Below are 144,179 nucleotides of genomic sequence, written 5' to 3' on the forward strand. Positions count from 1 at the left end.
CCAATTGAGGAGGGCAACCTTGTGGTAACCTATGCATGACCACTGAGTCAGAGTTTTTAGGGAGGATCCAGATCCTGGAAAGGCTTGTGGCAACCCTAACTGTGAAGGTGGAGGGTTTGCTACAAGGGAGGCCGATCAGAAGTCCGGACCCCCGGTTCCTCTTCTACGGGGGCAACCAAAAATTGACAATATGATAATCAAGCACTGACCAACAAAGAGTAGTGTCATCAAATGTACATTCCCCTATGATCAATGAGCCAACGGGTGGTGGGAGGGCCAATGGTCCAATAGGCATTTCTAGGTCTTATGCTGATTCCGTGAGCCGCTGTCTGGTAACAGGGCCCTCGCAGGTACAAGTTCCATCTACAAGGCCCAAACAACCAGTGCTCATTCCATTCTAGAAGCAAATAGGTTTCCACCATCTATAGGTGCACGAGGGTCTTTACCATACCGCCCCGTGGTTAGGCCAATTGTGTACATGACGCATGTCCCCAAATTGGCTATGGCAGGGGGCTATGAAAGCAACGAGTCAATACACAACAAATCAATTCATTGGCTGAGGCACACAAGAGGGTGCAGATCCATCATTAGAGACGATATGATGAGAGTAAGGCGGATATCTAGGGCCGATTCAACAACGGACTGTGTGGAGATGGAATTTTTAGATTCAATCATAGCAGAGAACTTATTAACCTTGGTCTATAGAACATCACCCCCCCCGAACACTCTTCCATCCAGATCCGCCGATTGCCCCTCTGGACACAGGCCGTGCACCAGAGGAGTCTGGACTGTGCCAAATTGATTGACTAGCAAGCACACATACTCTCCCCTCGGGCTCTGATCCGTATACACAAGGTGGGAACGATTCGAGACAGGCCCCCCTGGATCGAGCTGCTGCTGCCTCTTTGAGCAACAGGGAGCTGCTGGTGGTGGACAAGGCCGGTAGAGTGGGAAGTAGGCCAGCGAATAATGACAATTCCACCAAGAAAACACCAGGGACAATCCAGTTTATATCCTGGAATATAGCAGGCTTACAAAAAAACCTAGCCGATCTGGATTTGAATAATTTCATAGATACCTATGAGATTATCCTATTCTAGGAGACATGGAGCTTGGTCCCCCTTTACAAGTTAGGGTTTACTACATACCGCATCCCCACAACTACATCAGGCAGGGGGCGCCCATCGGGGGGACTCATTATCTGGCTGAACATCGAGCTGAATCTGCAAGTATCAAAACACGACACTCCTTCTCAGGACATTCTCCATATTTCAGTCGAAGGGAACGAGACTAATATGCATTTGGAAATCTTTAATATCTATGCCAGAGGGTCCCCGGGTGCCCAGGTCAGCTCCTCCATATCAACTCTTGATAGGGAATTGTCGGCTATTAATACCAACTCAGGGATTATCGTTGCTGGTGATTTCAATAGCACCTTTCAGCCCCTGTGGAACAATGAAATTTTGGGTTTCGGGGACGTGGATTCTAAGTGGGCTATTCCCCAATTTACTTTGGCCCGTTTTAGGAGATGGACCCAGAGAGCTGTCCAAATATATGCTCTAACATTGGAGCATAATCTGAGAGCAGCGAATGGCAGAACCAGATCTGATCCATCTGGAGCATTTACCTATAACAATTTTAGGTCCCCATCCCGCATTGACTATATATTGCTAGACGTAGGGTCTTGGGCCGACCTTATTGACATGGAGGTGGCCCCCAGGTGTGATAGCGACCACAATCCTCTATGTATGCAGCTGAGGCGTGCACAAGATACTACTTCCATTGAACTATCTGGCCCTATGGGGCAGCTGACTAGGGAGATAATCCCTTCTAATTGCAGTGGTCACCTGAGATGGAACAAGGTTGCAAAGCAGGAACCAACCTTGGAAAGTATCAGGGATGCTATAAATCTTAGCATCTTGGAACTAGATGATATAACGAGTCGCCCCCAGTGGCCCTACATGAGTCTCAGCTTACGAAAGTTTACAAGAAGGCGAGTTCTTCCTGGTCAATGAAAAAGTCGGTTGCAAGGCCCCCCGTCTAAAGGCTGCAAATCAGTGGTACTCCAAGGCATGTGGGATAAGGAGGCAGGAACTGACACAGGCCCTACGAGCAAAGGACCAACCAAGCATAGTCATAGCAAGGAAAACCTTTTACCGGACGGTTGATATTGCCAAACGTCTGTGGGAGGAAATGCACTGGCAAGAATTGAAATCCGCTGCCCAGATGAAAGACTCCACTAGATTCTGGGACCTAATTAGCACTAACATCAGGAAAGGAGCAGATCCAATAGCAAATCACATAGCCGGGCGCAAATGGATTGAGCACTTTTGTGGCCTATATTCCAGTGAGGATGGAAATGTAACTATGGAGCAAGCGACAGGGCCTACCGTCCCCGAGTCACACACCAAAGGGGAACCGTTTGGGTTAAGTGAGGTGCTATCGGCAATCGCATCAATTGCCCCGGGCAAGGCCGCAGGCCCTGATGGTCTTCCTGGCGACCTTATGCTGTATGATAAAAAAATCTTTGGGCACATTTCATACTTAAGATCCTCAACCTCATCGTGAGCGGACACCCAGTGCCCGATTCCTGGAAGGGTGCTGAGGTGGTGACCATCTACAAGAAGGGGGACTGGGAGGACCCTGCCAACTACAGACCGATCAGCTTGATCGATGTAGCCCAGAAAGTAGTTGGCAGGGTCCTACTGACAAGATTGAGGTTATAGATCGACGAGGAGGGCATTCTGTCACACTTCCAGGCGGGATTCAGACAGGGGGTTGGCACGGTGGACCAGGTCTTCAGATTTCTTGCTCTTTACTGGAAGTCTGTTACGATCAAGAAAGGCAGCCTTTATTTGGCTTTTATTGATTTAAGAACAGTCTTCGACCTGGTCCCCCGTGCCAAGCTATTGCAGACAATGCTTGACCTCGGTACTCCCGCCCCAATCTTGGACCTCATTAAACGACTCCATGAGGGGAATTACGCGAGAGTGAGGTGGGGTAACCAGAGTCAACTGACTGAGAGGATAGCGGTCAATAGAGGGGTCCGCCAGGGCTGTGTTATGGCCCCGACCCTGTTCTCCCTATTTGTTAATGGGGTGGTGGACCATCTGAGGGAGGACGGGGCCAATGCCCCAACCCTGGCCGGGGAAAGAATCCCCACACTGCTTTTTGCGGATGACACCCTCCTGATTTCAAAAAGACCTATGGGGCTACAAAAACTACTGACCGCTTCACCCAGTTTTGTGATGCTAGAGGTTTGATTATAAACACATCCAAAACAAAATTAATGGCCCTGGCACCATCGAAAAACTGCAAAAATAACATCAGATTGAATGACTTTCCCCTGGAACTCGTTGAAGCCTTCGACTACTTAGGAGTGAGGATTAATAGCCGGATGAACTGGTCCTCGCACTTGGCTAAGATGCTCCTTAATCAGAAACGAGTAGCGGGTGCCATTGCTAAACATCAGCGCCTCTCCTATAGCCGACCAGTGGGTCCTGCCTTTAAGATCTACCCTCATCTTTATATGGAGTGGAACTGTGGGGTTTCGAGAAGGTCACTGACCTAGTAAGATCAGAGAACAAGTTCTTCAGAGACTTGGTCTCGCTTCCTCCATTGACCCCACTAGTCCCGCTTCGCTATGATTCGGGGAGACATCGAATAAATGAGGTGGCAAGACTGCGCCCCTTACTGTTCTGGACACGCCTCAGAAGTTCACCTGAGCTATGCCACTATGCTACTGCACTGACCGAATTGATAGCACTAGATACTGGCCACAAGATAGCTTGGCTAACCAATTTGAAACAGCTAGTGGGGGACATTGGTTTGGGAAGGATCGTGGGCGAGCCAGGACCCACCGCCCAAAGTAGTTGTAAAAAAGACATATTGGGATTGGGTTGCCGTAGCCGCATCTAGTAGCGAGAATTGTGGCACCCTGACAGAATCTTTTTTGGATGCTAAGCCTGTGCCCAAATCAGAATCCCTTTTGGACCTTATTGAGTCCCCGAAAGATAGGGCCTTGTATTTGAAGTTCCGGTTTGGCACTCTCCCAGTGAACAATTTCAAAGCAGGTTGGAGGCACATGAGGGGGAGTGACTTGGGGTGTTAGGGCTGTGCTTCCCCTATGGAATCTGTTGCCCATTTCCTCTTCGCCTGCACAGCGTATGGCCAGGCGAGGAGGAAATGGTTGAAACCCGTCTGTTTCAATCTGGGCTGCAGAGACCACTGGGCAGTCCTGCGTATTCTAGCATCGTAGACTTCGATCCCCAGTTTAATATGTGGGTTGGCCAAATACCTGGGTTGTGCCTGGTTGAGGAGGATGAAACTCTCCGGGATGACCCAAGTACAGGCTGTGGAACTGTAGATTGCAACACTGTAATGATGCACATTTAGCCTTTCTATGATATATCGTTTTCTACCTGTCTAACCAATATATAATCAATTTGTATTATAAACGTATGTATCACATATCATGGATAGACTATGTTACATACTGTAGCCTTGTATATATTGTGCAACGTTTCTTTTTACTGGATGGAGCTTCGCCCTTTTAAAATGTTTTAAATGTTTTTATACTTTTATGATATTGTATATCGAATACAGTTATACAACAGCATTCGCATTCATGGAGGAGTGACAAGGTACCTGCAACCATGAATGGATGTGGTCCACTGCACGTGTCCCGATGCCTGTTTGCAGGTGGTGGATCTGGTTACATGTCCCGAGACGACAGTGGACATGGCTGCATTGTCCTGGACACATGTTCCTGGTGCGGATAGCCAACGCGGCTTCTTACAGACTTGTGTTGGTGATGGACTCCTCCGAGGTGAACATGGGCACATTGCTATGTTCCTCATTCAGGCATGCTGCTGCATTGTTCTGCATATCGTGGCACTTTTCTTGGCCGTACTGACGCGCACTTGCTGTTAAGTTTGAGCACTTTCACTTGTCCCCAACTGTGTTTTTGTCTTGCTTTGTATGCCAATGTGTGTGTCACAGACTCTCTGGCTCCCTGCCATATGTGCATTGCTACCCCATCAGGACTGTGAGTTTGTACTTGTGCATTATCACATCCCTGTTTTGTGCTTTACCAAATGCGTATAGAGGTTTACCGGCCATAGGCGGGTGCACTTGTGTCCTGTGTTCGGTTGTGCAAATGTTGGTGTTTGTGCCACATTGTGTTCACTGTTGGGGTGCTCTGCTTCCTATGTGTGTGTGCTGCATTGTGTGTGGGATGTCCCTTTGGCTCTGGTTTGGCTCGCCCTTCTCACTTGGAGTGGTTTTCACTTCTGTGTGTGTTGGGGGCCTGGCGGTGCTTATCTGCTTTTCTCATTGCGGATGGGCTCATCGCATGTTTTTCTGGGTTGGGGCTTGTGTTTTTATCTATAACGCTGTGGTTGTATCGCGTTTTTGGCAAACTACCGCATTGTACCGCCGTGTTGTGAATTCCACGTTAACACAGGGGTATTTTCCCACGATCGGATGCGATGTGTAAATGTGCGTTAGCATTTTCTGGTGATATTTATCACACGTTCTTGTTAATATACCCCAATGTTTTTAAATGCTAATTCCTAACTAAAACGTCCCTGTAGCCTTTGTTTTTTTTCAGTACATTTGTCTGTTTTTTTAAGTAATAGTCGCACTTTCAGAGTGGTGGAAAAAGAGGGCGGGCTAACAACCAGCTCTCTGAAGTTCTGCTGTACAGAACTTACAGGATATACCAAGAGGCCTTCTTGGTCCCCAAGGGCCCTCAGGAGTAAAGTGGACTTCATTCCACAACTGGTAATGAGCAAGGACCAGTGTTTGCAGAGTGGTGGAAAATGGGGTATGGCCTCCAAAGACCTCTTAGCAATCCCACTGTGTGGGACTCACTTGAAGTAACATAAGGAGTAGTTGGCCCAAAAGAACAGCCTTGGGTGCCAACTTCCCCACCTATTACTTCCAGTAAGTCCCACACAGCTGGATTGCTCAGAGGTTGTTTGAGGCCTTGTGCTCTTTTCCCACCACTCTGCAAACACACCTCATTGTGCACTACCAGTTGACTTCTTGAGTCTTGAAGGTCCTTGGGGGCCAACTATCACTCCTGTTGCCTTCAGTATTTCCCACACTGCGGGATTGCTGAGAGATTTTTGGTGCCCATTCCCCCTTTTTCCATCACCTGAAACTACACCTCCTGGTGCATTGCTAATTGGGGGATGAAGTCCCCTTTGCTCTTGAGAGTCCTAGGGGGCCAACTACCAATCCCGCTACCTCCAGTAAGACCCACACAACTGGATTGCTAAGAGATTGTCGGTTGCTGCACCCCCTTTCTCCACCACTCCCCAAACACACCACCTGGTGCACTACTGGTTGGGGGAAAACTCCACTTTAGGCCTGAGGCGCTCAGGAGTAAAGTGGAATTAATTCCCCAACCAGTAGTGCACCACGAGATGCATATAAAGAGTGGTGGAGAAAGGTGGCATGGCCTCCAACAACCTCTTAGCAAGCCCACAGTGTGGGACTTACTGAAGGTAACAGAAGGGCCTGTTCACTTCCAAAGACCCTCTGGAGGCAAGGGGCCGTCATCCTCCAACCAGTAGCACACCAGGAGTTGTGCTTGCAGAGTGGTGGAGAAAGGAGCAGGCCTCAGTGAGTAGCAAGGATTTAAACAAAATGTTTATCTATACTTAGGGAAGGGGGTTGCGCAGGTCCCCTTCCCAGGGCCGATTTTGGCCTCAGTGACCACATCCCTCAGGACCAGGCATTTTTACAATGGAGAGGAGGGGGTCATGTGGCCCCCCTTCCCGGTGCGATTTCAACCCAGAGGACCCCATCCCATTGAGCCTGACATTTCTTTTTTGTTTTAAAAAAAAAAAAAATTAATGAAAATAATGGGGCCGTGAGGTCCCTATCCCGAGTGGATTGTGGCCCTGGGGACCCCACCTCCCTAGGCTTGCCCCTTATTTATTTATTTTTTTAAAGGTGGGGGGGCATGTTGCCCTCCTCCCCTAGGCTCTGGCCTTTATACTGGGTGCCCTGGTTCCATTCAGAATAGCCAGTGATTTTCATTGGGGACGAAGGGGGGCGCCTGAAGGCCCCATGGTCCCTGTGGGCTCCCTGCATCCTTTGAGAGCTGCATTACTTTTCGATAGAAGAAGCTGCTACACATACGGCTCCCTCTGTCCAAAAGCAATTCTGCTCTGCTTTCAGCAAGAAAGAGCATTTTAATGCTTTCACTTTGCTGAAAGCAGAGCAGTGTTTGCTATGGCTTGGTGGGAGCGGTAATGCTCCCACCAAGTCATAACAATGAGAAATGTCCTGGGGGTAGACACCCAAGGAAATTGCTGGAGCCGGCCTGGGGAGGGTGGCGGTCCCTATAGCCATCAATGGCACCATGAGGCCCCCCTCTTTCAAGTATTGAGCCCCAAGAAGGCGGTAATCCCCTGGAACGGGGGTATGCAACGGAGCCCTTTAATTATTCTGTTTGTGCCCAGGGGAGGTAGTGGTCTCTGGGGCAGTACGGAAGCCAAGTGGCTTCCCAGCATATATTTATTTTTTTCCCTGGAGAGGTGGCACTCCCAGGGGCTGCTGGGGAGGCCATATGGCCTTTCCTTCAGTCTTTTTAAAATTATTTTTGTACCCTTTGGAGGTGGTGTTCTCTGTGGCAGCAGCGGAGCCATGTGGCTCAACCACATATTATTACAGCATCTAGGAGATGGCGGTCTCCGTGGCTGCTGGGGAAACCATACGGTCTCCCCTCATTTCTTTAAAATGTCTGTGTGCCCCAGGGAGGTGGCAGTCCACATGGCAGGAAGGGAGCTGCGCACTTCCACAACATTTATGGCCCTACTGAGATGCTAGTTCCCTGGGTTTTTCATAAGCCTTGGAGGGGGGGTCCAATGAGGCCCCTCCTTCACTATAAACCCTCATGCCCCTGGGATTTGGCCCACCCAGGGTTTCACAAAAACATCTTATTTTGGGGCCTCCCTTATTTCTCAACCCCCGCTTGATGGATCCCCCCAAAACTTTCACCACAGAAGCTGAACAAATTGGCGGACGTTTTCTAAAAAATTCATGGAGGTTCGTCAAGCAGGAACAACGTTATTGTCAAAACAAAAAAATGCTTTTCCTATAGAAACTTTGGACCTAACTATCATTACCTACTGGTTACCACCAATAGGTAATATATAGCTATATCTATCTATATTGCTAGATAGATAGATAAATAGATAGATAGATAGATAGATAGATAGATAGATAGATAGATAGATAGATAGATAGATAGATAGATAGATAGATAGATAGATAGATAGATAGATAGATAGATAGATACATAGATAGATAGATAGATAGATAGATAGATAGATAGATAGATAGATAGATAGATAGATAGATAGATAGATAGATAGATAGATAGATAGATAGATAGATAGATAGATAGATAGATAGATAGATAGAAAGATAGATAGATAGATAGATAGATAGATAGATAGATAGATAGATAGATAGACAGATAGATAGAGATTATTGAAACACTGCATGAGGATTTTGTTTATGAGAGCAAAACATTATTCATTTTGCCATCAATATTCTTGCCTACAGTGGAGAACAACTCTATTGATACTTTCTATGAGTGCGTAGCAGATGCACTCAAGGAATAACATATACCGACAAAGACACATGTGTAAAATGTGACAATGAACAGCGGGACTGCCACAATCTGATCAAGTACTTACAATCTGAAAGTGATGTGGTTGTCTGCAATTGAGGCAAAAAGGAAATATAGGGCTGTAGCGTCTCACCCTGTAGAAGATTGAAGCATACAAACAACTCAATTATGACAAGTATCACATGAGAATTGGCATGAACAGCTTACGAAAGACAACAGCCCAATACCATTTGAATCTTCCAGAATGGAGAAACAAGAGGTTAGTTAACCAAGAAGAATATCTATATTTGAGGAATGATTGCCCAAAAACAACGGTACTATAACTCATTTGTAAAATTCATAAAGACCAAAAACAACCACTGAGAAGGCCAATTATTTCTGCCAAAGAGATTCTCTTTGAAAAAACCTCAAAATGCCTTGATTATTTCTTTCAAAGATATGTCCACAATCTACCATGGTATGTCAAGGACACAGGGGACATTTAAAGAGGATATATTATTAATTCTTTATTGTTTGATTACTTAAAATCTTACAATGCGACATTATACATATAATATACACTGTATTATAAAACCATTAAATCAAGATTAAAAAACAGCATCAAATTCTGAACCAGTTACAATAAAAATATACCAAAAGTGTAAACAAGGTTTCATTCTGTGCAAATGTTTTCTTAATTATGATCTTCCAATGTTGCTCTTACTCTTAATAAAAACTTTACAAAAGCAGAATTCATACTTATATCATTAGAATGCAGACACCTTATCAAAACTTGCCTAATTGTCCTTATTCCTCGTGCATTAAAAAGTATTTTAAGTATTATTTTTCATTCAGTTTGCAGTTCAGGGCTGATATACAACAAATGGACAATATTCCACTCTCCGGTTTTACACAATCTTCATACTGTATCCCCCTCCGACTTCATCCATGGAGTAAGATGGCATAGGAGTACACCAAATCTTGCCTTTATAAAGATGTTTGTTTTTTAATGTCCATTGTATTTCAAAATAAGCTTGAATCTGCTTTTTTGTAAACCCTCTAATTATTGGCCATGCATGTTTTCTTTTTGCCAATATGTCTTTATCTTGTATAATTGATAGATGATTTGTTATTCTGTTGATTGCCTTTTTTAACGATTCCTTGTTTATTGTATTGTTCCAGATTGGCATCACAGCAAATTCTTTCAGCGCTATATTTAATTATTTCCAGGCTTGTAACTTTCTGTTGTTATTTTTATTTTTTGCCATAGTAGTTGAGACAATTGGTTGTCATGATCATTTTTTATCCTGTTCCATGCTTTGATAAATTGACCCTTTGGTGCGAACAATTGGTTATTTAGACCAAACTCCAGCCTTATTTGTGCGGGTGATGCATTATTTGGTAGATGAAAAAGGGATTTAAAAGTTTTCAAGACTGCTTTATTTATAGTCACGGTATCTTTCCCACTTAATGCCTCACTACCATATGAAAGAGTGGGGAGGAGTTTTGCCGATATACCCCTTCAAAAGAGGGCGATAAGTAAGATTTCCTAATGATTTTTGTAGTATCCTGAATGCTGCCGTCAAAGCATTTGCTTTCCTTCATATATCTAATTTTTGTGGCAAACAATTCAATTTTCATCGAATAATACTGCCAAGTACCTGTATGTTTCCACTTGTTCTTGTTGGATATCCTCCATAAACTATTTGGATTTATGTTTTAATCTAACATTTTAGAGATAATCATAACTTTGGTCTTGGTTTCATTTATCACCATTCTGTTTTCTTTTGAGTATGAAGATATTCCATTTATTAGGCATTGTAATCCCACTTTCGTTTGGCTTAGAAGTATGACATCGTATATACATTAATCAAAAATTAGGTCTTTAATTTATTTTGATAGTTTGTTTTGTATTTCAACTTTACTTTATTAGTACTAATTGTATCTAGTTGCTCATGATCAACTAGTAAGTCTATGGTTATAAATGTTGCTAACCCCCAGCTCGGAAGGCCATATTTATGTGTTTTGTTTGCAGGCTCAAAGTAGCCTTTGAATCCCTGTAGTTTGATTGGATTGATTTCCCATGTTTCTTGCAGCAAAATAATTTGGTATGAGATAGAATTTAAGTGGGCATTGTTAACCTTACTTCCTACCTCAGTTATATTCCATGAGCACATCATGAATTTTTCAGTGTCCTTTTTTTCTTCCTTTTTTGAGACAATAGCTATATTCAGTCATATGTCTTAATTACCGTGTACAGCCGAAGCTATCCATTTTTCATTTATTCTCGTTGACTTTTCTATTTTGCTTTGGGCCAGTATTACCTCAAAATCTTGCTCTGATCTTCCCAGGGTATTTTTAAGTACGGAGCAAACTTGCATGGTGTTCTTTCCCTTCTGTGCATACCTTCATCATTAATGGAAGGGGTTGGATACACCTATGGATCTGGCCTACTGATTATTATGCCCCAGCTGTTGAATATTTGTGGTTCATGTATAACTTGTTCTGCAATTGAAGCAGAATTTACAGTCATCAAGGTCGATGCCTGGGTGCCCTCATTATTTGATATGAATCCTATAGATTCAATATCCTTACTCGTCACATTTGCTAGGGAAGGGATTGATTTAAAAAGGCGAAGGATGTTTCCTCTATTTTCTGGTTTAAAAATCAACTGCACCTTCTCATTAGTTGACTGATCTTTATTCCTATCTTCTTCTATATTTTGTAGGAGCCTATATGTAATTTGTTTCTCCCCACCACATCTTTCAATGACCAGATGATACAAGTTTGGTAATCGCCTTGTAATCTCAGCCTGTTCTATTGTATTATTTTCCGCTCAATAATTGGATTTAATTCCTTTTTCTTTTCTATATTTTGCCCAATTTGTTGTTTCTGTTGTTGGGTTATTTTTAAATTTGTACTATGGGGTATTTTATAATCCCAAACCTGAGGCCTATGTACTATCAGGAAGATATAGGTTTCTTTCTCGTCTTTTTCTTGTACCCTATCTTTAGATTTGAGAGGCATGGGTATGGTCTTTAACTTCACTAACTCTTCTAGTGGTTCACTTTATATGTGCTCTGGTGCCTGATCTATGATGCACCCATTTCCCGGTGGCTTCAGTTTCTTCTCACTCATAGAATCCTCCATTATTTCCAGTTCATTCCCAGTTTGTTTTATATTGTCTGTTGTGGTAAGTATACTTTTCTGAGAATTTGTTTGGTCAATAGTTTGTTCTTTTTTTAATATAGGGAAATACTTATTATTCTTGTTCTTTGTCATGGGAGACCACTTTTTGTTCGAGACTTTTTCTTCTTTCCTAGATTTTTCCTTCCATAAATCGTTTTCTTGACTATCTGCATCTTATGGTGCTTTATCTTCAGACTGTGTTAGTACAGTATTTGTCTGTTTTGCCTTTTTTATCGCTTTATGTTGTTTTTTTCTATGTCTTTTTGACATGGTAAATAATGGGGAAACTAGCTCTTTGACTTCTTGATCATCTATTGTATTTTCCATTCATGCAGCTGAAGATATTGTACCTATAATTCTTTCCCTTTCCTGGTCCCAGGTCTGAAGTTTTGTCGGTGCTATTAATTTGTGGTTGACTTGTTGCAAGATCCGTAATTTTCTATGGGTTAGTTGATTCGGGCCATCCACATCTTCTAGGCGACTAAAATGCTACATATTGGTAATTATAGTGGAATTGTTCCTTTCTTTTATTCTGCCACTTCCTCTTTTTTCCCCCTCAAAACGTTCATTTTGACATCTTCTAGTATGTTGTTAAAAACCTCCGGTATTATGGCCAATTTGTCTATTATAGGTGCACAAGTACAATCGGTGCTGCTTTTGGCACTTTCGCTTTTGAGCTCTAACTCTCCAGCCATTCAGCTGGGCACGTTTTTGATCAATTCCAGCAATTGCATTTGCCATCATTCGAAGTAGATGTATTTGTATGTCCATTTTATTTGATTGATATGTTAGTGCTTCTAACAATAGTGATGAGGTTTAGTAGAAGATGTTCCAAATAGACCCCATATCCAGGTTATGTATAGTTTGTGTCTTTAGTTCATTTAATTGTTTGTGAACACTATTAGTAGTACCTTTCATTCGAATACTCTGGTGTTCTTGTACTGTATTTATTTTAGTGAAGTTATCCATATCACTATGTTTGCTGAGATCTTGTTCTTGTCCATTATACTGTATTTTACTATTATTTCTGCTATTTGTAGATAATATTTCTGCTTTTATTCCTAAATTCTCAGTTAATCTCGATCAGCTATCTTGCATAGGTTCTACCCTTTGTTCTTTAGTGATCACTGGATTTTGGTACCCCTCCATGTTCTCATTTACTATTTTTGAATTGATTCCTCCATTTAGTTTTATTGTTGAAGCAGCCTTCGAGTTGTGATTAGCCTGATTTTCACCTTGATTATCCTGAGTAGGTTCACTTATCCCCGAACCGCGGTTTTGGTTGACTAATTGGCTATGCATTGTGATATCACCAATTGTTTGTATTATTTTCCGTATTTCTACGTTCACTTCTAAAGGTAACATGGACCTTGGGGTCAGCTTTCTATGATTCGCTTCTCCCTGATATGTCTCATCCTGCAGTTTTCCTGTCATATCCATTTCTTTTTTACTTATATTGGTAGGTGATGTTATATTTAGCATTTCCTGGTTGGTAATTTGAGATTCATTGTCAACGGTGTGGTATGTCTTGTCTTGTGAGTGTCGCTCATTCTCTTGTTGACTGTTTTGTATGCTTTGTATGCGTTGTATCTCATTACTAATTGGTTTCATTGGAGTTTGTAATTACATTTTTTCCGATTCTATTTGCATTGTAATTAAGGCGCCAGACGAATCTTTCATAAAAACAAATTTATCTGGGACTTTTGTGGATTTTTCAAACATCCTTGCTATTTGTGAGATTAATGATTGATTTAATCCTATTGAATTAGCTTTTGCCTTTTTTTAACACTTTTGGTATTTGTATTTTCTTTGTTCGTCTTGCGGAGGGACCTGTCACCCTCTCTTTGCCTGCATGCATAATACTGTCTTTATTTGATGATAATAGTAGGCCAGCGGCCGTCCTTCCTGTTCTCATGCAGTACCCTTCAGCAAAAAAAACGGACTTCTCCCTCAGCAACTTCCTATTTTCCCAGGCTGAGGGAAAAGGACGAGGGGGATGATCCGGCTGGTGTGGATGAGCAAGCAGACAGAGTAACAGCCTTTCCCTGCCAGATCCCTGACTGCAAACACTCCGCGCTTACCAGCACCAGCACCGGCACAGCACCAGCACGCAAGTGAGCATCCGGACAGGTGAAGAAGTGAGCAAGCGAGCGAGCAGGCAAGCAATGGTGTCTACCACATCACCACTATTGCTCAAGCTCCATATGCCGTACACCTTACCCGTAACCGTGCCCACTCTTCCGCCCTCTGCATCCACATTGCGTCGTGCTCCTCCTGCTGCTGCTGCAGTGTTTCCAAGCGTTTTCGGATATGTCCAGGTCAGTGTTCACTTTATTTCCGTCTCAAGGTTCCTTGGACTGGGAAGCAGTTTCGAATGGAGCTTCAAATGAGAGCTTTTCAATTTGGCTGATTAATTTTAATCTTTCTCTCCTAATAGCTCCTAACAGCTCTCCCCAAAATTCCCCCAAATTTTGCTGTGAGGCAGGGAGAAGCTTCGCCAAGACAGACAGTCTGCTGTTGGCCCCCTTCTGTCCCCCTCTGCCCCTTTCTTAACCCTCCATGAGACTCTGGGATGCAGCAGGCTCTTGGAGATCTGGTGCGCTCTGGGGGGTCTAGTGCGCTCTAGAACTCCTGGTGTTACGCACACCCCAAAGCACAACCCAAACCTCTGTGCTCCCAATTCTCCAACAGGCTTCCAACGTGAGGGTCTCCCGTAGCACAGGGCTGGGCAGTGCAGGGCTGAAAGCAGGGAACACAATAGATGAAAGGGAGATAGAGGGCCGCGCTATGAGCCGTTAGACTCCTGGACTTTCAATTTTGCGCTTACCCACTTCTCCCTCAAGGTCCTTGTTAGTGGCTTGTCAGAGGCTTGCGGCCCCCCATTGCCCCCCGCAGACCCGTCTCCCTTGCGTGCCACCTGCCTCCTGCCTCCGGTGAATATCACCTGCAGCTTCCGCTGCCCAGCACGGCTGCCTGCCTCCGGTGGATCCATAGGGTCTGGGGGCTATGGGGTGTGTCCGAGGAGATTGCCGGCAGCTCCCACACACACACAACACTGCATGACTGCCAATTACTGGGGGAGAACACTCGCAGCTCTCTACCAAACGTCTTGGTTTGACTCGTCTCTGCTCTGCTGGTGTGCGTTTTTCCTCCTCCTCCTCCTCCTGCACTGGGCGTTCGTCTCCTGTATATGACATTCCATGTTGTGATGCATATTTGCTAATCACGCTTGATGGTTCATCCTCGCAAACCAGCAACAATCACGAGTACGGTATTCGTCCCACTGAGCACTTTTTGAAAAGCAGTCCATTGTATTTGTATAAATTGATTAAGTGGTGTTTACATAATGACTATTTTCTATTTAACGGTCAGTTCTTCAGAACGATCTGCAGTACTCCGATGGGCACCTGTTTCTCCTCCAGCTATGCTAGTCTGCATACAGGCTGGTGGGAGTAGCAGGTACTCAGAAATGACCATGGAGAAATGTGGGAATAGCGTGTGGTTTGACGGTTGTGATACATCGACCACCTGGATTCGGAGAGGTTTGTTCCAAGCTGCCACAGAGTTTATTGAGGCAATCAATCAAAATTATTTGAATTTGCAGTTCACTGGTACCATAAGTGCAACACAAGTAGAATTTTAGATTTCTAGCTGTTCATGAAAGGGAATGGATTGGAGAATAAACTGTAAAGAAAGAAACATCTGGAAACACAATGTTGCACACATGCAGCTTTCAGCCTCAACATCTGAAAATCAATATCAACTACGGGGAATTATTTAGGCTGAGGCACAATTGTAGCTGTGTTGAGGACTGGCACATAAGAAAAGAAGAGATGCTGAGCAGGTTTATTGAATGTGGCTATACCAATTTATTTATTTAAGCAACTTGTAAAGCGTGCAAATACCCTTAGGTGTCTCAATACTACAGACTGGGCAAATGGAGGGCTAGGAGTGGGTGGAATATTGGTTAAAGAGCCAGGTCTTTAGTTGTTTCTGGAAGGTAAGCAGGGTGGTACTGGTCTTAATGTGAAGGGGTAGCATGTTCCATAGTCTGGTGACAGTGAATCTTCTGTCGTCCCAAGAGGCTTTCTTGGTTCGAGGGACAATCAGCAGGTTCGCTGCTGATGAGCGCAATGGTCTGCTGGGCATGTAGGAGCAAAGAGTATTCTTCAGAAACTCAGGTCCTGTGTTGTGGATTGCTTTGTATGCAATGCATAGAGTCTTGAACTTGGTTCTACTCCTGATGGGTAGCCAGTGGAGTTGTCGCACCACCTTGGATATTGGTTTAAACTTGGGGGTGCCTGACAAATCCTTGCAGCTGCATTTTGCACCAGTTGTAGCTTGTTTAGGACTCTTTCCTGAGCATTGATAAGTAGACCATTGCAATAGTCAACCTTTCACAAAACCAATGTAGTGACAAGAGTTCTGCCGGCGCTGGCTGGGAGTAAAGGTAGACAATTTTTTATCATCCTGATGACATGGAAGGATGATGAGACAACTACATTGGTGTGGTGTATGAATGACAGCTCGTCGTTGAACATGACACCCAATTTCTAATCTTTGTGACAGGGACGGAGGTGAGCCTAGCTTATCTGGCCACAAAGTGGGGGACCAGCTAGGGGAAAGATAAAAAAAAAATCATCACCTCCGTCTTGTCTGAATTTAATTTGAGGCAATTATTTGCCATTCATTAACTAATTGCTAGCATTCTGTCTTGAAAATTAGCCGCAACTGCCCCTCCATCATTATGTACCGCTAGTACCAATTGTGTACCGTCAGGGTACGACGTACGTTGCATATGGTAGGAATTAATGACCTTCGCCAAGTCCGACACATATATATTAAACAAGGTCGGACTCAATGATGATCCTTGTGGCACAACATACAAGAGTGCAAATGATGGGGAATTGAAGTCGCCAAGCGTCACTAGTTGAGTCTGATTGTATAGGAAGGAGGCCAGGAGGGCTTTGGCTCTATGTCTGATGCTGATGGCTGAGACACAGTCGATCAGGGTTGCGTGGTCGACCGTGTCAAATGATGCTGAAAGATCCAGAAGCACCAGAACCGCGGCACCCCACGATCAAGTATCATCCTGATTTCATCGGATGCCTTGATTAGGGATGTTTCTGTGCTATGGCCTTTTCGGAAGCCAAATTGGGTGTCATCTAGTACGTTTTTTTGTCAATAAAGTGGGCTAGCTGAGTGTTCATGACCTTTTTTTCGGGGGAATGGGAGACATGCAATTAGTCTATAATTTTTGGTCTATGTGCGGTCAAGGTTGCTCTTCTTTAGTAATGGCTTGATGACAGCCTTTTTCCAGATGGAGTTGTATAGGCCTGTTCTGAACATTGAGTTGCAGATGTTTGCTAGGTTGGGGCCTATGATGTCGGTGATCAGTTTCAGAGTGGTTGGAAGGTAGGGGTTGTTGGGGGATCTGGATTTTATGGTGGAAATTAGGTCAGAGATCTGTTCTGAAGAGCCCTGGCTAAATTCTGAAAGATAAGGGGTAATTTCATTATTAGTGGAGCTGACTTCTGGGGGGTTGGGAGGATTTTTATCGTCACTAGAGGTGTAAGTCAGATTTTCAATCTCGGTATAGGCTGAGAAATCGGTGTAGATGTGGCTGACCTTTTCTTGGGAAAAATTGGCCAGAGTGTTACAGAGGGCTTGGGAGGCGATAATGGGAGAGTTGGTCCCTGGTCCCGATAACTTGGTTACTACTTGGAACAGCCTGTTGACATAGTCTTGCGCTGTTTCAATTTGCTTGAGGTAGTAGTTACTTCTCTCTGCAATTACTAGGAGTTTATATTTGGTCATTACCTCCCTGTAGTAGATTTTTTCAGCGAGGTCACAGTTTCGACGCCAGGGTCTTTCTTGATTCCTGCACCTTTGTTTCTCCAGTCTTAGTGTCTCAGAGAACCAAGGGTCGGATGTTGTTTTTCTATTTCTAGAAGCATTTTTTAATGGGACCAAGGAGTTTAATGCATTGGGGAGCCATTGTGTGTAGTTAATGGCTGCCAGTTCAGGATCGTGCAGCAGGTCTTGCTGGGTGTATAGCAAGTGAGATTTGAGGACATGCGGGGAAATGCTGCCTCATGCTTTGAACTGCTATGAGGGCTGAGGTGTCATGGTCATCGTGGGCTTCAAGATGGAAATTGAAGTCTCCCAAGATGGTGAAATTTGATTCTCCTGCTAATGGCTCTATTAGATGTCCCATGGCCAAGAGGAATTCAGATCGTTAGCCCGGTGGGCAGTAGAGAAGGATGCCCCTAAAGGAATGGGACTGAGTGAGTGTTATCTTGAAGGTAAAGGCTTCACAGATCTTTTTGAGATATTTGTATCGGTAAATGAGCGCCACGTCTCCTCCTTTTTTGATGGTTCTGTCAAATCTGCAGGCACTGAAGCCGTCCGGGGTTACAGTGCAGAAGTCTGGCCCAGATGAGGTGTCACTACAAGTTTCTGTTATGAATAAGAGATCTAATTTATAGTCTTCTAGGAGGTTTAGTATTTCGTATTTGTGTTTGCGGAGGGAGCGTGCATTCATAAGAGCTGAGTGGATTTTTTCCTTATTTGTATACATGTTGTTTAGTTGCTTGCTGGTGTATGATAACACCTTACTGTATGAGGCTGGTTCGGAAAGGCCAGGGGCCTTGGCCCTGGGCCCGGTCCAGGGGCGGACGGGCGCAGATGGGCTTGCCTTAGGTGCGCCTGCTGCACGTTGCAACCGGCATCCCAGTTTTATGGGGAGAGATGAGCTGCTAGTGTGCTGACCTGCGTGAGTGTCCCAGAAGTAGTAATTCACTTCCCGTTTTTGCGTCTGAGTTCAATCCACACAATCTGAAGAATCAGCGATGGACCGGGGAAATGCGCGGAATAAACAATGTAGGTACTGAGCAATTTAAAACAAGTTGAGTGCAAATTCAAAGTATTTAACAGTAAAACTATTTAAATTTAGAAGATTGAATATTGATTTTTAAAATAAATCACCCAAGGCCTTTCTGCCCTCTGCAGTAGCTAAGGTAGAGCCCAAGGAAAGGGACAGTTTAACTCTTCCTGAGTGAAGAAAAGAATGGAAAGAAAAAATACAGGGCTTAGCTAATAGATTGATAAGAACCGATGGGGCGCAGGAGAAGCAGGTGAGAAGGGCACTACAGGAACACTGGCACCTTACCATGGGGGATCCATTTTTAGGGCCGACAATCGTAGATTCCCTGGGGATAACCTTTTGCAGAGCCTACTCCATGAGAATGCTATGGTCCCAAACAGACCAGTAGTAAATAAGTAAAGGGGGTGGCTGCAGGGCACTGACTGCTTCTACAAGTGTTGCTGGTGCAAAGCATGTGTGAGAAGTTGGCCTGATATATAGTGCTCACTATTCTAGTGATCACTTTGTATCATACCAAACAACCCTTATTGATGATTGGTTGTAAGTCAACCTGATAGACCAGATATCCTAGTAGCATGGACACGAGCAGTCTTTAGGCTAAACTCTAGAGGGCGTGTTAAGCCAGCTGTTTTACCATCACATTTACCCTTTGAACACCAAGTGAAAGGACACCACACAAGTTGTTATGAAAATAAAGTATATGTATTTATAACAGTACTACCCTGAACTCTTTATGAGTCAGGGAGCTAAGCACAACACAAAACTCATAAGAAAATACTTTAAGTCGCACAATTTACACGAATGCCCGAGGGGCACGAAAAACCATATACTACAAAAGTGTAATGCGAAATACTAGCAGGTAAGTAACAAGATTCAGAGGCTTCAGGATCGCTAGGACTACACTACTGAACCCTAAGGTTAGGAGCAGGAGGCCTAGGGAGATCGGGTGCAGAGTGTGCACTCTCACGCGGGATGCGTGACAAAGTCTATGGATGCTAGATTTCGTAAAGTTACAGTTATCGGACGAATCCGACTAGATAGGCTGAAAACGAAAAAGGATCTGGACACTTAGATAGTGAACCTGTGCTGGAGCACCGAAATACTCAAGTTACCTAGCCCAGGGGCTGAGGCTGCATAGGGTTAAAGTGACGTCGGGAATCCTCGTTACAGTCTATGGAGCCTTAAAGAAGAAGTTGCTGGCAGGCGACCAGTGATGAAGTTCGATGGGATCCAAGCCTGGATCGGAGTTGAAGATGACCTTAAAGCAGAGGGGACTCAGTTCTTGATCACTAGCCAGTGATCAGATGGGCACCAGGATGGCACCGGATGAGGTCACCTCGACCAGGTGAGTGGGCGACGCTGGGCTCTGCAGTCTCTCGGACCAGGAGGCGTTGTCGGCAACCAGGATGGAGGGGCGAGCTCTCCCACGAAGGTGTCTGCTGTCGGCGCTGCTGAAACCAGGATTGGAGCAACAAGCCTTGGCAAAGGCAAGCCCACGTGGTGGACTCAAGATGGCGTCTGGAGAGGACCAGGAGGGTCCGGGGTGCTCCTCTGTTGGAGGGGAGCTAGGGCCAGTCTGGAGCAACCAGACCAGCGATGGAAGTGTCGTGGTTCGTCGTCAGGAGGGCTACAAGCCAGCAGGCAAGTGGCCGGACAACGCGGTGAGCAGCAAAGAGCAGAAGGGCCCCACGCAGATCTCGTGGATACTGGGAGGCTGGACTTCGGTGCTGGAGCTGCTCAGGGTTAGGGCTTCTCAAACTCCAAAGCACTCACTCGAGGGTCCCTCGGCAGTCGTGCTGGATAAGCGTCGTGCAGGTCTTGATGATAGCCGGTCCCTCAGGTCTCGTCACACCCACGAATCTCAGCTGAGCTGTAGAGGCAGGTAGAGGTCAGAGATGGCGGGGAATCCGGGTCTCGTCGAGCTGGGCAGTCTTGATCCGGAGGATGGACTTACAGCAAACCGCATGCGCTTAGGTGGTGCCCGCTGGTGCAGGGTGGCTACTCCTTAGCCACAAGGGAGAGTCTTCAGAAATAGTCAAGAGCTCTTTCGTGGAAAGTAGTCAAGATTCAGAATTATCTAATTTGGGAAGGGGGCCTGCTCCTACCTTTATCCTAAGAAAAGGGGCTGGCACGCGACTAGGTCCTGCCCATGGGTGGGACCAGGAGGGGGGTGGTTACACCCCTCTCCTTTGTCCGGTCTCTCCCCAGCTCAGGGGCTGGCGTGCCCCTGGAACTGGTTTGAGCCGGCATATGCACAGTGAGCACCGGGGTGCCACTTGCAGTCACCTTCCTCTCAGCCCTGCCTACCTGGGATACACAAAACCCTGTCTGGGATGGTGCTGGCACCGCCCCTGACTAAGCATGGGCGGATTTTGCGGATCCACGATTCACGAATTTGCGGATTCACGGATCGTGGATCCGCAAAATCCGCGGATTATGCGGATCGGCGGATTTGGGGGCGGGGCTTCCTCGAGTGTGTGGGCGGGGCCAAACGGACGGGGCTTCCATGCGAGCGCACATGCCGCTTGTGTGTATAAAAGGTCAGAGACCGATCAGAGCAGCAGATTAAGAGACAGAAGCCCCTGGTATATTTGGGAAGAAGGCACATCTGCCCAGCCTCCCAACGCTCACGATTGTTTTTAGGGCTGATGAATGAGTCACTGCATTTGCGCTTCAACTAGTTCCAGCGACCAAGTGTGTGTTACTATGCAATCGCGCCGAAGTGCGCAGGGGTCCCTTGAGTGAAATGTCCATCATAGTGGGTAAATGGCGGGAAGACGGTGCATGCCGCTTGTGTGTATAAAAGGTCAGAGACTGATCAGAGCAGCAGATTAAGAGACAGAAGCCCCTGGTATATTTGGGAAGAAGGCACATCTGCCCAGCCTCCCAACGCTCACGATTGTTTTTAGGGCTGATGAATGAGTCACTGCATTTGCGCTTCAACTAGTTCCAGCGACCAAGTGTGTGTTACTATGCAATCGCGCCGAAGTGCGCAGGGGTCCCTTGAGTGAAATGTCCATCATAGTGGGTAAATGGCGGGAAGACGGTGCATGCCGCTTGTGTGTATAAAAGGTCAGAGACCGATCAGAGCAGCAGATTAAGAGACAGAAGCCCCTGGTCACAGGAACAGCACGGGGATTCCGCTCGTCAAAGTCAAAGATGCTAACGCCTCTGGCGAGCATCACAGCGGATTTTCGATGGTATATTTGGGAAGAAGGCACACCTGCCCATCCCCCACAACGCTCACGATTGCAGTGTTTCCTGCTGAGGTTTATTTTTTGTGCCAGGACCGTCGTGCCCGAATGAACCCTGCCCTTCATATTTATTCAAGAAGACACCACCGTTTGAATAATTTACGATGGCGCCGGCAAGCTGCCAGCGCCATCCTGCAAAAGCTACTTAATTAGCTTCAACAGGAAGCTCCAACTGATAAAATAAAGCAGGCGCTCGAGCCCCTGCTTTATCTTATCTGTTAGAGCTTCCTGTCGAAGCTAATTAAGTAACCATTTGAGGATGGCGCTGGCAGCTTGCCGGCGCCATCGTAAATGATGTAGGCTTGAACTTTTGACAGCAAATGCCGCTCCGATCGCGGATTGCGGATTCTCGGTAAATTCGCGAGAGTTCGCGGATCGCGGATTTACCGAAAATCCGCAAAATCCGCGATCGGAGCGGATTTTGCGCTCATGCTTACCCCTGACAGGAAACCCTTTGTCCAGGCCTCCCGCGCTGGAAGGACTCCCAGCAGCAGGAGGGCAGACTTGTGTCTCGGTGGCAGCATCCATTTTGTGGAGCTGAGGCTGTGTTCAACTTTAACCGGGGTTACAGACTACCAACATGTCTTCTCCCTCTAGAGGGGTGGAATGCTACCCCCGTCACCAGAACTGGCGAGGGGGTAGTATTCCAAAGCGTATGACACCTTACACGACATGTTTAGATAAAGTCAGACCAAAGTTACCATAACCGCGAGGATTATAAGGCACTTAAGAGTATATGGTCTGACGCTATCATGGAAACGGCTAAGGGATGGATCCCGAAAGCCGCAGACAGGCTCAGCTCATGCCAGAGCACCATCTCACATGATTCCAAGCACTCTGCCTCCAGGATTGTTAAGGCCTGCCATAGGAGTGACTGATAGGAGATCTGTGTGCCCATTTTAGGTTTAGATATAGGTATACTATATCTAGAGCAGGGGTGATTACACCACCTTGCCCCCAGCTGTCAAGCAGCCAGTTGTGTCTGTTTAGTCAGTCAGCCCAGGGGTGGCATAATACATGCTGCAGCCCCTGGGAGACTTCTGGGTGCACCTCTGCCCTGGGTACAGGGACTCAGAGAGGGCCCAGTGCCAATTCAGTACCTAGGTACAATTTGGAATAGAGAGAACAGCTAGGCTGTGGGTCTGATTAGCAGGCCCACAGCCAGGGAAAGTCGTAAACCAGTGAAGCAAAAAGCAAAAATCTGGGTGATCATAGGATTGCAGACCCTACTCTCCTACATGACCCCCCCCCAAACTTTGGGACAATAAGCTAACCTTGACCAGGTGAGTCTTCTTGCTCTAAGTGGAAATACCTGGAGAGCCCATCAGCATTGCCATGATCAGTACCAGGTCTATGCTCCACTGTAAAATCCATCCCCTGTAGGGAAATGGACCACCTAAGTAGTTTGGGGTTTTCACCTTTCATCTGATTTAGCCACAAGAGGGGCTTATGGTCGGTCTGAATCTTGAAGTGAGTGCCAAACAAGTATGACCTCAACTTCTTCAGGGCCCAAACCACAGCAAAGGCCTCCCTCTCAATAGCTGACCAATTTTTCTCTCTGGGGGTCAGCCTTCTGCTAATAAAAGCAATGGGCTGGTCGTTACCATCAAAATTCAGCTGAGATAGAACAGCTCCCACACCCAACTCAGAAGCATCTGTTTGGACAATGAATGTTTTGGAGTAGTCTGGACTCTTTAGGATAGGTGCTGTGCACATGGCCTGCTTTAGGTCATCGAATGCTTTCTGACAGCTTGCTGTCCACTGAACTTTCTTTGGCATGTTTTTACTTGTCAGGTCATTAAGTGGAGTCACAATGGATCCATAATTTCTGACAAATTTCCTGTAATAACCAGTCAGGCCCAAGAAAGCTCGAACCTGAGTCTGGGTGATTGGAGGAGCCCAGTCCTTGATGGCCTGTATCTGGCTCTTCAATGGCTGAACCTGGCCTCCACCTACAAGGTGGCCCAGGTATACAACCTGTGTCTGCCCTATCTGGCACTTGGTAGCCTTGATAGTGAGACCTACCTTCTGCAGTGCCTCTAACACTTTCCTCAGGTGGACCAGGTGATCCTCCCAGGTGGAGCTAAAGACAGCTATATCATCAAGATATGCTGCACAGAAGTCATCCAACCCAGTGAGAACTTGATTCACCAGCCTTTGGAAGGTGGCAGGTGCATTTTTCAAACCAAAGGGCATTACCACAAATTGATAATGCCCACCAGGGGTAGAAAATGCTGTCTTGGGCTTGGCCTCCTCAGCTAACCTGATTTGCCAATACCCAGCTGTCAGGTCAAATGTACTTAAGTAATTGGCAGAAGCCAATCTGTCTATAAGTTCATCTGCTCTTGGTATTGGGTGGGCATCAGTCTTAGTGACTGCATTGAGACCTCTGTAGTCTACGCAAAACCTCATCTCTTTCTTACCACCCTGGGTGTGAGGCTTTGGCACTAGAACTACTGGACTAGCCCAAGGGCTATCTGAGGGCTCAATGACTCCCAGTTCCAACATTTTCTGCACCTCTGTCTTGATGCAGTCTCTGACATGATCAGGCTGTCTGTAGATTTTACTCTTGACAGGCAGACTGTCTCCAGTGTCAACCTCATGGGTACACCAATTAGTTTGACTGGGTGTCAGAGAGAACATATGTCTAAAGGATTGAAGAACTTGTTTACAATCCTTTTGTTGATGTTCAGAGAGGCTGCCACAAAAGACAACACCATCTACTGACCCATCATCAGAGTTCTGAGTGAGCAGGTCTGGGAGAGGGTCACTCTCCTCCTCCTGTCCCCCATCTGTGGCCATGAGCAAGCCCATGTCCTTCCTGTTGACATATGCTTTGAGCCTGTTTACATGGAGCACCCTGAGGGGGCTCCTGGGAGTTCCAAGGTCCACCAGGTAGGTGACCTCTCCCTTTTGCTCAATGATTGTGTGGTGCCCAGACCATTTGTCTTTGAGTGCTGCTGGGGCCACTGGCTCCAGCACCCACACCTTCTGTCCAGGCTTGTACACAGTCAGGACAGCCTTTTGGTCATGCCAAGCTTTTTGTAATTCTTGGCATGCCTCAAGGTTTTTAGATGCCTTTTCCATGTACTCAGCCATCCTGGAGCGGAGACCAAGGGCCTTATTTATGAAGGCCTTGCGCCACCGGTGCGTCACTTTTTTCCATGTTAAAAGTGATGCACCGGCGGCGCAAGGCCTTCATAAATAAGGCCCCAAGTACATAGTCCACAATGTTTGTTCCAGGCTTTTTGAGAGGTCTCTCCCATCCTTCCTTTACCAAACAAAGTGGTCCCCTTACAGGATGCCCAAACAGAAGTTCAAAAGGGCTGTAGCCAACCCCCTTCTGTGGGACCTCTCTGTAAGCAAACAAGAGGCAGGGTATCAGGACATCCCATCTCCGCCTGAGTGGTTCAGGTAGTCCATGAATCATCCCTTTAAGGGTCCTGTTGAATCTCTCAACAAGCCCATTGCACTGTGGGTGATAGGGTGTGGTGAACTTATAGTTGACACCACATTCCTTCCACATTGCAGTCAGATATCCTGACATGAAGTTTGCACCTCTGTCAGAGACAACCTCCTTAGGGAAGCCCACTCTGGAGAACACTCCAATTAGGGCTCTTGCCACAACAGGTGCTGTAGTGGTCCTAAGGGGAATAGATTCAGGATACCTGGTGGCATGATCCACTATCACCAGTATAAACTTGTGCCCTGATGCTGTCTGGGGTTCCATTGGACCAACAATGTCAATCCCCACTCTCTCAAAGGGTACCCCCACCACAGGTGGTGGTATGAGGGGGGCCTTTGTTGTGCCACCTGACTTACCACTGGCTTGGCAAGGGACACAGGAGCGACAAAACTCCTTGGTATCTTCATTCATGTGAGGCCAGTGAAAGTGTGTGACAAGCCTGTCCCACGTTTTGTTCTGGCCTAAGTGTCCTGCAAGGGGAATCTCATGGGCCAAGGTAAGAAGGAAACCCCTCTGAGACAAAGGAATGACCAGCCTCCTGGTCGTACCAGGCTTGGGGTCTCTTGACTCAGAGTACAGGAGTCCATCATCCCAGTATACCTTGTGGGTACCTGTGGCGTTCCCTGCAGCCTCAGCAGCAGCTTGCTGTCTGAGGGGTTCAAGTGAGGGGCAGTCTAACTGTACCTTCCCCAGGTCTGCCCTGGAGGGTCCCTCTGAGCCCAGAAACTCAACCTGATCAGGTTCAAGCTCTTTAGGCTCAGTTTCCCTCAGTTCCTTGAGATCAGCCTCCTCAGAAACTTGATCCACAACCTGGGGCAAGGGGGAAGGCAATGCCTTAACCCTATTGCTCCTCTTCTTGGAAGGTGTCTGGTCCATTGTTCCAGGATCCAGCACCTGTTCAGTGGGGCATCTTTTGGCCTGTGACCTAGTCACAGCAAGGACATATGCTGGCAAGCCTAACATTTCCATGTGAGTCCTCTGCTCCACTTCTGACCATAGGGATGTTTCCAAATCATTGCCCAACAGACATTCTACTGGGAGGTCTGAACTAACCACAACCTTCTTTGGGCCACTTACCCCTCCCCAGGAGAAATCAACAATTGCCATACTGTGATTGGTAGTGACATTGCTGGCATTGGTCACCAGGTAATCTGTACCTGGCATGATCTGTCCAGGGAACACAAAGTTAGGTGTCACCATTGTGACACTGGCACAAGTGTCCCTGTAGGCCTGAGCCATCTTTCCATTAATTAAAGGTGTCTGCCTGTATTTGCCCAAAGTATTGGGACTGGCATCAGGGGATATATCCACATCCCCTGTACAGACAAGGACAGCCTGAGTGAGTGTGCCAACTAAGTTGTCAGACCCCTCAGCTCCCAAGGTTAACCCAACTAATCCCTTGGGAGGTGCACTACCACTACTGACTGTACTAGGGGGTGCAGGTGCCTTAGGGGCTGTAGTGGTAGGAGTTTGCCCTCCTTTCTTGGTGCACTCACTAAACCAGTGAGTCTTACTTTTACAGTATTGGCACCACCTTTTTGAATGGCCTTCTTGAGTCTTCTTTTTCTGCTGTGAAGCCTGACCCCCACCCTCTTTGGTTTGTTGGGGACCTGTTGAAGACTTCTGGTCATTTTCACTCTTGTTACTACCCTTTTGGTCTGCTTTCTTCTGACCACCCTGGTTCTGAGTCTGGTTCTGCTTGACCCTTGTTCTGACCCATCTGTTTGCCTTCTTTCCCAATTCTTGGGGAGAGGTCAGATCTGAATCAACAAGGTGCTGGTGCAACAACTGGTTCTGACAGTTAAATTAAAATCTGTTCTCTCATGATAAGATTATACAACCCGGTGTAATCAGTAACCTTGCAACCCAGCAACCAGCCTTCCAAAGCCTTAGTGGCACAATCAACAACGTCATTCCAATCCTGAGACTGAGTTTTCTGGGTGTCTCTGAACAGCAACCTGTACTGCTCAGTGGTTAGGCCAAACCCATCAATCAGTGTATTTTTCAGGACTTGGTAGTTGTTAGCATCCTCAGCTCTAGTAGTGAGGAGCTTATCTCTGCCTTTGCCTTCAAAGGAGAGCCACAATATAGCTGCCCACTGACTCTGGGGGATGCACTGGACAGTGCAGGCCCTCTCCAAAGCAGTCATCCATTTGTGGATGTCATCCCCTTGTCTAAAGGGGGGCACTATCTTACTCAGGTGTTTAGTGTCTAAACTCCTTTCTTTATCTCTAGGGATATTGCTGCCACCAGTGGGGACTACCCCACTCAACTGTTGCTCTCTAGCAAAGGCAAGCTTCTCTTTGGCAAGGGCAAGTTCTTCCCTCTGGACCCTCAGATTAGCCTGTTTCATCCTTGCTTCATGTTCTCTTGTCTGGGGAGAAGCCAGTCTCCTCTGGGGAGACATCATTCTCCTCTGGGAAGAGACATGAGAGTGCACAGATCTATTGGAGTCCCTAGAAGGAGATCTATCTCTTCTAACTGCAAGGTTAGGCCTCATTAGGGTCAGTACTGGGGGTCCCCCAGATCCTTCCCTAAGTAGGTCTAAGTTGGCCCTAGTAAGTCTGCTGACTAGTTCAGGCCTGTTGTCTGACTCATCCCCAGAAGGATACACTTCATCCTACTCCTCCTCTACATTTTCAATGTCAAGGAGGTCTGGATCACCAAGGGTACCCTCTAAGGCTGGCATGTTCCCATCTGTATGAGAAGCTTTCATAGCATCATATGTCTCTAAGAGACCTAACAGAAAGGGAGTGGCGGGGTTAGACCCCTGTTTCAATTTCCTGGAGGTACATAATTGTCTCATCTCCTGGAAACTGAGAGCTGCATATCTTGAGATGACCTGTGGAGGGTCACCAGCCACTAGGGGAGTCTCTGAAGACTCTCCATGGGTAGACATGCTTCTAGTGTGGTGTAAGTGATGCACCTACCTACACTATGGGTTTGCCTACTGATCCCTTGCTAGAGTTGAAGTTTAGGGTGTGCTAAGCCCTATTACACTACAACAGCTGGTTCAGTAGAACTCAGAGTATTCTAAGTTAAGTTATATGTACCTATGTACCTATGTGATCTTTCAAATGATATTCTTAGGATACGTGTGTGGTAAAACAACAGCAAGCTCAAATCCCAACCTCTGCTCACCAATGTGAGAAGTTGGCCTGATATATAGTGCTCACTATTCTAGTGATCACTTTGTATCATACCAAACAACCCTTATTGATGATTGGTTGTAAGTCAACCTGATAGACCAGCTATCCTAGTAGCATGGACACGAGCAGTCTTTAGGCTAAACTCTAGAGGGCGTGTTAAGCCAGCTGTTTTACCATCACATTTACCCTTTGAACACCAAGTGAAAGGACACCACACAAGTTGTTATGAAAATAAAGTATATTTATTTATAACAGTACTGCCCTGAACTCTTTATGAGTCAGGGAGCTAAGCACAACACAAAACTCTTAAGAAAATACTTTAAGTCGCACAATTTACACGAATGCCCGAGGGGCACGAAAAACCATATACTACAAAAGTGGAAGGCGAAATACTAGCAGGTAAGTAACAAGATCCAGAGGCTTCAGGATCGCTAGGACTACACTACTGAGCCCTAAGGTTAGGAGCAGGAGGCCTAGGGAGATCGGGTGCAGAGTGTGCACTCTCACGCGGGATGCGGGACAAAGTCTATGGATGCTAGATTTCGTAAAGTTACAGTTATCGGACGAATCCGACTAGATAGGCTGAAAACGAAAAAGGATCTGGACACTTAGATAGTGAACCTGTGCTGGAGCACCGAAATACTCAAGTTACCTAGCCCAGGGGCTGAGGCTGCATAGGGTTCAAGTGACGTCGGGAATCCTCGTTACAGTCTATGGAGCCTGAAAGAAGAAGTTGCTGGCAGGCGACCAGTGATGAAGTTCGATGGGATCCAAGCCTGGATCGGAGTTGAAGATGACCTGAAAGCAGAGGGGACTCAGTTCTTGATCACTAGCCAGTGATCAGATGGGCACCAGGATGGCACCGGATGAAGTCACCTCGACCAGGTGAGTGGGCGACGCTGGGCTCTGCAGTCTCTCGTACCAGGAGGCGTTGTCGGCGACCAGGATGGAGGGGGGAGCTGTCCCACGAAGGTGTCTGCTGTCGGCGCTGCTGAAACCAGGATTGGAGCAACAAGCCTCGGCAAAGGCAAGCCCACGCGGTGGACTCAAGATGGCGTCTGGAGTGGACCAGGAGGGTCCAGGGTGCTCCTCTGTTGGAGGGGAGCTAGGGCCAGTCTGGAGCAACCAGACCAGCGATGGAAGTGTCGTGGTTCGTCGTCAGGAGGGCTACAAGCCAGCAGGCAAGTGGCCGGACAACGCGGTGAGCAGCAAAGAGCAGAAGGGCCCCACGCAGCTCTCGTCGATGCTGGGAGGCTGGAATTGGTGCTGGAGCTGCTCAGGGTTAGGGCTTCTCAAACCCCAAAGCACTCACTTGAGGGTCCCTCGGCGGTCGTGCTGGATAAGCGTTGTGCAGGTCTTGATGATAGCCGGTCCCTCAGGTCTCGTCACACCCACGAATCTCAGCTGAGCTGTAGAGGCAGGTAGAGGTCAGAGATGGCGGGGAATCCGGGTCTCGTCGAGCTGGGCATTCTTGATCCGGAGGATGGACTTACAGAAAACCGCATGCGCTTAGGTGGTGTCCGCTGGTGCAGGGTGGCTACTCCTTAGCCACAAGGGAGAGTCTTCAGAAATAGTCAAGAGTTCTTTCGTGGAAAGTAGTCAAGATTCAGAATTATCTAATTTGGGAAGGGGGCCTGCTCCTACCTTTATCCTAAGAAAAGGGGCTGGCACGCGACTAGGTCCTGCCCATGGGTGGGACCAGGAGGGGGGTTGTTACACCCCTCTCCTTTGTCCAGTCTCTCCCCAGCTCAGGGGCTGGTGTGCCCCTGGAACTGGTTTGAGCCGGCATATGCACAGTGAGCACCGGGGTGCCACTTGCAGTCACCTTCCTTTCAGCCCTGCCTACCTGGGATACACAAAACCCTGTCTGGGATGGTGCTGGCACCACCCCTGACAGGAAACCCTTTGTCCAGGCCTCCCGCGCTGGAAGGACTCCCAGCAGCAGGAGGGCAGACTTGTGTCTCGGTGGCAGCATCCATTTTGTGGAGCTGAGGCTGTGTTCAACTTTAACCGGGGTTACAGGCTACCAACATGTCTTCTCCCTCTAGAGGGGTGGAATGCTACCCCCGTCGCCAGAACTGGCGAGGGGGTAGTATTCCAAAGCGTATGACACCTTACACGACATGTTTAGATAATGTCAGACCAAAGTTACCATAACCGCGAGGATTATAAGGCACTTAAGAGTATATGGTCTGACGCTATCATGGAAACGGCTAAGGGATGGATCCCGAAAGCCGCAGACAGGCTCAGCTCATGCCAGAGCACCCTCTCACACGATTCCAAGCACTCTGCCTCCAGGATTGTTAAGGCCTGCCATAGGAGTGACTGATAGGAGATCTGTGTGCCCATTTTAGGTTTAGATATAGGTATACTATATCTAGAGCAGGGGTGATTACACCACCTTGCCCCCAGCTGTCAAGCAGCCAGTTGTGTCTGTTTAGTCAGTCAGCCCAGGGGTGGCATAATACATGCTGCAGCCCCTGGGAGACTTCTGGGTGCACCTCTGCCCTGGGTACAGGGACTCAGAGAGGGCCCAGTGCCAATTCAGTACCTGGGTACAATTTGGAATAGAGAGAACAGCTAGGCTGTGGGTCTGATTAGCAGGCCCACAGCCAGGGAAAGTCATAAACCAGTGAAGCAAAAAGCAAAAATCTGGGTGATCATAGGATTGCAGACCCTACTCTCCTACAGCATGCACAAACAATGTGAATAAAAAGGAATACAGGAAGCCATGTAGAGATCAGCTCAGAAAGATAGGGGGGGTTGGAACTGTAAAACCAAATTCCTTGTGTATCTATTAGTTTGCAGGTGTGGCCCAAGATATGTTGGGAGTACTGTCTAAGAGTTCACCGCATAATATTGCAGTACCTTAAGGCTGTAAATAAAAAGGATTGAACATATCCAGTCGCTCAATACTTTCATAATTTACATGGAAATGATTGGAGATTTCTTTCTTACTTAGTAATAGATGCCGCCTCCAAACATCCTAGCGGAGGGAAAATGCATGAGATCAAAGTTTAAGGATATCCATATAGTGTGCAGGGGGTCAGTACTGTGAATGAAGCAGCGTAGTGAACAATGTGCCCGATTCACAGAATGAATTTAAGACTCAATCCTAATCTTACTACTATTTTGGTATTCACAGAATGCACTTACTACTTTTGGCATTCACAAAATGAACTTACTACTTTTGGTATTCACAGAAGTTAGGATTTTTTCTTATGTTTGTCTTAAGACAAACTTAAGACCGACTTAAGACAGACTTAAGACAGACTTAAGACAAAATCCCAACTTCTGTGAATACCAAAATTAGTAAGTTCATTCTGTGAACGCCAAAATTAGTAAGTGCATTCTGTGAATACCAAAATAGTAGTAAGTTTAGGATTGAGTCTTAAGTTCATTCTGTGAATCAGGCCCTCAGTGTTAGGTGAGCAACACAATTGTATTAATTAATGGTATACACGTTTTATTTGTTTATTTTTACTATGTCAAGTAACACTGTGAAAACTATTATTGGCCATATGGGCTCAACTGTGTGTCAATGATTGCAACGGATATGTAGGTTGGTTATATTATATCAATGTATTTATGAAATACTATATAGTGGGAGTAGTCTATGCACATTGAGGTAGAATCAACATACACAATATTAGACAGTCGCCCAAAACAAAGTCAAAGGTATGCCGCTAATTTTGAGTGTGCCTGCTTTATTGATTGATTGTCTAAATTGGTATGACTTGGGCTCAGCCTGCTGCATACTAGTAACATTCAGGATATAACAATATATATATGTAGTATCATTTAATGTTTAGTATATTTCAGTTGGATGTTTTGAAAAAAGGAAACAGACTTTGAGATGTGGTCTATTTTTGGTGTAATTGACAACGTGAATACTATCTGAGAGGCCAGTTAATGTTGTGGCTGAATTGTGCTGAACAGGTTTCCTGCTCTCACTTCCAAAAACCAAAGCAGTGAAACCATAGGTTTCAGACATGTTATAGGTAAAACTTTAGAAATTCACTGAAAAAACCATAGGTTTCAGGGCTGTTATAGTTAGTTGGACATTTCACAACACAAAACCATTTAAATTCATCTGTTATAGTTAGTTCTGCTAACTATAACTCGTGCACCCGCAATCCACTGCTGATGATGTCACATATTACATCATTCCTCCAGTAAGCGCTGTTGCAGAGAGGTGCAGAAAGGGGCACGGCATGACCCACCTCTCTGCAACGCAGCGCAGTGTCACTTACTGGAAGCACCTGGTGGGTTGGTTGGCCCCCAGGGGCCCTCAGGATTGAAGAGGAATCAATTACCCAACTTAAAACATGCCACAGGGTGTGTTTTCACATGTCACCTCAGGCCCCATCCCCTCCCTTCACCACTGTGTAAACACGCCCTCTGTCGTTCTAAATTGAGAAATTAAGTCCACTTGAATCCTAAGGGTCCCTAGGGTCAAACTAGCCCACTAGGTACCTCCAGTAAGCACCACAGAGCTGCGTTGCAGAGAGGTATATAAGGGGCGTTGTCTCTGAACACTTGTCTGCAACATAGCTCTGCGCGCATACTGGGGGTACCTGGTGGGCTAGTTGGGCCTTAGGGACCCTGAGTATTGAAGGAGAATTCATTTCCTAACTTACAACTCGCCACGGGCGCGTTGGCACAATGGTGAAGGAAAGGGGCGTGGTCTGTGGCAACATGTCTGCAAAAACGCCCCGTGGCGAGCTTAGTTTGTTTTACCATGCAAAATATGTGGATCCTAAGCGCGTCCCGCGATTGTGTTTTTCACGTTTCTTTTTCTGATTTCTTGTGCCTTGATACTACCGATACAAAAGGGGGTGGTGATGGACGGAGCATCTGAATCAATCAAACACTCACACCCAGTCAAAAGATCTGGGTTTAATCCATCACCGTTCTTTAGCCCACTCTGCCACCCCAGTTCAGACATGGCTATATGCAAATCAGTCTGACCCTGTGCTTCATGGGAACAGTCCAGCCCGAACAGCCAAGCCATGTCTTCCCTGGACCGGAAACAAGCTTCCGAGGACCGGTTTCTGGCATTCCAGCCGTCTTCAGCCCGGCTTGCTTGAATCCAGTGGCAAAGTGAGCAAGGGACTCACGTCTGAGCATACCCTGCCACACTTATAGCGGCCAAAAGAGGTACAAAAGGGGGTGGTGATGGACGGAGCATCTGAATCAATCAAACACTCACACCCAGTCAAAAGATCTGGGTTTAATCCATCACCGTTCTTAAGCCCACTCTGCCACCCCAGTTCAGACATGGCTATATGCAAATGAGTCTGACCCTGTGCCTCATGGGAACAGTCCAGCCCGAACTGCCAAGCCATGTCTTCCCTGGACCGGAAACAAGCTTCCGAGGACCGGTTTAAGGCATTCCAGCCATCTTCAGCCCGGCTTGCTTGAATCCAGTGGCAAAGTGAGCAAGGGACTCACGTCTGAGCATACCCTGCCACACTTATAGCGGCCAAAAGCGGTACAAAAGGGGGTGGTGATGGACGGAGCATCTGAATCAATCAAACACTCACACCCAGTCAAAATATCTGGGTTTAATCCATCACCGTTCTTTAGCCCACTCTGCCACCCCAGTTCAGACATGGCTATATGCAAATCAGTCTGACCCTGTGCCTCATGGGAACAGTCCAGCCCGAACTGCCAAGCCATGTCTTCCCTGGACCGGAAACAAGCTTCCGAGGACCGGTTTCTGGCATTCCAGCCGTCTTCAGCCCGGCTTGCTTGAATCCAGTGGCAAAGTGAGCAAGGGACTCACGTCTGAGCATACCCTGCCACACTTATAGCGGCCAAAAGCGGTACAAAAGGGGGTGGTGATGGACGGAGCATCTGAATCAATCAAACACTCACACCCAGTCAAAAGATCTGGGTTTAATCCATCACCGTTCTTTAGCCCACTCTGCCACCCCAGTTCAGACATGGCTATATGCAAATCAGTCTGACCCTGTGCCTCATGGGAACAGTCCAGCCCGAACTGCCAAGCCATGTCTTCCCTGGACCGGAAACAAGCTTCCGAGGACCGGTTTCTGGCATTCCAGCCATCTTCAGCCCGGGTTGCTTGAATCCAGTGGCAAAGTGAGCAAGGGACTCACGTCTGAGCATACCCTGCCACACTGATGGCGGCCAAAAGCGGTACAAAAGGGGGTGGTGATGGACGGAGCATCTGAATCAATCAAACACTCACACCCAGTCAAAAGATCTGGGTTTAATCCATCACCATTCTTTAGCCCACTCTGCCACCCCAGTTCAGACATGGCTATATGCAAATCAGTCTGACCCTGTGCCTCATGGGAACAGTCCAGCCCGAACTGCCAAGCCATGTCTTCCCTGGACCGGAAACAAGCTTCCGAGGACCGGTTTCTGGCATTCCAGCCGTCTTCAGCCCGGCTTGCTTGAATCCAGTGGCAAAGTGAGCAAGGGACTCACGTCTGAGCATACCCTGCCACACTTATAGCGGCCAAAAGCGGTACAAAAGGGGGTGGTGATGGACGGAGCATCTGAATCAATCAAACACTCACACCCAGTCAAAAGATCTGGGTTTAATCCATCACCGTTCTTTAGCCCACTCTGCCACCCCAGTTCAGACATGGCTATATGCAAATCAGTCTGACCCTGTGCCTCATGGGAACAGTCCAGCCCGAACTGCCAAGCCATGTCTTCCCTGGACCGGAAACAAGCTTCCGAGGACCGGTTTCTGGCATTCCAGCCATCTTCAGCCCGGGTTGCTTGAATCCAGTGGCAAAGTGAGCAAGGGACTCACGTCTGAGCATACCCTGCCACACTGATGGCGGCCAAAAGCGGTACAAAAGGGGGTGGTGATGGACGGAGCATCTGAATCAATCAAACACTCACACCCAGTCAAAAGATCTGGGTTTAATCCATCACCATTCTTTAGCCCACTCTGCCACCCCAGTTCAGACATGGCTATATGCAAATCAGTCTGACCCTGTGCCTCATGGGAACAGTCCAGCCCGAACTGCCAAGCCATGTCTTCCCTGGACCGGAAACAAGCTTCCGAGGACCGGTTTCTGGCATTCCAGCCGTCTTCAGCCCGGCTTGCTTGAATCCAGTGGCAAAGTGAGCAAGGAACTCACGTCTGAGCATACCCTGCCACACTTATAGCGGCCAAAAGCGGTACAAAAGGGGGTGGTGATGGACGGAGCATCTGAATCAATTAAACACTCACACCCAGTCAAAAGATCTGGGTTTAATCCATCACCGTTCTTTAGCCCACTCTGCCACCCCAGTTCAGACATGGCTATATGCAAATCAGTCTGACCCTGTGCCTCATGGGAACAGTCCAGCCCGAACAGCCAAGCCATGTCTTCCCTGGACCGGAAACAAGCTTCCGAGGACCGGTTTCTGGCATTCCAGCCGTCTTCAGCCCGGCTTGCTTGAATCCAGTGGCAAAGTGAGCAAGGGACTCACGTCTGAGCATACCCTGCCACACTTATAGTGGCCAAAAGCGGTACAAAAGGGGGTGGTGATGGACGGAGCATCTGAATCAATCAAACACTCACACCCAGTCAAAAGATCTGGGTTTAATCCATCACCGTTCTTTAGCCCACTCTGCCACCCCAGTTCAGACATGGCTATATGCAAATCAGTCTGACCCTGTGCCTCATGGGAACAGTCCAGCCCCGAACTGCCAAGCCATGTCTTCCCTTGACCGGAAACAAGCTTCCGAGGACCGGTTTCTGGCATTCCAGCCGTCTTCAGCCCGGCTTGCTTGAATCCAGTGGCAAAGTAAGCAAGGGACTCACGTCTGAGCATACCCTGCCGCACTTATGGCGGCCAAAAGTGGTACAAAAGGGGGTGGTGATGGACGGAATATCTGAATCAATCAAACTGTCACAACCAGTCAAAAGATCTGGGTTTAATCCATCACCGTTCTTTAGCCCACTCTGCCACCCCAGTTCAGACATGGCTATATGCAAATCAGTCTGACCCTGTGCCTCATGGGAACAGTCCAGCCCGAACTGCCAAGCCATGTCTTCCCTGGACCGGAAACAAGCTTCCGAGGACCGGTTTCTGGCATTCCAGCCATCTTCAGCCCGGGTTGCTTGAATCCAGTGGCAAAGTGAGCAAGGGACTCACGTCTGAGCATACCCTGCCACACTTATGGCGGCTAAATGCGGTACAAAAGTGGGTTGTGATGGACGGTGCATCTGAATCAATCAAACACTCACACCCAGTCAAAAGATCTGGGTTTAATCCATCAGCGTTCTTTAGCCCACTCTGCAAACCCCAGTTCAGACATGGCTATATGCAAATCAGTCTGACCCTGTGCCTCATGGGAACAGTCCAGCCCGAACTGCCAAGCCATGTCTTCCCTGGACCGGAAACAAGCTTCCGAGGACCGGTTTCTGGCATTCCAGCCGTCTTCAGCCCGGCTTGCTTGAATCCAGTGGCAAAGTGAGCAAGGAACTCACGTCTGAGCATACCCTGCCACACTTATAGCGGCCAAAAGCGGTACAAAAGGGGGTGGTGATGGACGGAGCATCTGAATCAATTAAACACTCACACCCAGTCAAAAGATCTGGGTTTAATCCATCACCGTTCTTTAGCCCACTCTGCCACCCCAGTTCAGACATGGCTATATGCAAATCAGTCTGACCCTGTGCCTCATGGGAACAGTCCAGCCCGAACAGCCAAGCCATGTCTTCCCTGGACCGGAAACAAGCTTCCGAGGACCGGTTTCTGGCATTCCAGCCGTCTTCAGCCCGGCTTGCTTGAATCCAGTGGCAAAGTGAGCAAGGGACTCACGTCTGAGCATACCCTGCCACACTTATAGTGGCCAAAAGCGGTACAAAAGGGGGTGGTGATGGACGGAGCATCTGAATCAATCAAACACTCACACCCAGTCAAAAGATCTGGGTTTAATCCATCACCGTTCTTTAGCCCACTCTGCCACCCCAGTTCAGACATGGCTATATGCAAATCAGTCTGACCCTGTGCCTCATGGGAACAGTCCAGCCCCGAACTGCCAAGCCATGTCTTCCCTTGACCGGAAACAAGCTTCCGAGGACCGGTTTCTGGCATTCCAGCCGTCTTCAGCCCGGCTTGCTTGAATCCAGTGGCAAAGTAAGCAAGGGACTCACGTCTGAGCATACCCTGCCGCACTTATGGCGGCCAAAAGTGGTACAAAAGGGGGTGGTGATGGACGGAATATCTGAATCAATCAAACTGTCACAACCAGTCAAAAGATCTGGGTTTAATCCATCACCGTTCTTTAGCCCACTCTGCCACCCCAGTTCAGACATGGCTATATGCAAATCAGTCTGACCCTGTGCCTCATGGGAACAGTCCAGCCCGAACTGCCAAGCCATGTCTTCCCTGGACCGGAAACAAGCTTCCGAGGACCGGTTTCTGGCATTCCAGCCATCTTCAGCCCGGGTTGCTTGAATCCAGTGGCAAAGTGAGCAAGGGACTCACGTCTGAGCATACCCTGCCACACTTATGGCGGCTAAATGCGGTACAAAAGTGGGTTGTGATGGACGGTGCATCTGAATCAATCAAACACTCACACCCAGTCAAAAGATCTGGGTTTAATCCATCAGCGTTCTTTAGCCCACTCTGCAAACCCCAGTTCAGACATGGCTATATGCAAATCAGTCTGACCCTGTGCCTCATGGGAACAGTCCAGCCCGAACTGCCAAGCCATGTCTTCCCTGGACCGGAAACAAGCTTCCGAGGACCGGTTTCTGGCATTCGTGACGTCTTCAGCCCGGCTTGCTTGAATCCAGTGGCAAAGTGAGCAAGGGACTCATGTCGGAGCATACCCTGCCACACTTATGGCGGCCAAAAGCGGTACAAAAGGGGTTGGTGATGGACGGAGCATCTGAATCAATCAAACACTCACACCCAGTCAAAAGATCTGGGTTTAATCCAGCACCGTTCTTTAGCCCACTCTGCCACCCCCGTTCGGACATGGCTATATGCAAATCAGTCTGACCCTGTGCCTCATGGGAACAGTCCAGCCCGAACTGCCAAGCCATGTCTTCCCTGGACCGGAAACAAGCTTCCGAGGACCGGTTTCTGGCATTCCAGCCGTCTTCAGCCCGGCTTGCTTGAATCCAGTGGCAAAGTGAGCAAGGGACTCACGTCTGAGCATACCCTGCCACACTTATGGTGGCCAAAAGCGGTACAAAAGGGGGTGGTGATGGACGGAGCATCTGAATCAATCAAACACTCACACCCAGTCAAAAGATCTGGGTTTAATCCATCACCGTTCTTTAGCCCACTCTGCCACTCCAGTTCAGACATGGCTATATGCAAATCAGTCTGACCCTGTGCCTCATGGGAACAGTCCAGCCCGAACTGCCAAGCCATGTCTTCCCTGGACCGGAAACAAGCTTCCGAGGACCGCTTTCTGGCATTCCAGCCGTCTTCAGCCCGGCTTGCTTGAATCCAGTGGCAAAGTGAGCAAGGGACTCACGTCTGAGCATACCCTGCCACACTTATGGCGGCTAAATGCGGTACAAAAGGGGGTTGTGATGGACGGTGCATCTGAATCAATCAAACACTCACACCCAGTCAAAAGATCTGGGTTTAATCCATCAGCGTTCTTTAGCCCACTCTGCAAACCCCAGTTCAGACATGGCTATATGCAAATCAGTCTGACCCTGTGCCTCATGGGAACAGTCCAGCCCGAACTGCCAAGCCATGTCTTCCCTGGACCGGAAACAAGCTTCCGAGGACCGGTTTCTGGCATTCGTGACGTCTTCAGCCCGGCTTGCTTGAATCCAGTGGCAAAGTGAGCAAGGGACTCATGTCTGAGCATACCCTGCCACACTTATGGCGGCCAAAAGCGGTACAAAAGGGGTTGGTGAGGGACGGAGCATCTGAATCAATCAAACACTCACACCCAGTCAAAAGATCTGGGTTTAATCCATCACCGTTCTTTAGCCCACTCTGCCACCCCCGTTCAGACATGGCTATATGCAAATCAGTCTGACCCTGTGCCTCATGGGAACAGTCCAGCCCGAACTGCCAAGCCATGTCTTCCCTGGACCGGAAACAAGCTTCCGAGGACCGGTTTCTGGCATTCCAGCCGTCTTCAGCCCGGCTTGCTTGAATCCAGTGGCAAAGTGAGCAAGGGACTCACGTCTGAGCATACCCTGCCACACTTATGGCGGCCAAAAGCGGTACAAAAGGGGGTGGTGATGGACGGAGCATCTCAATCAATCAAACACTCACACCCAGTCAAAAGATCTGGGTTTAATCCATCACCGTTCTTTAGCCCACTCTGCCACTCCAGTTCAGACATGGCTATATGCAAATCAGTCTGACCCTGTGCCTCATGGGAACAGTCCAGCCCGAACTGCCAAGCCATGTCTTCCCTGGACCGGAAACAAGCTTCCGAGGACCGGTTTCTGGCATTCCAGCCGTCTTCAGCCCGGCTTGCTTGAATCCAGTGGCAAAGTGAGCAAGGGACTCACGTCTGAGCATACCCTGCCACACTTATGGCGGCCACAAGCGGTACAAAAGGGGGTGGTGATGGACGGAGCATTTGAATCAATCAAACACTCACACCCAGTCAAAAGATCTGGGTTTAATCCATCACCGTTCTTTAGCCCACTCTGCCACCCCAGTTCAGACATGGCTATATGCAAATCAGTCTGACCCTGTGCCTCATGGGAACAGTCCAGCCCCGAACTGCCAAGCCATGTCTTCCCTGGACCGGAAACAAGCTTCCGAGGACCGGTTTCTGGCATTCCAGCCGTCTTCAGCCCGGCTTGCTTGAATCCAGTGGCAAAGTAAGCAAGGGACTCACGTCTGAGCATACCCTGCCACACTTATGGCGGCCAAAAGTGGTACAAAAGGGGGTGTTGATGGACAGAATATCTGAATCAATCAAACACTCACACCCAGTCAAAAGATCTGGGTTTAATCCATCACCGTTCTTTAGCCCACTCTGCCACCCCAGTTCAGACATGGCTATATGCAAATCAGTCTGACCCTGTGCCTCATGGGAACAGTCCAGCCCGAACTGCCAAGCCATGTCTTCCCTGGACCGGAAACAAGCTTCCGAGGACCGGTTTCTGGCATTCCAGCCATCTTCAGCCCGGGTTGCTTGAACCCAGTGGCAAAGTGAGCAAGGGACTCACGTCTGAGCATACCCTGCCACACTGATGGCGGCCAAAAGCGGTACAAAAGGGGGTGGTGATGGACGGAGCATCTGAATCAATCAAACACTCACACCCAGTCAAAAGATCTGGGTTTAATCCATCACCATTCTTTAGCCCACTCTGCCACCCCAGTTCAGACATGGCTATATGCAAATCAGTCTGACCCTGTGCCTCATGGGAACAGTCCAGCCCGAACTGCCAAGCCATGTCTTCCCTGGACCGGAAAAAAGCTTCCGAGGACCGGTTTCTGGCATTCCAGCCGTCTTCAGCCCGGCTTGCTTGAATCCAGTGGCAAAGTGAGCAAGGGACTCACGTCTGAGCATACCCTGCCACACTTATAGCGGCCAAAAGCGGTACAAAAGGGGGTGGTGATGGACGGAGCATCTGAATCAATCAAACACTCACACCCAGTCAAAAGATCTGGGTTTAATCCATCACCGTTCTTTAGCCCACTCTGCCACCCCAGTTCAGACATGGCTATATGCAAATCAGTCTGACCCTGTGCCTCATGGGAACAGTCCAGCCTGAACAGCCAAGCCATGTCTTCCCTGGACCGGAAACAAGCTTCCGAGGACCAGTTTCTGGCATTCCAGCAGTCTTCAGCCCGGCTTGCTTGAATCCAGTGGCAAAGTGAGCAAGGGACTCACGTCTGAGCATACCCTGCCACACTGATGGTGGCCAAAAGCGGTACAAAAGGGGGTGGTGATGGACGGAGCATCTGAATCAATCAAACACTCACACCCAGTCAAAAGATCTGGGTTTAATCCATCACCATTCTTTAGCCCACTCTGCCACCCCAGTTCAGACATGGCTATATGCAAATCAGTCTGACCCTGTGCCTCATGGGAACAGTCCAGCCCGAACTGCCAAGCCATGTCTTCCCTGGACCGGAAACAAGCTTCCGAGGACCGGTTTCTGGCATTCCAGCCGTCTTCAGCCCGGCTTGCTTGAATCCAGTGGCAAAGTGAGCAAGGGACTCACGTCTGAGTATACCCTGTCACACTTATAGCGGCCAAAAGCGGTACAAAAGGGGGTGGTGATGGACGGAGCATCTGAATCAATTAAACACTCACACCCAGTCAAAAGATCTGGGTTTAATCCATCACCGTTCTTTAGCCCACTCTGCCACCCCAGTTCAGACATGGCTATATGCAAATCAGTCTGACCCTGTGCCTCATGGGAACAGTCCAGCCCGAACAGACAAGCCATGTCTTCCCTGGACCGGAAACAAGCTTCAGAGGACCGGTTTCTGGCATTCCAGCCGTCTTCAGCCCGGCTTGCTTGAATCCAGTGGCAAAGTGAGCAAGGGACTCACGTCTGAGCATACCCTGCCACACTTATAGTGGCCAAAAGCGGTACAAAAGGGGGTGGTGATGGACGGAGCATCTGAATCAATCAAACACTCACACCCAGTCAAAAGATCTGGGTTTAATCCATCACCGTTCTTTAGCCCACTCTGCCACCCCAGTTCAGACATGGCTATATGCAAATCAGTCTGACCCTGTGCCTCATGGGAACAGTCCAGCACCGAACTGCCAAGCCATGTCTTCCCTTGACCGGAAACAAGCTTCCGAGGACCGGTTTCTGGCATTCCAGCCGTCTTCAGCCCGGCTTGCTTGAATCCAGTGGCAAAGTAAGCAAGGGACTCACGTCTGAGCATACCCTGCCACACTTATGGCGGCCAAAAGTGGTACAAAAGGGGGTGGTGATGGACGGAATATCTGAATCAATCAAACTGTCACACCCAGTCAAAAGATCTGGGTTTAATCCATCACCGTTCTTTAGCCCACTCTGCCACCCCAGTTCAGACATGGCTATATGCAAATCAGTCTGACCCTGTGCCTCATGGGAACAGTCCAGCCCGAACTGCCAAGCCATGTCTTCCCTGGACCGGAAACAAGCTTCCGAGGACCGGTTTCTGGCATTCCAGCCATCTTCAGCCCGGGTTGCTTGAATCCAGTGGCAAAGTGAGCAAGGGACTCACGTCTGAGCATACCCTGCCACACTGATGGCGGCAAAAAGCGGTACAAAAGGGGGTGGTGATGGACGGAGCATCTGAATCAATCAAACACTCACACCCAGTCAAAAGATCTGGGTTTAACCCATCACCATTCTTTAGCTCACTCTGCCACCCCAGTTCAGACATGGCTATATGCAAATCAGTCTGACCCTGTGCATCATGGGAACAGTCCAGCCCGAACTGCCAAGCCATGTCTTCCCTGGACCGGAAACAAGCTTCCGAGGACCGGTTTCTGGCATTCCAGCCGTCTTCAGCCCGGCTTGCTTGAATCCAGTGGCAAAGTGAGCAAGGGACTCATGTCTGAGCATACCCTGCCACACTTATAGCGGCCAAAAGCGGTACAAAAGGAGGTGGTGATGGACGGAGCATCTGAATCAATCAAACACTCACACCCAGTCAAAAGATCTGGGTTTAATCCATCACCGTTCTTTAGCCCACTCTGCCACCCCAGTTCAGACATGGCTATATGCAAATCAGTCTGACCCTGTGCCTCATGGGAACAGTCCAGCCCCGAACTGCCAAGCCATGTCTTCCCTGGACCGGAAACAAGCTTCTGAGGACCGGTTTCTGGCATTCCAGCCGTCTTCAGCCCGGCTTGCTTGAATCCAGTGGCAAAGTAAGCAAGGGACTCACGTCTGAGCATACCCTGCCACACTTATGGCGGCCAAAAGTGGTACAAAAGGGGGTGGTGATGGACGGAATATCTGAATCAATCAAACACTCACACCCAGTCAAAAGATCTGGGTTTAATCCATCACCGTTCTTTAGCCCACTCTGCCACCCCAGTTCAGACATGGCTATATGCAAATCAGTCTGACCCTGTGCCTCATGGGAACAGTCCAGCCCGAACTGCCAAGCCATGTCTTCCCTGGACCGGAAACAAGCTTCCGAGGACCGGTTTCTGGCATTCCAGCCGTCTTCAGCACGCCTTGCTTGAATCCAGTGGCAAAGTGAGCAAGGGACTCACGTCTGAGCATATCCTGCCACACTTATGGCGGCCAAAAGTGGTACAAAAGGGGGTGGTGATGGACGGAGCATTTGAATCAATCAAACACTCACACCCAGTCAAAAGATCTGAGTTTAATCCATCACCGTTCTTTAGCCCACTCTGCCACTCCAGTTCAGACATGGCTATATGCAAATCAGTCTGACCCTGTGCCTCATGGGAACAGTCCAGCCCGAACTGCCAAGCCATGTCTTCCCTGGACCGGAAACAAGCTTCCGAGGACCGGTTTCTGGCATTCCAGCCGTCTTCAGCCCCGCTTGCTTGAATCCAGTGGCAAAGTGAGCAAGGGACTCACGTCTGAGCATACCCTGCCACACTTATGGCGGCCAAATGCGGTACAAAAGGGGGTTGTGATGGACGGTGCATCTGAATCAATCAAACACTCACACCCAGTCAAAAGATCTGGGTTTAATCCATCAGCGTTCTTTAGCCCACTCTGCAAACCCCAGTTCAGACATGGCTATATGCAAATCAGTCTGACCCTGTGCCTCATGGGAACAGTCCAGCCCGAACTGCCAAGCCATGTCTTCCCTGGACCGGAAACAAGCTTCCGAGGACCGGTTTCTGGCATTCCAACCGTCTTCATCCCGGCTTGCTTGAATCCAGTGGCAAAGTGAGCAAGGGACTCATGTCGGAGCATACCCTGCCACACTTATGGCGGCCAAAAGCGGTACAAAAGAGGTTGGTGATGGACGGAGCATCTGAATCAATCAAACACTCACACCCAGTCAAAAGATCTGGGTTTAATCCATCACCGTTCTTTAGCCCACTCTGCCACCCCCGTTCAGACATGGCTATATGCAAATCAGTCTGAACCTGTGCCTCATGGGAACAGTCCAGCCCGAACTGCCAAGCCATGTCTTCCCTGGACCGGAAACAAGCTTCCGAGGACCGGTTTCTGGCATTCCAGCCGTCTTCAGCCCGGCTTGCTTGAATCCAGTGGCAAAGTAAGCAAGGGACTCACGTCTGAGCATACCCTGCCACACTTATGGCGGCCAAAAGCGGTACAAAAGGGGGTGGTGATGGACGGAGCATCTGAATCAATCAAACACTCACACCCAGTCAAAAGATCTGGGTTTAATCCATCACCGTTCTTTAGCCCACTCTGCCACTCCAGTTCAGACATGGCTATATGCAAATCAGTCTGACCCTGTGCCTCATGGGAACAGTCCAGCCCGAACTGCCAAGCCATGTCTTCCCTGGACCGGAAACAAGCTTCCGAGGACCGGTTTCTGGCATTCCAGCCGTCTTCAGCCCGGCTTGCTTGAATCCAGTGGCAAAGTAAGCAAGGGACTCACGTCTGAGCATACCCTGCCACACTTATGGCGGCCAAAAGGGGGTGGTGATGGACAGAATATCTGAATCAATCAAACACTCACACCCAGTCAAAAGATCTGGGTTTAATCCATCACCGTTCTTTAGCCCACTCTGCCACCCCAGTTCAGACATGGCTATATGCAAATCAGTCTGACCCTGTGCCTCATGGGAACAGTCCAGCCCGAACTGCCAAGCCATGTCTTCCCTGGACCGGAAACAAGCTTCCGAGGACCGGTTTCTGGCATTCCAGCCATCTTCAGCCCGGGTTGCTTGAACCCAGTGGCAAAGTGAGCAAGGGACTCACGTCTGAGCATACCCTGCCACACTGATGGCGGCCAAAAGCGGTACAAAAGGGGGTGGTGATGGACGGAGCATCTGAATCAATCAAACACTCACACCCAGTCAAAAGATCTGGGTTTAATCCATCACCATTCTTTAGCCCACTCTGCCACCCCAGTTCAGACATGGCTATATGCAAATCAGTCTGACCCTGTGCCTCATGGGAACAGTCCAGCCCGAACTGCCAAGCCATGTCTTCCCTGGACCGGAAACAAGCTTCCGAGGACCGGTTTCTGGCATTCCAGCCGTCTTCAGCACGCCTTGCTTGAATCCAGTGGCAAAGTGAGCAAGGGACTCACGTCTGAGCATATCCTGCCACACTTATGGCGGCCAAAAGCGGTACAAAAGGGGGTGGTGATGGACGGTGCATCTGAATCAATCAAACACTCACACCCAGTCAGAAGATCTGGGTTTAATCCATCAGCGTTCTTTAGCCCACTCTGCAAACCCCAGTTCAGACATGGCTATATGCAAATCAGTCTGACCCTGTGCCTCATGGGAACAGTCCAGCCCGAACTGCCAAGCCATGTCTTCCCTGGACCGGAAACAAGCTTCCGAGGACCGGTTTCTGGCATTCCAACCGTCTTCATCCCGGCTTGCTTGAATCCAGTGGCAAAGTGAGCAAGGGACTCATGTCGGAGCATACCCTGCCACACTTATGGCGGCCAAAAGCGGTACAAAAGAGGTTGGTGATGGACGGAGCATCTGAATCAATCAAACACTCACACCCAGTCAAAAGATCTGGGTTTAATCCATCACCGTTCTTTAGCCCACTCTGCCACCCCCGTTCAGACATGGCTATATGCAAATCAGTCTGACCCTGTGCCTCATGGGAACAGTCAAGCCCGAACTGCCAAGCCATGTCTTCCCTGGACCGGAAACAAGCTTCCGAGGACCGGTTTCTGGCATTCCAGCCGTCTTCAGCCCGGCTTGCTTGAATCCAGTGGCAAAGTAAGCAAGGGACTCACGTCTGAGCATACCCTGCCACACTTATGGCGGCCAAAAGCGGTACAAAAGGGGGTGGTGATGGACGGAGCATCTGAATCAATCAAACACTCACACCCAGTCAAAAGATCTGGGTTTAATCCATCACCGTTCTTTAGCCCACTCTGCCACTCCAGTTCAGACATGGCTATATGCAAATCAGTCTGACCCTGTGCCTCATGGGAACAGTCCAGCCCGAACTGCCAAGCCATGTCTTCCCTGGACCGGAAACAAGCTTCCGAGGACCGGTTTCTGGCATTCCAGCCGTCTTCAGCCCGGCTTGCTTGAATCCAGTGGCAAAGTAAGCAAGGGACTCACGTCTGAGCATACCCTGCCACACTTATGGCGGCCAAAAGGGGGTGGTGATGGACAGAATATCTGAATCAATCAAACACTCACACCCAGTCAAAAGATCTGGGTTTAATCCATCACCGTTCTTTAGCCCACTCTGCCACCCCAGTTCAGACATGGCTATATGCAAATCAGTCTGACCCTGTGCCTCATGGGAACAGTCCAGCCCGAACTGCCAAGCCATGTCTTCCCTGGACCGGAAACAAGCTTCCGAGGACCGGTTTCTGGCATTCCAGCCATCTTCAGCCCGGGGTTGCTTGAACCCAGTGGCAAAGTGAGCAAGGGACTCACGTCTGAGCATACCCTGCCACACTGATGGCGGCCAAAAGCGGTACAAAAGGGGGTGGTGATGGACGGAGCATCTGAATCAATCAAACACTCACACCCAGTCAAAAGATCTGGGTTTAATCCATCACCATTCTTTAGCCCACTCTGCCACCCCAGTTCAGACATGGCTATATGCAAATCAGTCTGACCCTGTGCCTCATGGGAACAGTCCAGCCCGAACTGCCAAGCCATGTCTTCCCTGGACCGGAAACAAGCTTCCGAGGACCGGTTTCTGGCATTCCAGCCGTCTTCAGCACGCCTTGCTTGAATCCAGTGGCAAAGTGAGCAAGGGACTCACGTCTGAGCATATCCTGCCACACTTATGGCGGCCAAAAGCGGTACAAAAGGGGGTGGTGATGGACGGAGCATTTGAATCAATCAAACACTCACACCCAGTCAAAAGATCTGAGTTTAATCCATCACCGTTCTTTAGCCCACTCTGCCACTCCAGTTCAGACATGGCTATATGCAAATCAGTCTGACCCTGTGCCTCATGGGAACAGTCCAGCCCGAACTGCCAAGCCATGTCTTCCCTGGACCGGAAACAAGCTTCCGAGGACCGGTTTCTGGCATTCCAGCCGTCTTCAGCCCCGCTTGCTTGAATCCAGTGGCAAAGTGAGCAAGGGACTTACGTCTGAGCATACCCTGCCACACTTATGGCGGCCAAATGCGGTACAAAAGGGGGTTGTGATGGACGGTGCATCTGAATCAATCAAACACTCACACCCAGTCAAAAGATCTGGGTTTAATCCATCAGCGTTCTTTAGCCCTCTCTGCAAACCCCAGTTCAGACATGGCTATATGCAAATCAGTCTGACCCTGTGCCTCATGGGAACAGTCCAGCCCGAACTGCCAAGCCATGTCTTCCCTGGACCGGAAACAAGCTTCCGAGGACCGGTTTCTGGCATTCCAGCCGTCTTCATCCCGGCTTGCTTGAATCCAGTGGCAAAGTGAGCAAGGGACTCATGTCGGAGCATACCCTGCCACACTTATGGCGGCCAAAAGCGGTACAAAAGAGGTTGGTGATGGATGGAGCATCTGAATCAATCAAACACTCACACCCAGTCAAAAGATCTGGGTTTAATCCATCACCGTTCTTTAGCCCACTCTGCCACCCCCGTTCAGACATGGCTATATGCAAATCAGTCTGACCCTGTGCCTCATGGGAACAGTCCAGCCCGAACTGCCAAGCCATGTCTTCCCTGGACCGGAAACAAGCTTCCGAGGACCGGTTTCTGGCATTCCAGCCGTCTTCAGCCCGGCTTGCTTGAATCCAGTGGCAAAGTAAGCAAGGGACTCACGTCTGAGCATACCCTGCCACACTTATGGCGGCCAAAAGCGGTACAAAAGGGGGTGGTGATGGACGGAGCATCTGAATCAATCAAACACTCACACCCAGTCAAAAGATCTGGGTTTAATCCATCACCGTTCTTTAGCCCACTCTGCCACTCCAGTTCAGACATGGCTATATGCAAATCAGTCTGACCCTGTGCCTCATGGGAACAGTCCAGCCCGAACTGCCAAGCCATGTCTTCCCTGGACCGGAAACAAGCTTCCGAGGACCGGTTTCTGGCATTCCAGCCGTCTTCAGCCCGGCTTGCTTGAATCCAGTGGCAAAGTAAGCAAGGGACTCACGTCTGAGCATACCCTGCCACACTTATGGCGGCCAAAAGTGGTACAAAAGGGGGTGGTGATGGACAGAATATCTGAATCAATCAAACACTCACACCCAGTCAAAAGATCTGGGTTTAATCCATCACCGTTCTTTAGCCCACTCTGCCACCCCAGTTCAGACATGGCTATATGCAAATCAGTCTGACCCTGTGCCTCATGGGAACAGTCCAGCCCGAACTGCCAAGCCATGTCTTCCCTGGACCGGAAACAAGCTTCCGAGGACCGGTTTCTGGCATTCCAGCCATCTTCAGCCCGGGTTGCTTGAACCCAGTGGCAAAGTGAGCAAGGGACTCACGTCTGAGCATACCCTGCCACACTGATGGCGGCCAAAAGCGGTACAAAAGGGGGTGGTGATGGACGGAGCATCTGAATCAATCAAACACTCACACCCAGTCAAAAGATCTGGGTTTAATCCATCACCATTCTTTAGCCCACTCTGCCACCCCAGTTCAGACATGGCTATATGCAAATCAGTCTGACCCTGTGCCTCATGGGAACAGTCCAGCCCGAACTGCCAAGCCATGTCTTCCCTGGACAGGAAACAAGCTTCCGAGGACCGGTTTGTGGCATTCCAGCCGTCTTCAGCCCGGCTTGCTTGAATCCAGTGGCAAAGTGAGCAAGGGACTCACGTCTGAGCATACCCTGCCACACTTATAGCGGCCAAAAGCGGTACAAAAGGGGGTGGTGATGGACGGAGCATCTGAATCAATCAAACACTCACACCCAGTCAAAAGATCTGGGTTTAATCCATCACCGTTCTTTAGCCCACTCTGCCACCCCAGTTCAGACATGGCTATAGGCAAATCAGTCTGACCCTGTGCCTCATGGGAACAGTCCAGCCCGAACAGCCAAGCCATGTCTTCCCTGGACCGGAAACAAGCTTCCGAGGACCGGTTTCTGGCATTCCAGCCGTCTTCAGCCCGGCTTGCTTGAATCCAGTGGCAAAGTGAGCAAGGGACTCACGTCTGAGCATACCCTGCCACACTTATAGTGGCCAAAAGCGGTACAAAAGGGGGTGGTGGTGGACGGAGCATCTGAATCAATCAAACACTCACACCCAGTCAAAAGATCTGGGTTTAATCCATCACCGTTCTTTAGCCCACTCTGCCACCCCAGTTCAGACATGGCTATATGCAAATCAGTCTGACCCTGTGCCTCATGGGAACAGTCCAGCCCGAACTGCCAAGCCATGTCTTCCCTGGACCGGAAACAAGCTTCCGAGGACCGGTTTCTGGCATTCCAGCCATCTTCAGCCCGGGTTGCTTGAATCCAGTGGCAAAGTGAGCAAGGGACTCACGTCTGAGCATACCCTGCCACACTGATGGCGGCCAAAAGCGGTACAAAAGGGGGTGGTGATGGACGGAGCCTCTGAATCAATCAAACACTCACACCCAGTCAAAAGATCTGGGTTTAACCCATCACCATTCTTTAGCCCACTCTGCCACCCCAGTTCAGACATGGCTATATGCAAATCAGTCTGACCCTGTGCCTCATGGGAACAGTCCAGCCCGAACTGCCAAGCCATGTCTTCCCTGGACCGGAAACAAGCTTCCGAGGACCGGTTTCTGGCATTCCAGCCGTCTTCAGCCCGGCTTGCTTGAATCCAGTGGCAAAGTGAGCAAGGGACTCATGTCTGAGCATACCCTGCCACACTTATAGCGGCCAAAAGCGGTACAAAAGGGGGTGGTGATGGACGGAGCATCTGAATCAATCAAACACTCACACCCAGTCAAAAGATCTGGGTTTAATCCATCACCGTTCTTTAGCCCACTCTGCCACCCCAGTTCAGACATGGCTATATGCAAATCAGTCTGACCCTGTGCCTCATGGGAACAGTCCAGCCCCGAACTGCCAAGCCATGTCTTCCCTGGACCGGAAACAAGCTTCCGAGGACCAGTTTCTGGCATTCCAGCCGTCTTCAGCCCGGCTTGCTTGAATCCAGTGGCAAAGTAAGCAAGGGACTCACGTCTGAGCATACCCTGCCACACTTATGGCGGCCAAAAGTGGTACAAAAGGGGGTGGTGATGGACGGAATATCTGAATCAATCAAACACTCACACCCAGTCAAAAGATCTGAGTTTAATCCATCACCGTTCTTTAGCCCACTCTGCCACCCCAGTTCAGACATGGCTATATGCAAATCAGTCTGACCCTGTGCCTCATGGGAACAGTCCAGCCCGAACTGCCCAGCCATGTCTTCCCTGGACCGGAAACAAGCTTCCGAGGACCGGTTTCTGGCATTCCAGCCGTCTTCAGCCCGGCTTGCTTGAATCCAGTGGCAAAGTGAGCAAGGGACTCACGTCTGAGCATACCCTGCCACACTGATGGCGGCCAAAAGCGGTACAAAAGGGGGTGGTGATGGACGGAGCCTCTGAATCAATCAAACACTCACACCCAGTCAAAAGATCTGGGTTTAACCTATCACCATTCTTTAGCCCACTCTGCCACCCCAGTTCAGACATGGCTATATGCAAATCAGTCTGACCCTGTGCCTCATGGGAACAGTCCAGCCCGAACTGCCAAGCCATGTCTTCCCTGGACCGGAAACAAGCTTCCGAGGACCGGTTTCTGGCATTCCAGCCGTCTTCAGCCCGGCTTGCTTGAATCCAGTGGCAAAGTGAGCAAGGGACTCACATCTGAGCATACCCTGCCACACTTATAGCGGCCAAAAGCGGTACAAAAGGGGGTGGTGATGGACGGAGCATCTGAATCAATCAAACACTCACACCCAGTCAAAAGATCTGGGTTTAATCCATCACCGTTCTTTAGCCCACTCTGCCACCCCAGTTCAGACATGGCTATATGCAAATCAGTCTGACCCTGTGCCTCATGGGAACAGTCCAGCCCCGAACTGCCAAGCCATGTCTTCCCTGGACCGGAAACAAGCTTCCGAGGACCGGTTTCTGGCATTCCAGCTGTCTTCAGCCCGGCTTGCTTGAATCCAGTGGCAAAGTAAGCAAGGGACTCACGTCTGAGCATACCCTGCCACACTTATGGCGGCCAAAAGTGGTACAAAAGGGGGTGGTGATGGACGGAATATCTCAATCAATCAAACACTCACACCCAGTCAAAAGATCTGAGTTTAATCCATCACCGTTCTTTAGCCCACTCTGCCACCCCAGTTCAGACATGGCTATATGCAAATCAGTCTGACCCTGTGCCTCATGGGAATAGTCCAGCCCGAACTGCCCAGCCATGTCTTCCCTGGACCGGAAACAAGCTTCCGAGGACCGGTTTCTGGCATTCCAGCCGTCTTCAGCCCGGCTTGCTTGAATCCAGTGGCAAAGTGAGCAAGGGACTCACGTCTGAGCATACCCTGCCACACTTATGGCGGCCAAATGCGGTACAAAAGGGGGTGGTGATGGACGGAGCATCTGAATCAATCAAACACTCACACCCAGTCAAAAGATCTGGGTTTAATCCATTACCGTTCTTTAGCCCACTCTGCCACCCCAGTTCAGACATGGCTATATGCAAATCAGTCTGACCCTGTGCCTCATGGGAACAGTCCAGCCCGAACTGCTAAGCCATGTCTTCCCTGGACCGGAAACAAGCTTCTGAGGACCGGTTTCTGGCATTCCAGCCGTCTTCAGCCCGGCTTGCTTGAATCCAGTGGCAAAGTGAGCAAGGGACTCACGTCTGAGCATACCCTGCCACACTTATGGCGGCCAAAAGCGGTACAAAAGGGGGTGGTGATGGACGGAGCATTTGAATCAATCAAACACTCACACCCAGTCAAAAGATCTGAGTTTAATCCATCACCGTTCTTTAGCCCACTCTGCCACTCCAGTTCAGACATGGCTATATGCAAATCAGTCTGACCCTGTGCCTCATGGGAACAGTCCAGCCCGAACTGCCAAGCCATGTCTTCCCTGGACCGGAAACAAGCTTCCGAGGACCGGTTTCTGGCATTCCAGCCGTCTTCAGCCTGGCTTGCTTGAATCCAGTGGCAAAGTGAGCAAGGGACTCACGTCTGAGCATACCCTGCCACACTTATGGCGGCGAAATGCGGTACAAAAGGGGGCTGTGATGGACGGTGCATCTGAATCAATCAAACACTCACACTCAGTCAAAAGATCTGGGTTTAATCCATCAGCGTTCTTTAGCCCACTCTGCAAACCCCAGTTCAGACATGGCTATATGCAAATCAGTCTGACCCTGTGCCTCATGGGAACAGTCCAGCCCGAACTGCCAAGCCATGTCTTCCCTGGACCGGAAACAAGCTTCCGAGGACCGGTTTCTGGCATTCCAGCCGTCTTCAGCCCGGCTTGCTTGAATCCAGTGGCAAAGTGAGCAAGGGACTCATGTCTGAGCATACCCTGCCACACTTATGGCGGCCAAAAGCGGTACAAAAGGGGTTGGTGATGGACAGAGCATCTGAATCAATCAAACACTCACACCCAGTCAAAAGATCTGGGTTTAATCCATCACCGTTCTTTAGCCCACTCTGCCACCCCCGTTCAGACATGTCTATATGCAAATCAGTCTGACCCTGTGCCTCATGGGAACAGTCCAGCCCGAACTGCCAAGCCATGTCTTCCCTGGACCGGAAACAAGCTTCCGAGGACCGGTTTCTGGCATTCCAGCCGTCTTCAGCCCGGCTTGCTTGAATCCAGTGGCAAAGTGAGCAAAGGACTCACGTCTGAGCATACCCTGCCACACTTATATCGGCCAAAAGCGGTACAAAAGGGGGTGGTGATGGACGGAGCATCTGAATCAATCAAACACTCACACCCAGTCAAAAGATCTGGGTTTAATCCATCACCGTTCTTTAGCCCACTCTGCCACTCCAGTTCAGACATGGCTATATGCAAATCAGTCTGACCCTGTGCCTCATGGGAACAGTCCAGCCCGAACTGCCAAGCCATGTCTTCCCTGGACCGGAAACAAGCTTCCGAGGACCGGTTTCTGGCATTCCAGCCGTCTTCAGCCCGTCTTGCTTGAATCCAGTGGCAAAGTGAGCAAGGGACTCACGTCTGAGCATACCCTGCCACACTTACGGCAGGCCACAAGCGGTACAAAAGGGGGTGGTGATGGACGGAGCATTTGAATCAATCAAACACTCACACCCAGTCAAAAGATCTGGGTTTAATCCATCACCGTTCTTTAGCCCACTCTGCCACCCCAGTTCAGACATGGCTATATGCAAATCAGTCTGACCCTGTGCCTCATGGGAACAGTCCAGCCCGAACTGCCAAGCCATGTCTTCCCTGGACCGGAAACAAGCTTCCGAGGACCGGTTTCTGGCATTCCAGCCGTCTTCAGCCCGGCTTGCTTGAATCCAGTGGCAAAGTGAGCAAGGGACTCACGTCTGAGCATACCCTTGTGGTAAATAAATAATTAATTACCGGTACTATTTTTCAGGATACTCATACAAATAGATAGCTCAATAAATAAGAGTCAAGATACGAGGTAGCTGAAGTTTGACAGGCTTTAATTAGGCATAAAGGACTGGAACAGGACAGCCTGTACGGGGATAGGATGGCAGCTGCCTGGGGCAGGGACAAAGGAGCGCTAGCTTTTAATAACAGTGCACAAGTATATATAGTTAAAACAAATACATTACATCCAATACAAGGGGCGTAGCAGTAGGCGTGGTTTGTAGCAGTCGCGAAAGATAAGGCATAAAGTGGGTGTAACAAGAGGTGTGTACATAGACATGTGATGTAAACGTAACAGAATATGTCATAAAGGGGCGGAAACATGGAGGGGGCTACCTGAGCAGCTGGGACCTTTAACCTAGTGGTGCGCGCAAACTGGCAATGACGTGTTACCAGGAGAACTGGGGCTATGACTTCTGCGCTAGAAGAGGAGACGAAAGTCTGGAGTGTCAGAGCGACATGTACCTAAAGCCTATCTAGTATCTAGTGTTTAGAGAACATGTTGATAGAATCCAAAAGTTATCAGGGTAAAGGCTAACAGACACTAAGACTGGTGCATGCATTTATTCTACTTGTATTGCGTGTGTGAGGAATATTCTATGAATATTAATACAGTATTTCTCTTACATGGAGACATAAAGGCTAGACCATGACGGAAACTATTGATGCGATTCAGTAGCTTAGGAATGCAGAGAAGGAGGGCTGGACTGATAACTAGAAACATAACATACTCTTGGCAGACTGGCAGGCAGAACCAGGCCGAGCCGGGCACTGCGAGGCATGAAAGTAAGTGAAGGGTCAGGGATACAGGTGGGGGCTGTATCGCTCCTCGGAGAGGGTTTCAGGAAACAGGAGCTGAATCTGATTCCGGGCCCTTTTGAGGCCTAGAAACGGGGACTTTTACTGAATTAACGTGCACACTGAGAAACGTGGCAACGTAACTTTACATAGGCTTAATACTCGTAGCTTTCACGAGAACTGGAAACTGGCATACTAGAGTTGGACACAACTGTAATTGCGTCTTTAATCGATCAGAAAGGGGATACATGCATATTGATCATGCACATATAACATAACATGGGGAACACGTAGGCACATATAACATGGCAAAATTTACTTTTCCACATCCTGCCACACTTATGGCGGCCAAAAGCGGTACAAAAGGGGGTGGTGATGGACGGAGCATCTGAATCAATCAAACACTCACATCATCCCCTTTTGTATCGCTTTGTTCGCCCTAAGTGTGGCAGGGTATGCTCAGACGTGAGTCCCTTGCTCACTTGGCCACTGGATTCAAGATAGCCTGGCTGATGAGGATTATGAATCCGAAACCGGTCCCAGGATGCTTGTTTCCGGTCCATGGAAGACATGGCTTGGCAGTTCGGGCTGGACTGTTCCCATGAGGCACAGGGTCAGACTGATTTGCATATAGCCATGTCTGAAATGGGGTGGCTGAGTGGGCTAAAGAATGGTGATGGATTAAACCCAGATCAGTTGACTGGGCCGAGTATTTGATTTACTCAAACGCTCCGTCCACCATCCCCTTTTGTATTGCTTTGTTCGCCCTAAGTGTGGCAGGGTATGCTCAGACGTGAGTCCCTTGCTCACTTGGCCACTGGATTCAAGATAGCCTGGCTGTTGAGGATTATGAATCCGAAACCGGTCCCAGGAAGCTTGTTTCCGGTCCATGGAAGACATGGCTTGGCAGTTCGGGCTGGACTGTTCCCATGAGGCACAGGGTCAGACTGATTTGCATATAGCCATGTCTGAAATGGGGTGGCTGAGTGGGCTAAAGAATGGTGATGGATTAAACCCAGATCAGTTGACTGGGGGTGAGTGTTTGATTTACTCAAACGCTCCGTCCATCATCCCCTTTTGTATCGCTTTGTTCGCCCTAAGTGTGGCAGGGTATGCTCAGACGTGAGTCCCTTGCTCACTTGGCCACTGGATTCAAGATAGCCTGGCTGATGAGGATTATGAATCCGAAACCGGTCCCAGGATGCTTGTTTCCGGTCCATGGAAGACATGGCTTGGCAGTTCGGGCTGGACTGTTCCCATGAGGCACAGGGTCAGACTGATTTGCAAATAGCCATGTCTGAAATGGGGTGGCTGAGTGGGCTAAAGAATGGTGATGGATTAAACCCAGATCAGTTGACTGGGGGTGAGTGTTTGATTTACTCAAATGCTCCGTCCATCATCCCCTTTTGTGTCGCCTTGATACTACTGAGGCACAAGATGGCTGCCAACACTTCCTGGTTTCAAATGTTGACAGCCATTTATCGTAAAGCTCATGCTCGGGAGGATCCGCGGCCCTAGATGTATATATGATTTAACTTTTGATTTTCTCAGCAACTACTGAACGGATTTACACCATTTAACAAAAAGGCATGTCTCTGAACCAAGGGCTACCTTTTTGCCAAATTTAGTGTAATTCCATTCAGCAGTTCGGGCTGTAGCTGCGACTAAATGCATTCCTATGGAAAATTGCATGGCGAAAACACGTTATGGGACCCCCCTTTTTTCTCGGCCCACGCTTGACGAATCACCGTGAAACTTTTAGGACAGTAGCGGACCAGAGCTGGCCATAGGTTTTAAAAATGTTGCGAAGATTCGTCAATCAGCGCCAAAGTTATTGGGAATAGAATGTTGCGGATTTCCAATGGAAAAAAGGTCCTAACTATTACTACCTATTGGCAACCGCCATTTTTATCTCGGCGTGGATAGCACTGTGCTAATCCTGATAGAAAATCAGACATTTGAGGTGAGCAGGTCTAGAGTGTCGCTAGTGTTGAGAGTGCTCTATACAGGAGCTGCTTTCCACCTAAACTTGAGAACTACCCAGAGTACTCTGCTTCTTCTTTTTTGCATAATTTATTTGTCACTCTATGCCTGAAAGGGTATTTTTTTACATATACTGGGTGCTCCCTTGTGTCGGGTCAAAGCTATACCTCTCTGAAGAGCTCTAATTAGAGCGAAGCACGGGTCAGGGGTTGCTTTTTTTCATTTCATGTTGGCTTGGTTGGTATTTTACCAATTCAAAGCTGTAATACTGTGCCTGGAGTGATAAATGGCTTTTGTCATTTTACAGCTCGGCAAGGAAAGCACTGTGCTAGTCCTATACTTAAAAACTTTGCTGTAAAAAATGGCAAAATACTTTGTCCATTTCTATCTTTGCTTGGATAGCACTGTGCTAATCCTATGCTTAAAGACTTTGATAGGATGCAGACATTTGAGGTGAGCAGATCTAGAGTGTCACTGGTGTTGAGAGCTTGTCACAAACATATTCCTCGCAATATTAATAATCACAGAAGGACAGAGTGTAGCTTTTACCCTTACAATTGCTGCAAGGAATATGCTCATGACAAGCTGCTGGAGTGTGCTGCCTTGCCTCCGGGCAACTTTGGCGCTTTGCGGTTATTCACCTGAAAGCAGCCCATTTGAGGTCAGTTAAAAACATAAGGTGGGCGTGTATATTCCATGAATCTCCTGTCGAGCCTCTGATGAGGGCATTAGCCCAGAAATGCGTCAGGCGTCATTATGCGACACGAGGACTGTAATCACAGAAGGACGGAGTGTAGCTTTTACCCTTACAATTGCTGCGAGGAATATGCTTGTGACAAGCTGCTGGAGTGTGCTGCCTTGCCTGAGGGCAACTTTGGAGCATTGAAAATGTACACGGCGGCCCGGCCGTGAAGGAGCGCACCAAGCCCTGTCGTAGGGGACCACGAGTCTCTGAGACTCCCGAGACCCAAATAGACCAGCAGCAGGGGATTGATGGCTCACCTGCCCCTCGGGGCCCATCCAGGGCACCTAATACAGTTAACCTATCGTGGCAGACACGCACTGCATGGCACATAAGTCTTTGCTGTTATTCACCTGAAACGATACAGAAAAGGGGGTGGTGATGAACAGAGTGTCTGAATTAAGCAGACCACTCTTACCCAGTCCAAAGATCAGGGCTTGATCCATCACCGTTATTTATCTCACTGCCCCATCCCAGCTCAGAACCTGGCTATATGCAAATTAGTCTGTCCCTGGCCCAGTGCATCATGGGAACAGGGCAGACCAAACTACCAAGCCAATTCTTCACCAGAAAGGAGACAAGCTACCGGGGACCGGTTTCTGGCATTTCAGCCTCTTTGGCCCGGCTTGCTTGAATCCTGATGGAGCAGTGAGAAAGGGACTCATGTCTGAGTATACCCTGCCACACCTATAGTGGCCAAAAACGATACAGAAAAGGGGGTGGTGATGAACAGAGTGTCTGAATTAAGCAGACCACTCTTACCCAGTCCAAAGATCAGGGCTTGATCCATCACCGTTATTTGTCTCACTGCCCCATCCCAGCTCAGAACCTGGCTATATGCAAATTAGTTTGTCCCTGGCCCAGTGCATCATGGGAACAGGGCAGACCAAACTACCAAGCCAATTCTTCACCAGAAAGGAGACAAGCTACCGGGGACCGGTTTCTGGCATTTCAGCCTCTTCGGCCCGGCTTGCTTGAATCCTGATGGAGCAGTGAGAAAGGGACTCATGTCTGAGTATACCCTGCCACACCTATAGTGGCCAAAAACGATACAGAAAAGGGGGTGGTGATGAACAGAGTGTCTGAATTAAGCAGACCACTCTTACCCAGTCCAAAGATCAGGGCTTGATCCATCACCGTTATTTATCTCACTGCCCCATCCCACCTCAGAACCTGGCTATATGCAAATTAGTCTGTCCCTGGCCCAGTGCATCATGGGAACAGGGCAGACCAAACTACCAAGCCAATTCTTCACCAGAAAGGAGACAAGCTACCGGGGACCGGTTTCTGGCATTTCAGCCTCTTCGGCCCGGCTTGCTTGAATCCTGATGGAGTAGTGAGAAAGGGACTCATGTCTGAGTATACCCTGCCACACCTATAGTGGCCAAAAACGATACAGAAAAGGGGGTGGTGATGAACAGAGTGTCTGAATTAAGCAGACCACTCTTACCCAGTCCAAAGATCAGGACTTGATCCATCACCGTTATTTATCTCACTGCCCCATCCCAGCTCAGAACCTGGCTATATGCAAATTAGTCTGTCCCTGGCCCAGTGCATCATGGGAACAGGGCAGACCAAACTACCAAGCCAATTCTTCACCAGAAAGGAGACAAGCTACCGGGGACCGGTTTCTGGCATTTCAGCCTCTTCGGCCCGGCTTGCTTGAATCCTGATGGAGCAGTGAGAAAGGGACACATGTCTGAGTATACCCTGCCACACCTATAGTGGCCAAAAACGATACAGAAAAGGGGGTGGTGATGAACAGAGTGTCTGAATTAAGCAGACCACTCTTACCCAGTCCAAAGATCAGGGCTTGATCCATCACCGTTATTTATCTCACTGCCCCATCCCAGCTCAGAACCTGGCTATATGCAAATTAGTCTGTCCCTGGCCCAGTGCATCATGGGAACAGGGCAGACCAAACTACCAAGCCAATTCTTCACCAGAAAGGAGACAAGCTACCGGGGACCGGTTTCTGGCATTTCAGCCTCTTCGGCCCGGCTTGCTTGAATCCTGATGGAGCAGTGAGAAAGGGACTCATGTCTGAGTATACCCTGCCACACCTATAGTGGCCAAAAACGATACAGAAAAGGGGGTGGTGATGAACAGAGTGTCTGAATTAAGCAGACCACTCTTACCCAGTCCAAAGATCAGGGCTTGATCCATCACCGTTATTTATCTCACTGCCCCATCCCAGCTCAGAACCTGGCTATATGCAAATTAGTCTGTCCCTGGCCCAGTGCATCATGGGAACAGGGCAGACCAAACTACCAAGCCAATTCTTCACCAGAAAGGAGACAAGCTACCGGGGACCGGTTTCTGGCATTTCAGCCTCTTCGGCCCGGCTTGCTTGAATCCTGATGGAGCAGTGAGAAAGGGACACATGTCTGAGTATACCCTGCCACACCTATAGTGGCCAAAAACGATACAGAAAAGGGGGTGGTGATGAACAGAGTGTCTGAATTAAGCAGACCACTCTTACCCAGTCCAAAGATCAGGGCTTGATCCATCACCGTTATTTATCTCACTGCCCCATCCCAGCTCAGAACCTGGCTATATGCAAATTAGTCTGTCCCTGGCCCAGTGCATCATGGGAACAGGGCAGACCAAACTACCAAGCCAATTCTTCACCAGAAAGGAGACAAGCTACCGGGGACCGGTTTCTGGCATTTCAGCCTCTTCGGCCCGGCTTGCTTGAATCCTGATGGAGCAGTGAGAAAGGGACTCATGTCTGAGTATACCCTGCCACACCTATAGTGGCCAAAAACGATACAGAAAAGGGGGTGGTGATGAACAGAGTGTCTGAATTAAGCAGACCACTCTTACCCAGTCCAAAGATCAGGGCTTGATCCATCACCGTTATTTATCTCACTGCCCCATCCCAGCTCAGAACCTGGCTATATGCAAATTAGTCTGTCCCTGGCCCAGTGCATCATGGGAACAGGGCAGACCAAACTACCAAGCCAATTCTTCACCAGAAAGGAGACAAGCTACCGGGGACCGGTTTCTGGCATTTCAGCCTCTTCGGCCCGGCTTGCTTGAATCCTGATGGAGCAGTGAGAAAGGGACTCATGTCTGAGTATACCCTGCCACACCTATAGTGGCCAAAAACGATACAGAAAAGGGGGTGGTGATGAACAGAGTGTCTGAATTAAGCAGACCACTCTTACCCAGTCCAAAGATCAGGGCTTGATCCATCACCGTTATTTATCTCACTGCCCCATCCCAGCTCAGAACCTGGCTATATGCAAATTAGTCTTTCCCTGGCCCAGTGCATCATGGGAACAGGGCAGACCAAACTACCAAGCCAATTCTTCACCAGAAAGGAGACAAGCTTCCGGGGACCGGTTTCTGGCATTTCAGCCTCTTCGGCCCGGCTTGCTTGAATCCTGATGGAGCAGTGAGAAAGGGACTCATGTCTGAGTATACCCTGCCACACCTATAGTGGCCAAAAACGATACAGAAAAGGGGGTGGTGATGAACAGAGTGTCTGAATTAAGCAGACCACTCTTACCCAGTCCAAAGATCAGGGCTTGATCCATCACCGTTATTTATCTCACTGCCCCATCCCAGCTCAGAACCTGGCTATATGCAAATTAGTCTGTCCCTGGCCCAGTGCATCATGGGAACAGGGCAGACCAAACTACCAAGCCAATTCTTCACCAGAAAGGAGACAAGCTACCGGGGACCGGTTTCTGGCATTTCAGCCTCTTCGGCCCGGCTTGCTTGAATCCTGATGGAGCAGTGAGAAAGGGACTCATGTCTGAGTATACCCTGCCACACCTATAGTGGCCAAAAACGATACAGAAAAGGGGGTGGTGATGAACAGAGTGTCTGAATTAAGCAGACCACTCTTACCCAGTCCAAAGATCAGGGCTTGATCCATCACCGTTATTTATCTCACTGCCCCATCCCAGCTCAGAACCTGGCTATATGCAAATTAGTCTGTCCCTGGCCCAGTGCATCATGGGAACAGGGCAGACCAAACTACAAAGCCAATTCTTCACCAGAAAGGAGACAAGCTACCGGGGACCGGTTTCTGGCATTTCAGCCTCTTCGGCCCGGCTTGCTTGAATCCTGATGGAGCAGTGAGAAAGGGACTCATGTCTGAGTATACCCTGCCACACCTATAGTGGCCAAAAACGATACAGAAAAGGGGGTGGTGATGAACAGAGTGTCTGAATTAAGCAGACCACTCTTACCCAGTCCAAAGATCAGGGCTTGATCCATCACCGTTATTTATCTCACTGCCTCATCCCAGCTCAGAACCTGGCTATATGCAAATTAGTCTGTCCCTGGCCCAGTGCATCATGGGAACAGGGCAGACCAAACTACCAAGCCAATTCTTCACCAGAAAGGAGACACGCTACCGGGGACCGGTTTCTGGCATTTCAGCCTCTTCGGCCCGGCTTGCTTGAATCCTGATGGAGCAGTGAGAAAGGGACTCATGTCTGAGTATACCCTGCCACACCTATAGTGGCCAAAAACGATACAGAAAAGGGAGTGGTGATGAACAGAGTGTCTGAATTAAGCAGACCACTCTTACCCAGTCCAAAGATCAGGGCTTGATCCATCACCGTTATTTATCTCACTGCCCCATCCCAGCTCAGAACCTGGCTATATGCAAATTAGTCTGTCCCTGGCCCAGTGCATCATGGGAACAGGGCAGACCAAACTACCAAGCCAATTCTTCACCAGAAAGGAGACAAGCTACCGGGGACCGGTTTCTGGCATTTCAGCCTCTTCGGCCCGGCTTGCTTGAATCCTGATGGAGCAGTGAGAAAGGGACTCATGTCTGAGTATACCCTGCCACACCTATAGTGGCCAAAAACGATACAGAAAAGGGGGTGGTGATGAACAGAGTGTCTGAATTAAGCAGACCACTCTTACCCAGTCCAAAGATCAGGGCTTGATCCATCACCGTTATTTATCTCACTGCCCCATCCCAGCTCAGAACCTGGCTATATGCAAATTAGTCTGTCCCTGGCCCAGTGCATCATGGGAACAGGGCAGACCAAACTACCAAGCCAATTCTTCACCAGAAAGGAGACAAGCTTCCGGGGACCGGTTTCTGGCATTTCAGCCTCTTCGGCCCGGCTTGCTTGAATCCTGATGGAGCAGTGAGAAAGGGACTCATGTCTGAGTATACCCTGCCACACCTATAGTGGCCAAAAACGATACAGAAAAGGGGGTGGTGATGAACAGAGTGTCTGAATTAAGCAGACCACTCTTACCCAGTCCAAAGATCAGGGCTTGATCCATCACCGTTATTTATCTCACTGCCCCATCCCAGCTCAGAACCTGGCTATATGCAAATTAGTCTGTCCCTGGCCCAGTGCATCATGGGAACAGGGCAGACCAAACTACCAAGCCAATTCTTCACCAGAAAGGAGACAAGCTACCGGGGACCGGTTTCTGGCATTTCAGCCTCTTCGGCCCGGCTTGCTTGAATCCTGATGGAGCAGTGAGAAAGGGACTCATGTCTGAGTATACCCTGCCACACCTATAGTGGCCAAAAACGATACAGAAAAGGGGGTGGTGATGAACAGAGTGTCTGAATTAAGCAGACCACTCTTACCCAGTCCAAAGATCAGGGCTTGATCCATCACCGTTATTTATCTCACTGCCCCATCCCAGCTCAGAACCTGGCTATATGCAAATTAGTCTGTCCCTGGCCCAGTGCATCATGGGAACAGGGCAGACCAAACTACCAAGCCAATTCTTCACCAGAAAGGAGACAAGCTTCCGGGGACCGGTTTCTGGCATTTCAGCCTCTTCGGCCCGGCTTGCTTGAATCCTGATGGAGCAGTGAGAAAGGGACTCATGTCTGAGTATACCCTGCCACACCTATAGTGGCCAAAAACGATACAGAAAAGGGGGTGGTGATGAACAGAGTGTCTGAATTAAGCAGACCACTCTTACCCAGTCCAAAGATCAGGGCTTGATCCATCACCGTTATTTATCTCACTGCCCCATCCCAGCTCAGAACCTGGCTATATGCAAATTAGTCTGTCCCTGGCCCAGTGCATCATGGGAACAGGGCAGACCAAACTACCAAGCCAATTCTTCACCAGAAAGGAGACAAGCTACCGGGGACTGGTTTCTGGCATTTCAGCCTCTTCGGCCCGGCTTGCTTGAATCCTGATGGAGCAGTGAGAAAGGGACTCATGTCTGAGTATACCCTGCCACACCTATAGTGGCCAAAAACGATACAGAAAAGGGGGTGGTGATGAACAGAGTGTCTGAATTAAGCAGACCACTCTTACCCAGTCCAAAGATCAGGGCTTGATCCATCACCGTTATTTATCTCACTGCCCCATCCCAGCTCAGAACCTGGCTATATGCAAATTAGTCTGTCCCTGGCCCAGTGCATCATGGGAACAGGGCAGACCAAACTACCAAGCCAATTCTTCACCAGAAAGGAGACAAGCTACCGGGGACCGGTTTCTGGCATTTCAGCCTCTTCGGCCCGGCTTGCTTGAATCCTGATGGAGCAGTGAGAAAGGGACTCATGTCTGAGTATACCCTGCCACACCTATAGTGGCCAAAAACGATACAGAAAAGGGGGTGGTGATGAACAGAGTGTCTGAATTAAGCAGACCACTCTTACCCAGTCCAAAGATCAGGGCTTGATCCATCACCGGTATTTATCTCACTGCCCCATCCCAGCTCAGAACCTGGCTATATGCAAATTAGTCTGTCCCTGGCCCAGTGCATCATGGGAACAGGGCAGACCAAACTACCAAGCCAATTCTTCACCAGAAAGGAGACAAGCTACCGGGGACCGGTTTCTGGCATTTCAGCCTCTTCGGCCCGGCTTGCTTGAATCCTGATGGAGCAGTGAGAAAGGGACTCATGTCTGAGTATACCCTGCCACACCTATAGTGGCCAAAAACGATACAGAAAAGGGGGTGGTGATGAACAGAGTGTCTGAATTAAGCAGACCACTCTTACCCAGTCCAAAGATCAGGGCTTGATCCATCACCGTTATTTATCTCACTGCCCCATCCCAGCTCAGAACCTGGCTATATGCAAATTAGTCTGTCCCTGGCCCAGTGCATCATGGGAACAGGGCAGACCAAACTACCAAGCCAATTCTTCACCAGAAAGGAGACAAGCTACCGGGGACCGGTTTCTGGCATTTCAGCCTCTTCGGCCCGGCTTGCTTGAATCCTGATGGAGCAGTGAGAAAGGGACTCATGTCTGAGTATACCCTGCCACACCTGAAAGCAGCCCACTTGAGGGCGGTTAAAAACATAAGGTGGGCGTGTCTATTCCACGAATCTCCTGTCAAGCCTCTGATGAGGGTATTAGCCCAGAAACGTGTCAGGCTTCATTATACGACACGAGGACTGTAATCAAAGTAGGACAGAGAGTAGCTTTTACTCTTGCAATTGCTGCTAGGAATATGCTAGTGACAAGCTGCTGAAGTGTGCTGCCTTCCCTGCGGGCAACTTTGGAGCTTTGAAAATGTACACGGCGGCCAGGCCGTGAAGGCGCGCACCACCCCCTGTCGTAGGGGGCCACGAGTCTTGGAGACTCCCGAGACCCAAGTGAACCAGCAGCAGGGGATTGATGGCTCACCCGCCCCTCGGGGCCCATCCAGGGCACCTAATACAGTTAAATTATCGTGGCAGACATGCACTGCATTGCCCATAAGCCTTTGCGGTTATTCACCTGAAAGCAGCCCATTTGAGGGCGGTTAAAAACATAAGGTGGGCGTGTCTATTCCACGAATCTCCTGTCGAGCCTCTGATAAGGGCACTAGCCCAGAAACGCGCCAGTCTTCATTATGCAACAAGTGGACTGTAATCACAGAAGGATGGGGTGTAGCTTTTACCCTTACAATTGCTGCGAGGAATATGCTTGTGACAAGCTGCTGGAATGTGCTGCCTTCCCTGCAGGCATTTTTGGAGCTTTGAGAATATATATATATATATATATATATATATATATATATATATATATATATATTACCTACTGGCGGTCGCCAGTAGGTATATATAGTTAGGATTTTTTCTCTATGGGTTTTTTGAAAATTCTATGTCTAATAACTTTGGCGTTTGTGGACGGAATTGGCTGAAATTTTCAGGAAAATGGCACATTTTGTTTCTGAGCAGCCCTTGAAAATTTGGGGGGGGTTCGTCCAGTGGGGGCCGAGAAAAAAGGGGGGTCCCAAAACGTGTTTTTAACATTGAGTTTTCCATAGGGCGGTTGGCCTCACTTTTAGCCCGAACGGCTGAATGGATTTGCACGAAACTTGGCAAAATTGTAGGGACTGGTAGCCCGATGTGCCTTTTGTAGGTCTCAATATATGTGCTCCAGTGGATTTTGAGAAATTAACGTTTAAAAAAAGATATATATCTGTAACAGCGGACCGGGCAGCGTCCCAGGACGCGTACTTTTCGCGCAACGGAGCTTTGTGAAGCGAAGCTGATTGGTTCTCCGGCGTCTGTCAACATTCCAAACAGTCCGTAGCGGCCGCCATCTTGTCTCTCGGTAGGATCGAGAGACAAGAGGAGGCGAAAGCGAAGGGGCAAATGACCATAAGGGGGAATAGTAGATCCTCGCTGACCCCCTAGGTTTGATGTGGAGGTTTTAAAAGGGCCCCGCGGGGCAAAAAAAAATAATAATAATAATAATCGAACGGCTGAATGGATTTGCACGAAACTTGGTAAAATATTAGGGACTGGTAGCCCGATGTGCCTTTGCTAGGTCTCAATATATGTGCTCCAGTGGATTTTGAGAAATTAACGTTCAAAAAAAGATATATATCTGTAACAGCGCTCCGCTTCGCGTACTTTTCGCGTTACGGAGCTTTGCGAAGCTGATTGGTTCTCCGGCGTCTGTCAACATTCCAAACAGTCCGTAGCGGCCGCCATCTTGTCTCTCGGTAGGATTGAGAGACAAGAGGAGGCCAAAGCGAAGGGGGAAATGACCATAAGGGGGCATAGTAGATCCTTCCTGACCTCTTAGGTTTGATGTACCATTTTGCCAAGTTTGGTGTAATTCCGTTCAGCCATTCAGGCTGTAGACGTATGTAAATGTCCTATGGAAAATTGCATGGGGAAAACACATTTGAAAGTGTTGAAATTTAGAACCAATTAAAATGTTACTTTGGTTTTGTATTTGTGTGTGATGAAAGTTAATTGGTTATGTATATATGTCAAATGAGAGGAAACCACAGCCATTTTGTGATACTACTGTCTGAGGTACATTTGTGAGGAATTTTTGGTGGTGAATTTCTGGTGTTTGATTTACACAGTACTAACACTTCTGCTACTTTTAAAAAGGTGAGTTGTTAATTTGTAAGGGGAACTATGTTGTACACTTGAAGATAATTTGAAAAATGTTTTCTGTTATTTATTTGCAGTCCTTCTGTTATACTAAATACTTGATGAAGTTAGTTTTATATTATGTATTACTAAAAACGATAAATGAAAGTGATTATTTTTTTCTGCAATTTACAGCAAGCAATTTCAAAATAAAATGGCTCACAATGAAGAGACCGTGGCAATTTCTTTTGAATTGTCCACTACATTGATTGAAATTGAGAGCACCAATAATGAAATATTGTCACAAGGAGGACATGACTTGTATGATTCCATTAGATTGATTGAAATGGACAGCACCAAGAATGAAATATTGTCACAAGGAGATGACTTGAATGATTCCACTACATTGATTGAAATTGAGAGCACCAATAATGAAATATTGTCACAAGGAGGAGATGGCTTGTATGATTCCATTAGATTGATTGAAATGGACAGCACCAATAATGAAATATTGTCACAAGGAGGAGATGACTTGAATGATTCCACTACATTGATTGAAATTGAGAGCACCAATAATGAAATATTGTCACGAGGAGATGACTTGAATGATTCCACTACATTGATTGAAATGGACAGCACCAATAATGAAATATTGTCAGAAGGAGGAGATGACTTGAATGATTTTTTTGATCAATCTCTTGATGGCGAATTTATCGAGTGTTTGGAGACCATAGAGTTACAAGAATCATCATTGCAGACTTTTAATGAGGAGATTCCAGATGAGATGATTGAAGAGGAAATTACTGATGAGGACATGTTACTAGTTGTTTCAAATTTAGAAAATTCTGAAGAATAAATTTATATTTAGAAATCAAAAATTGTTTGAGACATTATTTATTTTTATTTTTAATTTATGAGGTTGTAGCGAAGTGATTGTAGTATAAAATGAGACTTATAGTATAGAGTGCAACATTTTTATGTTACATGGTAAGTTTACTCATATTTACTTCCCTTCTGCCACTATATTATCTCCAATGTGTATTTGACATGTCTTCTTCATCTCCGGCCTCCTTTCTCTCACTGTGTGTCTCCGATGCATCTTATCGCTGGTATTTTGTGTAATTACAGAAGAGAGTAAAATAAAATAGTTCGGAACGTGAAAAGGGGGCAAAGTAGAGTACTCCTCACCCCCTAGGCCTTTTTAGGCGGTCCCAAAAGGATCAGTTTCTGCTTTCCTGAGAGATTATGGTATGAGTTCCATATACCACAATAACTTGCATTACAACATGCAAGATATCTATCTCCTATTACCAACTTTTGGAGATATTCGCGCTAAGCGCGAATATCTCCAAAAAGTAACACCTGCCCTGAGCAGTTCTTAGCCATGTTATCCAATGGGAGGTGGATAACATGGCTAAGAGTATTAGCTCGGTAATGCATGAATATCGCTGAGTTTTTAGCGATATTCATGCATTGCGGCCGTTTATTATCGCATTTGCGATAAACCTTGATAATAGTAAGGTTTATCTTCGATAATTTCTGACGATGCTTAGTGGTAAAAAATTGGTTGGTAAGCATCGTTAGCGATAAATATCGCTTAACTTTGGTAATATGCCCCAACGTCTGTTAACGTTCGATTCGAAGGAAATGAGGAAGTGTTGAAAAACATTGTCTGCGCCATCTTGCCTTTTTTGAAATGCCACACTTTTGTCGTGCACGGCAGCCATTTTAGATGTCTTGACCAGACCCACTCTCTGCACGCTGTCGATTCGTAGCATGGCTCCTCACCCTCGCAAGCATCTTCCCCAGGCACTGGTCACCCCCGCTCTCTGTCTTATGCATGGGCAATAAACCTCCCCCCATCTGCGCTGCTCTTCCCTGAGAATCACACTGTGCCCGCCCGACACCTCCCTTTCGCCCTATTCACTACCGCACCCTGTGACACTCCTCTTCCTCTGTGTCCGATTGTCCAGGCTATCAGCTAGCCCTGCAGATGTAGTTTATGGCCCCAGCTGTAAAGAATCACCCCTCTTCAAAGGAGTTATAGTAGATCAAGGCCCACACCCGATGAGATCCGTCACACCACACGTGTTCCTACTATCTGAAAACTATCCTGTATTGTGATTGGGGAGGGGACCGAGCCTGAAGCGGAAGATTCCAGGAATGACTCTTTGTACATCAAAGTTTTTACAATTATGTGTCACATAAAAAATATATAGCACTCCAACAAAGTAGTAGGAATATAAAACTTTAATAACATATAAATATATACAACAAAACAAAAACAGTAAAAACATTTAAACAACGAAGAGACCGTGGCAATTTCTTTTGAATTATCCAATAGATTTATTGAAATTGACAGCACCAATAATGAAATATTCTTGTCAGTAGCGGTCTGTTGTGCGAATAGTTCCAAGGCAGCAGAACGCGCTGAAATCTGGATGTCACGAAGGTGATGTCTAGCAAGTTGCCGCCCAGCAAATAACGGCGTGGGGCGCCGCGGGGGTGAGTGAGTCCGGTAGGCACCACAGCTATTCTTACCGGCATTGCAGAATTACTGCTGGGGACAATGCCTGTGCTGGAGCAGGGTCACAGCAGAAACAAAAAGGATTCTGTTGAAGATGTTGTTGGTTTTCAATTTGAAAACAGTTCTGGTGTCAACTGCTATGCTAATGTAGTGGTTAATGTTTTGTTTTCTCTAGAAAATGTAAAAGAGGGGGAGGCAGTCCAAAGTTCCGTTAAAAGGGCAAAGGAAAGGATCGGTGGTTTGAACTATCAGTCAAAAAGGGGAGGGGGTGCAACAATTTTTCCTACCGGGTCACACTGTGCTTTCACCGGAAGTGAGGTCTGCAGGATTCTAGTAATTCAAAGTGAGGCTGGCGCCGACGTCCCGCGGATACAGTTTCGTCACTCCACGGGTGATCATGGCAGTCATTCCCCATCGGGGGTCGGAGACTCCCGCGGCTCCTCTAGAATCTTCAAGGTCGTGGAGGACTACGGTGGTGGAGTCAACCAGTGACCGGGCCATTTCTTTATGCTGGGCCCGCTCTTGCCAGGTCGACCGCCATTTTGAGAGTTCGGTAGCTACTGGCGATCGCGGGGTCAAATGAGCGGACGGGCTCCACCCTGCCGGGCGAGACGTTGCAGCATGGCCACAGTGGAAGAACTCTTTTCCGGGCGCCTGGACCGCTGAGGGTGCAGCTGGGAAGCCTCCACTGGGGAGGCGGGAGAGGCCTGTTCGCACCGTCTCTCCCTCCCAGTGCACCCCACGGCGTCTCGCTTGAGATTTGTTATGGCCGGACCAGGCGATGAGGACGAGGGGGGGGGGTCGGAGGCATGTGCAAGACATCCCCCCCCAGGGTTGTTGCAGGAATTATACAAGAAAGAAGAAGTGTCCCGTCCGTCTTCGGGCCGGGCTTCCGGTAGATGTCGGCCGGACGCCCCTGGCTCTGGCCCCATGAACGGGTTTCTTGGTTTATCGGCTGCAGCCGGATTCCGTCGGCCTCGGCCCCCCGACCGTTGGTGGCCGGACCGGAAGAGCATGTGGCGGGACTACCTGCAACTCTCAAGGGCCACCGCGGCCGGACTGGGAGAGAGAGGGGAGGGTCGAGGAGACATTCCCCCCCCCTGCAACTGTTCAGCGTTGTAAAGGCAATCCCCTGGCCGGGTCCCGTTGGTCTCGGCCTCTCCTCCGGCTACACCCTACGTTAGGATCTCCTGGCCGAGGCGTGGCAGCAGGACCTGCCTTATATGGGCTGCTCCCGGCTGGGCGTAGCCGGAACCCTGCCCCACCTTGGAAGTTTCCAGAGTGGGGGCGGATGTTCTACTGACTTGCATTTTCCCTAGTCTATCGATTTTTTTGGCGTGGCAGGCGGTGGGACAGCGAGGGGTGATTTGGTTTCTCTTACTGTTTTTCTGGTCTCTCACCACTGGCATATTTTAACGTTTTCTTGTTTCTAGGACATTAATAGGTTTTATCATTACGTTATGTTATCGTTTCTTTGTTCGTTGTTTAATAAAAGTTCATGTTCATCAGTGGCCTACTGATTTTCGTTTTCCTATTCTTTTCTTTCCAGGTTGTTTCATGCTAAAGTTTCTGTTAACAGGATACAGTGATCACTTCGTTATTATTGCATATGTCCTTTTCACTAGGGGTGCTCTCTGGTCGGGCCAGATGACGTATGTCTAGTAAATGGTCCGGGTGAAACAGGTGCATCAATCAGTGGGGAGTAGATAGGCATGACAGATTACAACGGGGGAGAAAGGTCCGCATTACGTACCCTTTCACTACTTGCAAAGATTTTCCTACGTTTATTTGCAAACAGGGAATACCTCCAAAAAGAACTAATTCCCAAACAGTCAATGTTCGGACAATCAATCAATCAATGAGGAATGAAATAGGTACGACGTGTTAAAGGCTTGCGTTACCTACCCTTCACTATCTGCAAAGGGAGAGAGAATATTCCTATTCTTCCTCGTTTGCAGGTAGAGAAGATCCTTAAGAGAATTAACATCGAACAATTCAATGCTCGATTGAAACAATCAACAAGGGGTACTGTGAACACAAATGAACGCCGCTTATGTACATACGCATTGCTATTTTCAACAGGTTGTTCCTAATGTTTCTATTTTAGCGAGGTCAAAAAGAGATCCCATTAGTGGCCTACTGATTTTGCTCGATTCCTTTTGTTTTTTTACACGATTTTTCGCTATCTGCAAAGACTAAACAGAGTATTGCGACTCTGTGCTTGTTTGTAAATAGAGAATGAACCAAAGAGAACAATCAATCAAATGGAGAGAGAAGCAGGCACGACGGATTACAAAGGGGGCAAAGGGCTGCGTTAACTACCCTTCACTATCTGCAAAGAGAGAGTACTCCTAATAGAAATGAGGGGTGGGGGGCAGCATTCAAAGCAGATCAGTGTGCATAAACACGAAAATGTTTTTACTTACCACGTACTTGACATTCGACAGCTTATGATATTTGCTATTAAAAAACCATTGAAATTCACTGAAAAAACCATAGGTTATAGACCATATATAGTTAGGAATTAGCATTTACAAAACCTTGAAAATTCACTGAAAAAACCATAGGTTATAGACCATATATAGTTAGGAATTAGCATTTAAAAAACCTTATTTTACTCACACAAAACCATTGAAATTCCATATATAGTTAGTTGCACTAACTATATATGGCGCACCCGCAATCCACTGCTGATCATGTCACATATTACATCATTCATGACATGGTCAGTGACATCACTGATGACATCACTGATGACATCTCAAATGACATCACTGATGACATCACTGATGACATCTCATTTGACATCATTCTTGTGCTAATACGATAAACCTCTTCAGACTCTAATATAACCTTAGATACACTCAGTGTATACAGACACTCACACACTGCCACTCATCCATGGAGTTACTCACACACCCAGTCAGTCATGCAAAGAAACAATCTCACCTCCATTTCTTCAACTATACAGTTAAACACACCTTACTTATTGAAACATATACTAACACATATTTACTCTCTTATACAATCCCTGATACAAGTTCACAATGATCGATACAACCACTCACTCATTCAGTGGCTCTCATGCACAGTTATTTATATATGCCAACTCTCACATGTACTGTGTTTTACATATGTACTTACTATGACATGAAGCATTGAGATATCCATTCACTCATCAATACACTCATGCACACAGTCAACTGCCCATGTAGCTGTTTCCACATGCACTCTTGAACTCATACACCTAGTGAATAAACTGCTCACACATCTATGCATAGAGTCTCACACCTTCCAGCCACCCCCACACAAACTCAATCTCCCATAGAAATACTTGGGCAACCAATTAATAACACATATAGCCTCTCGTATAGCTAATGATCAACACATGCAGCAGTTTACAGAACAACAGACATAATGATGCACAAATTAAGACAGTTTAGTCACTAACCCATGCATTCAGTGAGACACATTTAATCACTCACTCATACAGTCAGTCATGCACCTACTAAATCCTTCATCCAGACACTTATACATCCACTCAAGACATATTTTAACTTTACAGAAAAATACAGTCACTGGATGTTGTCATCAGTGATGTCATCAGTGATGTCATTTGAGATGTCATCAGTGATGTCATCAGTGATGTCACTGACCATGTCATGAATGATGTAATATGTGACATGATCAGCAGTGGATTGCGGGTGCGCCATATATAGTTAGTGCAACTAACTATATATGGAATTTCAATGGTTTTGTGTGAGTAAAATAAGGTTTTTTAAATGCTAATTCCTAACTATATATGGTCTATAACCTATGGTTTTTTCAGTGAATTTTCAAGGTTTTGTAAATGCTAATTCCTAACTATATATGGTCTATAACCTATGGTTTTTTCAGTGAATATATATATATATATATATATATATATATATATATATATATATATATATATATTCACTGAAAAAACCATGGGTTTTACACCAGTTATAGTTAGCTGGAAGTTTTACTCGCATAAAACCATTGAAATTCCCACGTTATAGTTAGTTGGACTCACTATAACTTGCGCGTGCAATGCACTGCTGATGACGTCACATATTACATCACTCATGACATGGTCAGTGACACCATCCTTGTGAAAGAGTGACAGACCTCTTTTCACTGTAATGTAACCCTTAAAACACATATTCAAAAATAGAAACTACATTTTTTTTAAAAATGGAGATACCCATACCAGTTACAACAACCAATTGAATAATTTCACCATCTATATACACATCCACTCATTCACCAACAGTTCTATATAGTCACTCATACGTATACTCACTCATCATATGTAGTGATACACCTATACATCCTGTTACACACCGACAGTCATCCAAAAGATACTCTCACACATACTCACACATGCAAATAAACTATTGAACATCCATTTATTTGCATATACAGCTATACACACACTACCACCTTACTTCTAAGGAACCTTACACATACTTACTCTCTTAAACAATCACTTATAGAAACACATACTTATTTAAACAGGAACTCTTACAATCCCTTACTCTCACATATACTCACTTATATACATCAATATTCACATATACTACAATAAAACATATGTAGTTACTGATAAAGACACTAGTGAGACAGTCATTCAGTCAGTAACACACACATATACACAGTCATCCACCCATACAGTCGTGCACAAATGCTGTCTTCAAAACACATACAAACAGAGAGTCAGTCACTCATGCATCTATGTTCTAAGTAATACCCCCACCAAACATATAGACATTGATATTAAAAAAAACATCTAATAACCCATATACATACACATGTAGCTACTCACCAACACATGCAGCCAATTATACACAAAGTGAAACACTAATCCATATATTTCAATATTTAAACATTACTCACTAATATATGTATACACTAAGATACACTTAATAAGCCAGTGAACCAATCAATTTTTTTAAAAAAACGATCCATGTAAACCCTTATTTAAACATTTATTCTTCCATCAACTTTTACATATACATATATAACACATATTGATTTTTCAGAAACACACACATTCACTGGATGGTGTCATCAGTGATGTCATGAGTGATGTCACTGACCATGTCATGAGTGATGTAATATGTGACGTCATCAGCAGTGCATTGCACGCGCAAGTTATAGTGAGTCCAACTAACTATAACGTGGGAATTTCAATGGTTTTATGCGAGTAAAACTTCCAGCTAACTATAACTGGTGTAAAACCTATGTTTTTTTTAGTGAATTTCATAGGTTTTTTAAATGCTAATTCCTAACTATAACTGGTGTGAAACCTATGTTTTTTTCAGTGAATTTCAATGGTTTTTTAATAGCAAATCTTTATAGTTATAAAAAATAATAAATTTGAAAGCGAATTTTATATTGTATAATTATGTCATTTTTTATTTTTTATATTTTTTTTATTTTTCACCCCGGGGCGCTCCCAGGGCCCGTACCGGTGAACGCACGGGTAAGTGTAATGTCACGGCGCGCCCCGCAGCGCGTACAGGTGAGCGTCCCGATAGCGCTATTGCCGCGAACGAAAACAACATTGTGACGTATCGCGTAGCCGCCACGTCTTGCGTCATAAGACACGTATTGCGTAGCCTCGAGATGCGTCTTATGACGCACTGCGTAAGCGCACCCGGAAGCGCATACGATCGTGCAACGTAAGCGCCCCGATGTGCTTACGATACACGCCCCGGGACGCGCCCCAGGGCGCGTAGCGTAAGCGCGTCAAGCCATGTGACTTTAAAATAACACTTTTCATTGGTTCAGAGCTTTTTTTTTTCCAAATTGTGTGAAACCCACCCATTTCTCTCACTATTGCTTTGTACTTGGAGAGAGCAAGAGCTGTTCTGTGTACTGTCTTCATCTCCTACTTTCCTGATCTACAGCAATGGCTGCAAGGGAGTCATCCAGCAGTGATTCCGACGGATCTTTGGATGAGGACCCTCCTCACCAGAAGAAAAAGGACCATTTAATCTGGAAAATCTATGACATCCCTGAAGGACAAAAAAAAGTCAATGCTCCAAAAGTAACCTGCAAAATATGTGGCAGTACTTTATCCAGAGGCAATCCTCTAAAAAAATATAGCTTCGGAAATGCCAATTTAATCAGGCATGTCAAAAGAAGACACCCAAAAAACTTTGCCAGGGAGAGTGTCAGGGAGCTGGCACGGAATTTACCCACAGATGGCGGCAGCACCTCCACTGGTGGAGCAACACCTTTGGGACTACCCCGTAGAAGAATGGTCCCTAACATACAGCCGGTGTTTGCAGGCATCAAATTTCTGTGCACGCAGTGTGATGAACTGCTCTGCTATGGGGAGCAGAGTGTTGAACTCATTGCCATAAAGAAACAGGAACACCGCTGCCCTGCCAGTCCCTAAATTTTCACATTTTTTTGCTCCTGTTGAGCAGTTTTGGAATCCCTGTTTTTGTTTTTCCCCTGAAAAAAATCCAAACAAAATATAAAATCGTTTTAAAAAGTCTAAAAAAATATAAAACAACAAAAACAAAAAAAAAGTTCTTTTCAGAACTACCTCCAATTCATAAAAAAATGCTATTTTTAAAAAAAAAGTCTGTCATTTTTTATCTCCATGGTACGCTCCCCGGTGCGCGTACCGGGCGCTCCCCCCCCCGCGAAAATCGTTTTTTGTTTTTTTTTACCCGCGGGACCCTTTTATGGCCCCCACATCAAACCTAGGGGATCAGGGGGGTGTACCCTGCCCCCTTTTGCTCATTTCCCCCTTTGATTTTTGCCACCTCTTGTGTCTCAATCCTACCGAGACACAAGATGGCGGCCGCTGCGGACTGTTTCGAATGTTTACAGACACCCGAGAACCAATCAGCTTGCCGTGCGCAAGCCGCGCGGCGCGCCCGGAGCGCTCCCCGGTATGCGTACCGGGGCGCGGCTCTAGATATATACATTTATTTGAACCTAAATTACTCAAAATCCTCTGGAGCACATATCTTGAGACATAGCAAAGGCACATCGGGCTACCAGTCCCTACAATTTTGCCAAGTTTGGTGAAAATCCATTCAGCCGTTCGAGCTAAAAGTGCGACAGACCGCCCTATGGAAATGAACATGGGGAAAACACATTTTGGGACCCCCCTTTTATCTCGTCCCCCGCTTGACGAATGCCCCCCAAACTTTCAGGGAAGGAGCGGAGCGCCGCGAGGCTGATTCCTCAACCGGCGCCAAAGTTATTCCAAATAGAATGTTGCGATTTCCCTATGGAAATCGATCCTAACTATAACTACCTACTGGCGACCGCTAGTAGGTAATATATATATATATATACATATCCACACAACAGGTAGCACCAAGCTTAGAGAGGCCACAGGAAGCAAAGTGAAGTTCATGTCATCTTTAATTGATCAGCAGCTTGCAAGCAGTACTCGACCTGAATAAAGCATCACTGTTCATGGCCAGACGCGTTTCAGGATTTCTATCCTCTCATCAGTGGCTCAGCAGAGAAAATGTTCAGCCGCACTGCTCACGCATTAGTAATTAATCCAAACACCCGCCCTGATAGGCGTGGCTGTCAGCACAGCCTCCTGGTGTTTGTAGTTCCATTAAATGTCCCACAGTGGGTGCGCAGTACATTTCCCAATCTTACAAAATTATTAATCCCATGTGGGTAGATGCTTCTTTCAAGGCGCTGTAACTGCCCTGCTTTACAGCCGATGATCGAACTTGATGCAAATCACAGCCCTGAACTGTGACCTTGCATCTCTTCCTCTCGATGGCTCCAGCTCCCAATTGAGGATAAAACGAGCCCGCAAACCCCGCAGTGAGCCCCTCTCAACGGCCGTGCCAGGCCGTAAATTATCCACACAACAGGTAGCACCAAGCTTAGAGAGGCCACAGGAAGCGAAGTGAAGTTCATGTCATTTTTAATTGATCAGCAGCTTGCAAGCAGTACTCAACCTTAATAAAGCATCACTGTTCATGGCCAGACGCGTTTCAGGATTTCTATCCTTTCATCAGTGGCTCAGCAGAGAAAATGTTCAGCCGCGCTGCTCACGCATTTGTAATTAATCCAAACACCCACCCTGATAGGCGTGGCTGTCAGCACAGCCTCCTGGTGTTTGTAGTTCCATTAAATGTCCCACAGTGGGTGCGCTGTACATTTCCCAATCTTGCAAAATTATTAATCCCATGTGGGTAGATGCTTCTTTCAAGGCGCTGTAACTGCCCTGCTTTACAGCCGATGATCGAACTTGATGCAAATCACAGCCCTGAACTGTGACCTTGCATCTCTTCCTCTCGATGGCTCCAGCTCCCAATTGAGGCTGGAACGAGCCCGCAAACCCAGCAGTGAGCCCCTCTCAACGGCCGTGCCAGGCCGTAAATTATCCACACAACAGGTAGCACCAAGCTTAGAGAGGCCACAGGAAGCGAAGTGAAGTTCATGTCGTCTTTAATTGATCAGCAGCTTGCAAGCAGTAGTCGACCTGAATAAAGCATCACTGTTCATGGCCAGACGCGTTTCAGGATTTCTATCCTTTCATCAGTGGCTCAGCAGAGAAAATGTTCAGCCGCGCTGCTCACGCATTTGTAATTAATCCAAACACCCGCCCTGATAGGCGTGGCTGTCAGCACAGCCTCCTGGTGTTTGTAGTTCCATTAAATGTCCCACAGTGGGTGCGCTGTACATTTCCCAATCTTGCAAAATGTTTAATCCCATGTGGGTAGATGCTTCTTTCAAGGCGCTGTAACTGCCCTGCTTTACAACCGATGATCGAACTTGATGCAAATCACAGCCCTGAACTGTGACCTTGCATCTCCTCCTCTCGATGGCTCCAGCTCCCAATTGAGGCTGCAACGAGCCCGCAAACCCAGCAGTGAGCCCCTCTCAACGGCCGTGCCAGGCCGTAAATTATCCACACAACAGGTAGCACCAAGCTTAGAGAGGCCACAGGAAGCGAAGTGAAGTTCATGTCATCTTTAATTGATCAGCAGCTTGCAAGCAATACTCGACCTGAATAAAGCATCACTGTTCATGGCCAGACGCGTTTCAGGATTTCTATCCTTTCATCAGTGGCTCACCAGAGAAAATGTTCAGCCGCGGTGCTCACGCATTTGTAATTAATCCAAACACCCGCCCTGATAGGCGTGGCTGTCAGCACAGCCTCCTGGTGTTTGTAGTTCCATTAAATGTCCCACAGTGGGTGCGCTGTACATTTCCCAATCTTGCAAAATTAATAATCCCATGTGGGTAGATGCTTCTTTCAAGGCGCTGTAACTGCCCTGCTTTACAGCCGATGATCGAACTTGATTCAAATCACAGCCCTGAACTGTGACCTTGCATCTCTTCCTCTCGATGGCTCCAGCTCCCAATTGAGGCTGGAACGAGCCCGCAAACCCAGCAGTGAGCCTCTGTCAACGGCCGTGCCAGGCCGTAAATTATCCACACAACAGGTAGCACCAAGCTTAGAGAGGCCACAGGAAGCGAAGTGAAGTTCATGTCATCTTTAATTGATCAGCAGCTTGCAAGCAGTACTCGACCTGAATAAAGCATCACTGTTCATGGCCAGACGCGTTTCAGGATTTCTATCCTCTCATCAGTGGCTCAGCAGAGAAAATGTTCAGCCGCACTGCTCACGCATTAGTAATTAATCCAAACACCCGCCCTGATAGGCGTGGCTGTCAGCACAGCCTCCTGGTGTTTGTAGTTCCATTAAATGTCCCACAGTGGGTGCGCAGTACATTTCCCAATCTTACAAAATTATTAATCCCATGTGGGTAGATGCTTCTTTCAAGGCGCTGTAACTGCCCTGCTTTACAGCCGATGATCGAACTTGATGCAAATCACAGCCCTGAACTGTGACCTTGCATCTCTTCCTCTCGATGGCTCCAGCTCCCAATTGAGGATAAAACGAGCCCGCAAACCCCGCAGTGAGCCCCTCTCAACGGCCGTGCCAGGCCGTAAATTATCCACACAACAGGTAGCACCAAGCTTAGAGAGGCCACAGGAAGCGAAGTGAAGTTCATGTCATTTTTAATTGATCAGCAGCTTGCAAGCAGTACTCAACCTTAATAAAGCATCACTGTTCATGGCCAGACGCGTTTCAGGATTTCTATCCTTTCATCAGTGGCTCAGCAGAGAAAATGTTCAGCCGCGCTGCTCACGCATTTGTAATTAATCCAAACACCCACCCTGATAGGCGTGGCTGTCAGCACAGCCTCCTGGTGTTTGTAGTTCCATTAAATGTCCCACAGTGGGTGCGCTGTACATTTCCCAATCTTGCAAAATTATTAATCCCATGTGGGTAGATGCTTCTTTCAAGGCGCTGTAACTGCCCTGCTTTACAGCCGATGATCGAACTTGATGCAAATCACAGCCCTGAACTGTGACCTTGCATCTCTTCCTCTCGATGGCTCCAGCTCCCAATTGAGGCTGGAACGAGCCCGCAAACCCAGCAGTGAGCCCCTCTCAACGGCCGTGCCAGGCCGTAAATTATCCACACAACAGGTAGCACCAAGCTTAGAGAGGCCACAGGAAGCGAAGTGAAGTTCATGTCGTCTTTAATTGATCAGCAGCTTGCAAGCAGTAGTCGACCTGAATAAAGCATCACTGTTCATGGCCAGACGCGTTTCAGGATTTCTATCCTTTCATCAGTGGCTCAGCAGAGAAAATGTTCAGCCGCGCTGCTCACGCATTTGTAATTAATCCAAACACCCGCCCTGATAGGCGTGGCTGTCAGCACAGCCTCCTGGTGTTTGTAGTTCCATTAAATGTCCCACAGTGGGTGCGCTGTACATTTCCCAATCTTGCAAAATGTTTAATCCCATGTGGGTAGATGCTTCTTTCAAGGCGCTGTAACTGCCCTGCTTTACAACCGATGATCGAACTTGATGCAAATCACAGCCCTGAACTGTGACCTTGCATCTCCTCCTCTCGATGGCTCCAGCTCCCAATTGAGGCTGCAACGAGCCCGCAAACCCAGCAGTGAGCCCCTCTCAACGGCCGTGCCAGGCCGTAAATTATCCACACAACAGGTAGCACCAAGCTTAGAGAGGCCACAGGAAGCGAAGTGAAGTTCATGTCATCTTTAATTGATCAGCAGCTTGCAAGCAATACTCGACCTGAATAAAGCATCACTGTTCATGGCCAGACGCGTTTCAGGATTTCTATCCTTTCATCAGTGGCTCACCAGAGAAAATGTTCAGCCGCGGTGCTCACGCATTTGTAATTAATCCAAACACCCGCCCTGATAGGCGTGGCTGTCAGCACAGCCTCCTGGTGTTTGTAGTTCCATTAAATGTCCCACAGTGGGTGCGCTGTACATTTCCCAATCTTGCAAAATTAATAATCCCATGTGGGTAGATGCTTCTTTCAAGGCGCTGTAACTGCCCTGCTTTACAGCCGATGATCGAACTTGATTCAAATCACAGCCCTGAACTGTGACCTTGCATCTCTTCCTCTAGATGGCTCCAGCTCCCAATTGAGGCTGGAACGAGCCCGCAAACCCAGCAGTGAGCCCCTGTCAACGGCCGTGCCAGGCCGTAAATTATCCACACAACAGGTAGCACCAAGCTTAGAGAGGCCACAGGAAGCGAAGTGAAGTTCATGTCATCTTTAATTGATCAGCAGCTTGCAAGCAGTACTCGACCTGAATAAAGCATCACTGTTCATGGCCAGACGCGTTTCAGGATTTCTATCCTTTCATCAGTGGCTCAGCAGAGAAAATGTTCAGCCGCGCTGCTCACGCATTTGTAATTAATCCAAACACCCGCCCTGATAGGCGTGGCTGTCAGCACAGCCTCCTGGTGTTTGTAGTTCCATTAAATGTCCCACAGTGGGTGCGCTGTACATTTCCCAATCTTGCAAAATTATTAATCCCATGTGGGTAGATGCTTATTTCAAGGCGCTGTAACTGCCCTGCTTTACAGCCGGTGATCGAACTTGATGCAAATCACAGCCCTGAACTGTGACCTTGCATCTCTTCCTCTCGATGGCTCCAGCTCCCACGGACTGACTCCAAACCCCAGAATGCTGTGGGAGCGCCACGCCCACTCAGGCAGGTGCTTGTGATTAAAAACTGTCGGTCTGCAGTGCAAACATTCATTGCTGTAATCTGCCACTGAGGAAACCCGTCTGGCATGAAATTTGGATGCTTTTATCTGTGCAATGTGAGTGCTGGCAAGCTGTTTGTCAATAAAAGAATACGAACGATTTGAGCTTCCTGAGGCTTTCTGCTTTTGTGTGCTACCTGACATGTGGATTTATACTGCTTTGCACGGCCGGAAAAGAAAGCCCATTGCTGTTTCTGCAGGCCTGGATTGGCTCTACTCGAGAGCTAAAACCGAGGGGAGGAAGAGGTGTTTGGTTACAGTACAGGGCTGCAGCCTGCACAGGTTCATGCTAAAGTCTTATAAAGCAAGGCATTCACTGCGCCAGGACTAGCATCAACCCACTGAGGTTTTTAATTTGGTTAACTATGCAGTGAATTGACACGCACCCACTGGGGTAAAACACGGACTGACTCCAAACCCTAGAATCCTGTGGGAGCGCCACGCCCACTCGGGCAGGTGCTTGTGATTAAAAACTGTCGGTTTGCAGCGCAAACATTCATTGCTGTAATCTGCCACTTAGGAAAGGACTTTGGTTCCTGAAATACGCCTGGCATGAAATTTGGATGCTTTTATCTGTGCAATGTGAGTGCTGGCAAGCTGTTTGGCAATAAAAGAATACGAACGATTTGAGCTTCCTGAGGCTTTCTGCTTTTGTGTGCTAACTGACATGTGGATATATATATATATATATACATTCACTGAAAAAACCATAGGTTATAGACCATATATAGTTAGGAATTAGCATTTAAAAAACCTTATTTTACTCACACAAAACCATTGAAATTCCATATATAGTTAGTTGCACTAACTATATATCGCGCACCTGCAATCCACTGCTGATCATGTCACATATTACATCATTCATGACATGGTCAGTGACATCACTGATGACATCACTGATGACATCTCAAATGACATCACTGATGACATCACTGATGACATCTCATTTGACATCATTCTTACGCTAAACCTCTTCAGACTCTAATATAACCTTAGATACACTCAGTGTATACAGACACTCACACACTTCCACTCATCCATGGAGTTACTCACACACCCAGTCAGTCATGCAAAGAAACAATCTCATCTCCATTTCTTCAACTATACAGTTAAACACACCTTACTTATTGAAACATATACTAACACATATTTACTCTCTTATACAATCCCTGATACAAGTTCACAATGATCGATACAACCACTCACTCATTCGGTGGCTCTCATGCACAGTTATTTATATATGCCAACTCTCACATGTACTGTGTTTTACATATGTACTTACTATGACATGTAGCATTGAGATATCCATTCACTCATCAATACACTCATGCACACAGTCAACTGCCCATGTAGCTGTTTCCACATGCACTCTTGAACTCATACACCTAGTGAATAAACTGTTCACACATCTATGCATAGAGTCACACACCTTCCAGCCACCCCCACACAAACTCAATCTCCCATAGAAATACTTGGGCAAGCAATTAATAACACATATAGCCTCTCGTATAGCTAATGATCAACACATGCAGCAGTTTACAGAACAACAGACATAATGATGCACAAATTAAGACAGTTTAGTCACTAACCCATGCATTCAGTGAGACACATTTAATCACTCACTCATACAGTCAGTCACGCACCTACTAAATCCTTCATCCAGACACTTATACATCCACTCATTCTTCAATATGTAAGATATATTTTAACTTTACAGAAACATACAGTCACTGGATGTTGTCATCAGTGATGTCATCAGTGATGTCATTTGAGATGTCATCAGTGATGTCATCAGTGATGTCACTGACCATGTCATGAATGATGTAATATGTGACATGATCAGCAGTGGATTGCAGGTGCGCGATATATAGTTAGTGCAACTAACTATATATGGAATTTCAATGGTTTTGTGTGAGTAAAATAAGGTTTTTTAAATGCTAATTCCTAACTATATATGGTCTATAACCTATGGTTTTTTCAGTGAATTTTCAAGGTTTTGAAAATGCTAATTCCTAACTATATATGGTCTATAACCTATGGTTTTTTCAGTGAATTTCAATGGTTTTTTAATAGCAAATATCATAAGCTGTCGAATGTCAAGTACGTGGTAAGTGAAAACATTTTCGTGTTTATGCACACTGATCTGCTTTGAATGGTGCCCCCCCCCCCTCATTTCTATTAGGAGTACTCTCTCTTTGCAGATAGTGAAAGGTAGTTAACGCAGGTCTTTGCCCCCATTGTAATCCGTCGTGCCTGCTTCTCTCTCCATTTGATTGATTGTTATCCAAGTATTTACTGTTTTAGAATTAGTTCTCTTTGGTTCATTCTCTATTTACAAACAAACACAGAGTCGCAATACTCTGTTCAGTCTTTGCAGATAACGAAAAATCGTGTAAAAAAAAAAGAAAAGGAATCGAGCAAAATCAGTAGGCCACTAATGGGATCTCTTTTTGACCTCGCTAAAATAGAAACATTAGGAACAACCCCTCATGACAAATACAAAACTAGTGAGATGAACTGAACTCCACACAATGATGGCTGCAAAACAACTCGGCTCCGCCACCCACCCCGCCCAAAATAACGATAAAGAACGGCTGCCATGATTGGTTGCGGAATGACCACGACGGAGCTACGAAATGGTGCTGCTCTCATGCTAACCCCAGCTTTAGTCTGAAACATCCAGAAACACTGTAGACTACCAATTCGATCAGTTCCGGTAGCGCCCCAATGTAACCCAGTAGAGAAGAACTAGCTCTCCCCTCTTTGACTGATGGTTCTTGTTGCCTGTCCCTTCTGTTGTCATTTAACAGAACTATTTAGCCTGCTGAAAGGGGTTGTGTTCCGACCGCTGGTTGGTGGAGACATTTTGACTATATTCTGTACCTGCGTTGTCGCGTAATGCGTCATATGACGCGCCGCGTTAGCGCATCCGGAAGTCATCCGGGGCGCGCAGCGCGTAACGTAAGCATAACAAGTCATGTGACTTGTTAATAAAACTTTTCATTGGTTAATTTTACTTTTCTTATTGTAATGATGAAAGGCTTGGTCATATGACCTAAAAATTACGCTTTTCATTACTTCCGAACATTATTTTTTCTTAAATATATGTTATAATGTTCCAGGCTAATGTACTTTCCCGGAAATTTTACAACTGTCCTGCAAGTAAAATATATTCTTTTTTCGAGAAAAAGAGCGTTTCTTCGTCCCATGACGGAGCCGTTGAGCAAAAGAGGGTCGACCTGCTGTCTTAGTCGCCGATACGCCTGAATATGAGATTCTTATCGATCACTTTATGTTGCAGGAATAGAAAACACAACAGCCCTTGACCATTTATCTTTACTGCGTTCCTTCGTATTATACCTTTTACCCTTCATGTAATTGGTCTGCTTTATTTCACTTGCCTTTTAATGATTCTAAAACAGTCACTATTATTAAAAACTTTACCAATGTATATACTACTACCATGTTTTCTTTTAAAAACCTTTATTGAGAAAATTTCATTATACAAATACGAGCCTATAACCACGTGGGCCTGCCACAGAGCAAACTGTAATCGTATATGATGAATAGACATTTACACTGTAGAGGAACGTAACGGGCGGGCCATTAGGTTGCAAGAACTAAGGTGTCTAACAGTTACGGAATCGGTGGACGTACATTTTATAATTAAAATACGACAGGGCCAGTTACAATAAAATTATCTAGATATACATTTGCGGGCAAGTACCATGGGTGACGTTAATTCGAACTTTCAACAGTACAGTAATCAATAACACATCAGAACTTAATATCAATAGGGATGTCGAAATATTCAATCAATTCTCGTCCCCGCCCGCCATGTGCTTCAAAACTGCATACGTATCTCGTGATTTCAAGGTTCTGCAACCAGTACACAACAAGGAGTTACGAGTCCCATTTATTCTGGCGCCATTTTGGGCGAGGACGGGCAGGTCCAGGATATAGTCAAAATGTCTCTACCAACCATCGACTATGATGATCTTCATATGCTGTATTTATTAGAGTAACACTCATCTGTCCACATGAAATTAATTTGCCACAATCTAAACATGTCATTTTAATCTTTCCAAAGTTCTTCTAAATATTTGGGACCGTTTCCCTTGCCTCTGAAGCTCTCAGTGCCACTTCTTTGATGAATGTACTAGCAGGTCAGGGGTTCTCCTCCAAATCTCTCTTTTATGCAGCACTATAATTAATTGGTGCCACCTCTCCATATGACGATGCATGGTATAGTTACCACAACTATATTTTTTTTCGGTTCCTCTGGAGAGTTCATCGTGGCAGATGAAGCGTGTAACGTACCGGGCATTTACCTTTTTTTGCATGTACAGGAAAGGAAAAAAAAATCGAGCGTCCGAGTTCTAAGGTGTCCCAGGGCCATTTTGGTGGACCAGGCCCAAATCCAAAGAACAGCCATCTCACAGGCTAATGGGGCGACCCACGCCGAGTTTCAGCATTGTAGTATGACCACACAAGTACAGCAACTTGCTAGACATCACCTCGGTGCCATCCGGATCTCGGCGCCCCACTGCAGATGAAGTGCCTCTCAACTATGAAACCACCACGGTGACATCCGGATCTTGGCGCGTTGTGCTGCCTTCGGCCTATTCGCACATCGGTCCGCTACTGACGCCATCTCACAGGCTAATGGGGCGACCCACGCCGAGTTTCAGCATTGTAGGATGACCACACCAGTACAGCAACTTGCTAGACATCACCTCGGTGCCATCCGGATCTCGGCGCCCCACTGCAGATGAAGTGCCTCTCAACTATGAAACCACCACGGTGACATCCGGATCTTGGCGCGTTGTGCTGCCTTCGGCCTATTCGCACATCGGTCCGCTACTGACGCCATCTCACAGGCTAATGGGGCGACCCACGCCGAGTTTCAGCATTGTAGGATGACCACACCAGTACAGCAACTTGCTAGACATCACCTCAGTGCCATCCGAATCTTGGCATCTCAACGCCTAGTGGTATCTTCCATACAAAAAATATTGTTACGCTGCCTTTGGCCCCATTCGCACATCAGTCCGCAACTTAGACACCACCTCGGTGCCATCCGGATCTTGGAATGTCAGCACCTTTTGGTGTCTTCTCGTCAGAAAATATTGTTGCGCTGCCTTTGGCCCCATTCGCACATCAGTCCGCTACTGACGCCATCTCACAGGCTAATGGGGCGCCCCACGCCGACTTTCAGCATTGTAGAATAACCACACCAGTACAGCAACTTGCTAGACATCACCTCGGTGCCATCCGGATCTCGGCGCCCCACTGCAGATGAAGTGCCTCTCAACTATGAAACCACCATGGTGACATCCGGATCTTGGCGCGTTGTGCTGCCTTCGGCCTATTCGCACATCGGTCCGCTACTGACGCCATCTCACAGGCTAATGGGGCGACCCACGCCGAGTTTCAGCATTGTAGGATGACCACACCAACTTGCTAGACATCACCTCAGTGCCATCCGAATCTTGGCATCTCAACGCCTAGTGGTATCTTCCATACAAAAAATATTGTTACGCTGCCTTTGGCCCCATTCGCACATCAGTCCGCAACTTAGACATCACCTCGGTGCCATCCGGATCTTGGCATCTCAGCGCCTTGTGGTGTCAGTCAGAAAATATTGTTGTGCTGCCTTCGGCCTATTCGCACATCGGTCCGCTACTGACGCCATCTCACAGGCCAACGGGGCGCCCCACGCCGACTTTCAGCATTGTAGGATGGCCACACCAGTGCGGCAACTTGCTACACACCACCTCGGTGCCATCCGGATCTTGGCATCTCAGCGCCTTGTGGTGTCTTCTACTCCGGAAATATAGTAGAAAATATTGTTGCGCTGCCTTTGGCCCCATTCACACATCAGTCCGCTACTGACACCATCTCACAGGCCAACGGGGCGCCCCACGCCGACTTTCAACATTGTAGGATGGCCACAGAAGTGCGACAACTTACTAGACACCACCTCGGTCCCATCCGGATCTTGGCGCGTTGTGCTGCCTTCGGCCTATTCGCACATCGGTCCGCTACTGACGCAAACTCACAGGCCAACGGGGCGCCCCACGCCGACTTTCAGCATTGTAGGATGGCCACACCAGTGCGGCAACTTGCTACACACCACCTCGGTGCCATCCGGATCTTGGCGCGTAGTGAAGCTGCAGCAGCTGCAAATAAGCTTCAGACAGTGTTACAACCGCTGCTCAGAACTCTCAACTATGACACCACCTCGGTGCCATCCGGATCTTGGCGCGTTGTATTGCCTTCGGCCTATTCGCACATCGGTCCGCTACTGACGCCGCCTCACGTGCCAACGTATTTTCTCCGCATTTTATACCCTATGCCGCATAACAGGTCATGTGACTTGTTTATAAAACTTTTCATTGGTTCATTTTACTTTTGGTTTCCTAATGATGGAAGGCTTGATCATATGACCTAAAAACAACACTTTTCATTGGATGAAAACTTTTTTTTTCCCCCAAACGATGAAAGCCCCACCTTGTTTCTGGATGTTTCAGACTAAACTGGCGTCACCATGAGAGCACCACCATCTCGTAGCTCCGTCGTGGTCATTCCGCGAGCAATCATGGCAGCCGCTCCCCACCAGAAGCCTGCAGGAGTCGGGGCCCCCAAAACTTTTGATGAATTCTCAAGGCGGAGGGGACGCTTTCGAGAATGGGGTCCAAGACCTAGCAGACAAGCGTCCGATTTCCAAGGTGTCCCAGGGCCATTTCAGTGGACCACGCCCAAAAAGGAAAGAGCCTGCCGCCATTTTGAGAGTCCTGTGGCAGCCGCCTATCGCTGCACCGCAAGAGTGGGCGCAACTCAGCTGAATGGCGGATTTTGACACAGTGGACCAAAAGCGGACGGAATGGCAACTGAAACGGTAAAGGGGCGCCCCACTAAAACAGATGAGACTCCACCTGGAGAGGCCCGTTCACGCCGCCTCCCCCGGGGCGCTCCACGCCGTTATTCGGAGCAGCATTGTAGGATACCAAAACCAGTGCGGCAACTTACTGGACATCACCTTGGTGCCATCGTTCTGCTGCCTTGGAACTATTCGCACAACAGTTTGCTACTGATGACCCACCCCCGCGACGCCCCACGCCGTTATTTGCTGGGTGGCAACTTACTAGACATCACTTTCGTGTCATCTAGATTTCGGCGCGTTCTGCTGCCTACGAACTATTCGCACAACAGTTTGCTACTGATGACCCACCCCCCGCGACGCCCCACGCCGGAAATCTGGACGTTGTGCTGCGTTGGGACTATTCGCACAGCCGACCGCTACTTCGTTGTTTTTCTCTAAAAATGTTTATATGTTATTACTATTTTTGTTTTCTTGTATATATTTATAAATTATTAAAGTTTTATAATCTTACTACTTTGTCGGAGTGCTATATATTTTTAATGTGACACATAATTGTAAAAACTTTGATGTACAAAGAGTCATCCCTGGAATCTTCCGCTTCACGCTCGGTCCCCTCCCCAATCACAATACAGGATGGTTTTCAGATAATAGCAACGCTTCTGCTGTGACGGATCTCATCGAGTGTGGGCCTTGATCTACTATAACTCCTTTGAAGAGGGGTGATTCTTTACAGCTGTGGCCATAAACTACATCTGCAGGGCTAGCTGATAGCCTAGGACCGGCCTGGACAATCGGACACAGAGGAAAAGGAGTGTCAGAGGGTGCGGTAGTGAATAGGGCGAAAGGGAGGTGTCGGGCGGGCACAGGGTGTGATTCTCAGGGAAGAGCAGCGCAGATGGGGGGAGGTTTATTACCCATGCATAAGACAGAGAGCGGGGGTGACCACTGCCTGGGTGAGATGCTTGCGAGGGTGGGGAGCCATGCTAAGGATCGACAGCGTGCACAGAGTGGGTCTGGTCAAGGCATCTAAAATGGCTGCCGTGCACGACAAAAGTGTGGCATTTGAAAAAAGACAAGATGGCGCACACAATGTTTTTCAACAATTCCTGATTTCCTTCGAATCGAACGTTAACAGACGTTGGGGCATATTACCAAAGTTAAGCGATATTTATCCCTAACGATGCATTGCAAAGATTTTTTTACCGTCAGAAATTATCGCAGATAAACCTTGCTATTATCAAGGTTTATCGCAAATACGATAAAAAACGAGCGCAATGCATTAATATCGCTGAAAACTCCGCGATATTCATGCATTACCGAGCTAATGCTCTTAGCCATGTTATCCACCTCCCATTGGATAACATGGCTAAGAACTGCTCAGGGCAGCTGTTACTTTTTGGAGATATTCGCGCTTATCTCGAATATTTCCAAAAGTTGATAATAGGAGATAGCGATGTTAGCGACTGTTTCCAGTCGCTAACATCTTGGCATGCCCACTTTGCATGTCATTAGTGATAAATATCACTCACATGCAAAGTGGGACCCAAGATGGTCGCTATCTCCTACTAGCCGTCGCTAACTGGTGTTAGCAACACCTAGGTAATACAGATATAATTTTATCTCCGCGAAGCGGAGCGCTGTTACAGATATATATCTTGTTTTTGAACGTTAATTTCTCAAAATGCACTGAAGCACATATATTGAGACATAGCAAAGGCACATCGGGCTACCAGTCCCTAATATTTTACCAAGTTTCGTGCAAATCCATTCAGCCGTTCGATTATTATTATTATTTTTTTTTTTTGCCCCGCGGGGCCCTTTTAAAACCTCCACATCAAACCTAGGGGGTCAGCGAGGATCTACTATGCCCCCTTATGGTCATTTGCCCTTTCGCTTTGGCCTCCTCTTGTCTCTCGATCCTACCGAGAGACAAGATGGCGGCCGCTACGTACTGTTTGGAATGTTTACAGACACCGGAGAGCCAATCAGCTTCGCTTCGCAAAGCTCCGTAACGCGAAAAGTACGCGAAGCGGTGCGCTGTTACAGATATATATCTTTTTTTGAACGTTAATTTCTCAAAATCCACTGAAGCACATATATTGAGACCTAGCAAAGGCACATCGGGCTACCAGTCCCTACAATTTTGCCAAGTTTCGTGCAAATCCATTCAGCCGTTCGATTATTATTATTATTATTTTTTTTTGCCCCGCAGGGCCCTTTTAAAACCTCCACATCAAACCTAGGGGGTCAGCGAGGATCTACTATGCCCCCTTATAGTTATTTCCCCCTTTGTTTTGACCTCCTCTTGTCTCTCGATCCTACCGAGAGACAAGATGGCGGCCGCTACGGACTGTTTGGAATGTTGACAGACGCCGGAGAACCAATCAGCTTCGCTTCACAAAGCTCCGTTGCGCGAAAAGTCCGCGAACCAGTGCGCTGCCTGGTCCGCGCTTACAGATATATATCTTTTTTTAAACGTTAATTTCGCAAAATCCACTGGAGCACATATATTGAGACCTACAAAAGGCACATCGGGCTACCAGTCCCTACAATTTTGCCAAGTTTCGTGCAAATCCATTCAGCCGTTCGGGCTAAAAGTGAGGCCAACCGCCCTATGGAAAACTCAATGTTAAAAACACGTTTTGGGACCCCCCTTTTTTCTCGGCCCCCACTGGACGAACCCCCCCCAAATTTTCAAGGGCTGCTCAGAAACAAAATGTGCCATTTTCCTGAAAATTTCAGCCAATTCCGTCCACAAACGCCAAAGTTATTAGACATAGAATTTTCAAAAAACCCATAGAGAAAAAATCCTAACTATATATACCTACTGGCGACCGCCAGTAGGTAATATATATATTACCTACTGGCGGTCGCCAGTAGGTAGTTATAGTTAGGATTGGCTACCATAGGAAATCCGCAACATTCTATTGGGAATAACTCTGGCGCCGGTTGAGAAATTTGTGTGAAATTTTCCAAAATTTTGGCCAGCTCAGCTCCGCTCCTTCCCTGGAAGTTTCAGGGAGATTCGTGAAGTGGGGGCTGAGAAAAAAGGGGGGTCCCAAAACGTGTTTTCCCCATGTTAATTTCCATAGGACGGTCTGACAAGTCTACAGCCCGAACCGCTGAACGGAATTACGCCAAACTTGGCAAAATAGTAGGGACTGGTAAGCAGATGTGCCTTTGCTATATTTGCTGAAAATTGCTCTAGTGTTTTTTTTTTAAATTAACTTCAAAAACACATATATATCTATAGGTGCGCTCTGAGCGCTCACGGGTACGCGTACAGGGGAGCGCACCCGGCGCGCTACGGGAGTGCGCGAGCGGAAAGCTGATTGGCTGTCGGGTGTCTCTTGTGTCTCTGTAGAATCAAGACACAAGAGGTGAAAAAAGAAAGGGGGACATAATTAAAAGGGGGCAGAGTAGACACCCCCTGACCCCCTAGGTTTTCTGAGGGGGGCCTAAAAGGAATTTTTTTTTATTTTAATTTTCGCGGGGTAAGCGCTGGGTGCGCTCTCTGGTACGCGCACCCTGAGCGCACCACGGGGGAAAACAGTGTAAAAAAATAGAGTAAAAAAATAATGAAGAGTGTTTAGAGGTAAGTTAGCTCTGAAAAGAACTGTTGTGTTCATTGGGTGTTTTTTGTACCTAAAAGTAGGTACCAATGCAGAGTCTTATATTCAAGAGGAAAACTCTATTCTCCTCATCTGTAAAATGCACACCATCTCTCCTATAGACGTCTTGCATGTTGTAACGCAAGTTGTTGTGGTAAATGGAACCCATAGCATAGTCTCTGAGGTAAGCAGAAACAGATTTATTTACATGTTTCCTTGCTTTCTCAAGCTGTGGACAAAATTGTTTGGACCAGTTCCATTTTTGCCTTTGGCATATATTAGAAAATACCAAGGCAGTTTTTGGAAAAAGTGACATCAATTGCCCAAAGATGTCCTTTTAAAGCATTTCCAGACTTACCCCAGTCAAAATGCCTAAGTCATTTCCACCACAGTGCACAATTATAAGGTCAGGGTGGGGTAAATGCATAAACGATTTTACCAATGGTATCAATTGGTGACTCCTCAATCCTCTTTGTCCAATCCATACAATGTTCACATTTGGTAAATCAAGATTGTAAATACCTCTGTTAGTTGCCCAGTGGACATAGCTATGACCCACAAACCAGACTTTTGTCATTTTGAAGGTAGATGTGCTTCTAGTCAGATGAGTTGTGGAAATGAAATGGCAGTTTGATTATGAAAAAAAAGTGTTTGAGAATCAGTGCAGATGAATAAGTAGAAATGATTGGAGCTTTGTTAAAAATCTCCACTGAAAATTAGGGTGCATGCTTTTTTTTTTTTTAAAGAAGTCATTTCAATGGTTGAGAAAAAGTCATTTAAAGAAACATTGCATTTTATTCGCTAGTAGATTGAGAGGTCAAGCATCCTTGATGGATTTTTTTGCAACATAGTAAAATGAACTTGTGAACTCTGTGCTGGTTTTAGAGGGAGTTACCATGGTTACTTGGTGAATGAGCACTGGGGGGATGGGTGAATGTTATGTGAGTTTCAAAGTCTTGAAATCTTCAACCAATTATAATGTGCAGTTAGGTTTTGAATTTGTGTGGGAACAATTTTTATTGGCTATGTGCAAGAATATGGCTCTGAAATCAGAAAGAATCTGTGCCATAATTGAAAGGCTCCCAGTGAAGGAAGCATTGTTCAGAGATTCTGCTTTAGAATATCTGTTGACTGTGACTGACACTGTTTGGCATCTTCCAAACCATTTTTAAAGGTGAGTAATGATTCTTTTAAAAAAGATAGAGAGCTTAAAGATTTTTGACGAGTATCAGAGTGTGTGTCTCTGTGAATTAAGGAATTACATTTTTACCTTTTTTCATAATGTTAGCTGTGTGTTTATAAGGTAGTCTTCTTTATAAATTGTTTTTTATGCTTGGATTCAATGCTGGTTTAGAAATTTTGTAATGGTTTCATCGGAGTTGTAAATATGCTTATTTTTTTAAGCACAATCTTTGACATAGCTGTGTGTTTATAAGGTAGATTCTCACAATTTTAACATCTCTCACGGCATTTCATATTCTTGTCTGGGTGCATATTTAATTATTCTGCATGCATTTTCTGCTTGCACCCATGTAAAAAATTGCGCAAGAGTCTTGCAAACATGTTCCTCTTTATCTTATATTACATCTCAATTGATACCATTACTGAAATACTTTATGCATCTCCAACACCATTTCAGATGGTTTTCTATCTGCTATTCCTATCCTTCTCCATACATTCACTGCTTCCACCTATACTAAAGGTTGAACAAGGCGCTTTAAAAAAAGCAGCATATTTACAACTCCAATGAAACCATTACACAATTTCAATTTATCATAATAATGAGCAAGTAGAGTGCTAACATTCTGAATTCATGGAAAATGTGTGACATATCTCAATGCCTTGTTGATGGAACGAAAGTAAGCAAGCATTGAAAATGCAATAGATCTCGACCTCGTTGTCAGATATACTGTTGGTAGAGACAGACATGGTACATTATATCTAAAATTCTACTAATCTACCTAAGATCACACTGTAAGTGAAGCTTGATTTACCCATCATTGTAATCTTAGGCAGAGTCACACATACTGTTGACAGAGACAGACATGGTACATTATATCTAACATTCTGATCATGTGCCTAAGATCACACTGTGAGTGAAGCTTGATTCACCCATTATTGTGATGTTAGGCAGAGTCACATATACTGTCGGCAGTGACAGACATGGTACATTATAACTAAAATCCTATTAATCTGCCTAAAATCACACTGTGAGTGAAGCTTGATATAATGAGCAACTAGAGTGCTAACATTCAAAATGTATGGCAAATGTGTGACACATCTGACTGCTTTCTTGATGGAAGCAAGATAAACAAGCATTGAAAATGCAATAGATTTGGTGTGATCTTAGGCACATGTGCACGATATTACATGTAATCTACCATCTCTGTCTGTGCAAGCAGTATGTGTGTCTCTGCACTAATTATTTCTCTGTATCTACAGGCCAAAAAAAGGCCACCTATATATAAACAAGATATAACATTAATTAGTAAATCGTTTTTGACACAAAGCAAAGCACATGTAATGTAAATGAGCCTTTTGTTGTATACTAGTGTTTATATTGTTTACTTATTGTAACTGCTATGTAATATGCTTGTAGTGGTGTATAATATGTTATTTTTTGTTTTCCACAGATTATAATCATCTATACAAACAAACAAAAAGATGCCTTCTAAAACCAGAGCAGAGAAAAATTATAAACGAAAATTAAGGTCTAAGGAAAAAGAAAATCAAGAACCAACCAAAATAAAATCTTCAGAGAATAAGAAAAATGCTCCTGGTAAGCAAAGTAAAAATTTTCTGAGGAAGTTATTGAGATGTCAAGCAAAAAAAAAGTTGTTTACCTAAGAAAAATGAAACACCTGTAATTTCAAAAAAGACAGGATATCCTTCTAAAAATGTTAGACTTGTACAATGAGACAATATCTTGCATAGAAATAGAAGAAGTAAACAATTTTCTGACATTCGTAGACGAATGTTTTACAACAGAATTGTATTAAATTTATTAAAAAATATCTAAAGTTATTAAAAAAAGACCGCTTTTTAGAAGAAAAAAAACATAGTTAAGATTGTGGATGAAGCATTTAAAGTGAAAAATAAATTGTTTAGTTTAGTAATGAATATAATTCGTACACTTGATAAGATAATCAATGTGTTCAAATCAAAATGTAAGTGGAGGAGAGTAATTAATCTGTGATGTTTTTTCTGGAGAATGGAAGCATAGTTCAAGTTCTGAGCCATTTTTTTATGAAGAAAGTTACTTTCAAGATAATGATTTGGTGCATGCAGTTGACACCAGTGGTCGAGCATATGAGGTGAAGGATGGTTGTCTGGTTGAAAAAGAAGAGATTGTGTCTAGAAATACAGAAGAGGTGTTAGCAAATGAAGTTTTAGGGAGATGTCCTAAGGCTCCAGTGTATACATGGAATTGTAGTACTATTTGTAGTGTTCGACAGGAATCAATTGATTTGTTTCGCAATTTCTTACAGACATATACTAAGAAAAGTGTGAAACAAAATTTTTTTTTTTTTACAAGAGTTAGATCCTTGTAGACTGAGAGAAAAAACAGGTTTGCAAGGGCATTCATTGGCTTGTCTTTCAAGAATAGTATGTCAGAGTGTTTTTCACCATTTTAGGATGTTAGCAGTGCATCATAATAAAGTGAGGAAAAGTGAGCAAAAAGTCCAGCACTTAAACTAAACAGTTAAACAGTGCTCTTTCCATGCTCTTTTGCATGGAACTGAATTAGATGTCAAAAACATTTGTGATGAAATTGAGTCTCGTTACTTTGGTGAAAAAGAGGTCAGCGCAGACATTGATACAGTAATAGAAGGTAATGTAGAAGAGAATGAAAAGATTTTAAGTACAGAACATTTTGAAAATGAAATTATAAAGTTTAAAGTCAATTCAAGTGAAAGGCCTAATTTTTCTTGTGTTTGTTGTCGACGAACTCATTATAAGCATCAGACTAGATTAGTTGATTTATATGTAAAAAGCGAAAAGATAAATAATAATGAGTGGAAGGATTTTGCTACTTATTTGTTGGTTGAAAATTATTTTGATTTGGGCTCTGATCAACGTATTTGTACATATTGCTATAATAAATTAAATGAAAATAAAATGCCTGCTAGAGCTGTTCATAATAATATGGAGTTGGTAGACATTCCTTCTGAATTGATGGATTTAAATACCTATGAGTCTATTCTGATTCAATGTGTTCATCCTTTTAAGGCTATTGTTCGCTTGGAGCCTAAGACAGGGAAATTGCCTCTTTCAGATTTACAGAGAGGATTAACCCCTTCGACGCTCATGACGAGCTGGGCTCGTCATGCAGTAGCCTCCTGCTACGCTGATGACGAGCCCAGCTATAGTGGTATCTGTAGAATCCCAGCACAGGAGAAAAATCCCCATAGCGTTCAAGGTGTTAAAGGGAAGAGTTGTTTATTTGCCTCTAGATTTTAAGAAAAATGTTGATACAATTGGTGTTGAAAAAGTAGAAGAGGAACATCTGGTTATTCTAGTTAATGGTGTTCTGACAAAAAGTAAGAAAATCTGGCAAGAATGAGTGGATGTTAGGAAAGTCAAGAAGGCAAAGTTGTATTTGGTAAAAATAATCAGTACTATAGAAATGTGTATGTGGGAGAAGAAGAAACAACTGTAGAAGACGACACTGATGTCTCTGCTGGGCAAATAGAAAAAGTTGATGTCTCTAGAAGTGAAGAAATTTATGAACATTATAGTGTTCATCCATTGCATTCCAAAGAAGTAATGGGGAATGCTATTGACTTGTTTCAGATGAAAAAAGCTGAAGGAAGTCCCATTAGTGTATGGGAAGAAAGTTTGGAAGCTCGTTGTTTTCCACAGGTATTTCCAACAGGTGAAGGTGGACGATATGACCACCGACCTGTTCAAATTCCTGCATCTGAATACCGGACTTCAAGATTATATGCAGAAGATCCAAGGTTTCGACAATGCATTCCATATTTGTTCCATCTACTGTTTGAGTGTGACTTGTCTGGACTTTCCTATGCAGTAAACCATATACTGAAAAGTGGAGCACATCTACATAATGTTTCTGCAAGGGATTTTATGGATAAAGTCAAACTTCAAGACAGTGTTTTGGAATCTCAGCTAATTAATCTCATGGACTGTCAGCTTGGTACTAACGAGTATTGGTACCGTCGTCATGAAATGTATGCTAAGAAACTTAGGAACTCCTACATGGTTCCTCACTCTTAGCTGTGCTGAGTATGCTTGGGAAGACTTACTTGAATTTCTACGAGAGGCAAATAAAAACATTGAATATATTGAATACAAGACACCTGGAGAACTGTGCTCTTTGGATCCAGTTAATGTATGCAGGTATTTCAATCATAGGTTTGAAGCAATGATGTCTTTTATTACAAACAAAAAAATCCTCCGCTTGGAGAGGTGTTGGATTTCTTTTGGAGAAAGGAGTATTAAGCAAGAGGTGCTCCTCATATACATATGCTGCTATGGATTAAAGATGCACCAACATTTGGAACAGATTCAGATGAGAAAGTGACGAGTTTCACAGCAGTATTCTACATGTGCTGTTCCAAAAAGTACAGAAGAAAACAATTTAAGACACCAAGTTTTACGCTTTTAAACCCATCATTGTGGGAAATACTGTAGTCGAAAATACAAATCCAAGGACAAGTTCTACACAAAATGTCGTTTTGCATTTCCACGTCCAGCAACATTGAAAGGAAGAGTCAATAATTTTATGTCTTCTCTGCGACATACTGTGACAAGGAAATCACCCAAAAATACATACAACCTAAGAAGAAATGAGGAATCCAAATACATAAATGACTACAACCCAGTCATTTTGTCCATGTGGAATGCTAACATGGATATTCAATATGTGGCTGACAACTCTATTGCTGTGGCTCGATATGTGACGTCTTACATCACAAAATCTGAAAAGACGGTACTGAAGGAAATGTGGGAGGAAATTTGACATGAAAAGAGTCTAAGCAAGAAATTATACAGTTACAGTCTGAAGATGTTTTCGCATCGAGAAATTGGAGCGTATGAATGTTCTGATCGGTTGTCATCAGCAAGTCTATATGCCAAATCTAGAACCAACATTTGGGTGAGTCTAGGTCTTGCTGCAACACGAAACCGAGTTTTGAAATCTGTACAAGAAATTGAGTATTTGGAGGAGAAAGAACCAGACAGTACAGATATTTTGAAGACAAACATGTTGGATACATACTATCCAAATAGAAGTACTCACCTTGAGAACGCTTGTCTCTATGAAGTTCTGCAAACCTATATTTTTAAAAGGAACGTCACAGAAGACATCAATAAAGGTGTATATGCTGTAATTGGATGTGAAGGCTGTTAAGTAAAACAAAGAAAAGGCCATTTGATTAATCATTGAAAATTGAGTTGTGATTCTCTAGACAAAAGAGAATTTTATTACTTAGCGCTTTTACAACTGTTTAAACCTTGGCGTGGAGAAGAGGAACTACTTGGAGATTTTCTTACTTATGAAGATTCGTTCAATGCAACCAAAGATACCATAGAATGTCCTGTTTTTTTAAGTTATCTGCAAATGTTGAACGAGGAAATGCAGCAAGAAGCTATCAAGACAGTCAGAGTTCTGCTTCATTGAGTCAGGATCCACTAGGAGGACCAATTATACAAAATGAAGCTGCCACTGCCATGGATGAAGTTGAAAGAGCCATGGAACAAGCTCAGGAGGATGAAGTTGACTTAGAAGATTTGGAAAAAGAACTAAACGTTGAACAGAGACAAATATATGACCAAGTCACACAACAAATTGAGCATGGTTTATCACATGATAAAAAAGAGTGCTCATGTACATCATTTGTGCCTATCCGACTGTATGTGAGTGGAGAAGCAGGAACTGGGAAAAGTTTCCTGATTAAAGCGATTGCAACATATTTGCAGAAAACAACGGAGTCATCGCTCTCTTGTGTTGTTACTGCTCCAACTGGGTTGGCAGCACACAACATTAAAGGGATTACTTTACACCGCTTATTGATGCTGCCAGTGTAGCATGATAACAAATTACAATACCACAAGCTATCTGGAGAAGCTTGTTGTGAAGTTTCAAGAGTACTAAAGAAAATAAAACTTCTTATCATTGATGAAGTAAGCATGGTATCAAAGGTAATGCTTGCTTTTGTGCATTTAAGAATGCAAGAAACTCTTAAAACAGACTATGATGTGTTATTTGGAGGCAAACACATCATTGTTTTTGGAGATTTATTGCAACTAACTCCAGTGAAAGGACAGCCAGTGTTTAAAATGCTTACGCATGAAGATACCAGGAAGTGCTTAGGAAGCATTGGAAATGTTAACATATGGCTAAATTTCAAATATGCAGAACTACTTCAAAATATGCGACAGGCAAAGGATGAAGATTAAAAAAAATTCTACAAGATGTAAGAATTGGAAAACTAACTGAGCATGGCAAAGAAGCTTTACATGGACGATTCATTTCAAATTTGTTTCCAAAGGAAAATATTCTCCCAGAGAATATTTTTAAGAAAATTCCTGAAAACAAATCTGTCATATGCTTGATGCCAACTCTGCAAGAATGTTCAATCTTCAACATCAAAATATTTAAGTTGGAAAATCAAGAGATTGTGAAACTGGAAGCTATTGATAAAATAGAACATGAAGGAGCACTATTATTTTGTCAGAAAAGTTGAAAACAAAATTGGATTCTTTAGAGAAGACAATATCTAAAACTGCTGGTATGGAAAAGACTCTGTATGCATCTTTAAATTGTCGTATAATTTTACGACGTAATTTACATGTGGAAAGAGGTTTAGTAAATGGTGCAATGGGTCATGTTGTGGATTTTGTGAATTACCGAAATAAATTAAATTTGATGGTATTGAAGAAGTACAACAAATCAGTCGTTGTTCTTTGCTCGCTTTTTGCTAGTGAAAGATGTATATGTCCGCAGAAAACAGTTTCCTGTTTCTTTAGCATATGCAGTAACTATTCATAAATCTCAAGGTTTAAGTGTTGATAGTGCTTTGGTGAATATTGGAAATTCTGTGTTCAAGGAGGGCATGGCATATGTTGCTTTATCTCGAGTCAGAACATTATCTGGATTGTACTTGATTGATTTTGATGAGACAAAGATTAATGCAGATCTAAATTGTGTAAAAGAATATAATAGGTTAAGAAGAGAGTATGCTCCAAATTTACCTCAATATCCTCTGTTAGAAAAGTGTGTGGTAGGCCGAAAAAGAAGAAATGAGAAAAATTGTAGTGAAGTTGTAGCAAAAAGAAAAAAAGTAGATGAAACAGTGATTGTAAGCAGAAAGGAAATGGATTCAGTTAAAGATGTTGTTGGATTTCAGTTTGAAAATAGTTCTGGTGTTAACTGCTATGCTAATGTAGTGGTTAATGTTGTTTTCTTTCTCCAAACTGTAAAAGAACAGATTGCTGAAAATCATGATCAAACACTTTGTTGTTTATTAAATTCTGTGTTTGGGAAATGTAGCAGTGATAGAACAAAAATACAAAGTGTTTCTGAAATTCGAAAGGTTTTAGACATATGTTCTGGTCTAAATCAATTTTCACAGAATATTCAGCAAGATTGTCAGGAATTTCTAATGTATATGCTTGTTGTTTTACAAGATGAAGGAGTAGATGTCGAAAATCTTTTTGGCCTTTCCTATAAATGGCAACATGACTGTGACAATTGCTCCTTTTCAAGTAGTACTACAGTACACACTGAAATATTTATATATTTGACTTTACCAGACTGCAAATCAGTGTCTTTTAATAATCTAGTTAGAGCGGCAAATCAAAACATGGTCTGTAGTCAATGTAAATCTGAAATGCTATCAACTTTATTTTTATTAAGATATGGACAGTATGTTATTTTAATGTTCCAACGATGTAGACCTGATGGGACTAAATTGACAACATTAATTAAAAATGTTGTGGTTTCTCAATTATCAATTTCAGGAAGAACCTTTACAACTGCAGCAATTATTTACCATGATGGTCCTTCAACAACATCAGGACATTAAACAGCTCATTTAAAATGTGAAAAAGGTTGGAAGCTCTGTAATGATACTCAATTGACTTTCAAACAATGTTTGCCTTCTGACTTACTAAATTCTTACCTAGTGTTCTTACAACCGAAATTTTAGGGAAGGTAATTGGCCTATGAAGATTGCAGCAGTTAATATAACTTAGTTTGCTCTTCAAAATTACTTTCTGAATGAGAGTGATGAAGGTAATAAAAAACATGTAGTTCTCATAGAGATAGTATATGTTTATTATATAAAGTGTGCTGTGAGTATTATAGAAATTATTTATAAAATGTAAGCTAGAGATGAAAGTAAAACTCTTGTTTCATAATGTAAAAGATGTTCGAACTTTTCTTTCAGAAAGTCGGGTAAATGAGACATTAAGAAAACAGTGGACTAATTTACATAGAAAAGGATTTTCCATATATTATTTGGCCTCGTGGAAAAGTGGATTGATCAAAAGTGAGTTTAGATATGGTTTTTAAAAATTTACATTATTTAATAAATTATTCAATGGGTTTTTTAAACACAATCATTTTTATTGTGGTTTTTTTTGCCCGCTGTTATATGATGAGTACTATTGAAGTCACTGTTTTAAGTGAAATTCAATATATTCTGAGAACAGCAAAAATAAACCATTTAACATGTTGTTGAAATTATTTTGTATTTTCTATTATTAAATATATATTATTTTTCCATTCTCTTATGCTCACTTACCTATTTCCACCCTCTATCACTCTTCTTAACTCACCCTCACTGGCCTTTTTTGACTCTCCCTCACCTCCCTTCCCTTATTCCATTTTCCTCACTTATTCTCATTAACCACTCCTTCACGGCTCTTTACCTCTCTCCCATCCACCACTTTCCAGCTGTCAGTCACTCTAGTTCACTCCCCTACCCTTGTTTGCTTTCAGTGTTCTCTCAATAATTCCCCTTCTCTCACTTACCTTATTACACTTGACTCACTCCTTTTCTCACTTCCTCTGTCCTCTCACATCCTCACTCCCTTTCCCTCACAGCCTGTCTCTTAGCTTCAGTCTCCGGATCCTCTCACTGTCTCACTTCTCTTCCGTCATGCTTACTCCCTAAAAATGACCCACACTCCCTTCCTTACCTTTCTTTGCTCTCTTACTCAGTTCCTTTCTGTCACTCTTTCCTTCACTACCTCTATATTCTCACTCCTTCACTTCCTTTGTCTCAAGCTCACTTGCTTTTATCCTCTCTTTATTTTCCCTTTTTCATCAACCTCCCTGCCCTTCACTCACCCTCACTTACCCTTGTTAATCTCCTACTGTGTCTCTTGTATTGTAAAATATATATTATAAATATTGTAACTTATTTTGTTTTGTCTTTCACAGATATAAATTTAAATGAAAATATAAAACTAAGTTGACATTACTTATAAGGTAAGTTTGATGTACAATATTTATTTTCTCTATACTGTTTTCCATAACCTCACTACTCTTCTTTGATATTCCCACACCTCTGTTCCCTTATAGCGCTTCCCTCACTTATTCTGAATCCCCACATTTACTCTCTTTTTTCACACTCTTCTCTTACACTCACCTTTTTTCAGGCCTACTCTTTTGCTTTCTTTCCTCTGTCTTCTCTTACTTCTTTGTTTTACTTTTTCCCTTCCTTTCCTCACCTTACTGCATTACATTAACGCCTTCTCGTACTTCCTCTGTCTTCTTACTTCTACACTCCCCTTTCCTCAATCTCTTTCTGTTAGCTTTATTCTCTCCATTCCCTTAGTCTCTCAATTCTCTTCTGTTACGCTCACTGACTATAACTCAGCCATACTCCCAAACTCACCTTCTTTCAGACCTTCTTCTTTAGTTTGCTTCCTCAATCTTTCCTTCCTTACCTCCTTCACTCTTTTGTCTTCCCTTATTTTCTTATTCCACTGTACTAACTCCTTCTCTTACTACTTCTGTCCTCTTAATTGTACACTTCACTTACCTCATTCTCTCTCTGTTACCATCATTCTCTCTGTCCTCTTATTCTCTCACTCCTTTTCTATCATGCTCACTCCCTATAACTTAGCCATACTCCTACACTCACCTTTTTTCAGATCTTTTCCTTTACTTTCCTTCCTCTGTCTTTCTATCCTTCGCTCCTTCACTCTTTTCCCTTCCCTTACTCTCCTTACTCCACTTCATTAATTCCTTGTCTTACTCCCTATATCCTTTTCCTTCTACACTTCTCTTACCTCATTCTCTATCTGTTAGCCTCATTCTCTCCGTCTCTTTAGTCTCTCACTCGTCTTCTGTCAAGCTCACTCCCCATAACTTAGTTATACTCACACACTCACCTTTTTTGATACCTTCTCCTTTACTTACCGTCCTCTCTCTTCCCATCCTTTGCTCTTACATTCTTTTGCTTTCTCTTACTCTTCTTACTCCACTTCAATAACTCCTTCTCTCAAATCCTCTGTCTTCTAATTTATTCACTCCACTTTTCTCACTCTTTCTCTATTACCCTCAAATAATTTCCAGCAATGCATCCTTTCACATAGGGCAAGTCCCATGTGAAAGTACCTGCAACAGTCTTACGCCTGCTGTGAGGCAGACGCAAGATTTTCACACAACGGTGTCCTAAAAGTGACGCAGTGAAATCTCATAGATTTCACGGTGTCACTTCTACGACCTTTCCTTGCGTCAATACGCCCCCTTTGCATACATTACATCTGACGCAGGTATAATGTGGCGCAGGGGTTTTACAAAGTGACGTATCTACCTAGATGTGTCACTTTGTAAATATGACTCAACAAGGTACAATTTTTACACCACTGGTGCGTCACAAAAAGTGACGCACCGGCAGCGTAAAAGTGACACATGGCCTCATAAATGCGTCAGTATTTCTGACGTATCTGTAAGCGCAAAAGTGATGCATTGCTGGAGTGTGTCACAAAAGTGACACAACTCCAGCAATGCATCCTTTCACATGGGGCCAGCCCCATGTGAAAGGGCCTGCATCAGTCTTACACCTGCTCTGAGGCAGACGCAAGATTTTGACGCAACGGCGTCCTAAAAGTGACGCAGTGAAATCTGATAGATTTCACTGCATCACCTCTACGACCCTTTCTTAAATCAATACGCCCCTTTTGCATACATGACAACTGACGTAGGTATAATGTGGCACATGGGTTTACAAAGTGACACATCTACCTCGATGCGTCACTTTGGAAATATGACTCAACAAGGTGCATTGTTTACAGCACTGGTGCGTCACAAAAAGTGATACACCGGCGCCGTAAAAGTGACGCATGGCCTCATAAATGAGGACTTTAGTCTTCTACTCATGCTTCATATTTATTTATGACACATTATGTCGCAAGGAGTTACAGATACGTCAGTATTTCTGGCAAATCTGTAAGCGCAAATGTGATGCATTGCTGGAGTGTGTTACAAAAGAAAGGCAACTCCAGCAATGCATCTTTTCACATGGGGCCAGCCCCATGTGAAAGGGCCTGCGTCAGTCTTACGCCTGCTGTAAGGCAGGTGCAAAATGTTGACGCAACGGCGTCCTGAAAGTGACGCAGTGAAATCTCATAGAACACAGTGCGTCACCTCTACGACCCTTTGTTGCGCCAATACGCCCCCTTTGCATATATTAAACCTGACGCAGGTATAATGTGGCGCAAGGGTTTACAAAGTGACGCATCTACGTAGATGTGTCACTTTGTAAATATGAATCAACAAGGTGCAATTTTTATACCACTGGTGCGTCACAAAAAGTGACACATCGGTGGCGTAAAAGTGACACATGGCCTCATAAATGAGGCCTTCAGTCTTCTACTCATGCGTCATATTTGATGTATGACGCATTATGTTGCAAGGAGTTACAGATACGTCAGTATTTCTGACGTATCTGTAAGCACAAAAGTGATGCATTGCTGGAGTGTGTTACAAAAGTGACGCAACCCCAGCAATGCATCCTTTCACATGGGGCCAGGCCCATGTTAAAGGGCCTGCGTCAGTGTTACGCCTGCTGTGAGGCAGGTGCAAAAATGAGGCATTCAGTCTTCTACTCTTATTTTTAATTTCACTTTCTCTGTTTCTTCACTGCCTTACTTACCTGGTCTTACACTCACTTGTCTTTATCCAGTCTATATCTCCACTCTTTCCTAAACATCATTGCTCTTTTCTTACCCTTCCACACCCCCGTTCCTTTACTACATTTTCTTCACGTATCCACATTCCCCATGTTCACTCTCCTTCTCCTCACTCTCCTTCCCCACGCTCACCTTCTTTCAGTCCCCCTACTTCACTTCCCTTCTCCTCTCGTCCCTTTCTTTGCTTTCTCACTCATTTTCCTCTCCTCTCTCAATGCACTCCACTTCCCTTACTCTTTTTCATTTTTTTAAGAATACAGCTCTTTGATGAGATTTGGAGGTAGTTCTGAAAATAACTTTTTTTTTCTTTTTTCCTTTTTTTTGAACAAAAACAAAAACAGGGAATGGGAAACTGCTCAACAGGAGCAAAAGAAAAAAAAAATAGGGCTGGGAATGGCAGCGATGGTTCTCCAATGCTCGAACCATGAGCAGAACACTTTGTTCCCCATAGCAAAGTAGCTGATCACAATCTCTGCATTTAACTACGCCTCTATTAAAAGCAGGCTGAATGTTAGGGATCAGCTCTTGTGATCGCCCCCTCAATGATGTAGTTGGTCCTCCGGTTGAAGTAGAGGCCCATTCACTGGGAGCCTCTCGTGCCAGAGCCCTGACACTCTCCCGGGCATAGTTCTGGGGGTGCCTCCTCTCGACATGGCGAATCATAGTGGAGTTTCCAAATGAATATTTCTTGGTGGGGTCACCCCGTGACAGGACAGTGTAACAAGTCCTGCACTCCACCTTTGGAGCATTTACTTTTTTCTGATCATTTGGAATGGAAAAAACTTCCATATGAAGTGTTCTTTTATCTTCGGCTGAGGAACCTCTTCATCAATAAATCCCTCTGTGTCATCTTCACTGCTAGATGCTCTGGCAGCCATGGTAATCCAAGATAGATTCTATAGCAAAAAGACAGGTCTTGCAGTCACAAAAGTGAAAGAAGAAGTGAACGAAATGGGTGGGGATTTCATTCTTTGGAAAAAAAACTGTTAGCAACCAATGAAAAGAGTTATTTTAAGGTCACATGACTTGACGCGCTTACGCTGCGCGCACCGGAGTGCTTCCGGGGGCGCTCACGCGGCGCCATCGTAGGCGCTTCCGGGGGCGCTTAGGCGGCGCGTCTGAGTGACGCTTTGATAGCTTTACGGAAATGCAAAATCATTTTCATTTCGTAAATCAAAAATACTGCTTTTATAAGTATGGTACTAAATGTCTTCCATTATTATTTACTTTTCATACATATTTTTTTTTACGAACGCAGAAATAGCGCTCTCGGTGCGCTCTCGGGAGAGCTTACCGGTGCGCGCACCCTGAGCGCACCAGGAAAAAAATATATATATATATATACATTGAACAAATATTTTTTTTTTTAAATATAATTAATTGTAAAAAACAGCCAACAAAAAAAAATAATCGTAGGTTACAAAGTCGATATAAAAATGAATTAGCTTTAAAAAAACTATGAAATTCACTGAAAAAACCATAGGTTTCACAAACGTTATAGTTAGGAATTAGCTTTTAAAAAACCTTTGAAATTCACTAAAAAAACATAGGTTTCACAATCGTTATAGTTAGGAATTAGCATTTAAAAAACCTTTGAAATTCACTGAAAAAACCATAGGTTTCACACCAGTTATAGTTAGCTGAACATTTTACTCATACAAAACCATTGAAATTCCCACGTTACAGTCAGTTGGACTCACTATAACTCGCGCGCCCGCAATCCACTGCTGATGATGTCACATATTACATCATTCATGACATGGTCAATGCCATCACTGATGACATCACTGATGACATCTCAAATGACATCACTGATGACATCACTGATGACATCCCAATGACATCACTGATGACATCACTGATGACATCATCCATGTGATAATACGATGCACCTCCTCACACTCTAATCTAACCTTTGATACACCCAGTGTTAAATACAAACTACCATTCCTGAAATTATTGACACACCAATACCAGTAACTACATACGCACTCACTGATTTCTAGGTCTACACACACATCCACTCATTCACCCATACAATCAATCATACATACAGTCACTCATCAATAGAACGCGATCATATCCACTCATACACCTATACAGACACTAAAACGCTGACACTCATCAACAGAGTTACTTACACACCTAGTCAGTTATGCAAAGAATCAATCACACTCCCATTTCCTCAACTACACAGTTATACACACTAAACCTTACTTATTCAAACATATACTAACACATACTTACTCTCTTTTACAATCACTGATACAAGTACACATTGATGCATACAGTCACTTACGTAATCACAGGCTCTCATGTATAGTCATTTATATATGCCAACTCTCACATGCACTGTGTTTTACATATGTGTTATACATATGCACTCTTGAACCTATATACCAAGTGAATCAACTTCTCACACATATATGCACAGAGTCACACACCTCCCAGCCACCCACACACACACTCACCCTCACATACAAATACTTGGGCAACCAATCAATAACCCATATAGCCACTCATATAGCTACTGATCAACACATGCAGCAGCTTACACAACAACAGACATACTGATGCACACATTCAGACAGTTTAATCACTAACCAATGCATTCAGTAAGACACATTTAATCACTCACTCATACAGTCAGTCACGCACCTACTAAATCCTTCATCCAGACACTCATACATCCACTCATTCTTCAATATATAAAACCTATTTTTACTTTTCAGAAACACACATTCACTGGATGATGTCATCAGTGATGTCATTTGAGATGTCATCAGTGATGTCATCAGTGATGTCATTTGAGATGTCAACAGTGATGTCATCAGTGATGTCACTGACCATGTCATGAATGATGCAATATGTGACATCATCAGCAGTGGATTGCGGGCGCGCGCTGTTATAGTGAGTCCAACTAACTATAACGTGGGAATTTCAATGGTTTTGTATGAGTAAAATGTTCAGCTAACTATAACTGGTGTGAAACCTATGGTTTTTTCAGTGAATTTCAAAGGTTTTTTAAATGCTAATTCCTAACTATAACGATTGTGAAATCTATGTTTTTTTATTGAATATATATATATATATATATATATATATATATACATATATATATTCACTGAAAAAACCATAGGTTATAGACCATATATAGTTAGGAATTAGCATTTAAAAAACCTTATTTTACTCACACAAAACCATTGAAATTCCATATATAGTTAGTTGCACTAACTATATATCGCGCACCCGCAATCCACTGCTGATGATGTCACATATTACATCATTCATGACATGGTCAGTGACATCACTGATGACATCACTGATGACATCTCAAATGACATCACTGATGACATCATCCAGTGACTGTGTGTTTCTGAAAAGTTTAAATATGTTTTACATATTGAAGAATGAGTAGATGTAGAAGTGTCTGGATGAAGGATTTAGTAGGTGCGTGACTGACTGTATGAGTGAGTGATTAAATGTGTCTCACTGAGTGCATGGGTTAGTGACTAAACTGTCTTAATTTGTGCATCATTATGTCTGTTGTTCTGTAAACTGCTGCATGTGTTGGTCAGTAGCTATATGAGTAACTATATGGGTTATTGATTGATTGTCCAAGTATTTGTATGGGAGACTGAGTGTGTGTGTGGCTGGCTGGGAGGTGTGTGACTCTGTGCAGATCAATGTGTACTTGTATCAATGATTGTATAAGAGAGTAAGTATGTGTTAGTATATGTTTCAAAATGTAAGGTGCTCTATGTTTAACTGTATAGATTAGAAAATGGAAGTGTGATTGATTATTTACAGGACTGACTAGGTGTGTGAGTAACTCCATGGATGAGTGACAGAGTGTGAGAGTCTGTATAGGTGTATGAGTGCATATGATAGTGTTGTAAAGATGAGTGATTGTATGTATGAATGATTGTATGGGTAAATGAGTGAATGTGTGTGTAAACATAGGAATCACTGAGTGCGTATGTAGTAACTAGTATTGGTGTGTCAATGGTTTCAAAAATTATACTCTGTATTTAACACTGGGTGTAACAGAGGTTATATTAAAGTGTGAGGAGATGCATTGTATTGTCACATGAATGATATCATCAGTGATGTGGTCATTGATGTCAAATGAGATGTCATCAGTGATGTCATCAGTGATGTCATTTGAGATGTCATCAGTGATGTCATTTGAGATGTTATCAGTGATGTCATTTGAGATGTCATCAGTGATGTCATCAGTGATGTCATTTGAGATGTCATCAGTGATGTCATCAGTGATGTCACTGACCATGTCATGAATGATGTAATATGTGACATGATCAGCAGTGGATTGCGGGTGCGCGATATATAGTTAGTGCAACTAACTATATATGGAATTTCAATGGTTTTGTGTGAGTAAAATAAGGTTTTTTAAATGGTAATTCCTAACTATATATGGTCTATAACCTATGGTTTTTTCAGTGAATTTTCAAGGTTTTGTAAATGCTAATTCCTAACTATATATGGTCTATAACCTATGGTTTTTTCAGTGAATTTCAATGGTTTTTTAATAGCAAATATCATAAGCTGTCGAATGTCAAGTACGTGGTAAGTGAAAACATTTTCGTGTTTATGCACACTGATCTGCTTTGAATGGTGCCCCCCCCCTCATTTCTATTAGGAGTACTCTCTCTTTGCACATAGTGAAGGGTAGTTAACGCAGGCCTTTGCCCCCGTTGTAATACGTCGTGCCTGCTTCTCTCTCCTTTTGATTGATTGTTATCCAAGTATTTACTGTTTTAGAATTGGTTCTCTTTGGTTCATTCTCTATTTACAAACAAACACAGAGTCACAATACTCTGTTTAGTCTTTGCAGATAACGAAAAATCGTGTAAAAAAAAAAGAAAAGGAATCGAGCAAAATCAGTAGGCCACTAATGGGATCTCTTTTTGACCTCGCTAAAATAGAAACATTAGGAACAACCCCTCATGACAAATACAAAACTAGTGAGATGAACTGAACTCCACACAATGATGGCTGCAAAACAGCTCGGCTCCGCCACCCACCCCGCCCAAAATAACGATAAAGAGCGGCTGCCATGATTGGTTGCGGAATGGCCACGACGGAGCTACGAAATGGTGCTGCTCTCATGCTAACCCCAGCTTCAGTCTGAAACATCCAGAAACACTGTAGACTACCAATTCGATCAGTTCCGGTAGCGCCCCAATGTAACCCGGTAGAGAAGAACTAGCCCTCCCCTCTTTGACTGATGGTTCTTGTTGCCTGTCCCTTTTGTTGTCATTTAACAGAACTATTTAGCCTGCTGAAAGGGGTTGTGTTCCGACCGCTGGTTGGTGGAGACATTTTGACTATATTCTGGACCTGCGTTGTCGCGTAATGCGTCATATGACGCGCCGCGTTAGCACATCTGGAAGTCATCCGGGGCGCGCAGCGCGTAACGTAAGCATAACAAGTCATGTGACTTGTTAATAAAACTTTTCATTGGTTCATTTTACTTTTCTTATTCTCATGATGAAAGGCTTGGTCATATGACCTAAAAATTACGCTTTTTATTACTTCCGAACATTATTTTTTCTTAAATATATGTTATAATGTTCCAGGCTAATGTACTTTCCCGGAAAATTTACAACTGTCCTGCAAGTAAAATATATTCTTTTTTCGAGAAAAAGAGCGTTTCTTCGTCCCATGACGGAGCCGTTGACCAAAAGAGGGTCGACCTGCTGTCTTAGTCGCCGATACGCCTGAATATGAGATTCTTATCGATCACTTTATGTTGCAGGAGTAGAAAACACAACAGCCCTTGACCATTTATCTTTACTGCGTTCCTTCGTATTATACCTTTTACCCTTCATGTAATTGGTCTGCTTTATCTCACTTGCCTTTTAATGATTCTAAAACAGTGACTATTATTAAAAACTTTACCAATGTATATACTACTACCATGTTTTCTTTTAAAAACCTTTATTGTGAAAATTTCATTATACAAATACGAGCCTATAACCACGTGGGCCGGCCACGGAGCAAACTGTAATCGTATATGATGAGTAGACATTTACACTGTAGAGGAACGTAACGGGCGGGCCATTAGGTTGCAAGAACTAAGGTGTCTAACAGTTACGGAATCGGTGGACGTACATATTATAATTAAAATACGACAGGGCCAGTTACAATAAAATTATCTAGATATACATTTGCGGGCAAGTACCATGGGTGACGTTAATTCAAACTTTCAATAGTACAGTAATCAATAACACATCAGAACTTAATATCAATAGGGATGTCGAAATATTCAATCAATTCTCGTCCCCGCCCGCCATGTGCTTCAAAACTGCATACGTATCTCGTGATTTCAAGGTTCTGCAACCAGTACACAACAAGGAGTTACGAGTCCCATTTATTCCGGCGCCATTTTGGGCGAGGACGGGCAGGTCCAGGATATAGTCAAAATGTCTCTACCAACCATCGACTATGATGATGTTCATATGCTGTATTTATTAGAGTAACACTCATCTGTCCACATGAAATTAATTTGCCACAATCTAAACATGTCATTTTAATCTTTCCAAAGTTCTTCTAAATATTTGGGACCGTTTCCCTTGCCTCTGATGCTGTCAGTGCCACTTCTTTGATGAATGTACTAGCATGTCAGGGGTTCTCCTCCAAATCTCTCTTTTATGCAGCACTATAATTAATTGGTGCCACCTCTCCATATGACGATGCATGGTATAGTTACCATAACTATATATTTTTTCGGTTCTTCTGGAGAGTTCATCGTGGCAGATGAAGCGTGTAACGTACCGGGCATTTACCTTTTTTTGCATGTACAGGAAAGGAAAAAAAAATCGAGCGTCCGAGTTCTAAGGTGTCCCAGGGCCATTTTAGTGGACCAGGCCCAAATCCAAAGAACAGGCCGCCATTTTGAGAGTCCTGTTGCAGCCGCCTGTCGCTGTACCAACAAGAGCAGCCGAAACTCAGCTGAATGGCAACTGAAACGGTAAAGGGGCGCCCCACTACAGCAGACGAGCCTCCACCTAGGAAGGCCCGTTCACGCCGCCTCCCCCCCCCCTTCGGGCACCCCACGCCGTTATTCGGAGCAGTATTGTAGGATGGCCACACCAGTGCGGCAACTTGCTAGACATCACCTCGGTGGTAACCGAATCTCAGCGCCTTGTGGTGTCTTCTATTCAGAAAACATTGTTGTGCTGCCTTCGACCTATTCGCCGCAAGTGCGCACGCAACTCAGCTGCATAGCTTGCTAGACACCACCTCGGTGCTAACCGAATCTCAGCGCCTTGTGGTCTCTTCTATTCCAAAAATATTGTTGCGCTGCCTTTGGCCCCATTCGCACATCGGTCCGCTACTGCCGCCATCTCACAGGCCAACGGGGCGCCCCACGCCGACTTTCGGCATTGTAGGATGGCCACACCAGTGCACCTTACTAGACACCACCTCGGTGCCATCCGGATCTTGGCATCTCAGCGCCTTGTGGTGTCTTCTATTCAGAAAATATTGTTGCGCTGCCTTTGGCCCCATTCGCACATCGGTCCGCTACTGACGCCATCTCACAGGCTAATTGAGCGCCCCACGCCGAGTTTCAGCATTGTAGGATGGCCACACCAGTACAGCAACTTGCTAGACATCACCTCGGTGCCATCCGGATCTTGGCATCTCAGCGCCTTGTGGTGTCTTCTAGTCAGAAAATATTGTTGCGCTGCCTTTGGCCCCATTCGCACATCGATCCGCTACTGACACCATCTCACAGGCCAACAGGGCGCCCCACGCCGACTTTTACCATTGTAGGATGGCCACACCAGTGCCACAACTTGCTAGACACCACCTCGGTGCCATCCGGATCTTGGCATCTCAGCGCCTTGTGGTGTCTTCTATTCAGAAAATATTCTTGCGCTACCTTTGCCCCATTCACACATCGGTCCGCTACTGACGCCATCTCACAGGCTAATGGGGCGCCCCACGCCGAGTTTCAGCATTGTAGGATGACCACACCAGTACAGCAACTTGCTAGACATCACCTCGGTGCCATCCGGATCTCGGCGCCACACTGCAGATGAAGTGCCTCTCAACTATGAAACCACCACGGTGACATCCGGATCTTGGCGCCTTGTGCTGGTTCCGGCCTATTCACACATCGGTCCGCTACTGACGCCATCTCACAGGCTAATGGGGCGCCCCACGCCGAGTTTCAGCATTGTAGGATGACCACACCAGTACAGCAACTTGCTAGACATCACCTCGGTGCCATCCGGATCTTGGCATCTCAACGCCTAGTGGTATCTTCCATACAGAAAATATTGTTGCGCTGCCTTTGGCCCCATTCGCACATCGGTCCGCTACTGACGCCATCTCACAGGCCAACGGGGCGCCCCACGCCGACTTTTACCATTGTAGGATGGCCACACCAGTACCACAACTTGCTAGACACCACCTCGGTGCCATCCGAATCTTGGCATCTCCGCGCCTTGTGGTGTCTTCTAGTCAGAAAATATTGTTGCGCTGCCTTTGGCCCCATTCGCACATCGGTCCGCTACTGACGCCATCTCACAGGCCAACGGGGCGCCCCACGCCGACTTTCAACATTGTAGGATGGCCACACCAGTGCGGCAACTTACTAGACACCACCTCGGTGCCATCCGGATCTTGGCGCGTTGTGCTGCCTTCGGCCTATTCGCACATCGGTCCGCTACTGACGCAAACTCACAGGCCAACGGGGCGCCCCACGCCGACTTTCAGCATTGTAGGATGGCCACACCAGTGCTGCAACTTGCTGGACACCACCTCGGTGCCATCCGGATCTTGGCGCGTTGTGTTGCCTTCGGCCTATTCGCACATCGGTCCTCTACTGACGCCGCCTCACTTGCCAACGTATTTTCTCCGCATTTTATACCCTATGCCGCATAACAGGTCATGTGACTTGTTTATAAAACTTTTCATTGGTTCATTTTACTTTTGGTTTCCTAATGATGGAAGGCTTGATCATATGACCTAAAAACAACACTTTTCATTGGATGAAAACTTTTTTTTTTCCCAAACGATGAAAGCCCCACCTTGTTTCTGGATGTTTCAGACTGAAGCTGGCGTCAGCATGAGAGCACCACCATCTCGTAGCTCCGTCGTGGTCATTCCGCGAGCAATCATGGCAGCCGCTCCCCACCAGAAGCCTACAGGAGTCGGGGGCCCCCAAAACTTTTGATGAATCCTCAAGGCGGAGGGGACGCTTTCGAGAATGGGGTCCAAGACCTAGCAGACAAGCGTCCGATTTCCAAGGTGTCCCAGGGCCATTTCAGTGGACCAGGCCCAAAAAGGAAACAGCCTGCCGCCATTTTGAGAGTCCTGTGACAGCCGCCTATCGCTGCACCGCAAGAGTGGGCGCAACTCAGCTGAATTGCGGCTTTTGACACAGTGGACCAAAAGCGGACGGAATGGCAACTGAAACGGTAAAGGGGCGCCCCACTACAACAGACAAGACTCCACCTGGAGAGGCCCGTTCACGCCGCCTCCCCCGGGGCGCCCCACGCCGTTATTCGGAGCAGCATTGTAGGATACCAAAACCAGTGCGGCAACTTACTGGACATCACCTTGGTGCCATCGTTCTGCTGCCTTGGAACTATTCGCACAACAGTTTGCTACTGATGACCCACCCCCCGCGACGCCCCACGCCAGAAATCTGGACGTTGTGCTGCGTTGGGACTATTCGCACAGCCGACCGCTACTTCGTTGTTTTTCCCTAAAAATGTTTATATGTTATTACTGTTTTTGTTTTCTTGTATATATTTATAAGTTATTAAAGTTTTATAATCTTACTACTTTGTTGGAGTGCTATATATTTTTAATGTGACACATAATTGTAAAAACTTTGATGTACAAAGAGTCATCCCTGGAATCTTCCGCTTCAGGCTCGGTCCCCTCCCCAATCACAATACAGGATGGATTTCAGATAATAGGAACCTGTCTGCTGTGACGGATCTCATCGAGTGTGGGCCTTGATCTACTATAACTCCTTTGAAGAGGGGTGATTCTTTACAGCTGGGGCCATAAACTACATCTGCAGGGCTAGCTGATACCCTAGGACCGGCCTGGACAATCGGACACAGAGGAAAAGGAGTGTCAGAGGGTGCGGTAGTGAATAGGGCGAAAGGGAGGTGTCGGGCGGGCACAGGGTGTGATTCTCAGGGAAGAGCAGCGCAGATGGGGGGTGGTTTATTACCCATGCATAAGACAGAGAGCGGGGGTGACCACTGCCTGGGGGAGATGCTTGCGAGGGTGGGGAGCCATGCTAAGGATCGACAGCGTGCACAGAGTGGGTCTGGTCAAGGCATCTAAAATGACTGCCGTGCACGACAAAAGTGTGGCATTTGAAAAAAGGCAAGATGGCGCAGACAATGTTTTTCAACACTTCCTGATTTCCTTCGAATCGAACGTTAACAGACGTTGGGGCATATTACCAAAGTTAAGCGATATTTATCCCTAACGATGTTTAGCAACGATTTTTTTACCGCTAAGCATCGTCAGAAATTATCGCAGATAAACCTTGCTATTATCAAGGTTTATCGCAAATACGATAAAAAACGACCGCAATGCATTAATATCGCTGAAAACTCAGCGATATTCATGCATTACCGAGCTAATGCTCTTAGCCATGTTATCCACCTCCCATTGGATAACATGGCTAGGAACTGCTCAGGGCAGGTGCTAGCTTTTGGAGATATTCGTGCTTATCGCGAATATTTCCAAAAGTTGATAATAGGAGATAGCGATGTTAGCGACTGTTTCCAGTCGCTAACATCTTGGCATGCCCACTTTGCATGTCATTAGTGATAAATATCACTCACATGCAAAGTGGGGCCCAAGATGGTCGCTATCTCCTACTAGCCGTCGCTAACTGGTGTTAGCAACAGCTAGGTAATACAGATATAATTTTATCTCTGCGAAGCGGAGCGCTGTTACAGATATATATCTTGTTTTTGAACGTTAATTTCTCAAAATCCACTGAAGCACATATATTGAGACCTAGCAAAGGCACATCGAGCTACCAGTCCCTACAATTTTGCCAAGTTTCGTGCAAATCCATTCAGCCGTTCGATTATTATTATTATTTTTTTTTTGCCCCGCGGGGCTCTTTTAAAACCTCCACATCAAACCTAAGAGGTCAAGGAGGATCTACTATGCCCCCTTATGGTCATTTGCCCCTTCGCTTTGGCCTCCTCTTGTCTCTCGATCCTACCGAGAGACAAGATGGCGGCCGCTACGGACTGTTTGCAATGTTTACAGACGCCGGAGAACCAATCAGCTTCGCAAACCTCCGTTACGCGAAGCGGAGCACTGTTACAGATATATATCTTTTTTTGAACGTTAATTTCTCAAAATCCACTGGAGCACATATATTGAGACCTAGCAAAGGCACATCGGGCTACCAGTCCCTAATATTTTACCAAGTTTCGTGCAAATCCATTCAGCCGTTCGATTATTATTATTATTTTTTTTTTTTGCCCCGCGGGGCCCTTTTAAAACCTCCACATCAAACCTAGGGGGTCAGCGAGGATCTACTATGCCCCCTTATGGTCATTTGCCCCTTCGCTTTGGCCTCCTCTTGTCTCTCGATCCTACCGAGAGACAAGATGGCGGCCTCTACGGACTGTTTGGAATGTTCACAGACGCCGGAGAACCAATCAGCTTCGCTTCACAAAGCTCCGTACCGCGAAAAGTCCGCGAACCGGAGCGCTGCCCGGTCCGCTGTTACAGATATATATCTTTTTTTGAACGTTAATTTCTCAAAATCCACTGGAGCACATATATTGAGACCTAGCAAAGGCACATCGGGCTACCAGTCCCTACAATTTTGCCAAGGTTCGTGCAAATCCATTCAGCCGTTCGGGCTAAAAGTGAGGCCAACCGCCCTATGGAAAACTCAATGTTAAAAACACGTTTTGGGACCCCCCTTTTTTCTCGGCCCCCCCTTGACGAACCCCCCCCAAATTTTCACGGGCTGCTCAGAAACAAAATGTGCCATTTTCCTGAAAATTTTAGCCTATTCCGTCCACAAACGCCAAAGTTATTAGACATAGAATTTTCAAAAATCCCATAGAGAAAAAATCCTAACTATATATACCTACTGGCGACCGCCAGTAGGTAATATATATATATATATATATATATATATATATATATATATATATATATATATATATATATATATATATATATATATATATATATATATATATATATATATATATATATATATGTATATATATATTACCTACTGGCGACCGCCAGTAGGTAATATATATATATATATATATATATATATATATATATATATATATATATATATATATATATATATATATATATGTATATATATATTACCTACTGGCGGTCGCCAGTAGGTATATATAGTTAGGATTTTTTCTCTATGGGTTTTTTGAAAATTCTATGTCTAATAACTTTGGCGTTTGTGGACGGAATCGGCTGAAATTTTCAGGAAAATGGCACATTTTGTTTCTGAGCAGCCCTTGAAAATTTGGGGGGGGTTCGTCCAGTGGGGGCCGAGAAAAAAGGGGGGTCCCAAAACGTGTTTTTAACATTGAGTTTTCCATAGGGCGGTTGGCCTCACTTTTAGCCCGAACGGCTGAATGGATTTGCACGAAACTTGGCAAAATTGTAGGGACTGGTAGCCCGATGTGCCTTTTGTAGGTCTCAATATATGTGCTCCAGTGGATTTTGAGAAATTAACGTTTAAAAAAAGATATATATCTGTAACAGCGGACCGGTTAGCGCTCTGGTTCGCGGACTTTTCGCGCAACGGAGCTTTGTGAAGCGAAGCTGATTGGTTCTCCGGCGTCTGTCAACATTCCAAACAGTCCGTAGCGGCCGCCATCTTGTCTCTCGGTAGGATCGAGAGACAAGAGGAGGTCAAAACAAAGGGGGAAATAACTATAAGGGGGCATAGTAGATCCTCGCTGACCCCCTAGGTTTGATGTGGAGGTTTTAAAAGGGCCCCGCGGGGCAAAAAAAAAAAAAATAATAATAATCGAACGGCTGAATGGATTTGCACGAAACTTGGCAAAATATTAGGGACTGGTAGCCCGATGTGCCTTTGCTAGGTCTCAATATATGTGCTCCAGTGGATTTTGAGAAATTAACGTTGAAAAAAAGATATATATCTGTAACAGCGCTCCGCTTCGCGTACTTTTCGCGTTACGGAGCTTTGCGAAGCTGATTGGTTCTCCGGCGTCTGTCAACATTCCAAACAGTCCGTAGCGGCCGCCATCTTGTCCCTCGGTAGGATTGAGAGACAAGAGGAGGCCAAAGCGAAGGGGGAAATGACCATAAGGGGGCATAGTAGATCATTCCTGACCTCTTAGGTTTGATGTACCATTTTGCCAAGTTTGGTGTAATTCCGTTCAGCCATTCAGGCTGTAGACGTATGTAAATGTCCTATGGAAAATTGCATGGGGAAAACACATTTGAAAGTGTTGAAATTTAGAACCAATTAAAATGTTACTTTGGTTTTGTATTTGTGTGTGATGAAAGTTAATTGGTTATGTATATATGTCAAATGAGAGGAAACCACAGCCATTTTGTGATACTACTGTCTGAGGTACATTTGTGAGGAATTTTTGGTGGTGAATTTCTGGTGTTTGATTTACACAGTACTAACACTTCTGCTACTTTTAAAAAGGTGAGTTGTTAATTTGTAAGGGGAACTATGTTGTACACTTGAAGATAATTTGAAAAATGTTTTCTGTTATTTATTTGCAGTCCTTCTGTTATACTAAATACTTGATGAAGTTAGTTTTATATTATGTATTACTAAAAACGATAAATGAAAGTGATTATTTTTTTCTGCAATTTACAGCAAGCAATTTCAAAATAAAATGGCTCACAATGAAGAGACCGTGGCAATTTCTTTTGAATTGTCCACTACATTGATTGAAATTGAGAGCACCAATAATGAAATATTGTCACAAGGAGGACATGACTTGTATGATTCCATTAGATTGATTGAAATGGACAGCACCAAGAATGAAATATTGTCACAAGGAGATGACTTGAATGATTCCACTACATTGATTGAAATTGAGAGCACCAATAATGAAATATTGTCACAAGGAGGAGATGGCTTGTATGATTCCATTAGATTGATTGAAATGGACAGCACCAATAATGAAATATTGTCACAAGGAGGAGATGACTTGAATGATTCCACTACATTGATTGAAATTGAGAGCACCAATAATGAAATATTGTCACGAGGAGATGACTTGAATGATTCCACTACATTGATTGAAATGGACAGCACCAATAATGAAATATTGTCAGAAGGAGGAGATGACTTGAATGATTTTTTTGATCAATCTCTTGATGGCGAATTTATCGAGTGTTTGGAGACCATAGAGTTACAAGAATCATCATTGCAGACTTTTAATGAGGAGATTCCAGATGAGATGATTGAAGAGGAAATTACTGATGAGGACATGTTACTAGTTGTTTCAAATTTAGAAAATTCTGAAGAATAAATTTATATTTAGAAATCAAAAATTGTTTGAGACATTATTTATTTTTATTTTTAATTTATGAGGTTGTAGCGAAGTGATTGTAGTATAAAATGAGACTTATAGTATAGAGTGCAACATTTTTATGTTACATGGTAAGTTTACTCATATTTACTTCCCTTCTGCCACTATATTATCTCCAATGTGTATTTGACATGTCTTCTTCATCTCCGGCCTCCTTTCTCTCACTGTGTGTCTCCGATGCATCTTATCGCTGGTATTTTGTGTAATTACAGAAGAGAGTAAAATAAAATAGTTCGGAACGTGAAAAGGGGGCAAAGTAGAGTACTCCTCACCCCCTAGGCCTTTTTAGGCGGTCCCAAAAGGATCAGTTTCTGCTTTCCTGAGAGATTATGGTATGAGTTCCATATACCACAATAACTTGCATTACAACATGCAAGATATCTATCTCCTATTACCAACTTTTGGAGATATTCGCGCTAAGCGCGAATATCTCCAAAAAGTAACACCTGCCCTGAGCAGTTCTTAGCCATGTTATCCAATGGGAGGTGGATAACATGGCTAAGAGTATTAGCTCGGTAATGCATGAATATCGCTGACTTTTTAGCGATATTCATGCATTGCGGCCGTTTATTATCGCATTTGCGATAAACCTTGATAATAGTAAGGTTTATCTTCGATAATTTCTGACGATGCTTAGTGGTAAAAAATTGGTTGGTAAGCATCGTTAGCGATAAATATCGCTTAACTTTGGTAATATGCCCCAACGTCTGTTAACGTTCGATTCGAAGGAAATGAGGAAGTGTTGAAAAACATTGTCTGCGCCATCTTGCCTTTTTTGAAATGCCACACTTTTGTCGTGCACGGCAGCCATTTTAGATGTCTTGACCAGACCCACTCTCTGCACGCTGTCGATTCGTAGCATGGCTCCTCACCCTCGTAAGCATCTCCCCCAGGCACTGGTCACCACCGCTCTCTGTCTTATGCATGGGCAATAAACCTTCCCCCATCTGCGCTGCTCTTCCCTGAGAATCACACTCTGTGCCCGCCCGACACCTCCCTTTCGCCCTATTCACTACCGCACCCTCTGACACTCCTCTTCCTCTGTGTCCGAATGTCCAGGCCGGTCCTAGGCTATCAGCTAGCCCTGCAGATGTAGTTTATGGCCCCAGCTGTAAAGAATCACCCCTCTTCAAAGGAGTTATAGTAGATCAAGGCCCACACCCGATGTGATCCGTCACAGCACACGCGTTCCTACTATCTGAAAACCATCCTGTATTGTGATTGGGGAGGGGACCGAGCCTGAAGCGGAAGATTCCAGGAATGACTCTTTGTACATCAAAGTTTTTACAATTATGTGTCACATTAAAAATATATAGCACTCCAACAAAGTAGTAGGAATATAAAACTTTAATAACATATAAATATATACAACAAAACAAAAACAGTAAAAACATTTAAACAACGAAGAGACCGTGGCAATTTCTTTTTAATTATCCAATAGATTTATTGAAATTGACAGCACCAATAATGAAATATTCTTGTCATTAGCGGTCTGTTGTGCGAATAGTTCCAAGGCAGCAGAACGCGCTGAAATCTAGATGGCACGAAAGTGATGTCTAGTAAGTTGCCGCCCAGCAAAAAACGGCGTGGGGCGCCGCGGGGGTGAGTGAGTCCAGTAGGCACCACAGCTATTCTTACCGGCATTGCAGAATTACTGCTGGGGACAATGCCTGTGCTGTAGCAGGGTCACAGCAGAAACAAAAAGGATTCTGTTGAAGATGTTGTTGGTTTTCAATTTGAAAACAGTTCTGGTGTCAACTGCTATGCTAATGTAGTGGTTAATGTTTTGTTTTCTCTAGAAAATGTAAAAGAGGGGGAGGCAGTCCAAAGTTCCGTTAAAAGGGCAAAGGAAAGGATCGGTGGTTTGAACTATCAGTCAAAAAGGGGAGGGGGTGCAATAATTTTTCCTACCGGGTCACACTGTGCTTTCACCGGAAGTAAGGTCTGCAGGATTGTAGTAATTCAAAGTGAGGCTGGCGCCAGCATGGGAGCGCCGACGTCCCGCGGATACAGTTTCGTCACTCCACGGGCGATCATGGCAGTCATTCCCCATCGGGGGTCGGAGACTCCCGCGGCTCCTCTAGAATCTTCAAGGTCGTGGAGGACTACGGTGGTGGAGTCAACCAGTGACCGGGCCATTTCTTTATGTTGGGCCCGCTCTTGCCAGGTCGACCGCCATTTTGAGAGTTCGGCAGCTACCGGCGATCGCGGGGTCACATGAGCGGACGGGCTCCACCCTGCCGGGCGAGACGTTGCAGCATGGCCACAGTGGAAGAACCGTTATCTAGGTCGTTCCGAAACTGTGCAGCACTGTAGTTGTTAGGATGCCACCGCCTGGAGCGCTGAGGGTGCAGCTGGGAAGCCTCCACCTGGGGAGGCGGGAGAGGCCTGTTCGCACCGTCTCTCCCTCCCAGTGCACCCCACGGCGTCTCGCTTGAGATTTGTTATGGCCGGACCAGGCGATGAGGACGAGGGGGGGGTCGGAGGCATGTGCAAGACATCCCCCTCCAGTGTTGTCGCAGCCATTATAAAAGAAAGAAGTGTCCCGTCCGTCTTCGGGCCGGGCTTCCGGTGGATGTCGGCCGGACGCCCCTGGCTCTGGCCCCATGAACGGGTTTCTTGGTTTATCGGCTGCAGCCGGATCCCGTCGGCCTCGGCCCCCCGACCGTTGGTGGTCGGACCGGAAGAGCATGTGGCGGGACTACCTGCAACTCTCAAGGGCCACCGCGGCCGGACTGGGAGAGAGAGGGGAGGGTCGAGGAGACATTCCCCCCCCCTGCAACTGTTCAGCGTTGTAAAGGCAATCCCCTGGCCGGGTCCCGCTGGTCTCGGCCTCTCCTCCGGCTACACCCTACGTTAGGATCTCCTGGCCGAGGCGTGGCAGCAGGGCCTGCCTTATATGGGCTGCTCCCGGCTGGGCGTAGCCGGAACCCTGCCCCACCTTGGAAGTTTCCAGAGTGGGGGTGGATGTTCTACTGACTTGCATTTTCCCTAGTCTATCGATTTTTTTGGCGTGGCAGGCGGTGGGACAGCGAGGGGTGATTTGGTTTCTCTTACTGTTTTTCTGGTCTCTCACCACTGGCATATTTTAACGTTTTCTTGTTTCTAGGACATTAATAGGTTTTATCATTACGTTATGTTATCGTTTCTTTGTTCGTTGTTTAATAAAAGTTCATGTTCATCAGTGGCCTACTGATTTTCGTTTTCCTATTTTTTTCTTTCCAGGTTGTTTCATGGTAAAGTTTCTGTTAACAGGATACAGTGATCACTTCGTTATTATTGCATATGTCCTTTTCACTAGGGGTGCTCTCTGGTCGGGCCAGATGACGTATCTCTAGTAAATGGTCCGGGTGAAAAAGGTGCATCAATCAGTGGGGAGTAGATAGGCATGACAGATTACAACGGGGGAGAACGGTCCGCATTACGTACCCTTTCACTACTTGCAAAGATTTTCCTACGTTTATTTGCAAACAGGGAATACCTCCAAAAAGAACTAATTCCCAAACAGTCAATGTTCGGACAATCAATCAATCAATGAGGAATGAAATAGGTACGACGTGTTAAAGGCTTGCGTTACCTACCCTTCACTATCTGCAAAGGGAGATAGAATATTCCTATTCTTCCTCGTTTGCAGGTAGAGAAGATCGTTAAGAGAATTAACTTCGAACAATTCAATGCTCGATTGAAACAATCAACAAGGGGTACTGTGAACACAAATGAACGCCGCTTATATACATACGCATTGCTATTTTCAACAGGTTGTTCCTAATGTTTCTATTTTAGCGAGGTCAAAAGAGATCCCATTAGTGGCCTACTGATTTTGCTCGATTCCTTTTGTTTTTTTACACGATTTTTCGCTATCTGCAAAGACTAAACAGAGTATTGCGACTCTGTGCTTGTTTGTAAATAGAGAATGAACCAAAGAGAACAATCAATCAAATGGAGAGAGAAGCAGGCACGACGGATTACAAAGGGGGAAAGGGCTGCGTTAACTACCCTTCACTATCTGCAAAGAGAGAGTACTCCTAATAGAAATGAGGGGTGGGGGGCAGCAATCAAAGCAGATCAGTGTGCATAAACACGAAAAAAAAAATTCTTACCACGTACTTGACATTCGACAGCTTATGATATTTGCTATTAAAAAACCATTGAAATTCACTGAAAAAACCATAGGTTATAGACCATATATAGTTAGGAATTAGCATTTACAAAACCTTGAAAATTCACTGAAAAAACCATAGGTTATAGACCATATATAGTTAGGAATTAGCATTTAAAAAACCTTATTTTACTCACACAAAACCATTGAAATTCCATATATAGTTAGTTGCACTAACTATATATTGCGCACCCGCAATCCACTGCTGATGATGTCACATATTACATCATTCATGACATGGTCAGTGACATCACTGATGACATCACTGATGACATCTCAAATGACATCACTGATGACATCACTGATGACAACATCCAGTGACTATGTTTCTGTAAAGTTAAAATATGTCTTACATATTGAAGAATGAGTGGATGTATAAGTGTCTGGACGAAGGATTTAGTAGGTGCATGACTGAATGTATGAGTGAGTGATTAAATGTGTCTCACTGAGTGCATGGGTTAGTGACTAAACTGTCTTAATTTGTGCATCATTATGTCTGTTGTTCTGTAAACTGCTGCATGTGTTGATCAGTAGCTATATGAGTAACTATATGGGTTATTGATTGATTGCCCAAGTATTTGCATGGGAGACTGAGTGTGTGTGTGGCTGGATGGGAGGTGTGTGACTCTGTACAGATCAATGTGTACTTGTATCAATGATTGTATAAGAGAGTAAGTATGTGTTAGTATATGGTTGAAAACGTAAGGTGCTCTATGTTTAACTGTATAGAGTAGAAAATGGAAGTGTGATTGATTCTTTACAGGACTGACTAGGTGTGTGAGTAACTCCATGGATGAGTGGCAGAGTGTGAGTGTCTGTATAGGTGTATGAGTGCATATGATTGTGTTGTAAACATGAGTGATTGTATGTATGAATGATTGTATGGGTGAATGAGTGAATGTGTGTGTAGACGTAGGAATCAGTGAGTACGTATGTAGTAACTAGTATTGGTGTGTCAATGGTTTCAAAAATTATACTCTGTTTTTAACACTGGGTGAAACAGAGGTTATATTAAAATGTGAGGAGATGCATTGTATTGTCACATGAATGATATCATCAGTGATGTGATCATTGATGTCAAGTGAGATGTCATCAGTGATGTCATTTGAGATGTCATCAGTGATGTCATCAGTGATGTCACTGACCATGTCATGAATGATGTAATATGTGACATCATCAGCAGTGGATTGCGGGTGCGCAATATATAGTTAGTGCAACTAACTATATATGGAATTTCAATGGTTTTGTGTGAGTAAAATAAGGTTTTTTAAATGCTAATTCCTAACTATATATGGTCTATAACCTATGGTTTTTTCAGTGAATATATATATATATATATATATATATATATATATATATATATATGTATATATATATATATTACCTACTGGCGGTCGCCAGTAGGTAGTAATAGTTAGGACCTAGTTTCCATAGGAAATCCTCAACATTCTATTTGGATTAACTTTGGCCCTGGTGGATGAATCTTTGCGAATTTCTCAAAGAAGATGGCTCGGCCCGTTGCGCTCCTTCCCTGAAAGTTTGGGGGGGAATGGTGAAGTGGGGGCTGAGATAAAAGGGGGGTCCCAAAACGTGTTTTCTCCATGTTATTTTCCATAGGACATTTAGACACGGCTACAGGTCGAACGGCTGAATGGATTTATAAGAAATTTGGCAAAACTGTAGAGTCCAGCTCGCAGATTACGCTTTTTTTGGAATGGTGTAAATCTGTTCAGTAGTTGCTGAGAAAATTAAAGTTAAAGTCAATTATATATCTATAAGCGCGCACGGGTGCGCGCACTCAAGCGGCTGCGTGCGAGCGGAATTTTTTTTTTGCTGCGTGACGTCTGTTAACGTTCGATTCGAAGGAAATCAGGAAGTGTTGACCGCCATTTTGTCACTGCGAGTAAATATATTCTCATTTCAAAGCGTTGGAACATAGAAAGGGGAGAAGGTAGAGATTGTTTTGCTGCGTAGGTTCTCTCAGGGTGTGCAGTAAGGCCTTTAAACGCGAAAATATATATATATATTTTTTTTTTAAAGTTGCGGGGTTCGCGCACCCGAGCACGCACACCTATTTACAAGAGTGTGAAAATGGAGATAAATCAGAAGTTTGAGTGCTTTGATATAAGGTGGCTCTGAAAAGAGCCCTTGTGTTAATTGAGTTTTTTCTGCATTTATAAGTAAGTACCGATGCAGAGTCTGATGTTGCAGAGGAAGATTTTGTTTCCCTCATCCGTGAAATGAACACCATCTGTCCTATAGATGTCTTGCATGTGGTAACGCAAGTTGTTGTGGTAAATAGAACCCATGCTATAATCTCTGAGGAAAGCAAAAACAGATTTATTAACATGTCTCCTTGCTTTCTTAATTTGTGCACAATGTTGATTGGATCAATTCCATTTCTGTCTTTGGCATATATTGGAATATACCAAGGCAGTTCGAGGAAAAAGTGTCATCAATTGTCGAAAGGTGTCTTTTAGAAGCATTTCCAGACCTACCCCAGTCAATGTGCCTAGATCGTTCCCACCACAGTGCACAATTATAAGGTCTGGTTCTGGGAGATGCATAAAAGTTTTCACCAATGGTATTAATTGGTGACATTTTAATCCTCTTTGCCCAATCCACGTTATCTGCACATTTGGTAAATCAAGGTTGGAAATTCGTCTGCTTGCTGCATATTTTCCACTCCAGTGAATATAGCTGTGTCCTAAAAGCCAAACCTTCATTTTCAAGGCAGAAGCACTCATACTCCTATGGGTTCTGGAAGTGGAATGGCAGTTAGAAGCTGAAAGGCAGGATAAAAAAATGGATGAAGCTTGGTGTGGTTGAAAAACGAAAAATGATTGGTTGATTGTAATACGTGAAGATTGAAGACTACGTTGCATGTTAATGTTATGTAAAAGAAAAAGTAGTATTGGGTGTGAAAAAAATGACATGTAACAGAGCAGAGTGACCTCTGTGCCTCCGGGCCGGTCACTCCTCCACGCACTGCGCACACTCCCCGTGGGTGTGCCCTTGCTGGCCCGTTCCCGCCGCTGCTCGCAGCTGTGCCCCTGACCACGAGGCGTGGTCTCTGCTCCTGGAACGCAGCGCCGCTCCTGCTGCCTGCCTGACCATTCTGTTCCTGCCCTGCACTATCGTCTGTCCCCCCTGTGCTGGGGCTGCTTTTCCCCGCTTTGCCCAGCCTTTCTTTCTTCCTGCCTGTCCCTTGCCCAGTCCGCCGTTTTTCCCGCTGTTTTACAGCCGTTTTTCCCGCTGTTTTTCCCGCTGTGTTTTCCCGCTGTACCCCTGCCACCTCCCCGCTCCCCGCCGCTGCTCCCCTGCGGCCCCGCCCCCCTCCACCTGGAGCCTTCCCATTCGCCGCCCCGCTCCCGCCTCCCAGCTGCCCCTCCCTCGCTCCGCCCCCTCCACTCGCCTCTTATGGCAGAGTGGCCAACGTGCAGCGTGCACGCGCATCGGGCGTGCCCTAAGCGCGCCGAAGCTGCGCCAAAGGTAAGCCCGTCTGCGCCTGGACCGCGCCCAGTGCCAGGACCCCTGGGCCCCGCAGACACCAGCCTACCCGCCGGACGTACGACGCCGCAGCCCTCAACGCACTCAACACCGGGCGTATCCCGGGATGCTACCAAGCCACCCCGAGACGAACCCACGGACCCTTCAGCTGCCACGCCTGCAAGTTCACCTGCATCCGGACCTGCCCCGCACCTGCACCCGCCAAGCCAAACACCAGCAGCAACCACCTGAAGTGCATCCTCCTCAACACCCGCTCCATCCACAGACACGCCATCGAACTCTGGAACCTCCTCGACACAACAGCTCCTGACATCGCCTTCCTCACGGAAACCTGGATGAACGACTCCTCGGCGCCCGACATCGCCATCGCCATCTCAGAGGGCTACAAGATCACCCGAAGATACCGCGACAACCAGACTGGAGGAGGCATCGCCATCATCTACAGGGACACCATCCGCATCAAGACCAACACCGACGACACCCTGACAACCGCCGAACACCTGCACTTCCAGATCCACACGGACCCCAAAACCACCCTCAGAGGCACCCTGATCTACCGACCCCCGGGACCACGCACACAATTCAGCGGGGACATCGCCGACTTCATCAGCCCGCATGCCCTCCCCTCCGCTGACTACATCCTCCTGGGGGACATCAACTTCCACCTGGAGAACAACAACGACCGCAACACCACCGCCCTGCTCGACAACCTCGCCAACCTCGGTCTCAAGCAGCTGGTGTCCACCCCCACCCACCTCGCCGGACACACACTCGACGCCGTCTTCTCATCCAGCAAAGACATCGCCTTCAGCCACGCCACCGGACTCCACTGGACGGACCACAGCTGCGTCCACTTCACCTTCAAAAGAACGACGATCCACCACCACCAGCAACAGGTTGCTCGAAGAAGCTGGAACAAGATCACAGCCGACCAGCGCGCCACTTCCCTGAGCCAGCACCCTCCCGCCAGCTCAGCGAACCCCAGCCAGGCCGCCGACAACCTCACGAAGTGGATCAGCAACTGCGCAGACGAACTCGCCCCACTGAGGACCCTGCCCAGCCGACCCGGCAGCAAGAAGGCCCCATGGTTCACCGACGAACTCAAGAGCTCCAAGAAGAACTGCCGAGCCCTCGAGAAAGCCTGGAGAAGGGAACCAACACCGGATAACATGACCACCCTCAAGCTTGCCACCCGGAAGCACCACCAACTGTACATGTCATGAATGATGCAATATGTGACATTATCAGCAGTGGATTGCGGGCGCGCGCTGTTATAGTGAGTCCAACTAACTATAACGTGGGAATTTCAATGGTTTTGTATGAGTAAAATGTTCAGCTAACTATAACTGGTGTGAAACCTATGGTTTTTTCAGTGAATTTCAAAGGTTTTTTAAATGCTAATTCCTAACTATAACGATTGTGAAATCTATGTTTTTTTATTGAATATATATATATATATATATTCACTGAAAAAACCATAGGTTATAGACCATATATAGTTAGGAATTAGCATTTACAAAACCTTGAAAATTCACTGAAAAAACCATAGGTTATAGACCATATATAGTTAGGAATTAGCATTTAAAAAACCTTATTTTACTCACGCAAAACCATTGAAATTCCATATATAGTTAGTTGCACTAACTATATATCGCGCACCCGCAATCCACTGCTGATCATGTCACATATTACATCATTCATGACATGGTCAGTGACATCACTGATGACATCACTGATGACATCTCAAATGACATCACTGATGACATCACTGATGACAACATCCAGTGACTGTATGTTTCTGTAAAGTTAAAATATGTCTTACATATTGAAGAATGAGTGGATGTATAAGTGTCTGGATGAAGGATTTAGTAGGTGCGTGACTGACTGTATGAGTGAGTGATTAAATGTGTCTCACTGAATGCATGGGTTAGTGACTAAACTGTCTTAATGTGTGCATCATTATGTCTGTTGTTCTGTAAACTGCTGCATGTGTTGATCATTAGCTATACGAGAGGCTATATGTGTTATTAATTGGTTGCCCAAGTATTTCTATGGGAGATTGAGTTTGTGTGGGGGTGGCTGGAAGGTGTGTGACTCTATGCATAGATGTGTGAGCAGTTTATTCACTAGGTGTATGAGTTCAAGAGTGCATGTGGAAACAGCTACATGGGCAGTTGACTGTGTGCATGAGTGTATTGATGAGTGAATGGATATCTCAATGCTACATGTCATAGTAAGTACATATGTAAAACACAGTACATGTGAGAGTTGGCATATATAAATAACTGTGCATGAGAGCCACTGAATGAGTGAGTGGTTGTATCGATCATTGTGAACTTGTATCAGGGATTGTATAAGAGAGTAAATATGTGTTAGTATATGTTTCAATAAGTAAGGTGTGTTTAACTGTATAGTTGAAGAAATGGAGGTGAGATTGTTTCTTTGCATGACTGACTGGGTGTGTGAGTAACTCCATGGATGAGTGGCAGTGTGTGAGTGTCTGTATACACTGAGTGTATCTAAGGTTATATTAGAGTCTGAAGAGGTTTATCGTATTAGCACAAGAATGATGTCAAATGAGATGTCATCAGTGATGTCATCAGTGATGTCATTTGAGATGTCATCAGTGATGTCATCAGTGATGTCACTGACCATGTCATGAATGATGTAATATGTGACATGATCAGCAGTGGATTGCGGGTGCACGATATATAGTTAGTGCAACTAACTATATATGGAATTTCAATGGTTTTGTGTGAGTAAAATAAGGTTTTTTAAATGCTAATTCCTAACTATATATGGTCTATAACCTATGGTTTTTTCAGTGAATTTTCAAGGTTTTGTAAATGCTAATTCCTAACTATATATGGTCTATAACCTATGGTTTTTTCAGTGAATTTCAATGGTTTTTTAATAGCAAATATCATAAGCTGTCGAATGTCAAGTACGTGGTAAGTGAAAACATTTTCGTGTTTATGCACACTGATCTGCTTTGAATGGTGCCCCCCCCCTCATTTCTATTAGGAGTACTCTCTCTTTGCAGATAGTGAAAGGTAGTTAACGCAGGCCTTTGCCCCCGTTGTAATCCGTCGTGCCTGCTTCAATCTCCATTTGATTGATTGTTATCCAAGTATTTACTGTTTTAGAATTAGTTCTCTTTGGTTCATTCTCTATTTACAAACAAACACAGAGTCGCAATACTCTGTTTAGTCTTTGCAGATAACGAAAAATCGTGTAAAAAAAAAGAAAAGGAATCGAGCAAAATCAGTAGGCCACTAATGGGATCTCTTTTTGACCTCGCTAAAATAGAAACATTAGGAACAACCCCTCATGACAAATACAAAACTAGTGAGATGAACTGAACTCCACACAATGATGGCTGCAAAACAGCTCGGCTCCGCCACCCACCCCGCCCAAAATAACGATAAAGAACGGCTGCCATGATTGGTTGCGGAATGACCACGACGGAGCTACGAAATGGTGCTGCTCTCATGCTAACCCCAGCTTCAGTCTGAAACATCCAGAAACACTGTAGACTACCAATTCGATCAGTTCCGGTAGCGCCCCAATGTAACCCGGTAGAGAAGAACTAGCCCTCCCCTCTTTGACTGATGGTTCTTGTTGCCTGTCCCTTCTGTTGTCATTTAACAGAACTATTTAGCCTGCTGAAAGGGGTTGTGTTCCGACCGCTGGTTGGTGGAGACATTTTGACTATATTCTGTACCTGCGTTGTCGCGTAATGCGTCATATGATGCGCCGCTTTAGCGCATCCGGAAGTCATCCGGGGCGCGCAGCGCGTAACGTAAGCATAACAAGTCATGTGACTTGTTAATAAAACTTTTGATTGGTTCATTTTACTTTTCTTATTGTAATGATGAAAGGCTTGGTCATATGACCTAAAAATTACGCTTTTCATTACTTCCGAACATTATTTTTTCTTAAATATATGTTATAATGTTCCAGGCTAATGTACTTTCCCGGAAATTTTACAACTGTCCTGCAAGTAAAATATATTCTTTTTTCGAGAAAAAGAGCGTTTCTTCGTCCCATGACGGAGCCGTTGAGCAAAAGAGGGTCGACCTGCTGTCTTAGTCGCCGATACGCCTGAATATGAGATTCTTATCGATCACTTTATGTTGCAGGAATAGAAAACACAACAGCCCTTGACCATTTATCTTTACTGCGTTCCTTCGTATTATACCTTTTACCCTTCATGTAATTGGTCTGCTTTATTTCACTTGCCTTTTAATGATTCTAAAACAGTCACTATTATTAAAAACTTTACCAATGTATATACTACTACCATGTTTTCTTTTAAAAACCTTTATTGTGAAAATTTCATTATACAAATACGAGCCTATAACCACGTGGGCCTGCCACAGAGCAAACTGTAATCGTATATGATGAATAGACATTTACACTGTAGAGGAACGTAACGGGCGGGCCATTAGGTTGCAAGAACTAAGGTGTCTAACAGTTACGGAATCGGTGGACGTACATTTTATAATTAAAATACGACAGGGCCAGTTACAATAAAATTATCTAGATATACATTTGCGGGCAAGTACCATGGGTGACGTTAATTCGATCTTTCAACAGTACAGTAATCAATAACACATCAGAACTTAATATCAATAGGGATGTCGAAATAGTCAATCAATTCTCGTCCCCGCCCGCCATGTGCTTCAAAACTGCATACGTATCTCGTGATTTCAAGGTTCTGCAACCAGTACACAACAAGGAGTTACGAGTCCCATTTATTCCGGCGCCATTTTGGGCGAGGACGGGCAGGTCCAGGATATAGTCAAAATGTCTCTACCAACCATCGACTATGATGATGTTCATATGCTGTATTTATTAGAGTAACACTCATCTGTCCACATGAAATTAATTTGCCACAATCTAAACATGTCATTTTAATCTTTCCAAAGTTCTTCTAAATATTTGGGACCGTTTCCCTTGCCTCTGAAGCTCTCAGTGCCACTTCTTTGATGAATGTACTAGCAGGTCAGGGGTTCTCCTCCAAATCTCTCTTTTATGCAGCACTATAATTAATTGGTGCCACCTCTCCATATGACGATGCATGGTATAGTTACCACAACTATATTTTTTTTCGGTTCCTCTGGAGAGTTCATCGTGGCAGATGAAGCGTGTAACGTACCGGGCATTTACCTTTTTTTGCATGTACAGGAAAGGAAAAAAAAATCGAGCGTCCGAGTTCTAAGGTGTCCCAGGGCCATTTTAGTGGACCAGGCCCAAATCCAAAGAACAGGCCGCCATTTTGAGAGTCCTCTTGCAGCCGCCTGTCGCTGTAGCATCAAGAGCAGCCGAAACTCAGCTGAATGGCAACTGAAACGGTAAAGGGGCGCCCCACTACAGCAGACGAGCCTCCACCTAGGAAGGCCCATTCACGCCGGCTCCCCCCCCCTTCGGGCACCCCACGCCGTTATTCGGAGCAGTATTGTAGGATGGCCACACCAGTGCGGCAACTTGCTAGACATCACCTCGGTGGTAACCGAATCTCAACGCCTTGTGGTGTCTTCTATTCAAAAAACATTGTTATGCTGCCTTCGACCTATTCGCCGCAAGTGCGCACACAACTCAACTGCATAGCTTGCTAGACACCACCTCGGTGCCATCTGGATCTTGGAATGTCAGCACCTTTTGGTGTCTTCTCTTCAGAAAATATTGTTGCGCTGCCTTTGACCCCATTCGCACATCAGTCCGCTACTGACGCCATCTCACAGGCTAATGGGGCGCCCCACGCCGACTTTCAGCATTGTAGAATGACCACACCAGTACAGCAACTTGCTAGACATCACCTCGGTGCCATCCGGATCTCGGCGCCCCACTGCAGATGAAGTGCCTCTCAACTATGAAACCACCACGGTGACATCCGGATCTTGGCGCGTTGTGCTGCCTTCGGCCTATTCGCACATCGGTCCGCTACTGACGCCATCTCACAGGCTAATGGGGCGACCCACGCCGAGTTTCAGCATTGTAGGATGACCACACCAGTACAGCAACTTGCTAGACATCACCTCGGTGCCATCCGAATCTTGGCATCTCAACGCCTAGTGGTATCTTCCATACAAAAAATATTGTTACGCTGCCTTTGGCCCCATTCGCACATCAGTCCGCAACTTAGACATCACCTCGGTGCCATCCGGATCTTGGCATCTCAGCGCCTTGTGGTGTCAGTCAGAAAATATTGTTGCGCTGCCTTTGGCCCCATTCGCACATCGGTCCGCTACTGACGCCATCTCACAGGCCAACGGGGCGCCCCACGCCGACTTTCAACATTGTAGGATGGCCACAGAAGTGCGACAACTTACTAGACACCACCTCGGTGCCATCCGGATCTTGGCGCGTTGTGCTGCCTTCGGCCTATTCGCACATCGGTCCGCTACTGACGCCATCTCACAGGCCAACGGGGCGCCCCACGCCGACTTTCAGCATTGTTGGATGGCCACACCAGTGCGGCAACTTACTAGACACCACCTCGGTGCCATCCGGATCTTGGCGCGTTGTGCTGCCTTCGGCCTATTCGCACATCGGTCCGCTACTGACGCAAACTCACAGGCCAACGGGGCGCCCCACGCCGACTTTCAGCATTGTAGGATGGCCACACCAGTGCTGCAACTTGCTGGACACCACCTCGGTGCCATCCGGATCTTGGCGCGTTGTATTGCCTTCGGCCTATTCGCACATCGGTCCGCTACTGACGCCGCCTCACGTGCCAACGTATTTTCTCCGCATTTTATACCCTATGCCGCATAACAGGTCATGTGACTTGTTTATAAAACTTTTCATTGGTTCATTTTACTTTTGGTTTCCTAATGATGGAAGGCTTGATCATATGACCTAAAAACAACACTTTTCATTGGATGAAAACTTTTTTTTTTTCCCAAACGAAGAAAGCCCCACCTTGTTTCTGGATGTTTCAGACTAAACTGGCGTCAGCATGAGAGCACCACCATCTCGTAGCTCCGTCGTGGTCATTCCGCGAGCAATCATGGCAGCCGCTCCCCACCAGAAGCCTGCAGGAGTCGGGCCCCCAAAACTTTTGATGAATTCTCAAGGCGGAGGGGACGCTTTCGAGAATGGGGTCCAAGACCTAGCAGACAAGCGTCCGATTTCCAAGGTGTCCCAGGGCCATTTCAGTGGACCAGGCCCAAAAAGGAAAGAGCCTGCCGCCATTTTGAGAGTCCTGTGACAGCCGCCTATCGCTGCACCGCAAGAGTGGGCGCAACTCAGCTGAATTGCGGCTTTTGACACAGTGGACCAAAAACGGACGGAATGGCAACTGAAACGGTAAAGGGGCGCCCCACTACAACAGATGACACTCCACCTGGAGAGGCCCGTTCACGCCGCCTCCCCCGGGGCGCCCCACGCCGTTATTCGGAGCAGCATTGTAGGATACCAAAACCAGTGCGGCAACTTACTGGACATCACCTTGGTGCCATCGTTCTGCTGCCTTGGAACTATTCGCACAACAGTTTGCTACTGATGACCCACCCCCCGCGACGCCCCACGCCGTTATTTGCTGGGTGGCAACTTACTAGACATCACTTTCGTGTCATCTAGATTTCGGCGCGTTCTGCTGCCTTGGAACTATTCGCACAACAGTTTGCTACTGATGACCCACCCCCGCGACGCCCCACGCCGGAAATCTGGACGTTGTGCTGCGTTGGGACTATTCGCACAGCCGACCGCTACTTCGTTGTTTTTCCCTAAAAATGTTTATATGTTATTACTATTTTTGTTTTCTTGTATATATTTATAAATTATTAAAGTTTTATAATCTTACTACTTTGTCGGAGTGCTATATATTTTTAATGTGACACATAATTGTAAAAACTTTGATGTACAAAGAGTCATCCCTGGAATCTTCCGCTTCACGCTCGGTCCCCTCCCCAATCACAATACAGGATGGTTTTCAGATAATAGCAACGCTTCTGCTGTGACGGATCTCATCGAGTGTGGGCCTTGATCTACTATAACTCCTTTGAAGAGGGGTGATTCTTTACAGCTGTGGCCATAAACTACATCTGCAGGGCTAGCTGATAGCCTTGGACCGGCCTGGACAATCGGACACAGAGGAAAAGGAGTGTCAGAGGGTGCGGTAGTGAATAGGGCGAAAGGGAGGTGTCGGGCGGGCACAGGGTGTGATTCTCAGGGAAGAGCAGCGCAGATGGGGGGAGGTTTATTACCCATGCATAAGACAGAGAGCGGGGGTGACCACTGCCTGGGTGAGATGCTTGCGAGGGTGGGGAGCCATGCTAAGGATCGACAGCGTGCACAGAGTGGGTCTGGTCAAGGCATCTAAAATGGCTGCCGTGCACGACAAAAGTGTGGCATTTGAAAAAAGACAAGATGGCGCAGACAATGTTTTTCAACACTTCCTGATTTCCTTCGAATCGAACGTTAACAGACGTTGGGGCATATTACCAAAGTTAAGCGATATTTATCCCTAACGATGCATTGCAAAGATTTTTTTACCGTCAGAAATTATCGCAGATAAACCTTGCTATTATCAAGGTTTATCGCAAATACGATAAAAAACGACCGCAATGCATTAATATCGCTGAAAACTCAGCGATATTCATGCATTACCGAGCTAATGCTCTTAGCCATGTTATCCACCTCCCTTTGGATAACATGGCTAAGAAATGCTCAGGGCAGCTGTTACTTTTTGGAGATATTCGCGCTTATCTCGAATATTTCCAAAAGTTGATAATAGGAGATAGCGATGTTAGCGACTGTTTCCAGTCGCTAACATCTTGGCATGCCCACTTTGCATGTCATTAGTGATAAATATCACTCACATGCAAAGTGGGGCCCAAGATGGTCGCTATCTCCTACTAGCCGTCGCTAACTGGTGTTAGCAACAGCTAGGTAATACAGATATAATTTTATCTCCGCGAAGCGGAGCGCTGTTACAGATATATATCTTGTTTTTGAACGTTAATTTCTCAAAATGCACTGAAGCACATATATTGAGACCTAGCAAAGGCACATCGGGCTACCAGTCCCTAATATTTTACCAAGTTTCGTGCAAATCCATTCAGCCGTTCGATTATTATTATTATTTTTTTTTTGCGCCCCGCGGGGCCCTTTTAAAACCTCCACATCAAACCTAGGGGGTCAGCGAGGATCTACTATGCCCCCTTATGGTCATTTGCCCCTTCGCTTTGGCCTCCTCTTGTCTCTCGATCCTACCGAGAGACAAGATGGCGGCCGCTACGTACTGTTTGGAATGTTTACAGACACCGGAGAGCCAATCAGCTTCGCTTCGCAAAGCTCCGTAACGCGAAAAGTACGCGAAGCGGTGCGCTGTTACAGATATATATCTTTTTTTGAACGTTAATTTCTCAAAATCCACTGAAGCACATATATTGAGACCTAGCAAAGGCACATCGGGCTACCAGTCCCTACAATTTTGCCAAGTTTCGTGCAAATCCATTCAGCCGTTCGATTATTATTATTATTTTTTTTTTTTCCCCGCGGGGCCCTTTTAAAACCTCCACATCAAACCTAGGGGGTCAGCGAGGATCTACTATTCCCCCTTATGGTCATTTGCCCCTTCGCTTTGGCCTCCTCTTGTCTCTCGATCCTACCGAGAGACAAGATGGCGGCCGCTACGGACTGTTTGGAATGTTGACAGACGCCGGAGAACCAATCAGCTTCGCTTCACAAAGCTCCGTTGCGCGAAAAGTACGCGTCCTGGAGCGCTGCCCGGTCCGCTGTTACAGATATATATCTTTTTTTAAACGTTAATTTCTCAAAATCCACTGTAGCACATATATTGAGACCTACAAAAGGCACATCGGGCTACCAGTCCCTACAATTTTGCCAAGTTTTGTGCAAATCCATTCAGCCGTTCGGGCTAAAAGTGAGGCCAACCGCCCTATGGAAAACTCAATGTTAAAAACACGTTTTGGGACCCCCCTTTTTTCTCGACCCCCCCTGGACGAACCCCCCCCCAATTTTCAGGGGCTGCTCAGAAACAAAATGTGCCATTTTCCTGAAAATTTCAGCCAATTCCGTCCACAAACGCCAAAGTTATTAGACATAGAATTTTCAAAAAACCCATAGAGAAAAAATCCTAACTATATATACCTACTGGCGACCGCCAGTAGGTAATATATATTACCTACTGGCGGTCGCCAGTAGGTATATATAGTTAGGATTTTTTCCCTATGGGATTTTTGAAAATTCTATGTCTAATAACTTTGGCGTTTGTGGACGGAATTGGCTGAAATTTTCTGGAAAATGGAACATTTTGTTTCTGAGCAGCCCCTGAAAATTTGGGGGGGGTTCGTCCAGGGGGGGCCGAGAAAAAAGGGGGGGTCCCAAAACGTGTTTTTAACATTGATTTTTCCATAGGGCGGTTAGCCTCACTTTTAGCCCGAACGGCAGAATGGATTTGCACGAAACTTGGCAAAATTGTAGGGACTGGTAGCCCGATGTGCCTTTTGTAGGTCTCAATATATGTGCTCCAGTGGATTTTGAGAAATAACCGTTTAAAAAAAGATATATATCTGTAACAGCGGACCGGGCAGCTCCCCGGCTCGCGGACCGGGGAGCGTACCAGAACTTCGCGTAGCGAAGCTGATTGGCTTTCCGGTGTCTGTCAACATTCCAAACAGTCCGGAGCGGCCGCCATCTTGTCTCTCGGTAGGATTGAGAGACAAGAGGAGGCCAAAACAAAGGGGGAAATAACCATAAGGGGGCATAGTAGATCCTCCGTGACCCCCTAGGTTTAATGTGGAGGCTTTAAAAGGGCACCGCGGGGCAAAAAAAAAATTTTTTTTTTTGTTTTTTTTCGTGGGTAGCGCCCGGTCCGCGAACCGGGAAGCGTTCTGGGCAGCGTACTGCAATGAAAAATGAATGAGAGACTTTTCAAATGCAGTATGTTAATTGATTGTTGGTTTTGTTGATTATTTTTTATTTTTTTAACTTTTTTAAGCAATTATTGATTATTGTGATTGTGGTTGAAAATTTAATAACATTTCTAACATTTAACTAGTTTATTAATTACATATAAAAATGATTAAAGACTCAAACAATTTTTTAATATTACATACAATTTTATTTTTCGGATTGTTTTTCAAAATGTATTAGTACGTCTAGCATTTGACTGTCCGATACGTCCTCTTGTTGAGTGAACATAAGTTCCCACATTTGACCGTCATCATAATGAAGTAAATGATCCACAGATTCTACACATTGAACTAATTCATGGTCCCGTGATTCATCCATGAAATCAGAGTCATCATTGTCCTCAATATCTTTTTCTGTGTTGTTCTCCAGAACAATTTCAAAGGAAACATTCTGCTCACCTTCCATTTTCTTGCTGTAATTTGCATAAAAATTAAATATATCAGTAGAGATAGGGCACTGTTGGGTTTAAGTTCAGACAGGTACTTGTGAGTTTATAACAGAGAAGTAATCTATGGGCACTGTATGGTTTCAGGCGTGAAGTAGTACTATTAAAAAGTGCCTGTGAAGAAGCCTAAGTAAATTCATAATTATACCACAGAAACCTAAATCAATCCATAATTATAATAAAGAAGCCTTTCTCAATGTCTAACTCTTACAGAGGGATAGTATATAACTATCTGAAAATGTTTTCAAATTTATAAAATAATATCTCACCTTCTAAAATCAAGTTTAAGTTGTGGGTGAAAATGATCTTGCAATGTAGTTCAGGAAGTAGTAGTCAAAAATGGCTGTGTTTCTCTCTCTTCCTTTATATATATTCAGGTACATAACCAATCAAATGTCAGGTAAAAAAAGTAGAAAATGAAAGTAACATTTTCATTGGTTGTCAATTCCAACACTTCAGATGTGTTTTGTGAAGTAATTTACCTCAGGGTATTTAGAGAGGTCTACAGGCTAAATGGCTAAATGGAATTCCAATCAAATTTGTGAAAATGGTAGGGATTGGTATGTAGTATGAGCTAATCTATATTTGGTGAAATTGTCTCCAGTGTCTTTTCTGTGAACTACTTTCCCACCTTTTTTGATGGTGCGCTTCCCAGGGAGCGACCCGGTACGCGAACCGTTGAGCGCCCCGGTTCGCGGACCTTAAGCGTTCCGGGAGTCCACCATTTTGTGTTTCGGTCGAATTAAGATACAAGATGGAGGGCAAATAATGTTCAGAATGGGTAGAAGGGGGCACGGTAGAGTTATCTTGACCCCCTAGGTTTTCTGAGGGTGGCTGAGGAGGCTTATATGTGCGAAAAAAAAAACATTTTTAAAAAAAATTTCGCGAGGTTAGCTCCCGGTTCGCGTACCGGGTAGCGGCCCCGGTAGCGTACTTTGTTGAAATTAGTGAAAAATGTTAGAGTTAAATAATAATTGTGAGTGATCAGATGTAGGGTAGCTCTGAGAAGAGCTTTTGGGTTTATGGTACATTTAGGTACTTATAAGTAGGTACCAATGCACATTCTTAAATTCAGAGTGAAAATTCTGTTGCCCTCATCTGAGAAGTGAACTCCATCTCCTCTGTAGATATCTTGCATGTAGTAACGCAAGTTATTGTTGTACAGGGAGCCCATTCCATGGTCTCTCATGTAAGCTGAAACAGATTTGTTTACATGCTTCCTCGACTTCTCAATTTGTGGACAAAATTGGTTTGACCACCTCCATTTCTGTCTTTGGCATATATTTGAATATACCAAGGCAGTCTGAGGAAAAAGTGCCATTAATTGCTCAAAGGTGTCCTTTAAAAGCATTTCCAGACCTACACCAGTCAAAGTGCCCAAGTCATTACCTCCACAGTGCACAATTAACAGGTCAGGTTTTGGCAAATGCATAAAGGTTTTCACCAATGTTATCAATTGGTGACATTTTAATCCTCTGTGGCCAAACCACTTAATTTCCACATCTTGTAAATTGAGGTTAGGTAAATTCCTGCTTTCAACGTACCTTTGAGCCCAGTGAATATAACTATGTCCAACAATCCAGACAGAAAACATGGTGAGAGAAGGTTCTCCTGCAGTCAGATGAAGTGTGGCAATGAAATGGCAGTTGAAAAAATGAGAGTGTAAAATGAAAAAAAAAACTGTGGAGTTTCTGTGTTCATGAAGCAGTAACAGTGATTGGTGGATTTTGATTGATGAAAACAGAAAGTTAGGGTGCACGGATGTGTTCTTTGAAAGATGTATTTTGAATGGTCAATAAAAAATCATTAAATGAAAGAATGCACTGGATATGCAGGTGCACTGAGAGTTCAGAGTTCAATTGCAACAAAGTTGTGTGAACTTGCAAACACCAGAAGTCTTCCAAGAGGTGGTTGCTATGCAAAATAGGCAGAAAGGGCAGAGGGGGGAAGGGTTTTCATTTGAAAAAAAGTGAGGGAAGAGTTTTGATTGGGTGACATGAGAAATATGTGTGAAGAATTACAGCATTTCTGTGCTTTTGATAGCTGCAGACTCTGGAGTGCATACCTTTTGCTCTGCTGAAGACAAATTGGTGTGTTTCTGAGACTGTTTTCAAACTCAAAGTATTTGCTAAGGTGAGAAAATATTTCTTTAATTTAGATAGAGAATAGTGTGCTTTAAGGAGAAAATTATGAATTATGTGGCGCAAATTGCTTGTAAATATGATCCCACATGTGCATGGAAAATTTAGATTTTGAATGTTTGTGTTACATAGCCATGTTAAAAGTGACCCAACCATGCTGGAAAGGCAATCAAAAAATGCTTTCATGTGTTTTAATGACATTTTAAGTCATTTTCCCATGTGCAGTGTTTTGAAATTATGATTTGAAAATCGTTTTTGGGGAAAAGGAATTGTTTTTAAATTCATGACAATGACATAATGGTGTATGCTTCTTTATAAGGCAATTGACTGTCCCTGATGTTATTTTTCTCATTTTAGTGTAAGACCTTTCTCTGTGGCGCAAATTGCTTGTAAATATGCTCCCACATGTGCATGGAAAATTTTGATTTTGAATGTTTGTGTTACATAGCCATGTTAAAAGTGACCCAACCATGCTGGAAAGGCAATCAAAAAACGCTTTCATGTGTTTTAATGACATTTTAAGTCATTTTCCCATGTGCAGTGTTTTGAAATTATGATTTGAAAATCGTTTTTGGGGAAAAGGAATTGTTTTTAAATTCATGACAAGGACATAATGGTGTATGCTTCTTTATAAGGCAATTGACTGTCCCTGATGTTATTTTTCTCATTTTAGTGTAAGACCTTTCTCTGTGGCGCAAATTGCTTGTAAATATGCTCCCACATGTGCATGGAAAATTTTGTTTTTGAATGTTTGTGTTACATAGCCATGTTAAAAGTGACCCTACCATGCAGGAAAGCCAATCAAAAAACGCTTTTATGTGTCTTAAGGACATTTTAAGTAATTTTCCCATGTGTAGTGTTTTGAAGTTATGATTTGAAAATCGTTTTTGAGGTAAAGGAATGTTGTTAAAAATTATGTGCGCCATATGCCCCCAAATTTCTTTTTTAGGGGTGCAGCAGGGTGTTCTTGAGACACCCCTGCACCTTTGGAAAAAATTCCTAATTTGTGATGAGCAAATTGTTAATCGCAAATTGCACCTTCATTTATATGAGCCTCCTAGCCCATGGAAATGAATGGGTAATTTGCAATTAGCAATTTTCTCATCGCAAATTTGGAATGGTAAAGAATCGCTATTTATTCCTTAAAATTCGCTTTTTTGGAAATGCAAAATAGTTATATGATACATATGGCGGTTGATGTCTAACAAGATAAGAAGCTTATGGATTCATTTATGCTGACTGGCGCAATGAAGTAGACATCACTTACTTCATTGGTAGAGCTTTACATGTATTATCTCCTCTGTATTCTTCATCAAGCGTAACTTTAATCTGCAATCCTGAGTAGGCCTCACCTTAAACAAACCTTTGGATAGGCCACACCTTATTGTCATCCTGGATTAATCATTTAAAATGCTAGGGACAGATTTATGATAGGTGTATGCCTCTTTTCTGCCACTGTGCGTCACTTTTTTGATGCAGCGGCGGTGAAAAAGATTTGCTATGAGGCGACAACATTACAAATTGATGCATTTAGGCAGATATGTCATGGTGTAAAAAAAACGTACCACATGAAACTGATGCAGCAGTGATGCAAAAGATGCACCATGTCGCAAGACAGGCCTCACTTGGGGCCATATGTATCAAGCTAATTAGCATTCGCAAAGATCAAAATTCTACGAATTTTGGCCTTTGCGAATGTTAATTAGACAAATGGTATGTATCAAACAAGTTTGATGCAAAATAAGGAGTAGCAAAATTTGCTATTCCTTATTTTGCAATTGCACTGAAGGATTTGCAAATTTTGTGACTACTTAAATGCAATGTATCAAACAAAAACTATGTAAAAAATGACATTAAGGATTTGGAAACTATTGTGGTAAATTGGTGGTAATTTGTGAATTCTTTTCAAAAAGCTTTTTTTCAAAAAAACAAAAGGTGCCATATGACGCCAACACATGCCCTTAGGGCATGTATGTGTGCCATATGCCCCCAAATTTCTTTTTCAGGGGTGCAGCAGGGTGTTCTTGAGACACCCCTGCACCCTTGGAAAAATTCCTAATTTGTGATGAGCAAATTGCTAATCGCAAATGAAACCTTCATTCCTATGAGCCTCCTGGCCCATGGAAATGAATGGGTAACTTGCAATTAGCAATTTGCTCATCGCAAATTAGGAATGGTAAAGAATCGCTATTTATTCCTTAAAATTCGCTATTTAGGAAATGCAAAATAGTTTGATGATACATATGGCAGTTCATCTCTAACAAGATAAGAAGCTTAGGGATAGATTTATGATGACTGGCGCATCACCAGGGATGTGCCAGTCATCCTGCGCCGCTGTTCCGCCACCCATGGTGTGCTGCATTTACAATGCGGCGCAGCATGGGGCAAAAACGGCACAGATGTGTGACGCATCTGTGCCGTAAAGGTGGCGCATTGCTGGAGTTGTATCGCAAGTGCGATGCAGCTCCAGCAAGGCTCAGGGGTGCCCCATCTCCACAATGCTGCGTCAAGACCTATGCCAGCTTCAAGCAGGCGCAGGGTTTTGACGCAGCTTTCTCCTATCTGATTGTAAATGCGGCACACCATGGGTGGCAGAGCAGTGGTGCATGTTAACTGGTGCATGCCTGGGGATGTGCTATTTAACATAAATCTGCCCCTTTACATTTAAGTATGTGCAGGGGACACAGAGTCGGTGAGGCTTATCCAAGGTTAAGAAGAGATGAGTCCTGTTCAGTGAAAAATTAGACATAGGCTTCACCTGCTCAGCATCGCTGGACATGGCTAAATAATAGCTGCAAAATGTTACTCTTGTTAAACAATTTTACTATTATAATCTCTGAGATTTGTCTCTTACCTTGCAACATCTCATTGTTGTTATCTTTCTTTAAAGATAAAGACAACCTCAACATGAGCGACAATCTGCAATCAGTTGATTTTGACCTCATCATTGAACTTGTAATTGAAACATCAGTGGATGTTGATCCTTTGGATGATTTAAATCCTGAGGATGAAGAAGAGCGTGATGAGGATGCAGATTTGTCCGAACTATATGATATAGGATGGGAAGCTGACCTGCTTGAGCCTTTGGAAATATAAACATTTATTTTTAAAATTTATAATTAATAAAAAG

Source organism: Lissotriton helveticus, chromosome 1_1 (genome assembly GCF_964261635.1).
Source record: "Lissotriton helveticus chromosome 1_1, aLisHel1.1, whole genome shotgun sequence".
In the NCBI taxonomy this organism is placed as follows: domain Eukaryota; kingdom Metazoa; phylum Chordata; class Amphibia; order Caudata; family Salamandridae; genus Lissotriton; species Lissotriton helveticus.